This window comes from Ranitomeya variabilis, chromosome 4 (assembly GCF_051348905.1).
Source record: "Ranitomeya variabilis isolate aRanVar5 chromosome 4, aRanVar5.hap1, whole genome shotgun sequence".
NCBI lineage: Eukaryota > Metazoa > Chordata > Amphibia > Anura > Dendrobatidae > Ranitomeya > Ranitomeya variabilis.
This window is the reverse complement of record NC_135235.1, coordinates 750,448,369-750,578,266: the sequence shown is the minus strand read 5'-3', so window position 1 is coordinate 750,578,266 and position 129,898 is coordinate 750,448,369. Positions and strand designations below refer to the sequence as shown.

The following is a 129,898-nucleotide window of genomic DNA, read 5'->3' as shown; positions in this document are numbered from 1 at the left end:
TCCTACCACACTGATCTTAGCCCCTCAACCTCAGCTCCCTGCACTGCAGCCCCCCGATCTCCGCTCCCTGCAGCCCCCCGAACTTAGCTCCTACCACACTGATCTTAGCCCCCCGACCTCCGCTCCCTGCAGCCCCCGATCTCCGCAGCCCCCGATCTCCGCAGCACGAGCCGTGGCCCCAGCAGCAGAGGATGCAGCCTGCGCTCAGTTCCTACATGAGTGGTAGTGACATCAGCAGAGGAAGGATGCACAGTGCAGACCAATGGGAGACCCTCCTCCTCACACAGGAGCCTGGTGTGGGGGCTGCAGCCTGGAGGGAGGGGGCTCATCATCTGCCGCTGCCGGGGGTCAGCTGGTGTCAGGGCTGCAGAGCCAGAAACTAGCGGGAGCCGCAGCCCCCAACACCCTGCCCTGAGCACCAAGGACCCCCCCCCCCCGTGTATTATATATATTACACTGCACCCCCTATATATTACACTGCGCCCCCTATATATTACACTGCACCCCCTGTATATTATACTGTCCCCCCTGTATATTACACTGCACCCCCTGTATATTACACTGCACCCCCTGTATATTACACTGCGCCCCCTATATATTACACTGTGCCCCCTGTATATTACACTGCGCCCCCTGTATATTACACTGCACCCCCTGTATATTACACTGCACCCCCTGTATATTACACTGCACCCCCTGTATATTACACTGCGCCCCCTATATATTACACTGTGCCCCCTATATATTACACTGCACCCCCTATATATTATACTGTCCCCCTGTATATTACACTGCACCCCCTGTGTATTACACTGCACCCCCTGTATAGTAGTATATTATACTGCACCCCCTGTATATTACACTGCACCCCCTATATATTACACTGCACCCCCTGTATATTACACTGCACCCCCTATATATTACACTGCACCCCCTATATATTACACTGCACCCCCTATATATTACACTGCACCCCCTGTATATTACACTGCACCCCCTATATATTACACTGCACCCCCTGTATATTACACTGCACCCCCTGTGTATTACACTGCACCCCCTGTATAGTAGTATATTATACTGCATCCCTTGTATATTACACTTCACCCCTATATATTACACTGCACCCTATATATATATATATTTGTGCTAAATAGTTTACACACCCCGGGCAGAGTTTTTGCTTTCTTGGCTTTTTTTCAGAGAATATGAAAGATAACACCAAAACTTTTTCTCCACTCATGGTTAGTGGTTGGGTGAAGCCATTTATTGTTTTCTCTTTTTAAATCTTAATGACAACCCAAAACATCCAGATGACCCTGATCAAAAGTTCACATCCCCTGGTGATTTTGGCCTGATAACATGCACAGGAGGTGACACAGATGGGTGTGAATGGATACTAAAGGTAACATCCTCCCCTGTGACCTGTTAGCTTGTAATCAGTGTGTGCATAAAAGCTGAGTGAGTTTCTGGGATCCAGACAGACTCTTGCATCTTTCATCCAGCCACTGACGTTTCTGGATTGTGAGTCTTGGGGAAAGCAAAAGAATTGTCAACTAATCTACAGGAAAAAGTAGTTGAACTGTATAAAACAGGAAAGGGATACAAAAAGATATAAGTGGAATTGATAATGCCAGTCAGCAGCGTTCACACTGTGATTAACAAATGGAAAATCAGGGGCTCTGTAAAAACAAAACCACAGTCAGGTAGACCAACAAAAATGTCGTCCACAACTGCCAGGAAAATTATTCAGGATGGAAAGAAAAACCCACAAATAACATCAGCTGAAATACAGGACTCTCTGAACACTAGCGGTGTGGCTGTTTCAAGTTGCACAATAAAGAGGGAATGCATGGTTGAGTCGCCAGAAGAAAGCCATTACTGCGCAAATGCCACAACGTATCTCACCTAGAATACAAAAAACAGCACAGACACAAGCCTCAAAACTTCTGGAACAAGGTAATTTGGAGTGATGAGACCAAAATTTTACTTTTTGGCCACAACCATAAACATTACATTTAAAGAGAGGTCAACAAGGCCTATGATGAAAGGAACACCATTCCTACAGTAAAGCATGGAGGTGGATTGCTGATGTTTTGGGGATGTGTGAGCTACAAAGGCACAGGAATCTTGGTCAAAGTTGAAGGAAAGATGAATGCAGCACGTTATCAGCAAATACTGGAGGCAAATTTGCTATCATCAGCCCAGAAGCTGCGCATGGGACGTACTTGGACGTTCCAACATGACAACGATCCAAAACACAAGGCCAAGACGACCAGTCATTAGCTACAGTAGAACAAAGTGAAGGTTCTAGAGTGGCCATCTCAGTCTCCTGACTTCAGTATCATTGAGCCACTCTGGGAAGATCTCAAGCGCACAGTTCATGCTAGACAGCCCAGGAATTTACAGGAACTGGGAGCTTTTTGCCAAGAATAGTGGGCAGCTTTACCATCTGAGAAAAAAAAGAACCTCATCCACAACTACCACAAAAGACTTCAAGCTGTCATTGATGTTAGAGGGGGCAATACACGGTATTAAGAAATGGGGTATGTGAACTTTTGATCAGGGTCATTTGGATGTTTTGGGTTGTCATTATGATTAAAAAAGAGAAAACACAGTAGTCTGACAATAAATGGCTTCACCCAACCACTAACCATGAGTGGAGAAAAAGTTTTGGTGTTATCATTCATATTCTCTGAAAAAAGGCCAAGAGAGCAAAAATTCTGGCGGGGTGTGTAAACTTTTGAGCACAACTGTATTACACTGCACACATACCCCCTATATATTACACTGCTAACCCTGTGTATTACACTACACCCCTATATGTTACACTGCACACACCCTATATATTATACTGCACCCCGTGTATTACACTGCATCTCCTTATATATTACACTGCACTGCACTGTATATCGGACCCTCTCCCCTGTATATCGGACCCTCTCCCCTGTATATCGGGCCCTCTCCCCTGTATATCGGGCCCTCTCCCCTGTATATCGGACCCTCTCCCCTGTGTATCGGGCCCTCTCCCCTGTATATCGGGCCCTCTCCCCTGTATATCGGGCCCTCTCCCCTGTATATCGGACCCTCTCCCCTGTGTATCGGGCCCTCTCCCCTGTATATCGGGCCCTCTCCCCTGTATATCGGGCCCTCTCCCCTGTATATCGGACCCTCTCCGCTGTATATCGGGCCCTCTCCCCTGTATATCGGACCCTCTCCCCTGTATATCGGACCCTCTCCCCTGTATATCGGACCCTCTCCCCTGTGTATCGGACCCTCTCCCCTGTATATCGGGCCCTCTCCCCTGTGTATCGGACCCTCTCCCCTGTGTATCGGGCCCTCTCCCCTGTATATCGGGCCCTCTCCCCTGTATATCGGGCCCTCTCCCCTGTATATCGGACCCTCTCCCCTGTATATCGGACCCTCTCCCCTGTATATCGGGCCCTCTCCCCTGTATATCGGGCCCTCTCCCCTGTATATCGGGCCCTCTCCCCTGTATATCGGACCCTCTCCCCTGTGTATCGGACCCTCTCCCCTGTGTATCGGACCCTCTCCCCTGTATATCGGACCCTCTCCCCTGTATATCGGACGCTCTCCCCTGTATATCGGGCCCTCTCCCCTGTATATCGGACCCTCTCCCCTGTATATCGGACCCTCTCCCCTGTATATCGGGCCCTCTCCCCTGTATATCGGACCCTCTCCCCTGTGTATCGGACCCTCTCCCCTGTGTATCGGACCCTCTCCCCTGTGTATCGGACCCTCTCCCCTGTGTATCGGACCCTCTCCCCTGTGTATCGGACCCTCTCCCCTGTATATCGGGCCCTCTCCCCTGTATATCGGGCCCTCTCCCCTGTATATCGGACCCTCTCCCCTGTATATCGGGCCCTCTCCCCTGTATATCGGGCCCTCTCCCCTGTATATCGGACCCTCTCCCCTGTATATCGGGCCCTCTCCCCTGTATATCGGACCCTCTCCCCTGTATATCGGACCCTCTCCCCTGTATATCGGGCCCTCTCCCCTGTATATCGGACCCTCTCCCCTGTATATCGGACCCTCTCCCCTGTATATCGGACCCTCTCCCCTGTATATCGGACCCTCTCCCCTGTATATCGGACCCTCTCCCCTGTATATCGGGCCCTCTCCCCTGTGTATCGGACCCTCTCCCCTGTGTATCGGACCCTCTCCCCTGTGTATCGGACCCTCTCCCCTGTGTATCGGACCCTCTCCCCTGTGTATCGGGCCCTCTCCCCTGTATATCGGGCCCTCTCCCCTGTATATCGGACCCTCTCCCCTGTATATCGGGCCCTCTCCCCTGTGTATCGGACCCTCTCCCCTGTGTATCGGGCCCTCTCCCCTGTGTATCGGGCCCTCTCCCCTGTATATCGGGCCCTCTCCCCTGTATATCGGGCCCTCTCCCCTGTATATCGGGCCCTCTCCCCTGTATATCGGACCCTCTCCCCTGTATATCGGGCCCTCTCCCCTGTATATCGGACCCTCTCCCCTGTATATCGGACCCTCTCCCCTGTATATCGGGCCCTCTCCCCTGTATATCGGACCCTCTCCCCTGTATATCGGACCCTCTCCCCTGTATATCGGACCCTCTCCCCTGTATATCGGACCCTCCCTTGTATATTACGCTCGGCCCTGTATATCGGGCCCTCTCCCCTGTGTATCGGACCCTCTCCCCTGTATATCGGGCCCTCTCCCCTGTATATCGGGCCCTCTCCCCTGTATATCGGGCCCTCTCCCCTGTATATCGGACCCTCTCCCCTGTATATCGGGCCCTCTCCCCTGTATATCGGACCCTCTCCCCTGTGTATCGGACCCTCTCCCCTGTATATCGGACCCTCTCCCCTGTATATCGGGCCCTCTCCCCTGTATATCGGACCCTCTCCCCTGTATATCGGGCCCTCTCCCCTGTATATCGGGCCCTCTCCCCTGTATATCGGACCCTCTCCCCTGTATATCGGGCCCTCTCCCCTGTATATCGGACCCTCTCCCCTGTATATCGGACCCTCTCCCCTGTATATCGGGCCCTCTCCCCTGTATATCGGACCCTCTCCCCTGTATATCGGACCCTCTCCCCTGTATATCGGACCCTCTCCCCTGTATATCGGACCCTCCCTTGTATATTACGCTCGGCCCTGTATATTATGCCCTCCCTTGTATATTATGATCTCCCCTGTATATTACGCTCTCCCCCTGTATATGGGGCCCTTTTCCTTGTATATTACGCTCTCCCCCTTTATACTTGGTCCTTTCCCCTTTAGTTTTCCACCATTTTTACCTCACACATCACTGAGGAGATGTATAATACTGTCTGAAATTAGAAATGTATTTGTTGCCCATAGCGACCAATTACAGCACAGCTTTCATTTTTTTTTCTGCTTTGGAAAAATGGAATCTGTTCTGTGATTGGTCGCAATAGGGAAGAGCACGATGTAACCTCTATATCTTACATTACTCCTTCAGGGGGGCTGCAGTGTAATATATGGAGGGCTGCAGTGTAATATATGGGGGCTGCAGTGTAATATATGGGGGCTGAAGTGTAATACTGTATACAGGGGGCTACAGTGTAATATATGGGGGCTGCAGTGTAATATATGGGGGGCTGCAGTGTAATATATGGGGGGCTGCAGTGTAATATATGGAGGGCTGCAGTGTAATATATGGGGGCTGCAGTGTAATATATGGGGGCTGAAGTGTAATACTGTATACAGGGGGCTACAGTGTAATATATGGGGGCTGCAGTGTAATATATGGGGGGCTGCAGTGTAATATATGGGGGGCTGCAGTGTAATATATGGAGGGCTGCAGTGTAATATATGGGGGCTGCAGTGTAATATATGGGGGCTGAAGTGTAATACTGTATACAGGGGGCTACAGTGTAATATATGGGGGCTGCAGTGTAATATATGGGGGGCTGCAGTGTAATATATGGGGGGCTGCAGTGTAATATATGGAGGGCTGCAGTGTAATATATGGGGGCTGAAGTGTAATACTGTATACAGGGGGCTACAGTGTAATATATGGGGGCTGCAGTGTAATATATGGGGGCTGAAGTGTAATACTGTATACAGGGGGCTACAGTGTAATATATGGGGGGCTGCAGTGTAATATATGGGGGCTGAAGTGTAATACTGTATACAGGGGGCTGAAGTGTAATACTGTATACAGGGGGCTGCAGTGTAATATATGGGGGGCTGCAGTGTAATATATGGGGGCTGCAGTGTAATATATGGGGGGCTGCAGTGTAATATATGGGGGCTGAAGTGTAATACTGTATACAGGGGGCTACAGTGTAATATATGGGGGGCTGCAGTGTAATATATGGGGGGCTGCAGTGTAATATATGGGGGCTGAAGTGTAATATATGGGGGCTGAAGTGTAATACTGTATACAGGGGGCTACAGTGTAATATATGGGGGGCTGCAGTGTAATATATGGGGGCTGAAGTGTAATACTGTATACAGGGGGCTGCAGTGTAATATATGGGGGGCTGCAGTGTAATATATGGGGGCTGCAGTGTAATATATGGGGGCTGAAGTGTAATACTGTATACAGGGGGCTGCAGTGTAATATATGGGGGGCTGCAGTGTAATATATGGGGGCTGCAGTGTAATATATGGGGGGCTGCAGTGTAATATATGGGGGCTGAAGTGTAATACTGTATACAGGGGGCTACAGTGTAATATATGGGGGGCTGCAGTGTAATATATGGGGGGCTGCAGTGTAATATATGGGGGGGCTGCAGTGTAATATATGGGGGCTGAAGTGTAATACTGTATACAGGGGGCTGCAGTGTAATATATGGGGGCTGCAGTGTAATATATGGGGGCTGCAGTGTAATATATGGGGGGCTGCAGTGTAATATATGGGGGCTGAAGTGTAATACTGTATACAGGGGGATTAAGTGTAATATATGGGGGCTGCAGTGTAATATATGGGGGCTGCAGTGTAATATATGGGGGGCTGCAGTGTAATATATGGGGGCTGCAGTGTAATACTGTATACAGGGGGCTACAGTGTAATATATCGGGGGGCTGCAGTGTAATATATGGGGGCTGAAGTGTAATACTGTATACAGGGGGCTACAGTGTAATATATGGGGGGCTGCAGTGTAATATATGGGGGGCTGCAGTGTAATATATGGGGGCTGCGGTGTAATATATGGGGGGCTGCAGTGTAATATATGGGGGGCTGCAGTGTAATATATGGGGGACTGCAGTGTAATATATGGGGGCTGAAGTGTAATATATGGGGGCTGAAGTGTAATACTGTATACAGGGGGCTACAGTGTAATGTATGGGGGGCTGCAGTGTAATATATGGGGGCTGCAGTGTAATATATGGGGGACTGCAGTGTAATATACAGGGGGCTGCAGTGTAATATATGGGGGCTGCAGTGTAATATATGGGGGGCTGCAGTGTAAAAAGTGTAATATATGGGGGCTGCAGTGTAATATATGGGGGGCTGCAGTGTAATACCGTATACAGGGGGCTACAGTGTAATATATCGGGGGCTGCAGTGTAATATATGGGGGCTGCAGTGTAATATATGGGGGGCTGCAGTGTATTATATGGGGGTTGCAGTGTAATATATGGGGGACTGAAGTGTAATACTGTATACAGGGGGCTGCAGTGTAATATATGGGGGGCTGCAGTGTAATATATGGGGGCTGAAGTGTAATATATGGGGGCTGAAGTGTAATACTGTATACAGGGGGCTGCAGTGTAATATATGGGGGCTGCAGTGTAATATATGGGGGGCTGCAGTGTAATATATGGGGGCTGCAGTGTAATATATGGGGGACTGCAGTGTAATATATGGGGGCTGAAGTGTAATACTGTATTCAGGGGGCTACAGTGTAATATATGGGGGGCTGCAGTGTAATATATGGGGGCTGAAGTGTAATACTGTATACAGGGGGCTACAGTGTAATATATGGGGGGCTGCAGTGTAATATATGGGGGGCTGCAGTGTAATATATGGGGGCTGCAGTGTAATATATGGGGGCTGAAGTGTAATACTGTATACAGGGGGCTGCAGTGTAATATATGGGGGGCTGCAGTGTAATATATGGGGGCTGCAGTGTAATATATGGGGGGCTGCAGTGTAATATATGGGGGGCTGCAGTGTAATATATGGGGGCTGAAGTGTAATACTGTATACAGGGGGATACAGTGTAATATATGGGGGGCTGCAGTGTAATATATGGGGGCTGCAGTGTAATATATGGGGGGCTGCAGTGTAATATATGGGGGCTGCAGTGTAATATATGGGGGGCTGCAGTGTAATATATGGGGGCTGCAGTGTAATATATGGGGGGCTGCAGTGTAATACTGTATACAGGGGGCTACAGTGTAATATATGGGGGGCTGCAGTGTAATATATGGGGGGCTGCAGTGTTATATATGGGGGGCTGCAGTGTATTATATAGGGGCTGCAGTGTAATATATGGGGGGCTGAAGTGTAATACTGTATACAGGGGGCTGCAGTGTAATATATGGGGGGTGCAGTGTAATATATGGGGGCTGCAGTGTAATACTGTATACAGGGGGCTACAGTGTAATATATGGGGGGCTGCAGTGTAATATATGGGGGGCTGCAGTGTAATATATGGGGGCTGCAGTGTAATATATGGGGGCTGAAGTGTAATACTGTATACAGGGGGCTGCAGTGTAATATATGGGGGGCTGCAGTGTAATACTGTATACAGGGGGCTACAGTGTAATATATGGGGGGCTGCAGTGTAATACTGTATACAGGGGGCTACAGTGTAATATATGGGGGGCTGCAGTGTAATACTGTATACAGGAGGCTACAGTGTAATATATGGGGGGCTGCAGTGTAATATATGGTGGGCTGCAGTGTAATATATGGGGGCTGCAGTGTAATATATGGGGGGCTGCTGTGTAATATATGGGGGGCTGCAGTGTAATACTGTATACAGGGGGCTACAGTGTAATATATCGGGGGCTGCAGTGTAATATATGGGGGGCTGCAGTGTTATATATGGGGGGCTGCAGTGTATTATATGGGGGCTACAGTGTAATATATGGGGGGCTGAAGTGTAATACTGTATACAGGGGGCTGCAGTGTAATATATGGGGGTGCAGTGTAATATATGGGGGGCTGCAGTGTAATATATGGGGGGCTGCAGTGTAATATATGGGGGCTGAAGTGTAATACTGTATACAGGGGGCTACAGTGTAATATATGGGGGACTGCAGTGTAATATATGGGGGCTGAAGTGTAATACTGTATACAGGGGGCTACAGTGTAATATATGGGGGGCTGTAGTGTAATATATGGGGGCTGCAGTGTAATATATGGGGGGCTGAAGTGTAATACTGTATACAGGGGGCTGCAGTGTAATATATGGGGGGCTGCAGTGTAATATATGGGGGCTGCAGTGTAATATATGGGGGGCTGCAGTGTAATATATGGGGGGCTGCAGTGTAATATATGGGGGCTGAAGTGTAATACTGTATACAGGGGGCTACAGTGTAATGGGGGCTGCAGTGTAATCTATTGGGGGCTGCAGTGTAATATATGGGGGGCTGCAGTGTAATATATGGGGGCTGCAGTGTAATATATGGGGGGCTGCAGTGTAATATATGGGGGGCTGCAGTGTAATATATGGGGGCTGAAGTGTAATACTGTATACAGGGGGCTACAGTGTAATATATGGGGGGCTGCAGTGTAATATATGGGGGCTGCAGTGTAATATATGGGGGCTGCAGTGTAATATACAGGGGGCTGCAGTGTAATATACGGGGGCTGCAATGTAATATATGGAGGGCTGCAGTGTAATATACAGGGCTGCAGTGTAATATACATGGGGCTGTAGTGTAATATATGGGGGGCTGCAGTGTAATATACAGGGGACTGCAGTGTAATATACAGGGGGCTGTAGTGTAATATATGGGGGCTGCAGTGTAATATACAGGGGGCTGTAGTGTAATATATGGGGGCTGAAGTGTAATATACAGGGGGCTGCGGAGTAATATACAGAAGGCGCGGTGTAATATATAGGGTGCCTTATAATACACGGGGCTACGGAGTAATATACAGCTCTGGCAAAAGAGACCACTGCAAAATGTTCAGTTTTTCTCTTTATAGGTATATTTTGGAGTAAAATGTAAATTGTTCTTTTAGTCTATAAACTTCTGACAACATGTCTCCAAATTTCCAAGCAATACATTTAGTATTTTTTTTGGACAAAGAAAAATGGTCAAAATAAAAAAAAAAAACAGTGGTGCTTTCAGACCTCAAATAATGCAAAGAAAACAAGTTCATAATCATTTAGAAACAACAATACTAATGATGTAACTCAGGAAGAGTTCAGAAATCAATATTTGGTGGAATAACCATGATTTTTAATCCCAGCTTTCATGCATCTTGGCATGCTTTCCACCAGTCTTGCACACTGCTTTTGGGTGACCTTATGCCACTCCTGGTGCAAAAATGTCAGCAGTACTTCTTTGTTTGATGGCTTATCCATCTTCCTCTTGACTACATTCCAGGGGTTTTCAATGGGGTTCAGGTCTGGAGATTGGGCTGCGCATGACAGGGATTTGATGTGGTGGTCTCTTAATTTTTGCCAGAGTTGTATATAGGGAAGAGGTGTAATATACGAGGGGGTGCTGTGTAATATACCAGGGGAGAGATGTGATATACAGGGTGTGCGGATAATATATAGGGGGCTGCAGAATAATATACAGAGGGTTCAGTGTAATATACAGGGGCTGCAGAGTAATTTTCATGGGGTACGGTGTAACATACATGGGGTGCCGTATAATACACAGGGGGCTACAGTGTAATATATATGGGGAAGAGGTGTAATATACGGGGTGCTGTGTAATAAACAGGTGGGGAGGTGTGATATACAGGGGGTGTGGTGTAATATACAGGGGAAGAGGTGTAATGTACAGGGGGTGTGATGTTATATATAGGGGGTGGTCCTGCTACTGCGAGGGTCCGTTTCTGGTCTGCCCGTCTGTTTACTCACCCCAGGGACTCAACTCGGGACTATATAACATTCCCATGAAGTCTCCTCCAGAGTGGAGATCCATTGAGGAGTAGAACAGGACACCGGGACCTTGAACATCTTTTCCGTCTTCAGCTTCTCCCCGGGACGTGGGATGTCTTCTCTCTCTTCAGCTTCTCCCTGGGATGTTGAACATCTTCTCCATCTTCAGCTTCTCCCCTGGATGTTTGGCTTTGGTCTCCATCTTCAGCTTCTCACCGGAACGTTCGGCGTCTGCTCTCCATCTTCAGCTTCTCTCTGGGACGTTCAGAGTCTGCTCGACATCTTCAGCTTCTCCCTGGGATGTTCAGCGTCTCCTCTCTGTCTTCAGCTTCTTCCCTGGACATTTGTCATCTGCTCTCTGTCTTCAGCTTCTCCCCTGTACGTTTGCCATCTGCTCTCCATTCCTAGCTTCTCCCCTGGACGTTTGACATCTGCTTTCCGTCTTCAGCTTCTCCCCAGGACGTTCGGTGTCTGCTCTCCATCTTCAGCTTTTCCCCAGGACTTTCAGGGTCTGCTCTCCATCTTCAGTTTCTCCCCAGGATGTTTGGCGTCTGCTCTCCATCTTCAGCTTCTCCCCTGGAAGATCGGCATCTGATCTCCATCTTCAGCTTCTCCCCGTGATGTTCGGCATCTGCTCTCTGTCTTCAGCTTCTCCCTGGGTTGTTCGGTGTCTGCTCTCCGTCTTCAGATTCTCCCTGGGACATTCGGCGTCTGCTCTCTGATTTCAGCTTCTCCTCTGAACGTTCGGCATCTACTCTCCGTCTTCAGCTTCTCCCCTGGACATTTGACATCTGCTCTCCGTCTTCAGCTTCTCCCCTGGACGTCTGACGTCTGCTCTCCGTCTTCAGCTTCTTCGCTGGACGTTCGGTGTTTGCTCTCTGTCTTCAGCTTTTCCCCTGGACGTTCGGCATCTGCTATCCATCTTCAGCTTCTCCCCGGGACGTTTGGCGTCTGCTCTCCATCTTCAGCTTCTTCCATGGATGTTTGGCGTCTGCTCTCTGTCTTCAACTTCTCCCCTGGATGTTCGCTGTCTGCTCTCCGTTTTCAGCTTCTTCTCTGGACATTTGGCGACTGCTTTCTGTCTTCAGCTTCTTCCCTGGATGTTTGGCATCTGCTTTCCGTCTTCAGCTTCTCCCTGGGACGTTCGTCGTCTGCTCTCCATTTTAAGCTTCTCCCCGAGAAGTTTGGCATCTGCTCTCCATCTTTAGCTTGTCCCCTTAACATTTGGCATCTGCTCTCTGTCTTCAGATTCTCCCTGGGACGTTCGGAGTCTGCTCTCCGTCTTCAGCTTCTCCCCGTGATGTTCGGCATCTGCTCTCTGTCTTCAGCTTCTCCTCTGAACGTTCGGCGCCTGCTCTCCTTCTTCAGCTTCTCCCCTGGACGTTTGACGTCTGCTCTCCATCTTCAGCTTCTCCCCTGGACGTTCGGTGTTGTGAAGGAAGCCCCTGTTCCTCCCACGTCACCAATCCGTGACGTCACTACACAGGCACAGCTCTCCGGCGCCCCCTTTGTCTCTCAGGTCAGTAAGGGAACTGCACCTAGAGCAAATGGCCGCCGGGGAGACTGCCCTGTTACCCACACTGGGCATTCTAGGATTCGCAATCAGAGTAAAAGGATCAGCCCAAAATTAACATGATTTAATTGCCTTAAGGGCGCACTAGGTAATTACAAGAAATATACAATCACAATATATCAAGAATTACAGTCAGAGTACAATACAACAACAATGATACAAGGCTTAAGGTATAAAGCTGGAGGTCACTTTACCAGGTTAGAGGTCGCTTGTGGAAGCCGGGGGGCGCAGCGTTCCGCAGGTCCAAAACTTTAGTTGCCGGGCAGCCCCCAGAAAGCGTGTGCTTGCTCCCCTCTGGCTGGCATGCCCTGTTTCTTAGCTGGTCATCTTCTGTGTGTCCCACTCTCCACATGTTCCAGCTCTTAACCCTGCCGTGTCCCTCCCCCTGTAGCTGGGTGGGCTTCGCAATCTCCACCCCTCTGCCTCCCTGCAAGATTTATTCCAATATCTAATAAATGGGATAACTTCTCTCAGGATGATCGGATCAGTACCCGGGCAGTACCAGCGCCTGTGGTTTGTTCTGCCGGTCGGACAGGGATCAAACCTGGACCCATTCGGTCTCCGTGGGAGGCTGATCTCTATATCTCGGGTTTCAGACCCCCCACAGACACAGGAGTCGCACAATTTCTTTAGGACGAGGGGAATATTTTTATGAGCCAGTACCTCGGATTATGCGTCCATAATTCATGATTCCCTGTTGTAGACGGTTTGACTGGACAGCCATAAGAGATGTGTATCCAGTGGCCACTTGACATGCGTGGTTTAATTAAGCCCCCAGGCATTTCCAAGCCCCCTGCTGGTGTGGCTTCCTCCCTGAGCTTTGAAGTACCTTCTGCAATCTACACTGAGCTCAGCCGATTGCCATACTAATAGGCACTATGTTCATTAGAAAAGGTGGGGGCCAGGAGCACTCCTCTCTGCAGACCTGTGACCAGGAGACAAAATGGAGTCACGCCAATCTGTGTTAGTATGCCCGTCCAAGATGGCGGCTGTTCCCTCATCACAGGTGTCTGCTCTCCATCTTCAGCTTCTCACCGGGACGTTGGGCATTTGCTTTTTGTCTTCAGCTTCTCCCCGACACATTCAGTGTCTGCTCTCTGTCTTCCGCTTCTCCCCTGGACGTTCGGTGTCTGCTCTCAGTCTTCAGCTTCTCCCATGGATGTTTGACGTCTGCTCTCCATCTTCAGCTTCTCCCCATGACATTCGGCGTTTGCTTTCTGACTTCAGTTTCTCCCTGGGAAGTTCAGTGTCTGCTCTTCGTCTTCAGATTCTCCCCGAGACGTTGGACATCTGCTCTCCGTCTTCAGCTTCTCCCTGGGATGTTCGGTGTCTGCCCTCCGTCTTCAGATTCTCCCCGATACGTTCAGCGTGTGCTCTCCGTCTTCAGCTTCTCCTCTGAACGTTTGGCATCTGCTCTCTGTCTTCAGCTTCTCACTGGGATGTTACGCGTCTGCTCTCCGTCTGCAGCTTCTCACTGGGACGTTCAGCATCTGCTCTCCTTAGGATTTAGCAACAAAATAATGTGATAAATAGGGTTGAGCTAAACGGATCGGACAAATTCAAAAATCACCGACTTTCGGCAGAGTCGGGTTTCATGAAACCCGACCCGATCCTAGTGTGTGATCGGCCATGAGGTCGGCGATCTTCGCGCCAAAGTCACGTTTCATATGACACGTTCAGCGCCATTTTTCAGCCAATGAAGGAGGATGCAGCGTGATGACATAGGTCTCGGTCCCCACCATCTTAGAGAAGGGCATGACAGTGATTGGCTTGCTTTCTGCGGCGTCACAGGGGGTATAAAGGGGCGTGCATGCCGACCGCCATCTTACTTCTGCCGATCTTAGTATAGGGAGAGGTTGCTGCAACTTCATCAGAAGAAGGGATATAGTTAGGGGGAAGATTAAGTGGATCTACGTCAGTTCTGTTAGTTTGTCGTATATCAGCCAGCCACGTTCTGCCACTTACATTGTGTTGTGTTATACACTGGGCCTGAGTTTTGGTTCAGTCTCCCAAAAAAAAAGGGAGATTTAAATTCTCAACAAGTTTATATACACCTTCTACCTTGTTTTACAGTACCATATAACGGTTGTTATTTTGGTTAGATTTTCCAAAAAATGAGGAAGTCTGGTGGAAGAGCCCGTGGGCGGTGGTTGCCAGCTGGTACTGATGGTGGTGGTGGTGGTGGTGGAGCATCTGGTGGTAGTGGGAAAAGCACAATAGCACCTAAGGCTGGAGGTGTTGAGTGTTGCGAATTCTGTTCTTGGGCTCCCTCCGGTGGTTATAAGTGGTAGCGCTGCTGTCTGTCCTTCACAGCAGTTATCAGGTGTATCCACTCTGGACTGGGCTATTTAGTCTGGCTTCACCCTTTAGTCAGTGCCAGTTGTCCATTGTTTCTGGAGGATTCACATCCCTTCATGGTTTCTCCTGCTTCCTGGTCTTTTCACCAAGATAAGTTCTGCTTGTTTTGCAGCCCACATTTTGTGGGCCTCATTGTTCAGTGCATTTCATGTTTTTTCTTGTCCAGCTTAATCTGTGTAAGGATTTATGCAGTCAAGCTGGAATCTCTGGAGAGGCAGATATACCCTCCATGTCTTTAGTTAGATGTGGTGTTTTTTGTATTTTCTGTGGTGGATATTTCCTAGTATTTTAATACTGACCGCATAGTTCTCTGTCCTATCTTTCCTATTTAGCTAGATTGGCCTCCTTTGCTAAATCCTGTTTTCAGCCTGTGTATGTTTTTTCCTCTCCTCTCACAGTCAATATTTGTGGGGGGCTGCCTATCCTTTGGGAATTTTCTCTGAGGCGAGATAGTTTTCCCTTTTCTATCTATAGGGTTAATTAGTCCTCCGGCTGTGTCGAGGTGTCTAGGATCAGAAGGTACATCCCACAGCTACTTCTAGTTGCGGTGTTAAGTTCAGGGTCCGCGGTCAGTACAGATACCACCTTCTCCAGAGTACGTCCAATGCTACTCCTAGGCCACCAGATCATAACAGTCGAGGCAGCGTCATCGTCTGGCTGCACAAAATGTTGATGACCTAACCTTCATTAAAATGAACCAATCATGGATTTCTAATTATTTTGCCCCACCTTCCCCTGCTGACACGTAGCTTTCCTGTAAAAATGTCTTGCTTTTGGCCTCCTCTTACTGACTGCTCCAATTCCTCCATTTGCAGCTGCTGAATGTCCACCATAGGCCATTTTTATACCTCCCTAAATGGGCTGACTCCCCCTACAGGGCCGTGGTCACCACCTGGCGCAAGCACCCGTGCGAGTGCCGTTTGCCTGGACAGGTGTGTGTGCCCACTCTTGGGCGACGGCACTGGACAAAAATGAAGTGTCTCTGACGAGGGTGGTGCACAACCAACGTCAGGCACACCGTCGTAATATGAGGGGCCCTGGGCCAGTACCGCCGCCCGCGAGAGAGTGTTCCCCTCCCAGCGCGAACTGTGCTCTACCACTTGCAGTACTTACCTCTCCCTGCTCCACCACTGTGTAGTCTGTGCTGTTAAATCCTTCAATGGCACTGCCAATACAAATTTGTTGAAATGATAGATGATAGCTAAAATATACAGGGGCCCTGGCCTCCATTTAGACCAGTTAATACTTTGCGCCAACTACCACTGTCTGCTACTCAGCAGAGGAGCCCACCCCTGTACCTAGCTATGCCACCTGTTTATTTATGAACAATTTTTTGGCAGACATTTAGCCCACTTTATTACTTGGGCCTACTAACTGTGTCTGCCGCTCATTACAGTTGTCCTCCGCTGAAGAAAGCAATGCCGCCTGTTTAGTCCTGTTACCAATTTTGAACTGCATTTAGCCCACTTTATTATTTGGGCCTACTCACTGTGTTTCCTCCTCATCCTGCCCATTGCCCAGCCACTGCTAGATGACTCTTGACCCAGACCACTACATTCCCCTTGCACTCTACACAGCCAGAATCTGACCCTGCTGAAAGTCAGGTTCCCCTTCCCGCATGTTATACCACCTTACACAGGGACAAAGAGGAAGGCGCAGATGAAAGTGCAGGTTCCTTCATCAGGTGGGGGGGCATACTCGTTGGCACTGGCACAGGGCCCCTCATAGTACGCAAAAGTGTCTCTGCCGGTGGGAGACGCCACCCGCGGTCAAACACACCGCCGTACTATGAGGGGCCCTGTGCCAGTGACGTCGACAACGAGTGGGCCCCCCCTGCTTGCTCAGGATCACAGCACTTGAAAAGTTGAAATACTTACCTCTCCCTGCTCCACCGCCGTGACGTAGTCCGCGTTTCCTGGGCCCACGAAAAACTTGAGCCAACCCTACCCCCCCACAACTTTAGCCAAATGACCCCCAGTTTTCAATGGCTAACTATTATTATAAAGTAAATTAAGATTGACAAGCTTCAGTAATAAGAATTGATGTTTTTGGCATTAAAATGGGCACTATAGGTGTTTTCCTGTCCTCCACTCACTGCCGACTTTGATTCCCCATTGACTTGCATTGGGTTTCGTGTTTCAGTCGGATCCCCGACTTTTTGCAATGATCGGCCGATTTCACCTGACCCGACTTTTGACAAAGTCGGGTTTCGCGAAACCCGACTCGATCCAAAAAAAGTAAAAGTCGCTCAACTCTAGTGATATATTTCTGTCCAATTTGCAATATTAGTACAGAAAATGTGGAAAATGTGAAGAATAACACCTCATCTCCTCCTAATCCCCATCATCCACTCATTAAAGGACCAGAACCACAAAAAACAGGACAGAAAATAGTGCACACGTGTCTTGCAAAAATGTTACTATGCTATTATTACTATTATTATTATTTATTTTTTAAAATTAAAGATGTACCCCTATTTATCAGTACATTTCACTAAAAGAATATAGGTGTGCAGAAATCAGTGGTGTAATAATCTGCAGGATATATCACCATGTATCTGTCAGGAGGTGGAGGAGCGATGCTCTGCAGAGAGGACAGTGGTGTAATAATCTGCAGGATATTTCACATGATCTCTGTCTCTCTCTATATATAAATGTAATAGCATCAGTATCTTATCATGTATCTCTGTATACAGGGAGCGCCCCCTAGTGGTGACTGCAGACAAGATCTTATCATGTATCTCTGTATACAGGGAGCTCCCCCTAGTGGTGACTGCAGACAGGATCTTATCATGTATCTCTGTATACAGGGAGCTCCCCCTAGTGGTGACTGCAGACAGGATCTTATCATGTATCTCTGTATACAGGGAGCTCCCCCTAGTGGTGACTGCAGACAGGATCTTATCATGTATCTCTGTATACAGGGAGCTCCCCCTAGTGGTGACTGCAGACAGGATCTTATCATGTATCTCTGTATACAGGGAGCTCCCCCTAGTGGTGACTGCAGACAGGATCTTATCATGTATCTCTGTATACAGGGAGCTCCCCCTAGTGGTGGCTGCAGACAGAATCTTATCATGTATCCCTGTATACAGGGAGCTCCCACTAGTGGTGACTGCAGACAGGATCTTATCATGTATCTGTATACAGGGAGCTCCCCCTAGTGGTGGCTGCAGACAGGATCTTATCATGTATCTCTGTATACAGGGAGCTCCCCCTAGTGGTGGCTGCAGACAGGATCTTATCATGTATCTCTGTATACAGGGAGCTCCCCCTAGTGGTGACTGCAGACAGGATCTTATCATGTATCTCTGTATACAGGGAGCTCCCCCTAGTGGTGGCTGCAGACAGGATCTTATCATGTATGTCTGTATACAGGGAGCTCCCCCTAGTGGTGGCTGCAGACAGGATCTTATCATGTATCTCTGTATACAGGGAGCTCCCCCTAATGGTGGCTGCAGACAGGATCTTATCATGTATCTCTGTATACAGGGAGCTCCCCCTAGTGGTGGCTGCAGACAGTATCTTATCATGTATCTCTGTATACAGGGAGCTCCCCCTAGTGGTGACTGCAGACAAGATCTTATCATGTATCTCTGTATACAGGGAGCTCCCCCTAGTGGTGACTGCAGACAGGATCTTATCATGTATCTCTGTATACAGGGAGCTCCCCCTAGTGGTGACTGCAGACAGGATCTTATCATGTATCTCTGTGTACAGGGAGCTCCCCCTAGTGGTGACTGCAGACAGGATCTTATCATGTATCTCTGTATACAGGGAGCTCCCCCTAGTGGTGGCTGCAGACAGGATCTTATCATGTATCTCTGTATACACAGAGCTCCCCCTAGTGGTGACTGCAGACAGGATCTTATCATGTATCTCTGTATATAGGGAGCTCCCCCTAGTGGTGGCTGCAGACAGAATCTTATCATGTATCTCTGTATACAGGGAGCTCCCCCTAGTGGTGGCTGCAGACAGGATCTTATCATGTATCTCTGTATACAGGGAGCTCCCCCTAGTGGTGGCTGCAGACAGTACCTTATCATGTATCTCTGTATACAGGGAGCTCCCCCTAGTGGTGGCTGCAGACAGGATCTTATCATGTATCTCTGTATACAGGGAGCTCCTCCTAGTGGTGGCTGCAGACAGTACCTTATCATGTATCTCTGTATACAGGGAGCTCCCCCTAGTGGTGGCTGCAGACAGGATCTTATCATGTATCTCTATATACAGGGAGCTCCCCCTAGTGGTGACTGCAGACAGGATCTTATCATGTATCTCTGTATACAGGGAGCTCCCCCTAGTGGTGACTGCAGACAGGATCTTATCATGTATCTCTGTATACAGGGAGCTCCCCCTAGTGGTGGCTGCAGACAGGATCTTATCATGTATCTCTGTACACAGGGAGCTCCCCCTAGTGGTGGCTGCAGACAGGATCTTATCATGTATCTCTGTATACAGGGAGCTCCCCCTAGTGGTGGCTGCAGACGGATCTTATCATGTATCTCTGTATACAGGGAGCTCCCCCTAGTGGTGACTGCAGACAGGATCTTATGTATCTCTGTATACGGGGAGCTCCCCCTAGTGGTGACTACAGACAGGATCTTATCATGTATCTCTGTATACAGGGAGCTCCCCCTAGTGGTGACTGCAGACAGGATCTTATCATGTATCTCTGTATACAGGGAGCTCCCCCTAGTGGTGGCTGCAGACAGGATCTTATCATGTATCTCTGTATACAGGGAGCTCCCCCTAGTGGTGACTGCAGACAGGATCTTATGTATCTCTGTATACGGGGAGCTCCCCCTAGTGGTGACTGCAGACTGGATCTTATCATGTATCTCTGTATACAGGGAGCTCCCCCTAGTGGTGGCTGCAGACAGGATCTTATCATGTATCTCTGTATACAGGGAGCTCCCCCTAGTGGTGACTGCAGACAGGATCTTATGTATCTCTGTATACGGGGAGCTCCCCCTAGTGGTGACTGCAGACTGCATCCGCTGCCCCATTGTAGTGTCCGGGGAGGAGGGGGCGGAGTTCCGGACGTACATGCGCAGTCGGAAATGGCGGACACGATGCGCAAAAAAAGGTACATGTAACTTATTTTGTGCCGATGGTCCGCCAAAACACGACGCATCCGTCGCACAATGGATGCGACGTGTGGCCATACGTCGCAATGCGCCTCTAATGTAAGTCTATGGGGAAAAAAACGCATCCTGCAGACAACTTTGCAGGATGCGTTTTTTCTCCTAAATGACGCATTGCGACGTATTCCAAACGACGCTAGTGTGAAAGAAGCCTTAGTTAGTGAAAAATAATAAAATAAAAAATAAATATTTATTTCCATTTTTCCATTAGGGTTAGAGTTGGGCTAAAGTTAGTGTTAGGGCTGGGGTTAGGGTTAGAGCTAGGGATAGGATTAGGGTTACGGTTAGGGTTGGGATTAGGGTTAGGGGTGTGTTAGGGTTAGGTTTGTGGTTAGGGTTGGGGTTAGTGGTGTGTTGGGGTTAGGGTTGTAGTTAGGGTTATGGTTGGGATTAGGGTTAGGGGTGTGTTGGGGTTAGGGTTGTGGTTGTTATTGTTAGGGTTGGGTTTAGGGTTATGGGTGTGGTTAGGGTTGGGCTTAGGGGTGTGTTGGGTTACAGTTGTGTTTAAGGTTGGGATTGGGGTTAGGGTTGTGGTTAGGGTTATGGTTAGGGTTGGGATTAGGGTTAGGGGTGTGTTGGGGTTAGGGTTGTGGTTAGGGTTATTGTTAGGGTTGGGTTTAGGGTTAGGGGTGTGGTTAGGGTTGGGCTTAGGGGTGTGTTGGCTTAGAGTTGTGTTTAGGGTTTGGATTGGGGTTAGGGTTGTGGTTAGGGTTATGGTTAGGGTTGGGATTAGGGTTAGGGGTGTGTTAGGGTTAGGTTTGTGGTTAGGGTTGGGGTTAGTGGTGTGTTGGGGTTAGGGTTGTAGTTAGGGTTATGGTTGGGATTAGGGTTAGGGGTGTGTTGGGGTTAGGGTTGTGGTTAGGGTTATTGTTAGGGTTGGGTTTAGGGTTAGGGGTGTGGTTAGGGTTGGGCTTAGGGGTGTGTTGGGTTAGAGTTGTGTTTAGGGTTGGGATTGGGGTTAGGGTTGTGGTTAGGGTTATGGTTAGGGTTGGGATTAGGGTTAGGGGTGTGTTGGGGTTTGGATTGGAGTTAGAATTGGGGGGTTTCCACTGATTAGGTGCATCAGGGGGTCTCCAAACATGACATGGCGCCACCATTGATTCCAGACAAATTTGCGTTCATAAAGTGGCGTTCCCTCTCTTCTGAGCCCTGCCGTGCACCCAAACAGTGGATTTCCCCCACATACGGGGTATACGTGTACTCAGGGGAAATTGCACAACAAATTTTGTGGTCCATTTTCTCCTGATACCCTTGTGAAAATAAAAAAAAATTGGTTCCAAAGCAAATTTTTTGCGAAAAAAGTAAAATGTTCATTTTTTCCTTCCACGTTGCTTTAGTTCTCGTGAAACACCTGAAGGGTTAATAAACTTCTTGAATGTGGTTTTGAGCACCTTGAGGGGTGCAGTTTTTAGAATGGTGTCACACTTGGGTATTTCTATCATATAGAACCTTCAAAATGACTTCAAATGAGATGTGGTCCCTAAAAAAATGGTGTAAAAATGAGAAATTGTTGGTCAACTTTTAACCCTTATAACTCCCTAACAAAAAAAATTATGTTTCCAAAATTGTGCTGCTGTAAAGTAGACATGTGGGAAAAGTTACTTATTAGGTATTTTGTGTGACATAACTGTCTGATTTTAGGGCATAAAAATACAAAGTTCATGCGCTACTTGAGTCTGTAACTTTTCCATCAGTTTGTTTGGTGTCATCTTTCTCCGCATGAAATGTTCACTGGCAGCACAGTGTGAGAGGGCAGCTGTGCAAAATGGTCACAATTATCTTTCTTTCACCTACAAATTCATTTTGTTATTTTGTATTCGTTTAAATAAAGCTGAATGAAGGAAAAAAGACGGAGCAGGTCCTGGGACGTAACGTCGTGACGTCATTGGGCTGTCCGTAGCGATCGCCTGACTCCATTCTTCTCCATTGTCATCGGGGTCCTGACTGCTGGTGGTGTCCCGGCGGTGCCTGCTCCAGCCTCTGCCCGACTCTCCCGTGCTGCTGTCAGGCTCCGGCTCGGTGTCCGCCCGGAGTCACCATGTCTGAGGATACGGAGCGCTCCGATGGCCGCATCGTGAAGATGGAGGTGGACTACAGCGCCACGGTGGACCAGCGGCTGCCGGAGTGCGAGAAGCTGGCTGCGGTGAGAGGGGAGCAGCGGCTGAGTCACGCCGGCCCGGGGATGAGGAGGCCGGAGGCTGCGGCTCCAGGGAGGATGTAGGGTCCGAGGGAGAAGGAAGGGTCCCCAGAGACCGGGGGAGAAGGAAGGGACCGCAGAGACCGGGGGAGAGGGAAGGGTCCCCAGAGACCGGGGGAGAAGGAAGGGACCGCAGAGACCGGGGGAGAGGGAAGGGACGGCAGAGACCGGGGGAAAAGGAAGGGTCCGCAGAGACCGGGGGAGAGGGAAGGGTCCGCGGAGACCGGGGGAGAAGGAAGGGTCCGCAGAGACCGGGGGAGAAGGAAGGGTCCGCAGAGACCGGGGGAGAGGGAAGGGTCCGCAGAGACCGGGGGAGAGGGAAGGGTCCGCAGAGACCGGGGGAGAGGGAAGGGTCCGCAGAGACCAGGGGAGAGGGAAGGGTCCGCAGAGACCGGGGGAGAGGGAAGGGTCCGCAGAGACCGGGGGAGAGGGAAGGGTCCGCAGAGACCGGGGGAGAAGGAAGGGTCCGCAGAGACCGGGGGAGAGGGAAGGGTCCGCAGAGACCGGGGGAGAGGGAAGGGTCCGCAGAGAGCGGGGGAGAAGGAAGGGTCAGCCGAGACCAGGGGAGAGGGAAGAGTCCGCAGAGACCGGGGGAGGGGGAAGGGACCGCAGAGACCGGGGGAGAGGGAAGGGACCGCAGAGACCGGGGGAGAGGGAAGGGACCGCAGAGACCGGGGGAGAGGGAAGGGACCGCAGAGACCGGGGGAGAGGGAAGGGACCGCAGAGACCGGGGGAGAGGGAAGGGTCCGCAGAGACCGGGGGAGAGGGAAGGGTCCGCAGAGACCGGGGGAGAGGGAAGGGTCCGCAGAGACCGGGGGAGGGGGAAGGGACCGCAGAGACCGGGGGAGAGGGAAGGGACCGCAGAGACCGGGGGAGAGGGAAGGGTCCGCAGAGACCGGGGGAGAGGGAAGGGTCCGCAGAGACCGGGGGAGAGGGAAGGGTCCGCAGAGACCACTGAGGTTAGCAGGGGCCACAGAGAGAATAGGGGGGCAGAGGCCGTGGGAAGGAGGGGCCAGAAAATAGACACCAGTGGACAAGGGGCCTCAGACTAGTCACTAGGGGGTAGATGAGAAGTGGCCGCAAGCTGGGGGATGGGGTAGAGGAAGAGAAGGGTTAACAGAATGGGGGTGTCAATGAGGAGGGGGGCACAGACTGGAGGGGTAGATAAGGGGCCACAGACTTTGGGGTTAGAGGAGGAGAAAAGGCAATTTACCTGGGAGAAGGGGTCATGGAGATCGGGGTGGGCGGTTATGAGCTGCCGTCTTCACCAGTAAAGTGAGAAGATTAGTCACACTGGGATGGGTGCACAAGAGGACGGGGCCCCAGGATGGTGGCTGGGGGCACAAGAGGACGGGGCCCCAGGATGGTGGCTGGGGGCACAAGAGGACGGGGCCCCAGGATGGTGGCTGGGGGCACAAGAGGACGGGGCCCCAGGATGGTGGCTGGGGGCACAAGAGGACGGGGCCCCAGGATGGTGGCTGGGGGCACAAGAGGACGGGGCCCCAGGATGGTGGCTGGGGGCACAAGAGGACGGGGCCCCAGGATGGTGGCTGGGGGCACAAGAGGACGGGGCCCCAGGATGGTGGCTGGGGGCACAAGAGGACGGGGCCCCAGGATGGTGGCTGGGGGCACAAGAGGACGGGCCCCCAGGATGGTGGCTGGGGGCACAAGAGGACGGGGCCCCAGGATGGTGGCTGGGGGCACAAGAGGACGGGGCCCCAGGATGGTGGCTGGGGGCACAAGAGGACGGGGCCCCAGGATGGTGGCTGGGGGCACAAGAGGACGGGGCCCCAGGATGGTGGCTGGGGGCACAAGAGGACGGGGCCCCAGGATGGTGGCGGGGGGCACAAGAGGACGGGGCCCCAGGATGGTGGCGGGGGGCACAAGAGGACGGGGCCCCAGGATGGTGGCGGGGGGCACAAGAGGACGGGGCCCCAGGATGGTGGCGGGGGGCACAAGAGGACGGGGCCCCAGGATGGTGGCGGGGGGCACAAGAGGACGGGGCCCCAGGATGGTGGCGGGGGGCACAAGAGGACCTGGCCCCAGGATGGTGGCGGGGGGCACAAGAGGACGGGGCCCCAGGAGGGGGGGGGGGGTTCATGGGAGTTTCAGCATTTGGTTGATAAACCTGGAACGTTCCCCTTTGCTTACAGCAGAGATCTGTGGTCAGACGTGCCACCTCGGGGCGTCATCAGTTTTCCGGCAGCAGTGTCCAGAGTCCGCGCTGCTCCAGCTCTAACCGGCCCCCGCTGATCTGTGGAGGGGGGTGCTGGACCCTCACTCATCTGATTTTGGGGGAGAAGTTCTGGACGTCCTCTTTAATTGATTCTTTCTAGTAGATGTCCAGGGTCATGTCATCACATCTCCTCCGTTCTGCTCCTAGTGGTCATGTGACATTTTATTAAGTTCTCCTTTTAATAATAATCTTTTCTTTTGTTTCAGGAGGGAAAACTACAGGAAGTGATAGAGACCCTGCTGTCCCTGGAGAAGCAGACCCGTACGGTGTGTACGGGGAGGGGCCACTGCTGGACACCTGGCCTGGGGGGAGGGGCCACTGCTGGACACCTGGCCTGGGGGGAGGGGCCACTGCTGGACACCTGGCCTGGCGGGAGGGGCCACTGCTGGACACCTAGCCTGGCGGGAGGGGCCACTGCCGGACACCTGGCCCGGCGGGAGGGGCCACTGCCGGACACCTGGCCCGGCGGGAGGGGCCACTGCCGGACACCTGGCCCGGCGGGAGGGGCCACTGCCGGACACCTGGCCCGGCGGGAGGGGCCACTGCCGGACACCTGGCCCGGCGGGAGGGGCCACTGCCGGACACCTGGCCCGGCGGGAGGGGCCACTGCCGGACACCTGGCCCGGCGGGAGGGGCCACTGCCGGACACCTGGCCCCGGCGGGAGGGGCCACTGCCGGACACCTGGCCCCGGCGGGAGGGGCCACTGCCGGACACCTGGCCCCGGCGGGAGGGGCCACTGCCGGACACCTGGCCCCGGCGGGAGGGGCCACTGCCGGACACCTGGCCCCGGCGGGAGGGGCCACTGCCGGACACCTGGCCCCGGCGGGAGGGGCCACTGCCGGACACCTGGCCCCGGCGGGAGGGGCCACTGCCGGACACCTGGCCCCGGCGGGAGGGGCCACTGCCGGACACCTGGCCCCGGCGGGAGGGGCCACTGCCGGACACCTGGCCCCGGCGGGAGGGGCCACTGCCGGACACCTGGCCCCGGCGGGAGGGGCCACTGCCGGACACCTGGCCCCGGCGGGAGGGGCCACTGCCGGACACCTGGCCCCGGCGGGAGGGGCCACTGCCGGACACCTGGCCCCGGCGGGAGGGGCCACTGCCGGACACCTGGCCCCGGCGGGAGGGGCCACTGCCGGACACCTGGCCCCGGCGGGAGGGGCCACTGCCGGACACCTGGCCCCGGCGGGAGGGGCCACTGCCGGACACCTGGCCCCGGCGGGAGGGGCCACTGCCGGACACCTGGCCCCGGCGGGAGGGGCCACTGCCGGACACCTGGCCCCGGCGGGAGGGGCCACTGCCGGACACCTGGCCCCGGCGGGAGGGGCCACTGCCGGACACCTGGCCCCGGCGGGAGGGGCCACTGCCGGACACCTGGCCCCGGCGGGAGGGGCCACTGCCGGACACCTGGCCCCGGCGGGAGGGGCCACTGCCGGACACCTGGCCCCGGCGGGAGGGGCCACTGCCGGACACCTGGCCCCGGCGGGAGGGGCCACTGCCGGACACCTGGCCCCGGGGGGGGGGGGTCACTGCCGGACACCTGGCCCCGGGGGGGGGGTGCACTGCCGGACACCACCTCGTATCACGGTGCCTTCTTGTCTTGCAGGCGTCTGACATGGTGTCCACGTCTCGTATCCTGGTGGCCGTGGTGAAGATGTGCTACGAAGCCAAAGACTGGGACCTGCTGAACGAGAACATCATGCTGCTGTCAAAGAGGAGGAGCCAGCTGAAGCAGGTGCCGCCCCCTTACTGTGACCTCTGACCTCTTGGGGGGGGGGGGATTTTTTTTTGTTCAGATTGATGTGCTGGTACATAAGTGTTTCATGTTGGGGTCCTACATCCGGAACCCCCCTTTACTGTGGCCCCTACAGATATTGGGGTCCTCCACTCTGGGTATGGGGGTCCTGTTACCATATGATCCATCTCTGGGACGTTTCTCCCCAGGCCGTGGCCAAGATGGTGCAGCAGTGCTGTAAGTACGTGGAGGAGATGGCGGAGCTTCCCCTCAAGCTGCGGTTAATCGACACGCTGCGGACAGTCACCGAGGGGAAGGTGAGCCGATGAGACTTTCCCTGACAGCGTGCAGAGAGGTTGTGACCGCAGTGATGGCCGCGCTGACCACTCTTCCCATACAGATCTATGTGGAGATAGAACGGGCTCGTCTCACCAAGACCTTGGCCGCCATCAAGGAGCAGAGCGGAGACGTGACGGAGGCGGCATCCATCCTGCAGGAGCTCCAGGTGAGGACCCGCCGTATTCATGGTCATGGGACAGTCATGTGGTGCCAGAGCGGCCGGTCAGTGCAGTGACAGCACAATGTCTCCAGCCTCGGCAGCGACAGACTCACAGGCAGCCGCTAATCTGTCGTGTAAAGACCCCCGTGTGCAGGATCTGGTCACATAGTCCTGTAATGTCCTCTCTGGTTCTAGGTGGAGACCTATGGATCCATGGAGAAGAAGGAGAAGGTGGAGTTCATCCTGGAGCAGATGCGCCTGTGCCTGGCCGTGAAGGATTATATCCGCACCCAGATCATCAGCAAGAAGATCAACACCAAGTTCTTCCAGGACGAGAACAGCGAAGTAAGGACACCACGAAAGACAAGGGCGGAGACCCCAATAAACACTGATCTTGTACTATACCCCAGAGCTGCACTCACTATTCTGCAGTCACTGTGTACATACATTACTGATCCTGAGTTACATCCTGTATTATACCCCAGAGCTGCACTCACTATTCTGCTGGTGCAGTCACTGTGTACATACATTACATTACTGATCCTGAGTTACATCTTGTATTATACTCCAGAGCTGCACTCACTATTCTGCTGGTGCAGTCACTGTGTACATACATTACATTACTGATCCTGAGTTACCTCCTGTATTATACCCCAGAGCTGCACTCACTATTCTGCTGGTGCAGTCACTGTGTACAGACATTACATTACTGATCCTGAGTTACATCCTGTATTATACTCCAGAGCTGCTCTCACTATTCTGCTGGTGCAGTCACTGTGTACAGACATTACATTACTGATCCTGAGTTACATCCTGTATTATACTCCAGAGCTGCACTCACTATTCTGCTGGTGCCGTCACTGTGTAGATACATTGTTACTAATCCTCCAGAGCTGCACTCACTGTTCCTCTGCCTCCGTTATCCCCGGTTCTTCGCTCTCTTCTGCAGCAGCTGAAGCTGAAATACTACAACCTGATGATCCAGGTGGACCAACACGAGGGCTCCTACCTCTCTATCTGTAAGCACTACCGCGCCATTTACGACACGCCGTGCATCCAGGCGGAGAGCGAGAAGTGGCAGCAGGTGAGTTGTGCCCTCAGTCTCTGCAGTGCTCGTCCTCCCCGCAGTGCGCACCCACCGCAGCAGTCACATGACCGTGCCCACCTCTCCTGCAGGCTCTGAAGAGCGTCGTCCTCTACGTCATCCTCTCCCCCTACGACAACGAGCAGTCCGACCTGGTGCACAGGATAAGTGGCGACAAGAAGCTGGAGGAAATCCCCAAGTACAAGTAAGTGACCAGCAGTCCCATGCGAGACCCTGGCTGACAGTGGTAATGTAGCAGTCACTTCCAGTCCCATGGAACAGCACAGTGTCTCGGTTCTCACACTGGAGTAGCTGCAGTCCCATGTAACCCTCTCTCCGGCAGGGATCTGCTCAAGCTCTTCACCACCATGGAGCTGATGCGGTGGTCCGCGCTGGTGGAGGAGTATGGGAAGGAGCTGCGGGAAGGCTCCCTGGACAGCGTGGCCACGGACGTCTTCAGTTACTCGGAGCAGGGGGAGAAGCACTGGAAGGACCTGAAGAACCGCGTGGTGGAGCACGTAAGCGCCATCTGCTTCTGGGGTCCGGGAGGGTCGGGGGTCCTCCGCTGCCACCTCTCACCGCCACGTTTGCTTTCCAACAGAATATTCGGATTATGGCGAAGTATTACACGCGGATCACGATGAAGAGGATGGCGCAGATGCTGGACCTGTCTGTGGATGTAAGTGATCGCCTGCAGCGTGCGCACCCACCCGACTGGCTGGTCTGTTTAACCCCCGAGGTGCCTCCCCTCCACGTTCTTGCTCTCTCCTCTCCAGGAATCGGAGGAATTCCTCTCCACGTTGGTTGTGAATAAAACCATCTACGCCAAGGTGGACCGCCTGGCCGGCATCATCAACTTCCAGAGGCCCAAGGACCCCAACGACCTCCTGAACGACTGGTCCCAGAAGCTGAACTCGCTGATGGCGCTGGTAAACAAGACCACCCACCTGATTGCCAAGGAGGAGATGATCCACAACCTGCAGTGAGGGGCGGTGGCGTCACAATGTATCATATTCCGACGTCTTTCTAGGTTTCCTGTTTTGTTTTGAGTTGTTTAATATTAATAATAAAATCTCTGTAAACGATGACTGTGCCGATTCTGCAGCCCCCACGTCACATGACCTGCCCCCCAGATAACTGGGCAAGAGCGTTCGATGGGAGCTTTTACCCCACCACCAAGAAAGGGGGCAGTAACGGCAGATGCTGGCCGGAGCGCTGCTGAACCACAGGGGGCGCAGTGGAGGGGGTACTGTTCCTAGAAGCATTTTACATGGGTGAGAGCGCAGCGAGGGGGCCAGTACGGGCAACATGACGCGGGGGCCTTCACCACGGCCAGTACTGGAGCAGCAGTACGAGAGGACCATTGCATCGGCCATTATGGATGGGGAGCGGCGTCCATTATAGGAGGGGAGCATAGCGAGGGGTCAGCGCGGCATCCAGTATAGAAGGGGAGCACAGTGAGAAGGTCAGCGTGGAGTCAAATATCATAGGGTAGGGTAGTGCAGTAGTGAGAGGGTCTGCACAGCATCCAGAATAGAAGGGGGGAGCAGTGAGAGGGTCTGCACAGCGTCCAATATAGCAGGGGGAGTGCAGTGAGGGGATCAGTCGGTGGCATCCATTATAGGAGGGGAGCGTAGCGAGGGGTTCAGCACAGTGTCCAATATAGGAGGGGAGTGCAGCGATGGGGTCAGAGCAGCGTCCAATACAGGAGGGGTGCAAAGTAAGGGGGTCCGTGGCTTCTGGTACAGTAGGGGAGGGCAGCGAGGGGGTCAACAATGTCCAGTAAAGGAGGGGGTACAGTTAAGCATTTTACATTGGGGAGAGCACAGCGAGGGGGCCGTTATGGCAGCCAGTGTTGAAGCAGCAGTAGGAGAGGACCATTGCATGGCCCATTATGGTTAGGTAGCACAGCGTCAGAGCCGCATCCATTATAGGAGGAGAGCGTAGTGAGGGGTTCAGCACAGCGTCCAATATAGGAGGGGAGCGCAGCGATGGAGTCAAAGCGGTGTCTAGTATAGGTTAGAGCAGTGAGAAGTTCAGCGTGGAGTCCAGTATAATAGTTACGCAGTAGTAAGAGGGTCTGTGGCGTACAGCATAGGAGGTGGGCACAGTGAGGGTCTGGCGTACAGTATAGGTGAGCACAGTGAGAGGGTCTGTGGCGTACAGTATAGGAGCGCGAGAGGGTCTGTGGCATACAGTATAGGTGAGCACAGTGAGGGTCTGGCATACAGTATAGGAGGTGAGCGCAGTGAGGGTCTGTGGCGTACAGTATAGGAGGTGAGCGCAGTGAGGGTCTGTGGCGTACAGTATAGGAGGTGAGCGCAGTGAGGGTCTGTGGTGTACAGTATAGGAGGTGAGCGCAGTGAGAGGGTCTGTGGTGAACAGTATAGGAGCGCAGTGAGGGTCTGTGGCGTACAGTATAGGAGGTGAGCGCAGTGAGGGACTGGCGTACAGTATAGGAGGTGAGCGCAGTGAGAGGGTCTGGCGTACAGTATAGGAGCGTGAGAGGGTCTGTGGCATACAGTATAGGTGAGCGCAGTGAGGGTCTGTGGCGTACAGTATAGGAGGTGAGCGCAGTGAGGGTCTGGCGTACAGTATAGGAGGTGAGCGCAGTGAGGGACTGGCGTACAGTATAGGAGGTGAGCGCAGTGAGAGGGTCTGTGGTGTACAGTATAGGAGGTGAGCGCAGTGAGGGACTGGCGTACAGTATAGGAGGTGAGCGCAGTGAGGGTCTGTGGCGTACAGTATAGGAGGTGAGCGCAGTGAGGGACTGGCGTACAGTATAGGAGGTGAGCGCAGTGAGGGTCTGTGGCGTACAGTATAGGAGGTGAGCGCAGTGAGAGGGTCTGTGGCGTACAGTATAGGAGCGCGAGAGTGTCTGTGGCATACAGTATAGGTGAGCGCAGTGAGGGTCTGTGGCGTACAGTATAGGAGGTGAGCGCAGTGAGAGGGTCTGGTGAACAGTATAGGAACGCAGTGAGGGTCTGGCGTACAGTATAGGAGGAGCGCAGTGAGGGTCTGTGGCGTACAGTATAGGTGAGCGCAGTGAGGGTCTGGCATACAGTATAGGAGGTGAGCACAATGAGGGTCTGGCGTACAGTATAGGTGAGCGCAGTGAGAGGGTCTGGCGTACAGTATAGGAGATGAGCACAATGAGGGTCTGGCGTACAGTATAGGAGCACAGTGAGAGGGTCCGTGGCGTACAGTATAGGTGAGCGCAGTGAGGGTCTGTGGCGTACAGTGTAGCAGTGTGAGAGGGTCTGGCGTACAGTATAGGTGAGCGCAGTGAGGGTCTGTGGCGTACAGTATAGGTGAGCGCAGTGAGAGGGTCTGTGGCGTACAGTATAGGAGGTGAGCACAGTGAGAGGGTCTGTGGTGTACAGTATAGGTGAGCACAGTGAGAGGGTCTGGGGTAAAGTATAAGAGGTGAGAGCAGTGAGTGTGGCGTACAGTATAGGAGGTGAGCGCAGTGAGAGGGTCTGTGGCGTACAGTATAGGAGGTGAGCGCAGTGAGAGGGTCTGGCGTACAGTATAGGAGGAGAGCACAGTGAGGGTCTGGCGTACAGTATAGGTGAGCACAGTGAGAGGGTCTGGCGTACAGTATAGGTGGTGAGCGCAGTGAGAGGGTCTGTGGCGTACAGTATAGGAGGTGAGCGCAGTGAGGGTCTGGCGTACAGTATAGGAGCGCAGTGAGAGGGTCTGGCGTACAGTATAGGAGATGAGCACAATGAGGGTCTGGCGTACAGTATAGGAGGTGAGCACAGTGAGAGGGTCTGTGGCGTACAGTATAGCAGCGTGAGAGGGTCTGTGGTGTACAGTATAGGTGAGAGGGTCTGTAGCGTACAGTATAGGAGGTGAGCGCAGTGAGAGGGTCTGTGGCGTACAGTATAGGAGCGCGAGAGGGTCTGTGGCATACAGTATAGGAGGTGAGCACAGTGAGAGGGTCTGTGGCGTACAGCATAGGAGGTGAGCACAGTGAGAGGGTCTGTGGCGTACAGCATAGGAGGTGAGCACAGTGAGAGGGTCTGTGGCGTACAGTATAGGAGGTGAGCGCAGTGAGGGTCTGTGGCGTACAGTATAGGTGAGTTCAGTGAGAGGGTCTGGGGTACAGTATAAGAGGTGAGAGCAGTGAGAGGGTCTGTGGCGTACAGTATAGGAGGTGAGCACAGTGAGGGTCTGGCGTACAGTATAGGTGAGCACTGAGAGGGTCTGTGGCGTACAGCATAGGAGGAGAGTGCAGTGAGAGGGTCTGTGGCGTACAGCATAGGAGGAGAGTGCAGTGAGAGGGTCTGTGGCATACAGTATAGGTGAGCACAGTGAGGGTCTGTGGCGTACAGTATAGGAGCGCAGTGAGAGGGTCTGTGGCGAACAGTATAGCAGCGCGAGAGGGTCTGTGGCGTACAGTATAGGGGTGAGCGCAGTGAGGGTCTGTGGTGTACTGTATAGCAGCGCGAGAGGGTCTGGCGTACAGTATAGGAGGTGAGCGCAGTGAGAGGGTCTGTGGCGTACAGTATAGCAGCGCGAGAGGGTCTGTGGCGTACAGTATGGGTGAGCACAGTGAGAGAGTCTGGCGTACAGTATAGGAGCGCAGTGAGAGGGTCTGTGGCGTACAGTATAGGTGAGTTCAGTGAGAGGGTCTGTGGCGTACAGTATGGGTAAGCGCAGTGAGAGAGTCTGGCGTACAGTATAGGAGGTGAGCACAGTGAGGGTCTGTGGCGTACAGTATAGAAGGTGAGCACAGTGAGGGTCTGTGGCGTACAGTATAGGAGGAGAGCACAGTGAGAGGGTCTGGCGTACAGCATAGGTGAGCACAGTGAGAGGGTCTGTGGCGTACAGTATAGGAGGAGAGCGCAGTGAGGATCTGTGGCGTACAGTATAGGAGCGCAGTGAGAGGGTCTGGCGTACAGTATAGGAGATGAGCACAATGAGGGTCTGGCGTACAGTATAGGAGCACAGTGAGAGGGTCTGTGGTGTACAGTATAGGTGAGAGGGTCTGTAGCGTACAGTATAGGAGCGCGAGAGGGTCTGGCATACAGTATAGGAGGAGCGCAGTGAGGGTCTGGCGTACAGTATAGGTGAGCGCAGTGAGGGTCTGTGGCATACAGTTTAGGTGAGCGCAGTGAGGGTCTGTGGCGTACAGTATAGGTGAGCACAGTGAGGGTCTGTGGCGTACAGTATAGGAGGTGAGCGTAGTGAGAGGGTCTGTGGCGTACAGTATAGGAGGTGAGTGCAGTGAGAGGGTCTGTGGCGTACAGCATAGCAGGTGGGCACAGTGAGAGGGTCTGTGGCGTACAGCATAGGAGAGCACAGTGAGGGTCTGGCGTACAGTATAGGTGAGCACAGTGAGAGGGTCTGTGGCATACAGCATAGGAGGAGAGCGCAGTGAGGGTCTGTGGCGTACAGTATAGGTGGTGAGCGCAGTGAGAGGATCTGTGGCGTACAGTATAGGAGGTGAGCGCAGTGAGGGTCTGTGGCGTACAGTATAGGTGGTGAGCGCAGTGAGAGGATCTGTGGCGTACAGTATAGGAGGTGAGCGCAGTGAGGGTCTGTGGCGTACAGTATAGGAGTGCAGTGAGAGGGTCTGGCGTACAGTATAGGAGATGAGCACAATGAGGGTCTGGCGTACAGTATAGGAGGTGAGCACAGTGAGAGGGTCTGTGGTGTACAGTATAGGTGAGAGGGTCTGTAGCGTACAGTATAGGAGGTGAGCGCAGTGAGAGGGTCTGTGGCGTACAGTATAGGAGCGCGAGAGGGTCTGTGGCATACAGTATAGGAGGTGAGCGCAGTGAGAGGGTCTGTGGCGTACAGTATAGGAGCGCGAGAGGGTCCGTGGCGTACAGTATAGGTGAGCGCAGTGAGGGTCTGTGGCATACAGTATAGGTGAGCGCAGTGAGAGGGTCTGTGGCGTACAGTATAGGTGAGCACAGTGAGGATCTGTGGCGTACAGTATAGGTGAGCACAGTGAGGGTCTGTGGCGTACAGTATAGGTGAGCGCAGTGAGAGGGTCTGTGGCATACAGTATAGGAGGTGAGCACAGTGAGGGTCTGGCGTACAGTATAGGAGGTGAGCGCAGTGAGAGGGTCTGTGGCGTACAGCATAGGAGGTGAGCACACTGAGAGGGTCTATGGCGTACAGTATAGGAGGTGAGTGCAGTGAGGGTCTGTGGCGTACAGTATAGGTGAGTTCAGTGAGAGGGTCTGGGGTACAGTATAAGAGGTGAGTGCAGTGAGAGGGTCTGTGGCGTACAGCATAGGAGGTGGGCACAGTGATAGGGTCTGTGGCGTACAGCATAGGAGGTGAGCACAGTGAGGGTCTGGCGTACAGTATAGGTGAGCACAGTGAGAGGGTCTGTGGTGTACAGTATAGGAGGTGAGCGCAGTGAGAGGGTCTGTGGTGAACAGTATAGGAGCGCAGTGAGGGTCTGGCGTACAGTATAGGAGCGCAATGAGAAGGTCTGTGGCGTACAGTATAGGTGAGTTCAGCAGTGAGAGGGTCTGTGGCGTACAGTATAGGAGGTGAGCGCAGTGAGAGGGTCTGTGGCGTACAGTATAGGTGAGTTCAGTGAGAGGGTCTGTGGCATACAGTATAGGTGAGCGCAGTGAGAGGGTCTGTGGCGTACAGTATAGGAGGTGAGCGCAGTGAGGGTCTGTGGCGTACAGTATAGGAGGTGAGCGCAGTGAGGGTCTGTGGCGTACAGTATAGGTGAGTTCAGTGAGAGGGTCTGGCGTACAGTATAGGAGGTGAGCGCAGTGAGAGGGTCTGGCGTACAGCATAGGAGGTGAGCACAGTGAGAGGGTCTGGCGTACAGCATAGGAGGTGAGCACAGTGAGGGTCTGTGGCGTACAGTATAGGAGCGCAGTGAGAGGGTCTGTGGCGAACAGTATAGCAGCGCGAGAGGGTCTGTCGTACAGTATAGGAGGTGAGCGCAGTGAGAGGGTCTGTGGCGTACAGTATAGCAGCGCGAGAGGGTCTGTGGCGTACAGTATAGGAGGTGAGCGCAGTGAGAGGGTCTGTGGCGTACAGTATAGCAGCGCGAGAGGGTCTGTGGCGTACAGTATGGGTGAGCGCAGTGAGAGAGTCTGGCGTACAGTATAGGAGCGCAGTGAGAGGATCTGGCGTACAGTATAGGAGGTGAGCGCAGTGAGGGTCTGTGGCGTACAGTATAGGAGCACGAGAGGGTCTGTTGCGTACAGTATAGGAGGTGAGCGCAGTGAGAGGGTCTATGGCGTACAGTATAGGTGAGCACAGTGAGGGTCTGTGGCGTACAGTATAGGAGGAGCGCAGTGAGAGGGTCTGTTACGTACAGTATAGGAGGTGAGCGCAGTGAGAGGGTCTATGGCGTACAGTATAGGAGGTGAGCGCAGTGAGGGTCTGTGGCGTACAGTATAGGTGAGTTCAGTGAGAGGGTCTGTGGCGTACAGTATGGGTAAGCGCAGTGAGAGAGTGGCGTACAGTATAGGAGCGCAGTGAGAGGATCTGGCGCACAGTATAGGAGGTGAGCGCAGTGAGGGTCTGTGGCGTACAGTATAGGAGCACGAGAGGGTCTGTGGCGTACAGTATAGGAGGTGAGCGCAGTGAGAGGGTCTATGGCGTACTGTATAGGTGAGCACAGTGAGGGTCTGTGGCGTGCAGTATAGGTGAGCGCAGTGAGGGTCTGTGGCGTACAGTATAGCAGTGCGAGAGGGTCTGTGGCGTACAGTATAGGAGCGCAGTGAGAGGGTCTGTGGCGTACAGTATAGGAGGTGAGCGCAGTGAGAGGGTCTGTGGTGTACAGTATAGGAGCGCAGTGAGGGTCTGTGGCATACAGTATAGAAGCGCAGTGAGAGGGTCTGTGGCGTACTGTATAAGAGGTGAGCGCAGTGAGAGGGTCTGTGGTGTACAGTATAGGAGCGCAGTGAGGGTCTGTGGCGTACAGTATAGGTGAGTTCAGTGAGAGGGTCTGTGGCGTACAGTATAGGAGGTGAGCGCAGTGAGGGTCTGTGGTGTACAGTATAGGAGGTGAGCGCAGTGAGAGGGTCTGTGGTGAACAGTATAGGAGCGCAGTGAGGGTCTGTGGCGTACAGTATAGGAGGTGAGCGCAGTGAGAGGGTCTGTGGCGTACAGTATAGGAGGTGAGCGCAGTGAGAAGGTCTGTGGCGTACAGTATAGGAGGTGAGCGCAGTGAGAGGGTCTGTGGTGAACAGTATAGGAGCGCAGTGAGAGGGTCTGTGGCGTACAGTATAGGTGAGCGCAGTGAGAAGGTCTGTGGCGTACAGTATAGGAGGTGAGCGCAGTGAGAGGGTCTGTGGTGAACAGTATAGGAGCGCAGTGAGGGTCTGTGGCGTACAGTATAGGAGCACAATGAGAAGGTCTGTGGCGTACAGTATAGGTGAGTTCAGTGAGAGGGTCTGTGGCGTACAGTATAGGAGGTGAGCGCAGTGAGAGGGTCTGTGGCGTACAGTATAGGTGAGTGTAGTGAGAGGGTCTGTGGCGTACAGTATAGGTGAGTTCAGTGAGAGGGTCTGTGGCATACAGTATAGGTGAGCGCAGTGAGAGGGTCTGTGGCGTACAGTATAGGAGGTGAGCGCAGTGAGAGGGTCTGTGGCGTACAGTATAGGAGGAGAGCGCAGTGAGAGGGTCTGCGTGGCGCACAGTATAGGAGGAGAGCGCAGTGAGAGGGTCTGTGGCGTACAGTATAGGAGGTGAGCGCAGTGAGAGGGTCTGTGGCGTACAGTATAAGAGGTGAGCGCAGTGAGGGTCTGTGGTGTACAGTATAGGTGAGCGCAGTGAGAGGGTCTGTGGCGTACAGTATAGGAGGTGAGCGCAGTGAGGGTCTGTGGTGAACAGTATAGGAGCGCAGTGAGAGGGTCTGTGGCGTACAGTATAGGAGGTGAGCGCAGTGAGGGTCTGCATGGCGTACAGTATAGGAGCGCAGTGAGAGGGTCTGCGTGGCGCACAGTATAGGAGGAGAGCGCAGTGAGGGGTTCAGCACACCGTTCAATATAGGAGGGGAGCGCAGCGAGGGGATCAGAGTGTTGTACAGTATATGAAAGGAGCGCAGTGGAGGGGGTACCGTTACTAGAAGCATGTTACATGGTTTATCAGGGTGATAAAAGAGCGGATGAGCCTGGCCGCATGGCCGTCAGATGCTGCTACCCACATACCCTCTTCAGGACCGTACCCCTTCCAGTGAAAATCAACGATCTTGGCTATTTTAAAGGGAATCTGTCACCTGATCTTCTAGTGCCTGTAATGCCAATTCCTCTTCTGTAGGAAAAGTGATCGAATGGGATTTATTATCATATATTATGGTTGCACATATACAACTTAATTATACATATTTTTTCACACACTAATTACACATCACTTTTATTTTTTACGTATATTTATAATGCATTGTAATATTTATCACACACTTATTTATTATTAAATTAACAATAAAATAATTATTATATTCTAATTTTTGCACATACCGTCTTATTTGTTCACTATCATGTATTCACTTATTTGTCTTAATAATTTGTATATTAATTTCAATACATTGATTCTGATCAGTTTTTTGGATGCACTTTTTGTGATTGTATTTACCACTGGGTATTTATTATTCATTATATTATTTTTTTGGTATTGCAATTTTTCACATTTTTTGGCTTTTTTATGGAGTAGCTATTTGTGCCACATTTTTTTTTTATATGAATTTTACCAGCAAGATTCCTTTGTATACGTTTATGGTCTGTCTGTCATTCTTTGCCACCTGTTACACATACAGTAGGTTTGATATCATTTTTTATGCTATTTTTTTTTAATAAAGATTCTTTTATGTCAATTTCCTTGTAGCCAAAGATTTTGTTTTTTGGTATTCTTGTGTATAATCATGTATCTTTAATAAACGCTAATATATTTTTATTCGGTTTTATCTTTGAAAACTTCTTTTGGGTGATATATTATGTTTGGTATTCTTTGTTTCTTATGAACAATATATTTTTCGTATTTCTTTTCTATATAGGTGTTAAGCCCCCGATGTAACCTGAAAGAAAAAACAAGTTCGATTATGCTCACCCAGGGGCGGTCCGGTCCGATGGGCACCGCGGCTCCTGCGCAGTTGTACTGATTTGCCCTGTTGAGGGCAGTGCACAGTACTGCAGTGCGCAGGCGCTGGGAAAGGTCAGAGAGGCCCGGCGCCTGCGCACTGCAATACTTTGATCTCCCCTCAACAGGGCAAATCAGTAAGCCTGCGCAGGAGCCGCGACAGAAGCAAGGAAGAGGATTTCATCGTATGAAGATAGGAGGCACCGGACCTGGACCACGACGCCCATCGGACCGGACCGCCCCTGGGTGAGTATAATCTAACCTCTTTTTCTCATCTTTCAGGATACATCGGGGGCTTATCTACAGCATTACAGAATGCTCTAGATAAGCCCCTGATGCCGGTGGCCACAGATTATAGCGGCGAAATGAGGTGAGAGATTCCCTTTAAATTCCTAATTTCCATTCACAATGACTGGAGCTGGCGGTAGCGGTGATGGTAGAGAGGACAAAACTGATTTTTTTGCGTAGAGATCAATGAAACACATTATGGATCCTAAAAGTGGGTGACAAGGCAAGGCAGTATGCTACGGGATTGATGACGGTCACAATCTTATAAGGAACGATGACCCTGGGACTCAGTTTCCGAGAGGGAACTTTCAAATTAATCTTCCGTGAGGACAACCGCACCAAGTTACCAACACACAGGTCCGGACCCACCAAACGTCTCCGATCAGCCACGCTCTTATACTTGGACCCCATCTTCCTCAATTCATCAATAACCCACTGCCACACAGACGTAATAGATGAAAAACGTTCCTCTTCAGGCAATCCAGGATTATTTCTATTAAATGAGCTGATTTGAGGATGAAACCCATACACCCCAAAAAATGGGGACTTACCAGTAGACTCATGACAACGATTACCGTAAATTCAGCTAGAGGTAAGTAGGTGACCCAATCCTCCTAATTCTCAGACACAAAACATCTAGTGGACAGCATCTGCGATCCACTAGAATAAGGGACGGATGTCCGGCGCATGCGCGGAGTGGACAGCATCTGCAATCCACTAGAATAAGGGTCGGATGTCCGGCGCATGCGCGGAGTGGACAGCATCTGCGATCCACTAGAATAAGGGACGGATGTCCGGCGCATGCGCGGAGTGGACAGCATCTGCCATCCACTAGAATAAGGGACGGATGTCCGGCGCATGCGCAGAGTGGACAGCATCTGCGATCTACTAGAATAAGGGTCGGATGTCCGGCGCATGCGCGGAGTGGTGCGCACTTGCGCTCCAAAAATATAGGAAGTGGGTGTTGGAATTGTTCGGCACCTACTGGACGCATGCACAAGGTGGAGCGCGATTTGCTCTCCATCAGAGCAGGAAGGGGACCCCGGGGATTACTCGGAAGTGATATGATTTGGTTCCTTAAATGGATGGGCTATAAGGAAGAGTATACATAGCAGATACAGATTCCCTGGTGGACAATGACTCCATTTTACAGCCGTCGTGGAGCGGGGGCGCCACTGCGCAGGATTGAGGGTACCAACCTCCGCTGGTAGGTAGGGAGACAATAGTGCTATATTAGGGTGATTTTTACCTTCTTTTGATTCTCTCTGATAAATACTTGACCCTTGTCCTTGGGGTAAGAGTAACTTTGTAATATTTTTGTATGTGACTTTTTCTAGGATTTTAGTTCTAACCAGATTTAATGATCCATGATTACCATAACCAGATGAACTGCCCCCTCCAAAAAATGACTCCACTCTTACAAGGCCCACTTCATTGCCAAGAGTTCCCTGTCACCAATGTCATAATTTCTCTCCTCAGATAAGTTTTGTTTTAGAAAAGCATGCACAAGGACGCCATTTGCCAGGAGACGCATCCCTGCGACAATACAGCCCACACCCCCACTTCAGATGTGCCAACTTCTACAATAAATGGTTGAGTGACGTCAGGCTGTATGAGAACACTCCTTCAAGGTATCAAATGCCTACCTGGCCGGACTGGAGGACCACCTGGAAAAGTCTGTCCCTTTCCTGCTTATATCCGTCAGAGGTTTAGCCACTACCGAAAATGTTTTGATGAACTTACCGTAGTAGTTGGCGAAACCTAAAAACCTTTGTAACACCTTCAAATCCTCAGGACAATCCCAAGCCAGTCCCGCCCGGACTGTGGCTGGATTTATGCGAAAACAGGTGGACAATAACACATATCCTAGAAAAGGGATCTCCTCAACTGAGAACATACATTTATCTGGTTTGACAAATAAGTTATTTGTCTCTGAGTATCTGTAAGACCTGCCTGACATGTACCTGATGGGACGCAAGGTCAGGTGAATAAATTAATATCAAGATAGATCACCACAAATCTACTTACCAGGTGACTAAAGAGGTCATTTACAAAGTGCTGAAAGCCAGTGGGAGCATTAGTCTACCCAAATGGCATCACAAGGTTCTCAGTGTCCCTCAGGTGTATTGAAAGTTGTTTTCCACTCTTTAATGAAAATGAGATTACACACCCCCTGAGATCCAGTTTAGAAATCTATCTTGCTCCTACAATCTGATTAAAGAGATCCGGGATGAGATGGCGCAGATACGGATCTCAGACCGTGATCTGATTCAGTTTGCGGAAATCTAGGCAGGGGTGTAACCACTAGTGATGAGCGAATATACTCGTTACTTGAGATTTCCTGAGCACGCTCGGGTGACCTCCAAGTATTTTTTAGTGCTGAGATTTAGTTTTTATTGCCACAGCTGAATGATTTACATCTGTTAGCCAGCATAAGTACATGTGGGGATTCCCTAGCCACCAGGCAACCCCCACATGTACTTATGCTGGCTAACAGATGTAAATCATTCAGCTGCGGCAATAAAAACGAAATCTCCAAGCACTAAAAAATACTCGTCGGACGCCCGAGCGTGCTTGGGAAATCTCGAGTAACAAGTATATTCGCTCATCACTAGTAACCACCCATCTTCTTTACAAAGAAAAATCCCACGGCAATGGGAGATGAGGATGGTCTGATATGACCTTTAGCCAGGCTTTCCGTGATGTAGTCCTTCATGGCCTGCCTCTCTGGACCAGAGATATTATATAGTCTGCTCTTAGACAGCTTGGCCCCAGGAACAAGATTAACGGCGCAGTCACAAGAACGGTGGTGTCACGGATCCCATTCCGTGGCGTCACTAATTTGTCACGTACTCACTCTCAGCATGTGACTTGGGGTGGTGCCTGCAAGGGTTACTCTATCTCCCAACTCTCAGTCCAGCATTCGACCTCAGTTCTATGCTATAATGGAAGCATAAATCACACACTGACCCAAGCCACACACCCGCTCATACACGCTGCCACCACTCATCGAACACACGGGACATGAGTCCCAGAAATATTAATAATGATATTGTCTACCACTCAAAAGGCTCACACACCGTAGGCTATCTATTCGCTAGAACATTCAAGGTTCAACTTGTTAAAGTTTTATGCTTTAATACAAAAAGGTTCAGTGCTTACAATAAGAAAAAGGTATAAAAATATAATAAAAAGACATACAGGTAGCAAAACAGTATAAAATAAACAGGAGAAAACTTACAGAAACGTCTAACTTTGTAGTCTGCTTTCTGCTCCCTGAGGGGGGGTGAATAAGGAGTTGGTGGAACACATCAGCTTCCCAGGCTGCCCTCACATATGAACACGATTCTATGTATACAGGCCTAATTTATAGCTTTACTCTGGAGGTCAGATTTCTAGAACAGCATCTCAGGTTAATATCATAATTGCTTGTTTTTTGATTGGACAGCGGCCGCTCCCCCAGTGAATAAATTATTTGCTCTAAGATTCCCTGTGTAAAAGTTCTTACAGATAGATGGTGTCAGGCTGTAATTGACATCTCTCTTTAAAGAGCTAAGAGGTGTCAAATGTTTCCGTTTTTCTTGGTTCCCAGCACGACCTCCTGGCGAGAGTCGAGACAGTAGTCTGCCTTCTCAAGATATGTATGCTGTGATCTTTGTGAGGCCTGCAGTTTCAGGACATATGTTCAACTCCTGCTAGTTACACATATAACCCTAGACATATGTCACTACACACATATAGATATATACATATTTCACCACAGGTGGGTAGGAAGTTCTTGGCACCTCTGCTCCAAAAACGCATCCCCAAAGTCAAATAGGTATTTAGGCACAGATTGGGTATCCATCCCAGCCAACCGGGTACCCAGTGTCCTTGACAATACTCACTTCCTGAGTCTGCCAATCTATCACAGGATTGTGCAGAATGAGCCAAGGAAGTCCAAGAGCCACAGGTGAGGGCAGACCCTCTAACACAAAGCAGTCAATACCTTCTGAGTGTATGGCTCCGATCTGTAGATGTAACCTTCAGACAGATTGAGTAAAATACCCGTCTCAAGGTTGCAGAGTCGATGGACATTATGAATATATGTCTGGACAGTGTATGTGGTTTGAGGCCCTGGACTAATCTTGCGTCGATCAAGTTAAACCCTGCCCAACTGCCCAGAAAGGCAGGAATAATCACCTTATTTTTGCCCAGATCGATTTCAGCAGGAAGGAAAAATTGTGTCCTACCCACGGATGGGATAAGTACACCCAGGTTGCTAACCTCCCTGCAACCAGGGCTCCTTAGTTTTCCAGCGGCTGTTTACTTTAAGATATGAAAGAACACATGCCCACGAAATGACCCTTTTTCCTACAGTAAAAACATCCTCTCCATTTCCACCGAACAACAGTCTGCTTTCCAGGATGAGATTAAGCACCCAACTACATGGGTTCCTCAGATGACGCAGACCAGGTTTCCCATGGCCCCAGACCTCCCGCACATTGGGTTGTTTCCCAATGTATCTGGCAAAGACGGCAATCCACCCGGATAGCAAGGGACATGGCCACTTCAAGGGACATTGGAGTCTCGAACAGGGCTAAGGCATCCTTCACCCTTACTGACAGACCTTCACAGAACTGGCTACGGAACGCGGAATCATTCCACTTAGTGTCTGTGGACCACCGCCCAAACTCGGAACAATACTCCTACACCGGCCCGTCGCTCTGCTGATGCAGTGTGGACTCAGCCAGGGAGACGCGGTCGGGATAGTGGCATGTAAAACCCAGGGCGATAAAAAATTCCTCCATCATCTGGAGCGACTGGGAGCGAGACTGATGAGAGAATGCCCATGCTTGGGGGTCACCCTGAAGGAGAGATTATCCACACCCGTTATAAAAAAAACTTTCCTCACTTCCCCCAGAGAACCTGTCAGGCAAAGCGATTTTGGGCTCCACTAAGGGTCGCCCGGGAGTCATGGTCCCCAAACCTGATGTGTTACAAAACGACAGTGCGTAGACCTGCCACTTCCAGGCTGGGCTGCTGCAGTTGCACTGTCAGAGCGGTGATAGGATCCATACTGGATAAAAAAAACCGGTTTTGATCAGAGCTCATGTGACGACTCTGTTGTCGGGTGTCCCAGGACCAGGGGCTCCTAACTTGCCCCTAACACTAGGGGCGCCCTAGCTCGCCCTGATTACTTCTGATGGTGAAGATACTGGGGGCCACGTACCTCGCCTCTGGGAAGAGGGGAGAAGTGTACCATAATACATCAACCAGACTAACAAGGAAATACAAACAGGGATAACAGAAAATACCAATCATACAAATATACAGATGATTCTCGCCAAATTAGAATATCATCAAAAGGTTAATTTATTTCAGTTCTTCAATACAAAAAGTGAAATTCCTATATTCTATAGAGTCATTACACCCAGAGTGATCTATTTCACGTGTTTATTTCTGTTAATGTTGAAGATTAACCCCTTTCTGACATTGGACGTACTATCCCGTCGAGGTGGGGTGGGCCCGTATGACCACCGACGGGATAGTAAAAAATTTGGGGGGCTTAAATTCATTTTTGTGGGAAAAATAAGATTTTTTTATTTTCACGGCTCTGCGTTGTAAACTGTAGTGAAACACTTGGGGGTTCAAAGTTCTCACAACACATCTAGATAAGTTCCTTGGGAGGTCTACTTTCCAAAATGGTGTCACTTGTGGGGGGGTTTTAATGTTTAGGCACATCAGGGGCTCTGCAAACGCAACATGACGTCCCATCTTAATTCCAGTCAATTTTGCATTGAAAAGTAAAATGGCGCTCCTTCCCTTCCGAGCTCTGCCATGCACCCAAACAGTGGTTTACCCCCACATATGGGGTATCGTCGTACTCAGGACAAATTGCACAACAACGTTTGTGGTCTAATTTCTTCTCTTATCCCTGGGAAAATAAAAAATTGGGGGCGAAAAGATCATTTTTGTGAAAAAATATGATTTTTTATTTTTACGGCTCTGCACTATAAACTTCTGTGAAGCACTTGTTGGGTCAAAGTGCTCACCACACATCTAGATAAGTTCCTTAAGGGGTTTACTTTCCAAAATGGTGTCACTTGTGGGGGGTTTCAATGTTTAGGCACATCAGGGGCTCTCCAAACGCAACATGGTGTCCCATCTCAATTCCAGTCAATTTTGCATTGAAAAGTCAAATGGCGCTGCTTTCCTTCCGAGCTCTGCGGTGCGCCCAAACAGTGGTTTAAACTTCTTGAATGTGGTTTTGAGCACCTTGAGGGGTGCAGTTTTCAGAATGGTGTCACACTTGGGTATTTTCTATCATATAGACCCCTCAAAATGACTTCAAATGAGATGTGGTCCCTAAAAAAAAATGGTGTTGTAAAAATGAGAAATTGCTGGTCAACTTTTAACCCTTATACCTCCCTAACAAAAAAAATGTTGGTTCCAAAATCGTGCTGATGTAAAGTAGACATGTGGTAAATGTTACTTATTAAGTATTTTGCGTGACATATTTCTGTGATTTAAGGGCATAAAAATTCAAAGTTGGAAAGTTGCGAAATTTTCAAAATTTTCGCCAAATTTCCATTTTTTTCTCAAATAAACGCAAGTTATATCGAATAAATTTTACCACTAACATGAAGTACAATATGTCACGAGAAAACAATGTCAGAATCACCGGGATCTGTTGAAGCATTCCAGAGTTATAACCTCATAAAGGGACAGTGGTCAGAATTGTAAAAATTGGCCTGGTCATTAACGTGCAAACCACCCTTGGGGGTGAAGGGGTTAAGGCTTACAGCCAATGAAAACCAAAAAGTCGTTTTCTCAGTAAATTAGAATAATTAACAAAAAACACCCACAAAGGCTTTCTAGGCGTTTATAAAGGTCCCTTAGTCTGTTCCAGTAGGTTCCACAATCATGGGGAAGACTCTGACCTGAAAGATGACCAGAAGGCAGTCATTGACACAGTCCGCGAGGTGAAGCCACAAAAGGTCATTGCTAAAGAAGCCGGCTGTTCACAGAGTGCTGTATCCAAGAATATCAATGGAAAGTTGAGTGGAAGGAAAAACTGTGGTAGAAAAAGAAGCACAAGCAACCGGGATAACCGCAGCCTTAAAAAGATTGTTAAGAAAAGGCCATTCAATAATGTGGGGGAGATTCACAAGGAGTGGACTGCTGCTGGAGTCATTGCTTCAAGAGCCACCACACACAGACGTATCCAGGACATGGGCTACAAGTGTCGCATTCCTTGTGTCAGGCCACTCATGACCAATAGACAACGGCAGAACCGTCTTACCTGGGCCAAGGAGGAAAAGAACTGGACTGTTGTCAGTGGTCGAAGGTGTTGTTTTCAGATGAAAGTAAATTTTACATTTCATTTGGAAATCAAGGTCCCAGAGTCTGGAGGAAGAGTGGAGAGGCCACAATCCAAGCTGCTGGAGGTCTGGTGTGAAGTTTCCACAACCAGTGATGGTTTGGGGAGCCATGTCATCTGCTGGTGTAGGTCCACTGTGTTTTATCAAGACCAAAGTCAGCGCAGCCGTCTACCAGGACGTTTTAGAACACTTCATGCTTCCCTCTGACGACAAGCTTTTTGGAGATGGAAATGTCATTCTCCAGCAGGACTTGGCCACACTGCCAAAAGTACCAATACCTGGTGTACACACAACAGTATCACTGGGCTTGATTGGCAGCAAACTTGCCTGACCTTAACCCTATAGAGAATCTATGGAGTATTGTCAGGAGGAAGATGAGAGACACCAGATCCAACAATGCAGACGAGCTGAAGGCTGCTATCAAAGCAACCTGGGCTTCCATAACCCCTCAGCAGTGCCACAGGCTGATCGCCTCCATGCCACGCCGGATTGATGCAGTACTTGATGCATAAGGAGCCGCGACCAAGTATTGAGTGCATTTACTGAACATACATTTCAGTAGGCCAACATTTTGGATTTTACAATCATTTTTTAAGCTGGTGTGATAATATTCTAATTTACTGAGATAATGGGTTTTCATTGGCTGTAAGCCATAATCATCAACATTAACAGAAATAAACACGTGAACTAGATCACTCTGTGTGTAATGACTCTATATATGAGTTTCACTATTTGTACTTAAGAACTGAAATAAGTTCACTTTTTGATATTTGGTGAGAAGCACCTGTATAACAGAGGTATGCATCAGGGAGTGGAGGATGCGGTGAAACCAAAGTAGAAGAAAGTGAATTATCACACACTCAAAACCTGGCAACAGTCAAATATAAATCCACTAAACGCCTTCGCCAAGAACCAACAACCTCCAGCCATGCAGCATAAGCTAACTCTGACAATGGGGGCTGGCCAGGGTCCAGATTATATAGGGTAGCGGCTAACAGTGCACCGATGAGAGCCTTAATGCAGGAAAGCTTCCAGGAGCTCTCAACTGAGCAGATTAACCCCTGCACTGTTAGAAGAAACCTGCACTGTTTAATACGAAGGTGAAGTTCTTCTAATCCGTGCAGAAGTAGTAGAAATCAGACGCTGCGCTCTCTTAGCTCCTCTCTGTTGCAGTAAATCCATGACACTCACACGTCTTCTATTTCTCCATCTCTCTCACACTTCTGGTCTCTGACTCTCTCACACTTCCTGTCTCCCCGTCCCTCTCACACTTCCTGTCTCCCCATCCCTCTCACACTTCCTGTCTCCCCGTCCCTCTCACACTTCCGGTCTCTCCCCGTCCCTCTCACACTTCCGGTCTCCCCGTCCCTCTCACACTTCCGGTCTCTCCCCGTCCCTCTCACACTTCCGGTCTCCCCGTCCCTCTCACACTTCCGGTCTCTCCCCGTCCCTCTCACACTTCCGGTCTCCCCGTCCCTCTCACACTTCCGGTCTCCCCGTCTCTCTCACACTTCCGGTCTCCCCGTCCCTCTCACACTTCCGGTCTCTCCCCGTCCCTCTCACACTTCCGGTCTCTCCCCGTCCCTCTCACACTTCCGGTCTCCCCCCCGTCCCTCTCACACTTCCGGTCTCTCCCCGTCCCTCTCACACTTCCGGTCTCTCCCCGTCCCTCTCACACTTCCGGTCTCCCCCCCCCCCCCCGTCCCTCTCACACTTCCGGTCTCCCCCCCCCCCCGTCCCTCTCACACTTCCGGTCTCTCCCCGTCCCTCTCACACTTCCGGTCTCTCCCCGTCCCTCTCACACTTCCGGTCTCTCCCCGTCCCTCTCACACTTCCGGTCTCTCCCCGTCCCTCTCACACTTCCGGTCTCTCCCCGTCTCTCTCACACTTCCGGTCTCTCCCCGTCCCTCTCACACTTCCGGTCTCCCCCCCGTCCCTCTCACACTTCCGGTCTCTCCCCGTCCCTCTCACACTTCCGGTCTCTCCCCGTCCCTCTCACACTTCCGGTCTCCCCCCCCCCCCGTCCCTCTCACACTTCCGGTCTCCCCCCCCCCCCGTCTCTCTCACACTTCCGGTCTCTCCCCGTCCCTCTCACACTTCCGGTCTCTCCCCGTCCCTCTCACACTTCCGGTCTCTCCCCGTCCCTCTCACACTTCCGGTCTCTCCCCGTCCCTCTCACACTTCCGGTCTCCCCGTCCCTCTCACACTTCCGGTCTCTCCCCGTCCCTCTCACACTTCCGGTCTCTCCCCGTCCCTCTCACACTTCCGGTCTCCCCGTCCCTCTCACACTTCCGGTCTCTCCCCGTCCCTCTCACACTTCCGGTCTCTCCCCGTCCCTCTCACACTTCCGGTCTCTCCCCGTCCCTCTCACACTTCCAGTCTCTCCCCGTCCCTCTCACACTTCCGGTCTCTCCCCGTCCCTCTCACACTTCCGGTCTCTCCTCGTCTCTCTCTCACACTTCCAGTCTCTCTGCCGGTCTCTCTCTCACACTTCCGGTCTCTCCCCGTTTCTCCCCTTCTTTTTAGTCATTTCCGGTCCTCGGTCTTCTCTTTTCCGGTCCCCGTCCCTCGCACTTCCGGTCCCCGGCTCCCGCACTTCCTGTCCCCGTCTCTCGCACTTCCCGTCGTGCTCTGCGGCTCTTGACAAGTCGGATCCAAGATGGCGTAGAAAGTAATGACAGGTAGGAGCCGACCCCCCCGCCGTCCCTGGCCTCTCGCGCCCCGGGCATCTCCCGCCGCTCCTCCCGAGCTCCCGGCGTCACCCGGGGCCTGCACACAGCCGGCGGCTCCGCGGGAGTCAGCGGGGAGGCCTTCAGTGCCACTGTTTACATTCCCGGCCTGCGGGAGTAGGAGAGCGCCCGGCGCCGAGGACAGAGCGAGCCGCGAGTACAGGACAGTACACGAGAGCAGCAGCGGCCGCCAGGGCGGGGGGAAGTGCGGCCTGCTGTCCGGGGGCGACGTCATATACCGGGAGAGGGAAAGAGAGAGGAGACCCCGGGGAGAGGGAAAGAGAGAGGAGACCCCGGGGAGAGGGAAAGAGAGAGGAGACACCGGGGAGAGGGAAAGAGAGAGGAGACAGCAGGGAGAGGGAAAGAGAGAGGAGACAGCGGGGAGAGGGAAAGAGAGAGGAGACCGGGGAGAGGGAAAGAGAGAGGAGACAGCGGGGAGAGGGAAAGAGAGAGGAGACACCGGGGAGAGGGAAAGAGAGAGGAGACACCGGGGAGAGGGAAAGAGAGAGGAGACACCGGGGAGAGGGAAAGAGAGAGGAGACACCGGGGAGAGGGAGAGGAGACCCCGGGGAGAGGGAAAGAGAGAGGAGACCCCGGGGAGAGGGAAAGAGAGAGGAGACACCGGGGAGAGGGAAAGAGAGAGGAGACACCGGGGAGAGGGAAAGAGAGAGGAGACAGCGGGGAGAGGGAAAGAGAGAGGAGACAGCGGGGAGAGGGAAAGGAGACATCGGGGAGAGGGAAAGAGAGAGGAGACAGCGGGGAGAGGGAAAGAGAGAGGAGACAGCGGGGAGAGGGAAAGAGAGAGGAGACACCGGGGAGAGGGAAAGAGAGAGGAGACACCGGGGAGAGGGAAAGAGAGAGGAGACAGCGGGGAGAGGGAAAGAGAGAGGAGACACCGGGGAGAGGGAAAGAGAGAGGACACCGGGGAGAGGGAAAGAGAGAGGAGACACCGGGGAGAGGGAAAGTGAGAGGAGACAGCGGGGAGAGGGAAAGAGAGAGGAGACACCGGGGAGAGGGAAAGAGAGAGGAGACACCGGGGAGAGGGAAAGGAGACATCGGGGAGAGGGAAAGAGAGAGGAGACACCGGGGAGAGGGAAAGAGAGAGGAGACACCGGGGAGAGGGAAAGAGAGAGGACACCGGGGAGAGGGAAAGAGAGAGGAGACACCGGGGAGAGGGAAAGAGAGAGGAGACAGCGGGGAGAGGGAAAGAGAGAGGAGACAGCGGGGAGAGGGAAAGAGAGAGGAGACAGCGGGGAGAGGGAAAGAGAGAGGACACCGGGGAGAGGGAAAGAGAGAGGAGACACCAGGGAGAGGGAAAGAGAGAGGAGACAGCGGGGAGAGGGAAAGAGAGAGGAGACAGCGGGGAGAGGGAAAGAGAGAGGAGACAGCGGGGAGAGGGAAAGAGAGAGGAGACAGCGGGGAGAGGGAAAGAGAGAGGACACCGGGGAGAGGGAAAGAGAGAGGAGACACCGGGGAGAGGGAAAGAGAGAGGAGACAGCGGGGAGAGGGAAAGAGAGAGGAGACAGCGGGGAGAGGGAAAGAGAGAGGAGACACCGGGGAGAGGGAAAGGAGACATCGGGGAGAGGGAAAGAGAGAGGAGACACCGGGGAGAGGGAAAGAGAGAGGAGACACCGGGGAGAGGGAAAGAGAGAGGACACCGGGGAGAGGGAAAGAGAGAGGAGACACCGGGGAGAGGGAAAGAGAGAGGAGACACCAGGGAGAGTGAAAGAGAGAGGAGACAGCGGGGAGAGGGAAAGAGAGAGGAGACAGCGGGGAGAGGGAAAGAGAGAGGAGACAGCGGGGAGAGGGAAAGGAGACATCGGGGAGAGGGAAAGAGAGAGGAGACACCGGGGAGAGGGAAAGAGAGAGGAGACACCGGGGAGAGGGAAAGAGAGAGGACACCGGGGAGAGGGAAAGAGAGAGGAGACACCGGGGAGAGGGAAAGAGAGAGGAGACACCAGGGAGAGTGAAAGAGAGAGGAGACAGCGGGGAGAGGGAAAGAGAGAGGAGACAGCGGGGAGAGGGAAAGAGAGAGGAGACAGCGGGGAGAGGGAAAGAGAGAGGAGACACCGGGGAGAGGGAAAGAGAGAGGAAACAGCGGGGAGAGGGAAAGAGAGAGGAGACAGCGGGGAGAGGGAAAGGAGACATCGGGGAGAGGGAAAGAGGGAAAGGAGACATCGGGGAGAGGGAAAGAGAGAGGAGACACCGGGGAGAGGGAAAGAGAGAGGAGACACCGGGGAGAGGGAAAGAGAGAGGACACCGGGGAGAGGGAAAGAGAGAGGAGACACCGGGGAGAGGGAAAGAGAGAGGAGACACCAGGGAGAGTGAAAGAGAGAGGAGACACCGGGGAGAGGGAAAGAGAGAGGAGACAGCAGGGAGAGGGAAAGAGAGAGAGGAGACACCGGGGAGAGGGAAAGAGAGAGGAGACAGCGGGGAGAGGGAAAGAGAGAGGACACCGGGGAGAGGGAAAGAGAGAGGAGACACCGGGGAGAGGGAAAGAGAGAGAGGAGACACCGGGGAGAGGGAAAGAGAGAGGAGACAGCGGGGAGAGGGAAAGAGAGAGGACACCGGGGAGAGGGAAAGAGAGAGGAGACACCGGGGAGAGGGAAAGAGAGAGGAGACAGCGGGGAGAGGGAAAGAGAGAGGACACCGGGGAGAGGGAAAGAGAGAGGAGACAGCGGGGAGAGGGAAAGAGAGAGGACAGCGGGGAGAGGGAAAGAGAGAGGACACCGGGGAGAGGGAAAGAGAGAGGAGACAGCGGGGAGAGGGAAAGAGAGAGGACACCGGGGAGAGGGAAAGAGAGAGGACACCGGGGAGAGGGAAAGAGAGAGGAGACACCGGGGAGAGGGAAAGAGAGAGAGGAGACACCGGGGAGAGGGAAAGAGAGAGGAGACACCGGGGAGAGGGAAAGAGAGAGGAGACAGCGGGGAGAGGGAAAGAGAGAGGAGACAGCGGGGAGAGGGAAAGAGAGAGGAGACACCGGGGAGAGGGAAAGAGAGAGGAAACAGCGGGGAGAGGGAAAGAGAGAGGAGACAGCGGGGAGAGGGAAAGGAGACATCGGGGAGAGGGAAAGAGGGAAAGGAGACATCGGGGAGAGGGAAAGAGAGAGGAGACACCGGGGAGAGGGAAAGAGAGAGGAGACACCGGGGAGAGGGAAAGAGAGAGGACACCGGGGAGAGGGAAAGAGAGAGGAGACACCGGGGAGAGGGAAAGAGAGAGGAGACACCAGGGAGAGTGAAAGAGAGAGGAGACACCGGGGAGAGGGAAAGAGAGAGGAGACAGCAGGGAGAGGGAAAGAGAGAGAGGAGACACCGGGGAGAGGGAAAGAGAGAGGAGACAGCGGGGAGAGGGAAAGAGAGAGGACACCGGGGAGAGGGAAAGAGAGAGGAGACACCGGGGAGAGGGAAAGAGAGAGAGGAGACACCGGGGAGAGGGAAAGAGAGAGGAGACAGCGGGGAGAGGGAAAGAGAGAGGACACCGGGGAGAGGGAAAGAGAGAGGAGACACCGGGGAGAGGGAAAGAGAGAGGAGACAGCGGGGAGAGGGAAAGAGAGAGGACACCGGGGAGAGGGAAAGAGAGAGGAGACAGCGGGGAGAGGGAAAGAGAGAGGACACCGGGGAGAGGGAAAGAGAGAGGAGACAGCGGGGAGAGGGAAAGAGAGAGGACACCGGGGAGAGGGAAAGAGAGAGGACACCGGGGAGAGGGAAAGAGAGAGGAGACACCGGGGAGAGGGAAAGAGAGAGAGGAGACACCGGGGAGAGGGAAAGAGAGAGGAGACACCGGGGAGAGGGAAAGAGAGAGGAGACAGCGGGGAGAGGGAAAGAGAGAGGACACCGGGGAGAGGGAAAGAGAGAGGAGACACCGGGGAGAGGGAAAGAGAGAGAGGAGACACCGGGGAGAGGGAAAGAGAGAGGAGACACCGGGGAGAGAGGAGACAGCGGGGAGAGGGAAAGAGAGAGGAGACAGCGGGGAGAGGGAAAGAGAGAGGAGACACCGGGGAGAGGGAAAGAGAGAGGAGACACCGGGGAGAGGGAAAGAGAGAGGACACCGGGGAGAGGGAAAGAGAGAGGAGACACCGGGGAGAGGGAAAGAGAGAGGAGACACCAGGGAGAGTGAAAGAGAGAGGAGACAGCGGGGAGAGGGAAAGAGAGAGGAGACAGCGGGGAGAGGGAAAGAGAGAGGAGACACCGGGGAGAGGGAAAGAGAGAGGAAACAGCGGGGAGAGGGAAAGAGAGAGGAGACAGCGGGGAGAGGGAAAGGAGACATCGGGGAGAGGGAAAGGAGACATCGGGGAGAGGGAAAGAGAGAGGAGACACCGGGGAGAGGGAAAGAGAGAGGAGACACCGGGGAGAGGGAAAGAGAGAGGACACCGGGGAGAGGGAAAGAGAGAGGAGACACCGGGGAGAGGGAAAGAGAGAGGAGACACCAGGGAGAGTGAAAGAGAGAGGAGACACCGGGGAGAGGGAAAGAGAGAGGAGACAGCAGGGAGAGGGAAAGAGAGAGAGGAGACACCGGGGAGAGGGAAAGAGAGAGGAGACAGCGGGGAGAGGGAAAGAGAGAGGACACCGGGGAGAGGGAAAGAGAGAGGAGACACCGGGGAGAGGGAAAGAGAGAGAGGAGACACCGGGGAGAGGGAAAGAGAGAGGAGACAGCGGGGAGAGGGAAAGAGAGAGGACACCGGGGAGAGGGAAAGAGAGAGGAGACACCGGGGAGAGGGAAAGAGAGAGGAGACAGCGGGGAGAGGGAAAGAGAGAGGACACCGGGGAGAGGGAAAGAGAGAGGAGACAGCGGGGAGAGGGAAAGAGAGGACACCGGGGAGAGGGAAAGAGAGAGGAGACACCGGGGAGAGGGAAAGAGAGAGGAGACAGCGGGGAGAGGGAAAGAGAGAGGACACCGGGGAGAGGGAAAGAGAGAGGAGACACCGGGGAGAGGGAAAGAGAGAGAGGAGACACCGGGGAGAGGGAAAGAGAGAGGAGACACCGGGGAGAGAGGAGACAGCGGGGAGAGGGAAAGAGAGAGGAGACAGCGGGGAGAGGGAAAGAGAGAGGAGACAGCGGGGAGAGGGAAAGGAGACAGCGGGGAGAGGGAAAGAGAGAGGACACCGGGGAGAGGGAAAGAGAGAGGAGACACCGGGGAGAGGGAAAGAGAGAGGAGACACTGGGGAGAGGGAAAGAGAGAGGAGACAGCGGGGAGAGGGAAAGGAGACATCGGGGAGAGGGAAAGAGAGAGGAGACACCAGGGAGAGGGAAAGAGAGAGGAGACACCGGGGAGAGGGAAAGAGAGAGGAGACACCGGGGAGAGGGAAAGAGAGAGGAGACAGCGGGGAGAGGGAAAGAGAGAGGAGACAGCGGGGAGAGGGAAAGAGAGAGGAGACAGCGGGGAGAGGGAAAGGAGACAGCGGGGAGAGGGAAAGGAGACATCGGGGAGAGGGAAAGGAGACATCGGGGAGAGGGAAAGAGAGAGGAGACACCAGGGAGAGGGAAAGAGAGAGGAGACACCGGGGAGAGGGAAAGAGAGAGGAGACACCGGGGAGAGGGAAAGAGAGAGGAGACACCGGGGAGAGGGAAAGAGAGAGGAGACAGCGGGGAGAGGGAAAGAGAGAGGACACCGGGGAGAGGGAAAGAGAGAGGAGACAGCGGGGAGAGGGAAAGAGAGAGGAGACAGCGGGGAGAGGGAAAGAGAGGAGACAGCGGGGAGAGGGAAAGAGAGGAGACAGCGGGGAGAGGGAAAGAGAGAGGAGACAGCGGGGAGAGGGAAAGAGAGAGGAGACAGCGGGGAGAGGGAAAGAGAGAGTACACCGGGGAGAGGGAAAGAGAGAGGAGACACCGGGGAGAGGGAAAGAGAGAGGAGACACTGGGGAGAGGGAAAGAGAGAGGAGACAGCGGGGAGAGAGAAAGGAGACACCGGGGAGAGGGAAAGAGAGAGGAGACACCGGGGAGAGGGAAAGAGAGAGGAGACACCGGGGAGAGGGAAAGAGAGAGGAGACACCGGGGAGAGGGAAAGAGAGAGGAGACAGCGGGGAGAGGGAAAGAGAGAGGAGACAGCGGGGAGAGGGAAAGAGAGGAGACACCGGGGAGAGGGAAAGAGAGAGGAGACAGCGGGGAGAGGGAAAGAGAGGAGACACCGGGGAGAGGGAAAGAGAGAGGAGACACCGGGGAGAGGGAAAGAGAGAGGAGACAGCGGGGAGAGAGAGGAGACCCCGGGGAGAGGGAAAGAGAGAGGAGACAGTGGGGAGAGGGAAAGAGAGAGGAGACAGTGGGGAGAGGGAAAGAGAGAGGAGACAGCGGGGAGAGGGAAAGAGAGAGGAGACAGCGGGGAGAGGGAAAGAGAGAGGAGACACCGGGGAGAGGGAAAGAGAGAGGAGACACCGGGGAGAGGGAAAGAGAGAGGAGACAGCGGGGAGAGTGAAAGCGAGAGGAGACAGCGGGGAGAGGGAAAGAGAGAGGAGACAGCGGGGAGAGGGAAAGGAGACAGCGGGGAGAGGGAAAGGAGACATCGGGGAGAGGGAAAGAGAGAGGAGACAGTGGGGAGAGGGAAAGAGAGAGGAGACAGCGGGGAGAGGGAAAGAGAGAGGAGACACCGGGGAGAGGGAAAGAGAGAGGAGACAGCGGGGAGAGAGAGGAGACCCCGGGGAGAGGGAAAGAGAGAGGAGACACCGGGGGAGGGAAAGAGAGAGTAGACCCCGGGGAGAGAGAGGAGACCCCGGGGAGAGGGAAAGAGAGAGGAGACCCCGGGGAGAGGGAAAGAGAGAGGAGACAGCGGGGAGAGGGAAAGAGAGAGGAGACAGCGGGGAGAGAGAGGAGACCCCGGGGAGAGGGAAAGAGAGAGGAGACACCGGGGGAGGGAAAGAGAGAGGAGACAGCAGAGAGAGAGAGGAGACCCCGGGGAGAGGGAAAGAGAGAGGAGACACCGGGGGAGGGAAAGAGAGAGGAGACCCCGGGGAGAGGGAAAGAGAGAGGAGACCCCGGGGAGAGGGAAAGAGAGAGGAGACCCCGGGGAGAGGGAAAGAGAGAGGAGACCCCGGGGAGAGGGAAAGAGAGAGGAGACCCCGGGGAGAGGGAAAGAGAGAGGAGACCCCGGGGAGAGGGAATGAGAGAGTAGACCCAGAGGAGAGGGAAAGAGAGAGGAGACACCAGGGAGAGGGAAAGAGAGAGGAGACACCGGGGGGAGAGAGAGGAGACAGCGGGGAGAGGGAAAGAGAGGAGACAGCGGGGAGAGGGAAAAGGAGAGGAGACAGCGGGGAGAGGGAAAGAGAGGAGACACCGGGGAGAGGGAAAGAGAGGAGACACCGGGGGGAGAGAGAGGAGACAGCGGGGAGAGGGAAAGAGAGAGGAGACAGCGGGGAGAGGGAAAGAGAGAGGAGACAGCGGGGAGAGGGAAAGAGAGAGGAGACAGCGGGGAGAGGGAAAGAGAGAGGAGACAGCGGGGAGAGGGAAAGAGAGAGGAGACAGCGGGGAGAGGGAAAGAGAGAGGAGACAGCGGGGAGAGGGAAAGAGAGAGGAGACAGCGGGGAGAGGGAAAGAGAGAGGAGACAGCGGGGAGAGGGAAAGAGAGAGGAGACAGCGGGGAGAGGGAAAGAGAGAGGAGACAGCGGGGAGAGGGAAAGGAGACAGCGGGGAGAGGGAAAGGAGACATCGGGGAGAGGGAAAGGAGACATCGGGGAGAGGGAAAGAGAGAGGAGACACCAGGGAGAGGGAAAGAGAGAGGAGACACCGGGGAGAGGGAAAGAGAGAGGAGACACCGGGGAGAGGGAAAGAGAGAGGAGACACCGGGGAGAGGGAAAGAGAGAGGAGACAGCGGGGAGAGGGAAAGAGAGAGGACACCGGGGAGAGGGAAAGAGAGAGGAGACAGCGGGGAGAGGGAAAGAGAGAGGAGACAGCGGGGAGAGGGAAAGAGAGGAGACAGCGGGGAGAGGGAAAGAGAGGAGACAGCGGGGAGAGGGAAAGAGAGAGGAGACAGCGGGGAGAGGGAAAGAGAGAGGAGACAGCGGGGAGAGGGAAAGAGAGAGTACACCGGGGAGAGGGAAAGAGAGAGGAGACACCGGGGAGAGGGAAAGAGAGAGGAGACACTGGGGAGAGGGAAAGAGAGAGGAGACAGCGGGGAGAGAGAAAGGAGACACCGGGGAGAGGGAAAGAGAGAGGAGACACCGGGGAGAGGGAAAGAGAGAGGAGACACCGGGGAGAGGGAAAGAGAGAGGAGACAGCGGGGAGAGGGAAAGAGAGAGGAGACAGCGGGGAGAGGGAAAGAGAGAGGAGACAGCGGGGAGAGGGAAAGAGAGGAGACACCGGGGAGAGGGAAAGAGAGAGGAGACAGCGGGGAGAGGGAAAGAGAGGAGACACCGGGGAGAGGGAAAGAGAGAGGAGACACCGGGGAGAGGGAAAGAGAGAGGAGACAGCGGGGAGAGAGAGGAGACCCCGGGGAGAGGGAAAGAGAGAGGAGACAGTGGGGAGAGGGAAAGAGAGAGGAGACAGTGGGGAGAGGGAAAGAGAGAGGAGACAGCGGGGAGAGGGAAAGAGAGAGGAGACAGCGGGGAGAGGGAAAGAGAGAGGAGACACCGGGGAGAGGGAAAGAGAGAGGAGACACCGGGGAGAGGGAAAGAGAGAGGAGACAGCGGGGAGAGTGAAAGCGAGAGGAGACAGCGGGGAGAGGGAAAGAGAGAGGAGACAGCGGGGAGAGGGAAAGGAGACAGCGGGGAGAGGGAAAGGAGACATCGGGGAGAGGGAAAGAGAGAGGAGACAGTGGGGAGAGGGAAAGAGAGAGGAGACAGCGGGGAGAGGGAAAGAGAGAGGAGACACCGGGGAGAGGGAAAGAGAGAGGAGACAGCGGGGAGAGAGAGGAGACCCCGGGGAGAGGGAAAGAGAGAGGAGACACCGGGGGAGGGAAAGAGAGAGTAGACCCCGGGGAGAGAGAGGAGACCCCGGGGAGAGGGAAAGAGAGAGGAGACCCCGGGGAGAGGGAAAGAGAGAGGAGACAGCGGGGAGAGGGAAAGAGAGAGGAGACAGCGGGGAGAGAGAGGAGACCCCGGGGAGAGGGAAAGAGAGAGGAGACACCGGGGGAGGGAAAGAGAGAGGAGACAGCAGAGAGAGAGAGGAGACCCCGGGGAGAGGGAAAGAGAGAGGAGACACCGGGGGAGGGAAAGAGAGAGGAGACCCCGGGGAGAGGGAAAGAGAGGAGACCCCGGGGAGAGGGAAAGAGAGAGGAGACCCCGGGGAGAGGGAAAGAGAGAGGAGACCCCGGGGAGAGGGAAAGAGAGAGGAGACCCCGGGGAGAGGGAAAGAGAGAGGAGACCCCGGGGAGAGGGAAAGAGAGAGGAGACCCCGGGGAGAGGGAATGAGAGAGTAGACCCAGAGGAGAGGGAAAGAGAGAGGAGACACCAGGGAGAGGGAAAGAGAGAGGAGACACCGGGGGGAGAGAGAGGAGACAGCGGGGAGAGGGAAAGAGAGGAGACAGCGGGGAGAGGGAAAAGGAGAGGAGACAGCGGGGAGAGGGAAAGAGAGGAGACACCGGGGAGAGGGAAAGAGAGGAGACACCGGGGGGAGAGAGAGGAGACAGCGGGGAGAGGGAAAGAGAGAGGAGACAGCGGGGAGAGGGAAAGAGAGAGGAGACAGCGGGGAGAGGGAAAGAGAGAGGAGACAGCGGGGAGAGGGAAAGAGAGAGGAGACAGCGGGGAGAGGGAAAGAGAGAGGAGACAGCGGGGAGAGGGAAAGAGAGAGGAGACAGCGGGGAGAGGGAAAGAGAGAGGAGACAGCGGGGAGAGGGAAAGAGAGAGGAGACAGCGGGGAGAGGAAAAGAGAGGAGACAGCGGGGAGAGGAAAAGAGAGAGGAGACCCCGGGGAGGGAAAGAGAGAGGAGACACCGGGGAGAGGGAAAGAGAGGAGACATCGGGGAGAGAGAAAGAGAGGAGACATCGGGGAGAGGGAAAGAGAGAGGAGACCCCGGGGAGGGAAAGAGAGAGGAGACACCGGGGAGAGGGAAAGAGAGAGGAGACAGCGGGGAGAGGGAAAGAGAGAGGAGACACCGGGGAGAGGGAAAGAGAGAGGAGACCCCGGGGAGGGAAAGAGAGAGGAGACACCGGGGAGAGGGAAAGAGAGAGGAGACCCCGGGGAGAGGGAAAGAGAGAGGAGACCCCGGGGAGAGGGAAAGAGAGAGGAGACCCCGGGGAGAGGGAAAGAGAGAGGAGACCCCGGGGAGAGGGAAAGAGAGAGGAGACCCCGGGGAGAGGGAAAGAGAGAGGAGACCCCGGGGAGAGGGAAAGAGAGAGGAGACCCCGGGGAGAGGGAATGAGAGAGTAGACCCAGTGGAGAGGGAAAGAGAGAGGAGACACCAGGGAGAGGGAAAGAGAGAGGAGACACCGGGGGGAGAGAGAGGAGACAGCAGGGAGAGGGAAAGAGAGGAGACAGCGGGGAGAGGGAAAAGGAGAGGAGACAGCGGGGAGAGGGAAAGAGAGGAGACACCGGGGAGAGGGAAAGAGAGGAGACACCGGGGGGAGAGAGAGGAGACAGCGGGGAGAGGGAAAGAGAGAGGAGACAGCGGGGAGAGGGAAAGAGAGAGGAGACAGCGGGGAGAGGGAAAGAGAGAGGAGACAGCGGGGAGAAGGAAAGAGAGAGGAGACAGCGGGGAGAGGGAAAGAGAGAGGAGACAGCGGGGAGAGGGAAAGAGAGAGGAGACAGCGGGGAGAGGGAAAGAGAGAGGAGACAGCGGGGAGAGGGAAAGAGAGGAGACAGCGGGGAGAGGGAAAGAGAGAGGAGACAGCGGGGAGAGGAAAAGAGAGGAGACAGCGGGGAGAGGAAAAGAGAGAAGTGACACCGGGGAGAGGGAAAGAGAGAGGAGACATCGGGGAGAGAGAAAGAGAGGAGACACCGGGGAGAGGGAAAGAGAGAGGAGACACCGGTGGGAGAGAGAGGAGACACCGGGGAGAGGGAAAGAGAGCGGAGACACCGGGGAGAGGGAAAGAGAGAGGAGGCATCGGGGAGAGGGAAAGAGAGGAGACAGCGGAGGGAGAGAAAGAGCGAGGAGACAGCGGGGAGAGAGAGAGGAGACACCGGGGAGAGGGAAAGAGAGAGGAGACAGCGGGGAGAGAGAGAGGAGTCACCGGAGAGAGGGAGAGAGAGAGGAGACAGCGGGGAGAGAGAGAGGAGACACCGGGGAGAGGGAAAGAGAGAGGAGTCACCGGGGAGAGGGAAAGAGAGAGGAGACAGCGGGGGGAGAGAAAGAGCGAGGAGACAGCGGGGAGAGAGAGAGGAGACACCGGGGAGAGGGAAAGAGAGAGGAGACACCGGGGAGAGGGAAAGAGAGAGGAGACACCGGGGAGAGGGAAAGAGAGAGGAGGCATCGGGGAGAGGGAAAGAGAGAGGAGGCATCGGGGAGAGGGAAAGAGAGAGGAGACAGCGGGGGGAGGGAAAGAGAGAGGAGACAGCGGGGACAGAGAGAGGAGACATCAGGGAGAGAGAAAGAGAGGAGACACCGGGGAGAGGGAAAGTGAGAGGAGACATCGGGGAGAGAGAGAGGAGACAGCGGGGAGATGGAAAGAGAGAGGAGACATCAGGGTCAGGGAAAGAGAGAAGACATCGGGGAGAGGGAAAGAGAGCGGAGACACCGGGGAGAGAGAAAGATAGAGGAGACACCGGGGAGAGGGAAAGATAGAGGAGACACCGGGGAAAGGGAAAGAGAGGAGACACCGGAAAGAGGAGACACCGGGGAGAAGGAAAGAGAGAGGAGACATCGGTGAGAGGGAAAGAGAGAGGAGGCATCGGGGAGAGGGAAAGAGAGAGGAGGCATCGGGGAGAGGGAAAGAGAGAGGAGACAGCGGGGAGAGGGAAAGAGAGAGGAGACAGCGGGGACAGAGAGAGGAGACATCAGGGAGAGAGAAAGAGAGGAGACACCGGGGAGAGGGAAAGTGAGAGGAGACATCGGAGAGAGAGAGGAGACAGCGGGGAGAGGGAAAGAGAGAGGAGACATCAGGGTCAGGGAAAGAGAGAAGACATCGGGGAGAGGGAAAGAGAGCGGAGACACCGGGGAGAGAGAAAGATAGAGGAGACACCGGGGAGAGGGAAAGATAGAGGAGACACCGGGGAAAGGGAAAGAGAGGAGACACCGGGGAGAGGGAAAGAGAGAGGAGACATCGGTGAGAGGGAAAGAGAGAGGAGACAGCGGGGAGATGGAAAGAGAGAGGAGACACGGGGAGAGAGAGAGGAGACACCGGGAAAGAGAGAGGAGACACCGGGGAGAAGGAAAGAGAGGGGAGACACAGGGGAGAGAGAGAGGAGACACAGGGGAGAGAGAGAGGAGACACAGGGAAGAGAGAGAGGAGACACAGGGAAGAGAGAGAGGAGACACAGGGAAGAGAGAGAGGAGACACAGGGAAGAGAGAGAGGAGACACCGGGGAGAGGGAAAGAGAGAGGAGACAGCGGGGAGAGGGAAAGAGAGAGGAGAGAGGGAAAGAGAGGAGACATTGGGGAGAGGGAAAGAGAGAGGAGACACCGGGGGTAGGGAAAGAGAGAGGAGACACCGGGGAGAGAGAGGAGACACCGGGGAGAGGGGAAGAGAGAGGAGACACCGGGGAGAGGGAAAGAGAGGAGACACCGGGGAGAGGGAAAGATAGGAGACACCGGGGAGAGGGAAAGAGAGAGGAGACACCGGGGAGAGGGAAAGAGAGAGGAGACACCGGGGAGAGGGAAAGAGAGAGGAGACATCGGGGAGAGAAAGGAGACACCGGGGAGAGGGAAAGAGAGAGGAGACATCGGGGGGAGGAAAAGAGAGAGGAGACTCCGGGAAGAGGGAAAGAGAGAGGAGACAGCGGGGAGAGGGAAAGAGAGAGGAGACACCGGGGAGAGGGAAAGAGAGAGGAGACAGCGGGGAGAGGGAAAGAGAGAGGAGACATTGGGGAGAGGGAAAGAGAGAGGAGACACCGGGGAGAGAGAGGAGACACCGGGGAGAGGGGAAGAGAGAGGAGACACCGGGGAGAGGGAGAGAGAGGAGACACCGGGGAGAGGGGAAGAGTGAGAGGAGACACCGGGGAGAGGGAAAGAGAGAGGAGACACCGGGGAAAGAGAGCGGAGACACCAGGGAGAGGGAAAGAGAGCAGAGACATCGGGGAGAGGGAAAGAGAGGAGACACCGGGGAGAGAGAGGAGACACCGGGGAGAGAGAGAGAGAGGAGACACCGGGGAGAGGGAAAGAGAGGAGACATCGGAGAGAGGGAAAGAGAGAGGAGACACCGGGGAGAGGGAGAGAGAGAGGAGACACCGGGGAGAGAGAGTAGACACTGGGGAGAGAGAGAGAGAGGAGACACCGGGGAGAGGGAAAGAGAGGAGACATCGGAGAGAGGGAAAGAGAGAGGAGACACCGGGGAGAGGGAAAGAGAGAGGAGACACCGGGGAGAGGGAAAGAGAGAGGAGACAGCGGGGAGAGGGAAAGAGAGAGGAGACATTGGGGAGAGGGAAAGAGAGAGGAGACACCGGGGAGAGAGAGGAGACACCGGGGAGAGGGGAAGAGAGAGGAGACACCGGGGAGAGGGAGAGAGAGGAGACACCGGGGAGAGGGGAAGAGTGAGAGGAGACACCGGGGAGAGGGAAAGAGAGAGGAGACACCGGGGAAAGAGAGCGGAGACACCAGGGAGAGGGAAAGAGAGCAGAGACATCGGGGAGAGGGAAAGAGAGGAGACAGCGGGGAGAGAGAGAGAGAGGAGACACCGGGGAGAGGGAAAGAGAGGAGACATCGGAGAGAGGGAAAGAGAGAGGAGACACCGGGGAGAGGGAGAGAGAGAGGAGACACCGGGGAGAGAGAGTAGACACTGGGGAGAGTGAAAGAGAGGAGACATCGCGGAGGGGGAAAGAGAGAGGAGACATCGGGTTTAGGGAAAGAGAGAAGACATCGGGGAGGGAGAAAGAGAGCGGAGACACCGGGGAGAGAGAAAGAGAGCGGAGACACCGGGGAGAGGGAAAGAGAGAGGAGACACCGGGGAGAGGGAAAGAGAGAGGAGACATCGGGGGGAGAGAGGAGACACCGGGGAGAGGGAAAGAGAGAGGAGACATCGGGGGGAGGGAAAGAGAGAGGAGACTCCGGGAAGAGGGAAAGAGAGAGGAGACAGCGGGGAGAGGGAAAGGGAGAGGAGACACCGGGGAGAGGGAAAAGGAGAGGAGACACCGGGGAGAGGGAAAGAGAGAGGAGACAGCGGGGAGAGGGAAAGAGAGAGGAGACACCGGGGAGAGGGAAAAGGAGAGGAGACACCGGGGAGATTGAAAGAGAGAGGAGACACCGGGGAGAGGGAAAGAGAGAGGAGACATCGGGGAGAGGGAAAGAGAGAGGAGACAGCAGTGAGAGGGAAAGAGAGGAGACAGGGAAAGAGAGATGAGACACCGGGGAGAGGGAAAGACAGAGGAGACAGGGAAAGAGAGACGAGACACCGGGGAGAAGGAAAGAGAGAGGAGACACCGGGGAAAGAGAGAGGAGACATTGGAGAGAGGGAAAAAGAGGAGTCACCGGGAAGAGGGAAAGAGAGAGGAGACATCGGGGAGAGGGAAATAGAGAGGAGACACCGGGGAGAGGGAAAGAGACATTGGAGAGAGAGAAAGAGAGAGGAGACAACGGGGAGAGGGAGAGAGGAGACACCGGGGAGAGGGAAAGAGAGAGGAGACATTGGGGAGAAGTAAAGAGAGAGGAGACACCGGGGAGAAGGAAAGAGAGAGGAGACACCGGGGAGAGGGGAAGAGAGGAGAGACACCGGGGAGAGGGAAAGAGAGAGGAGACACCAGGGAGAGGGAAAGAGAGCAGAGACATCGGGGAGAGAGAGAGAGAGAGGAGACACCGGGGAGAGGGAAAGAGAGGAGACATCGGGGAGAGGGAAAGAGAGAGGAGACACCGGGGAGAGAGAGAGGAGACACCGGGGAGAGAGAGTAGACACCGGGGAGAGGGAAAGAGAGGAGACATCGGGGAGAGGGAAAGAGAGAGGAGACATCGGGTTGAGGGAAAGAGAGAGGAGACACCGGGGAGAGGGAAAGAGAGAGGAGACATTGGGGAGAAGGAAAGAGAGAGGAGACACCGGGGAGAAGGAAAGAGAGAGGAGACACCGGGGAGAGGGGAAGAGAGGAGAGACACCGGGGAGAGGGGAAGAGAGGAGAGACACCGGGGAGAGGGGAAGAGAGGAGAGACACCAGGGAGAGGGAAAGAGAGCAGAGACATCGGGGAGAGGGAAAGAGAGAGGAGACACCAGGGAGAGAGAAAGAGAGAGGAGACACCGGGGAGAGGGGAAGAGTGAGAGGAGACACCGGGGAGAGGGAAAGAGAGCGGAGACACGAGGGAGAGGGAAAGAGAGCAGAGACATCGGGGAGAGGGAAAGAGAGAGGAGACACCGGGGAGAGAGAAAGAGAGAGGAGACACCGGGGAGAGAGAGAGAGAGGAGACACCGGGGAGAGGGGAAGAGAGAGGAGACACCGGGGAGAGGGAAAGAGAGAGGAGACACCGGGGAAAGGGAAAGAGAGCAGAGACATCGGGGAGAGGGAAAGAGAGAGGAGACACCGGGGAGAGAGAAAGAGAGAGGAGACACCGGGGAGAGGGAAAGAGAGGAGACATCGGGGAGAGGGAAAGAGAGAGGAGACACCGGGGAGAGAGAAAGAGAGAGGAGACACCGGGGAGAGGGAAAGAGAGGAGACATCGGGGAGAGGGAAAGAGAGAGGAGACACCAGGGAGAGAGAGGAGACATCGGGGAGGGGGAAAGAGAGGAGACAGCGGGGAGGGGGAGAGAGGAGACACCGGGGAGAGGGAAAGAGAGGAGACATCGGGGAGAAAGAAAGAGAGGAGACATCGGGGAGAGGGAAAGACAGAGGAGACAGCGGGGAGAGGGAAAGAGAGAGGAGACATCGGGTTGAGGGAAAGAGAGAAGACATCGGGGATGGAGAAAGAGAGCGGAGACACCGGGGAGAGAGAAAGAGAGCGGAGACACCGTGGAGAGGGAAAAGGAGAGGAGACACCGGGGAGAGGGTAAGAGAGAGGAGACACCGGGGAGAGGGTAAGAGAGAGGAGACACCGGGGAGAGGGAAAGAGAGAGGAGACATCGGGGAGAGAGAGGAGACACCGGGGAGAGGGGGAGAGAGGAGACACAAGGGAGAGCGGGAGAGAGAGGAGACACCGGGGGGAGAGGAGACACAAAGGAGAGGGGAAGTAATAGGAGACACCGAGGAAAGGGAGAGAGGAGACACTTATAAGAGGGAAAGAGAGAGGACACCGGTGACAGGCGAAGAGAGAGGAGACACCGGGGAAAGGAGGAGAGATAGAAGACGAGGGGATAGGAGACACCTAGAAGAGGGGAAGAGAGAGGACACCGGATAGAAAAAGGAGACACCGGGGAGAGGGGTAGAGAGATAAAAGACGCAGGGGCAAGGGGGTCACAGAGAAGACGCCTGGGAGAAAAGAGGGGGGGGGGGGGACACCTAGAAGAGGGAAAGAGAGAGAACATCGGGGACGGGGAGAGAGCGGAGACACCTAGAAGAGGGGAAGACAGAGGGGACACCGAGTAATAGGGGAGAGTGAGGAGACACCTAGAAGAGTGAAAGAGAGAGGAGACACAAGGCAGAGGACACCAGAGGACACGAGGGGGAGCGAGGAGATGCCGGGGGAGAGGGAAAGATCGAGTACACACATGGGAGAGAGAGGAGACACTTAGAAGAGGGAAAGAGAGCGGACACCGGGGACAGGGGAAGAGAGGAAACACAGGGGAGAGGACACACTGGGGAGAGAGAGGAGACACCTAGAAGAGTTAAAGAGGACACTGGGGACAAGGGAATAGAGTGGAGACGCCAGGGAGAGGAAAGAGAGAGGAGACGCCTGGGTTAGAGAGCAAAGAGCCTCTGGTGAGTGAGAGAGGGGGATGTCCTCATGTGAACGGCCTCGCCCCCTTCCCTGCGGGGGACGTCCTTGTATGAGCAGCCTCGCCCCCTTCCCTGCGAGGGATGTCCTTTTGTGAGCAGCCTCGCCCCCTGCCCTGCGGGGGACGTCCTCATGTGAGCTACCTCCTGCCCTGCGGGGGATGTCCTTGTTAGTGGCCCTCCACGTGCCGTCCTCACCTGAGTGGTTTTTCCTGTCCTGGCATAGTTGTCTCTGAGTGTTCCTGCCCGGCGGGGGATGTCTCTGTTGCCCTGCGGGGGGATATATCTCTCTGTGTGGCCCTGCCTGGCAAGGGATGTCTCTCTCTGGCCCTGCCCAGCGAAGTGTGTGTCTCTCTGTTTGGCCGTGTCCGGCAAGGGTTGTCTTTCTGTGGCTCTGCGAGGGTTGTCTCTCCCTCTGTGTGGCCCTGCCCAGTGAGGGATGTCTCTCTGCGTGGCCCTGCCCGGCCTTGGATGTCTATGTGTTAGTGTCCCTGCCTGGCAGGGGATGTATCTGTCTCTGTTGCCTTGCGGGGGGGATATATGTGAGTGGCCCTGCTTAGCTGGGATGTCTCTCTCTGGCCCTGCCCGGCAAGGGATGTCTCTGTGTGGCCCTGCGAGGGTTGGCTCTCTCTGTGTGGCCCTGCCCGGCGGGGGATGTCTCTGTGTGAGTCGCCTTGCCCGGCTGGGGATGTCTCTGTGAGTCGCCTTGCCCGGCGGGGGATGTCTCTGTGTGAGTGGCCCTGCCCGGCGGGGGGATGTCTCTGTGTTAGTGGCCCTGCCCGGCGGGGGATGTTTCTGTGTGAGTGGCCCTGCCCGGCAGGGGATGTCTCGGTGTGAGTGACCCTGCCCGGCGGGAGATGTCTCTGTGTGAGTGACCTTGCCCGGCGGGGAAAGTCTCTGTGTGAGTGGCCTTGCCCGGCGGGGGATGTCTCTGTGTGAGTGGCCTTGCCCGGAGGGGAAAGTCTCTGTGTGAGTGGCCTTGCCCGGAGGGGAAAGTCTCTGTGTGAGTGGCCCTGCCCGGCGGGGAAAGTCTCTGTGAGTGGCCCTGCCCGGCGGGGAAAGTCTCTGTGTGAGTGGCCCTGCCCGGCGGGGGATGTCTCGGTGTGAGTGGCCCTGCCTGGCGAGGGATGTCTCTCTCTGGCCCTGCCCAGCGAAGTTTGTGTCTCTCTGTTTGGCCGTGTCCGGCAAGGGTTGTCTTTCTGTGGCTCTGCGAGGGTTGTCTCTCCCTCTGTGTGGCCCTGCCCAGTGAGGGATGTCTCTCTGCGTGGCCCTGCCCGGCCTTGGATGTCTGTGTTAGTGTCCCTGCCTGGCAGGGGATGTATCTGTCTCTGTTGCCTTGCGGGGGGGGAGGGGGGATATATGTGAGTGGCCCTGCTTAGCTGGGATGTCTCTCTCTGGCCCTGCCCGGCAAGGGATGTCTCTCTGTGTGGCCCTGCGAGGGTTTTCTCTCTCTCTGTGTGGCCCTGCCTGGCGGGGGATGTCTCTGTGTGAGTCGCCTTGCCCGGCTGGGGATGTCTCTGCGTGAGTCGCCTTGCCCGGCGGGGGATGTCTCTGTGTGAGTGGCCCTGCCCGGTGGGGGGATGTCTCTGTGTTAGTGGCCCTGCCCGGAGGGGGATGTTTCTGTGTGAGTGGCCCTGCCCGGCGGGGGATGTCTCTGTGTTAGTGGCCCTGCCCGGCGGGGGATGTTTCTGTGTGAGTGGCCCTGCCCGGCGGGGGATGTCTCTGTGTGAGTGACCCTGCCCGGCGGGAGATGTCTCTGTGTGAGTGGCCTTGCCCGGCGGGGAAAGTCTCTGTGTGAGTGGCCTTGCCCGGAGGGGAAAGTCTCTGTGTGAGTGGCCCTGCCCGGAGGGGTAAGTCTCTGTGTGAGTGGCCCTGCCCGGCGGGGGATGTCTCGGTGTGAGTGGCCCTGCCCGGAGGGAGATGTCTCTGTGTGAGTGGCCCTGCCCGGAGGGGTAAGTCTCTGTGTGAGTGGCCCTGCCCGGCGGGGGATGTCTCGGTGTGAGTGGCCCTGCCCGGAGGGAGATGTCTCTGTGTGAGTGGCCTTGCCCGGCGGGGAAAGTCTCTGTGTGAGTGGCCCTGCCCGGCGGGGGATGTCTCGGTGTGAGTGACCCTGCCTGGCGGGAGATGTCTCTGTGTGAGTGGCCTTGCCCGGCGGGGGATGTCTCTGTGTGAGTGGCCTTGCCTGGAGGGGAAAGTCTCTGTGTGAGTGGCCCTGCCCGGCGAGGAATGTCTCTCTCTGGCCCTGCCCAGCGAAGTTTGTGTCTCTCTGTTTGGCCGTGTCCGGCAAGGGTTGTCTTTCTGTGGCTCTGCGAGGGTTGTCTCTCCCTCTGTGTGGCCCTGCCCAGTGAGGGATGTCTCTCTGCGTGGCCCTGCCCGGCCTTGGATGTCTATGTGTTAGTGTCCCTGCCTGGCAGGGGATGTATCTGTCTCTGTTGCCTTGCGGGGGGGGAGGGGGGATATATGTGAGTGGCCCTGCTTAGCTGGGGTGTCTCTCTCTGGCCCTGCCCGGCAAGGGATGTCTCTCTGTGTGGCCCTGCGAGGGTTGTCTCTCTCTGTGTGGCCCTGCCTGGCGGGGGATGTCTCTGTGTGGGTCGCCTTGCCCGGCTGGGGATGTCTCTGCGTGAGTCGCCTTGCCCGGCGGGGGATGTCTCTGTGTGAGTGGCCCTGCCCAGTGGGGGGGATGTCTCTGTGTTAGTGGCCCTGCCCGGCGGGGGATGTTTCTGTGTGAGTGGCCCTGCCCAGTGGGGGGGATGTCTCTGTGTTAGTCGCCTTGCCCGGCGGGGGATGTTTCTGTGTGAGTGGCCCTGCCCGGCGGGGGATGTCTCTGTGTTAGTGGCCCTGCCCGGCGGGGGATGTTTCTGTGTGAGTGGCCCTGCCCGGCGGGGGATGTCTCTGTGTGAGTGACCCTGCCCGGCGGGAGATGTCTCTGCGTGAGTGGCCTTGCCCGGCGGGAAAAGTCTCTGTGTGAGTGGCCTTGCCCGGCGGGGGATGTCTCTGTGTGAGTGGCCCTGCCCGGCGGGGGATGTCTCTGTGTTAGTGGCCCTGCCCGGCGGGGAAAGTCTCTGTGTGAGTGGCCCTGCCCGGAGGGGTAAGTCTCTGTGTGAGTGGCCCTGCCCGGCGGGGAAAGTCTCTGTGTGAGTGGCCCTGCCCGGAGGGGTAAGTCTCTGTGTGAGTGGCCCTGCCCGGCGGGGAAAGTCTCTGTGTGAGTGGCCCTGCCCGGAGGGGTAAGTCTCTGTGTGAGTGGCCCTGCCCGGCGGGGAAAGTCTCTGTGTGAGTGGCCCTGCCCGGAGGGGTAAGTCTCTGTGTGAGTGGCCCTGCCCGGAGGGGTAAGTCTCTGTGTGAGTGGCCCTGCCCGGCGGGGAAAGTCTCTGTGTGAGTGGCCCTGCCCGGAGGGGTAAGTCTCTGTGTGAGTGGCCCTGCCCGGCGGGGAATGTCTCGGTGTGAGTGGCCTTGCCCGGAGGGGTAAGTCTCTGTGTGAGTGGCCCTGCCCGGAGGGGTAAGTCTCTGTGTGAGTGGCCCTGCCCGGCGGGGAATGTCTCGGTGTGAGTGGCCTTGCCCGGAGGGGAAAGTCTCTGTGTGAGTGGCCCTGCCCGGCGGGGAAAGTCTGTGTGAGTGGCCCTGCCCGGCGGGGAAAGTCTCTGTGTGAGTGGCCCTGCCCGGCAGGGGATGTCTCCGTGTGAGTGGCCCTGCCCGGCGGGGGTTGTCTCGGTGTGAGTGGCCTTGCCCGGCGGGGAAAGTCTCTGTGTGAGTGGACTTGCCCGGCGGGGGATGTCTCTGTGTGAGTGACCCTGCCCGGTGCCCTGATCACATTCCAGATCTTTGTGATCCCGTGTGTAATCCCAGTATCATCTACTGATTCCTTCAGGGTGTCTGCCTCACCTGTCACATCTCATCCTCCAGTCACCCCCAGAGCTGCACTCAATATTCTACTCTTACATCGTGTCTTATCCTCCAGAGCTGCACTCACTATTCTGCTGTTACATCGTGTCTTATCCTCCAGTCACCCCCAGAGCTGCGCTCACTATTCTGCTGTTACATCGTGTCTTATCCTCCAGTCACCTCCAGAGCTGCGCTCACTATTCCGCTGTTACATCGTGTCTTATCCTCCAGTCACCTCCAGAGCTGCGCTCACTATTCCGCTGTTACATCGTGTCTTATCCTCCAGTCACCCCCAGAGCTGCACTCAATATTCTGCTCTTACATTGTTTCTTATCCTCCAGTCACCTCCAGAGCTGCACTCCCTATTCTGCTGTTTCATCATGTCTTATCCTCCAGTCACCCCCAGAGCTGCACTCACTATTCTGCTGTTGCATCGTGTCTTATCCTCCAGTCACCTCCAGAGTTGCGCTCACTATTCTGCTTTTACATCGTGTCTTATCCTCCAGTCACCTCCAGAGCTGCGCTCACTATTCTGCTGTTATATTATTGTGTTTGGGTAATAGTGATCAGATGACACCACACCCCTTATACTCCTGCATCGGCCCCTCATCTGTCACTGCTGACCACCCTCTTGTACATAGTGAGGCTGTCGGCCCCGCCCCCGGTGATGACATCACTGGTGTAATGACGGCTACTTTCCTCCTGCAGGCGCTCTGTCCTGAGTCATGGCAGACAGACGATTGGCTCATCCGTGTGAACAAGCATGTGACTCCTTCCGGAGACTGGACTATGAGGCGGCCGTGCAACACTGCACAGAATGTCTGCTGACCATCGGCCACTACAAGAGCGGCGGCAGCGGTGCGGCCCACCCTGCCCAGGTCACCCACATCACCCGCATCAAGATCGAGAGCCTGCTGTACCGTATCGCCTCATTCCTGCAACTGGTGAGTGCCTAGGAGGGGCCACTGGGACGAGGAGGGCGCTGCTCAGGGAGGGGAGAAGGGTGCGCTGCTCAGTGAGGGGCGAGGGGGGCGCTGCTCAGGGAAGGGCCACGGGCGAGGGGGGGGCTGTTCAGGGAGGGGCCACTGGGGCGAGGGGGGGCGCTGCTCAGGGAGGGGCCACTGGGGCGAGGGAGGCTCTGCTCAGGGAGGGGTGCACTGCTCAGGGAGGGGCCACTGGGGCGATGGGAGCACTGCTCAGGGAGGGGCAATGGGTCGAGGTCATGCTGTGCGGGCAGGGGCCTCGGGGGATTTGGCATGCTGCATGGGGAAGGGCCACGGGGGGTTAAATGGGGAGGAGCCACGGGGGCAAGGGCGCTCTGCGTGGGGAGGAGGCAAGGGCGTGGGGAGGGGCCACGGGGGATAGGGCATGCTGCACGGGGAGGAACCACAGGGGATAGGGCACGCTGCATGGGGAGGGGCCACGGAGGATAGGGCATGCTGCATGGGGAGGAACCACGGGGGATAGGGCACGCTGCACGGGGAGGGGCCGCGGGGGATAGGGCACGCTGCACAGCAAGGGGCCCCGGGGGATAGGGCACGCTGCACAGGGAGGAACCACGGGGGATAGGGCACGCTGCACGGGGGGGGGGCTACGGGGCATAGGGCTCGCTGCACGGGGAGGGGCCACGGGGCATAGGGCACGCTGCACGGGGAGGAACCACGGGGGATAGGGCACGCTGCACGGCAAGGGGCCCCGGGGGATAGAGCACGCTGCACGGGGAGGAACCACGGGGGATAGGGCACGCTGCACGGGGAGGGGCCACGGGCCATAGGGCACGCTGCACGGGGAGGGGCCACGGGGCATAGGGCACGCTGCACGGGGAGGGGCCACGGGGGATAGGGCACGCTGCACGGGGAGGGGCCACGGGGGATAGGGCACGCTGCACGGGGAGGAACCACGGGGGATAGGGCACGCTGCACGGGGAGGGGCCACGGGGGATAGGGCACGCTGCACGGGGAGGAACCACGGGGGATAGGGCACTCTGCGCTTGGAGGAACCACTTGGAGGTGCTTGTTTAGTATCTGCACAGACTTATCTCTGGCACTTTCCCAATATTGATAGCGTCTTGTTTGTGGTTACTTTGTAGCTGATTAGTGAGTTCAGCTTTGGAGTGTTGATGTTGAAGTGCACGACTTCTGCTCCGTCAGTCATTATTTGTCTGTTTCTATTTTGTAGAAAAACTATGATCAGGCGGATGAAGACTGTAAGCTGGGTAAGTGTCTGCCTCCCTCCCCACCGCCTGCCTGTCTTCTTTCCTGCCTCCTAGCTTCTCCGCCCACCACCTGCCTCCCTCCCCACCACCTGCCTCCCTCCACACCACCTGCCTCCCTCCACACCGCCTGCCTCCCTCCCCACCTCCTGCCTGTCTTCTTTCCTGCCTCCTTGCCTCTCCGCCCGCCAATTGCCTCCCTCCCCGCTGCCTGCCTGTCTTCTTTCCTGCCTCCTTGCTTCTCCCTCCAAACCGCCTGCCTCCCTACACACCGCCTGCCTGTCTTCTTTCCTGCCTCCTTGCTTCTCCGTCCACCACCTGCCTCCCTCCACACCGCCTGCCTGTCTTCCTTCCTGCCTCCTTACTTCTCCGCCCACCACCTGCCTCCCTCCACACTGCCTGCCTGCCTCCCTCCCCACCTCCTGCCTGTCTTCCTTCCTGCCTCCTTGCTTCTCCACCCGCCACCTGCCTGCCTCCCTTCCTGCCTCCCCGCCACTCTCCAATATTGGGGATTCCATGTATCGTCCGGGGGTGACCCCCGGCCCTGCGCTGGTGTTTGTACGTTTCTGGTTTACTCTTGAGCTGGTGGTTGGGATGTGTTATAGAGCCTGCCTGCTGACGGTCTCCTCCTCTGTCCCTGCAGTCCTGGGGCCGGGCCGCTCACAGTTGGACGCCTCTGTTCATGCCGTACTGTGCTGTCTGCACCTGGAGGGGAAACTGCAGATCGTCACCAGTGTATTATCCAAGACCCTCATTGGAGAACCGCTGGTAGGATGAAATCGGGCATCAGCCATCACTGTGGGGGGGAGAGTGACCATCACTGTGGGGAGGGGGTATCACCCATCACTGACATGGGGGTGTCACCCATCACTGGCGGGGGAAATCACCCATCACTGGCATGGGGGTGTCACCCATCACTGGTGGGGGTATTGCCCTTCACTGGCGGGGGGAATCACCCATCACTGGCGGGGGGAATCGCCCATCACTGGCGGGGGGTGTCACCCATCACTGGGGGGGGGGGGGAATCACCCATCACTGACATGGGGGTGTCACCCATGACTGGAGGGGGTATCGCCCTTCACTGGCGGGGGGTATCGCCCTTCACTGGCGGGGGGTATCACCCATCACTGGCGGGGGGTATCACCCATCACTGGCAGGGGGTATCACCCATCACTGGCGGGGGGTATCACCCATCACTGGCAGGGGGTATCGCCCATCACTGGCGGGGGGTATCGCCCATCACTGGCGGGGGGTATCGCCCATCACTGGCGGGGGGTATCGCCCATCACTGGCGGGGGGTATCGCCCATCACTGGCGGGGGGTATCGCCCATCACTGGCGAGGGGTATCACCCATCACTGGCAGGGGGTATCGCCCATCACTGGGGGTATCTGCCTGCTTGTTGCCATTTCTATTCTGTACCTCACACACACCTGCACTGTAGCGATGGGCCCCCTGTGAGGATTTGTGCAGGCCCTCTGTGAGGTTTTGTGCAGCCCCTCTGGACCTCCTGTGATGATTTGTGCAGCTCCCTGGGCCCTCTGTGATGATTTGTGCAGCTCCCTGGGCCCTCTGTGATGATTTGTGCAGCTCCCTGGGCCCTCTGTGATGATTTGTGCAGCCCCCCAGGCCCCCTTTGAGGATTTGTACAGCCTCTCTGGGCCCTCTGTGATGATTTGTGCAGCCCCCCGGGCCCCCTGTGGTGATTTGTGCAGCTTCTGCGGGCCCTCTGTGAGGTTTTGTGCAGCCCCTGCGGGCCCTCTGTGAGGTTTTGTGCAGCCCCTCCGGACCTCCTGTGAGAATTTGTGCAGCCCCTCCAGGCCCCCTGTGGTGATATGTGCAGCCCCTGCGGGCCCCCTGTGAGGTTTTGTGCAGCCCCTCCGGACCTCCTGTGATGATTTGTGCAGTCCCCCTGTGAGGTTTTGTGCAGCCCCCTGAGATGTATCCGCTGAAGATCAGAACGTTTTCCGCACTGATACAGTGGGACTAAACCTCAGCTGTGAGCAGCATGAAGGCCATTCACTGTCAGCAAGCGGAGACCTCCAGGGAGTTAACAGCAATTATTAGACAATCACTGAGCTGCTCTCCCTGGGGGTCTGCAGACCCTGTGACCGTTAGTTCTGTCTTCCCCTATGTTATCTGGTACGTCAGGTGTCCGGACCCCATCACCTCCGGGAGGGAGGGTCTAGGGTTCTCATACTGACGGCTGCCGTCTCATGTGGTCTTTCTCCTCTACTAGAATGGGATGGTGACCAAGGACCTCTCACGGTTGAAAATGCTGCTTGCAGAGATCGAGGTAAGGAGACATGCTGGGGGTTGTCAGGGAGCAGAGCTCGGCCCTCAATATTTACTGCCCTCCGACGCCGCACTCGGCCCCCGTTATTTGCCATGTCCACTAACGCCGACCCCCTGACGCCGACCCCTGTTATCGGCCACGGACACCGACCCCCATTATGTGCCATGCCCCCCGGAGGCCGACTCCCGTTACGTGGCCGACGCCCGTTACGTTCCGCGCCCCCAGATGCCGGACCTCGGTATGTGCCGTGCCCCTGGACGTCGGCCCCCGTTATTTGCTGCACCCTCTGACTCTCCTCTTCTGATTACAGAATGTTGCCTCCTCCGTTCAGTCCGGTTTCCACGTTGAGGACTTGGATGACGGTAAGACATCCTGTACTGATACTGGGCCGCTCCACATGGGCTGGTGCTGTAAACTGGGAGCACTGGGGGGGTCTCTGGTCTGGAGAAAACGGGTGGCCAGTCCTGTGTGTGGCACAGTGCGAATCTGAGGGAGTACGGTACCCATCATTCAAGGTCAGAGGAGCCATGGAGCCATGTTGCGCTGTCGTGTGCATAACAGTGCGGCAAACACCGCTTCTGATCGGTGGTAAAATCATCACTGCTGGTCAGACCGCCGTGGTTCCCACGCTGTCAAATGACCGCTTCGATTGGAGGTATAAAGTGTACGTCCGGTCACTGGCGTCAGCTGATGGGGCTACTGCTCTCATCAGCCCACACCTGCTTCCGATAATAACATGGAGAGATGTGAGTATTCATCAGCCGGTTCCTGTGCTCTAAATAAATTTAAAAAAACGGCGTGGGTTCCCTTGTATATTTGATAACCAGCCAGGCAAAACTGACAGCTGGGGGCTGCAATTCTCAGCCGTCAGCAAGTCTGGGTTGTCAAGAATAGAAGGGTCCCCACTCCAATTTTTTTTAATTATTTAAATAATTAAAAAAAAAAAAAGAGGGTCCCCCCAATTTTGACAACCAGACAAGCTAAAGCAGACGGTAAGGGGCTGGTATTCTCAGGCTGGTAAGGAGCTATGGATATTGACCCCCACAGCCTAAAAATAGCAGCCCGCAGCCGCCCAGAAAAGCCACATCTATTAAATGTGCCAATTCTGGTGCTTTGCCTGTCTCTTCCCACTTGCCCTGTAGCGGTGGCAAGTGGGGTTCATATTTGTGGGGTTGATGTCACCTTTGTATTGTCAGGTGAGATCAAGCCCACGGCTTAGTAATAGAGAGACGTCTATAAGACACCTATCCATTACTAATCCTATAGTTATATGGCAAATAAAGACACGGCCAGAATAAAGTCTTTTATTAGAAATAAAACAAAACACACTTTTACTTTTTATTTAAAAATAACAAACACAGTTATACTCACCTAACGCCTATTCCACCGAAGCCCTCGTCTCCTATAATAAAACAATAATAAAAAAAACCAATATTCCTCACCTGTCCTTCGTTCTGTACCACATGTAATCCATGTGGGATTAATAGTTTTCAACCTGGATGGTGCCAAGATGCGACCGTCCGGGATGAGAACCACTGGGGAATGAGCTGCTGCGGGCGCAGTGTCAGAAAGCAGGGGTGATGTCATTGAGGTTACAGCCAGTCACTGAATCTGCGTTCCTAGCCGGGCCGCTGAACTTCGGTGACCTTGGTGAGATCACTATTAGCATAGTGAGAAAAAGTCTCATGGTGCAGAGGCGAGTTCACTGCAGTTCACCTGCAGTGAATTTGAAGTGTGGTGAACTCACCTCTGCACCGTTAGACTTTTTCTCACTGTGATAGCAGTTATCTCACTGGAGGGAGGTCACTGCAGTTCATTGGCCCGGCTGGGAATGCAGCCTCAGTGACTGGCAGTAACCTCAATCACGTCACTGCTGCTCACTGATGCAGCTGTGCAGTCACGGGTGGTTCTCAGCCTGGATGTTTGCATCTTGGCACCGTCCAGGTTGAAAACTATTAATCCCCTGACAGGGATTACGGCATAGGAAAGAACGACGGGACAAGTGAAGGATAGTGTTGTTTATTACAGGAGACGAGGGATTCGGTGTAATTAGGCATTAGGTGAGTATAAACTGTTCATTTTTAAATAAAAAAGGAAAAGTGTTTTGTTTTATTTCTAATAAAAGACTTTATTCTGGCCGTATCTTTATTTACCATACAACTATAGGATTAGTAATGGATATGTTTCTTATAGACACTTCTTCATTACTAATCTGTGGGCTTCATGTCACCAGACAATACAAAGGTGACATGAACTCCACTTGCCACCTCTACAGGGCAAGTGGGAAGAGGCGGGCAAAGCGCCAGAATTGGCGCATCTAATAGATGGGCCTTTTCTTGGCAGCTGCTGTTTTTAGGCTGGGTGGGGTCAATATCTATGGCCCCTTGCCAGCCTGAGAATACCAGCCCTCCAGCTGTCTGCTTTAGCTTGGCTGGTTGTCAAAAATGGGGGGGACCCCACAACTATTTTTTTAATTATTCATTTATAATAATTAAAAAATAGGGTGTGGGGACCCCTCTATTCTTAATAACCAGCCTTGCTAAAGCTTACAGCTTAAGGTTGCAGCCCCCAGCTGTCAGTTTTGCCTGGCTGGTTATCAAAAATACAGTAAAACCCATGCCCTTTTTCTTTTTAAATTATGTATCCAATGCGCCGGCTGATGAATACACCTATCACCTGCTCCTGCTCTCACTGCTATTAGCATCAGCAGGCGTCTGCTGATGGGAGCAGTAGTCCCTCCAGCTGACACCAGTGACGGGAGGTGAATGTTATACCTTCAATCACAGCTGCAGCCTCAAATGATAGCGTGTGAACAGCGGCTGTCTAACTGGCGGTGATGACTCTACCGCTGATCAGAATCCGTGTTTGCCGCGCTGTCATGCACATAACAGTGTGGCAAATACTGGATGTTCGGGCCCCCCATTCAAGTGAATGGGGTTCTAGTTCGGGTACTGTTCTGGTAGCTGTACGTCCAGATCCGAACATCCAGGGGTCCACCCGTCTCTACTCATGTTACCCCCTATGTGATTGTACTGATTATGTGCCGTCTATTACTGCCCAGGTACACAGGATGGATGGCAGTTCCGGCCTCCGCCCCGAGGTGTCACCAGCAGCGAAGAGTACACGCTGTGTAAGAGGTGAGTGACCCCCCCGAACCATAATTTCTGTCCAGTGTCAGTACAGGTGTCCCCCAGGATCAGTAATATATGTACACAGTGACTGCACCAGCAGAATAGTGAGTGCAGCTCTGGGGTATAATACAGGATGTAACTCAGGATCAGTAATGTAATGTATGTACAGAGTGACTGCACCAGCAGAATAGTGAGTTCAGCTCTGGAGTATAATACAGGAGGTAACTCAGGATCAGTAATGTAATGTATGTACACAGTGACTGCACCAGCAGAATAGTGAGCGCAGCTCTGGGGTGTAGTGCAGGAAGAAGGGCAGGTATGCACACTCTGGTGTAGCCGCATGCTCTGAGTGTCCATCCTTCCTCCGCAGATTTTTGGAGCAGGGTATCTGCCGGTATGGGGCTCAGTGCACATCGGCGCACTCGCAGGAGGAGCTGGAGGAGTGGCAGAAGCGTTACGCCTCGCGCCTCATCCGCCTGAAGCAGCAGAAGGAGAACACGCAATGTTCGGGTAGCTACATGGAGTCCCTGATTGAGAAGTGGATGAATTCCCTGTCACCGGAGCGAGTGGTGAGCGAGGAGCCGGGTTCTGGTCCTTACGGGGTGATGTGCAGAGTTACATAGAGCATTGTCTAGGGCAGCACAGAGTATTTCAGGAGCAGCTTGTTCCTCTGTGTTACCGACTGTGCTGCTTCTTCCCCAGCTCAGTGAGTGCGTGGACGGCGTACACGTGGAGTTCAGCCCGGATCTGTCTGTGACCGTTACCACCAAGAAGTCTCAGCAGACGTGGACGTTTCTCCTGACTTGTAAGGTAGGAAAATTGTGAGGACATCCGCTGTGCCGGCCCCTCGCGAGTTCGACCGCTGCGCCGGCCCCTCTCGGGGTCGTCCGTCCCCTGCATTGGCCCCTCTCGGGGTCGTCCGTCCCCTGCATCGGCCCCTCTCGGGGTCGTCCTTCCGCTGTGCCGGTCCATGGCGGGGTCGTCCTTCTGCTGCGCCGGCTCCTGGCGGGGTCGTCCGTCTGCTGCATCGGCCCCTCTCGGGGTCGTCCGTCCGCTGCAGCGGCCCCTCTCGGGGTCGTCCGTCCGCTGCAGCGGCCCCTCTCGGGGTCGTCCGTCCGCTGCAGCGGCCCCTCTCGGGGTCGTCCGTCCGCTGCACCGGCCCCTCTCAGGGTCGTCCACCCGCTGCATCGGCCCCTCTCGGGGTCGTCCGTCCGCTAAGCCGGCACGTGGTGGGGTCGTCCTTCTGCTGCTTCGGCTCCTGGCGGGGTCGTCCATTCACTGCGCCGGTCTCTCTGAGCCGCCATCTTTCTCCCCGCAGCCGGCGAGGACGCTGCAGCGCGTGGCTCTGCTGTACGACGCTCACAGACCTCACTTTAGCATCGTGGCGATAACGGCCGGGGACGGAAACACACAGGCGTCGCAGGAGGTGCCCGACAGCTGCCAGGAGTGGGTCGGGGAGAAGATGTCGCAGAACGGCCTGGACCACTGCCTGTATACAGTGGTCATCACCTTCACCACCGAGATATTCGGCACCTTCCGCCAGACCGTGGTGTTTGACTTCGGAGTGGAGCCGGTGCTGATGCAGAGGATCATGGTGGACGCTGCTTCAACTGAAGGTGATTGGGGTCCGAATGATTGGGGTCCGAAGAGCCGATCTGAGTCAGGGGTCTGTGCTCCAGTCACCTCCAGAGCTGCACTCATACTTCTGAATCTGCCCTCAGATTTTGAATACTTGATGCACGCCCGGCAGCAGCTGCTAACCACGGCGAAACGCTGGGACTCCATGTCTAAGACCATCGTGGAGTTTGAGCCCAACGAGACTACTGAGCTGGAGAGGAGCCTCCTTGGCCGATACCAAATCCCCCTCTCGGCCGACCAGCTGTTTACACAGTCCGTCCTGGACAAGTCGCTGACCAGGACCAACTACCAGTCCCGGCTGCACGACCTGCTGTATATCGAGGAGATCGCCCAGTACAAAGAAGTCAGCAAGTAAGTGCGGCCCGGCAGGGGGTAAAGGGGTCTGACGCTCGGCAGGTGTCCAGCGGTTCATCCACCACAGGGCGCCATTGCTGCTAGATAACTAGCGGGTGATGTTACCCGCGATCATATGCGGGGTTATATTGGCACATCGTCACTTTAATGTCGTTGCGAGGACATCCAATATCTCGCTGCAGCTCTCTGTTGTCAGCCATTAATCCCTCCTTTACCTGCAGGTTTAACATCAAGGTGCCGCTGCAGCTGGTGGCGAGCTTCATGCTGACAGGCGTCTCTGGAGGAGCCAAATACGCCCAGAACGGGCAGCTGTTTGGACGCTTTAAGCTCACCGAGACGCTCTCTGAGGACACCCTCGCTGGCCGACTGGTGATGACCAAAGTCAACGCTGTGTTCCTGCTGCCGGTGTCCAAGGAGAAGTCGGCGCAGAGCCAGGGGGGCAAGGAGAAGGTATTCGAGGCGGTGATTGAGGAGAAGACCAAGGACTACATCTTCCTGAGGATATGCAAGGACTGCTGCGAGGAGCTGCGGCTGCGGGCCGACCGGGAAATGCAGGTGAGGAGCCGAGGAAAGGGGCATGTCCTCCAGTCTCCCCGCTCACCCGTGTCGGGGCTTCTTATCTCCTTTGTCTACCTGCTGCCTGTGTCTGGCCTCTGACTTCCTCTGTCTCCCCTCTCGCCCGTGTCGGGGCCTCTGACCTCCTCTGTCTCCTTGCTCGCCCATGTTGGGGCCTCTGACCTCCTCTGTCTCCTTGCTCGCCCATGTTGGGGCCTCTGACCTCCTCTGTCTCCTTGCTCGCCCATGTTGGGGCCTCTGACCTCCTCTGTCTCCTTGCTCGCCCATGTTGGGGCCTCTGACCTCCTCTGTCTCCTTGCTCGCCCATGTTGGGGCCTCTGACCTCTTTCTCCCCGCTCGTTCATGTCGTGGACTCTGACCTCCTCTGTCTCCCAGCTCACACGTGTTGGGGCCTCTGCCCTCCTCTGTCTTCCCGCTCGCCCGTGTCAGGACCTCTGACCTACTTTGCCTCCTTTCTCCAAGGTCGAGCTCCAGTTCCAACTGAACCGGCTGCCGCTGTGTGAAATGCACTACGCCTTGGACCGGATAAGGGATAACGGAATTCTCTTTCCAGATCTAAGTGCGACACCCCCGATACCCTGGAGCCCCAACAGGTACATCCCCTCCTCGGCTCTCTGCTCCGCCACACCCCTTCTCGCCCCTCCGTTCCCTTCCCCCGGCTCCTCCCGGCACCCCTTCCTGGTTCGTCCTGGCTCCCCTTCCTGGTTCGTCCCGGCTCCCCTTCCTGGTTCGTCCCGGCTCCCCTTCCTGGCTCGTCCCGGCTCCCCTTCCTGTCTCGTCCCGGCTCCCCTTCCTGTCTCGTCCCGGCTCCCCTTCCTGTCTCGTCCCGGCTCCCCTTCCTGTCTCGTTCCGGCTCCCCTTCCTGTCTCGTTCTGGCTCCCCTTCCTGTCTCGTTCTGGCTCCCCTTCCTGTCTCGTTCCGGCTCCCCTTCCTGTCTCGTTCCGGCTCCCCTTCCTGTCTCGTTCCGGCTCCCCTTCCTGTCTCGTTCCGGCTCCCCTTCCTGTCTCGTCCCGGCTCCCCTTCCTGTCTGGTCCCGGCTCCCCTTCCTGTCTGGTCCCGGCTCCCCTTCCTGTCTGGTCCCGGCTCCCCTTTCTGTCTGGTCCCGGCTCCCCTTCCTGTCTGGTCCCGGCTCCCCTTCCTGTCTGGTCCCGGCTCCCCTTCCTGTCTGGTCCCGGCTCCCCTTCCTGTCTGGTCCCGGCTCCCCTTCCTGTCTGGTCCCGGCGCCCCTTCCTGGCTCGTCCCGGCGCCCCTCTGGGCGGTCACAAGGGGCCATATAGGGTCAGGAGGTGGCACAAGGTACTGTACAGGGTTAGGAGGGGGCACAAGGTACCGTACAAGGGGCCGGAATCTGTCAGGTCTCCTCAGACGTGGAGGGGTTACCCTGCTGTCCTGCCCCTACCTTTTCCCCTTCACATTGCCTTCGTGCCGCCTCTTCCCCCTTTCTCCTGCACCCCTCTTACTTTCACACCCCCAGAGCTCCTCAGCTGTGCCCCTCGCCCTCTCTCCTCGCGGGGATGTGTCCTTTCTCCTCGCGGGGATGTGACCTCTCTCCTCGCGGGGATGTGACCTCTCTCCTGGCGGGGATGTGACCTCTCTCCTGGCGGGGATGTGACCTCTCTCCTGGCGGGGATGTGACCTCTCTCCTGGCGGGGATGTGACCTCTCTCCTGGCGGGGATGTGACCTCTCTCCTGGCGGGGATGTGACCTCTCTCCTGGCGGGGATGTGACCTCTCTCCTGGCGGGGATGTGACCTCTCTCCTGGCGGGGATGTGACCTCTCTCCTGGCGGGGATGTGACCTCTCTCCTGGCGGGGATGTGACCTCTCTCCTGGCGGGGATGTGACCTCTCTCCTGGCGGGGATGTGACCTCTCTCCTGGCGGGGATGTGACCTCTCTCCTGGCGGGGATGTGGCCTCTCTCCTGGCGGGGATGTGACCTCTCTCCTGGCGGGGATGTGGCCTCTCTCCTGGCGGGGATGTGGCCTCTCTCCTCGCGGGGATGTGGCCTCTCTCCTCGCGGGGATGTGGCCTCTCTCCTCGCGGGGATGTGGCCTCTCTCCTCGCGGGGATGTGACCTCTCTCCTCGCGGGGATGTGACCTCTCTCCTCGCGGGGATGTGGCCTCTCTCCTCGCGGGGATGTGGCCTCTCTCCTGGCGGGGATGTGACCTCTCTCCTGGCGGGGATGTGGCCTCTCTCCTGGCGGGGATGTGGCCTCTCTCCTCGCGGGGATGTGGCCTCTCTCCTCGCGGGGATGTGGCCTCTCTCCTCGCGGGGATGTGGCCTCTCTCCTCGCGGGGATGTGACCTCTCTCCTCGCGGGGATGTGACCTCTCTCCTCGCGGGGATGTGATCTCTCTCCTCGCGGGGATGTGACCTCTCTCCTTCTCTACAGACAGTGGGATGAGCTGTTAGACCCCCGGCTGAACGCCAAACAGAAAGAAGCCATCCTGGCCATCACCACCCCACTGTCAGTACAACTGCCCCCCATCCTAATCATCGGCCCCTACGGCACCGGCAAGACCTTCACCCTGGCCCAGGCTGTGAAGCACATCCTCAAACAGCAGGACACCAGGTAAGATGCAGCAGCACCCCCTTTGAAAGCCGAGCTCTGTTGGTGACTGTCCCTTGTGACGCCCCTCTTGGCGCTCGCCCCCTTAGTGACGCCTGTTTTCTCTTTCAGGGTCCTGATTTGCACCCACTCTAACAGCGCTGCCGACCTTTACATCAAGGATTACTTGCACCCATATGTGGAGACAGGGAACCCCCAGGCCCGGCCGCTCAGGTATCGCAGACGTCCTTGCCCCCCACGTCTTACAGGGAGTATGGCACAGGACCCTTATTGTGCTGTGATATTCAGCTCTCTGGGTGCCACCTGCAGGGTAAAGAATGGGGGCTTTCATTCTATTAGTTGCCCCCTGGGTCCTGTTTTCATCTACTAAATTGTAATACTCCTGCACATACAAGGAGTTTGTGGATGTGACCAGGTCATTAAAGGTGAGACCACCATTCTTTACAGTGCAGGCTGCACCCCGACACAAGGTTTGTGTTACAAAGTGATGAGTCTTCATTGACTGAACGGTGGAAAAAGAGGAATCGGGGGCTTATCCACCATTACATCCACATAATCCAACCAGCGGAGGATTCGGGGGCTTATCCACCGTTCCATCCTCGTAATCCAACCAGCGGATGCCCCCGCAATGTACAGACACAAACAATAGGGAGTGGTGGTTGGTACTGAACGCGTACAGCAAGCATGGGGACCCCTGCGGTCAGAAGATGTGGGGGGCCTTGTGGATGGAGGACGTGCGGGGTCCCTGCGGTCGGAGGACGTGGAGGGCCCTGCGGTTGGCAGACGTGGGGGCCCTGTGGTCAGATGATGAGGGGCCCTGCGGTCGGAGGACGTGGAGGGCCCTGTGGTCGGATGATGAGGGGCCCTGCTTTTGGAGGGTGTGGGGGTCCCGTGGTCGATGCACTCCTGTCAGTGACAGACGTTCATGCTTCTTCTGCCGTTTTTCAGGGTGTACTTCAGGAACCGCTGGGTGAAGACGGTGCACCCTGTCGTGCACCAGTACTGCCTGATCTCCAGCACACACTCCACCTTCCAGATGCCTCAGAGGGAGGACGTGCTGCGGCACCGGGTGGTGGTGGTGACTCTCAGCACCTCGCAGTATCTCTGCCAGCTGGACCTGGAGCCCGGTGAGTAGAAGCGGCTGAGATCCTGAGTGATCGAAACGGCGACAGACTGGCATTCCCTATTTCTGTATCTCTGTCAGGTCTTAGGCCATGTTCACACATTGCGGTTTTTACTGCGGATCCGCAGCAGTTATCCATGCGGTGTACAGTACCATGTAAACCTATGGGAAATAAAAACCGCTGTGCACATGCTGTGGAGACAAACGCGCGGAAACGCAGCGGTTTATTTTCCGCAGCGTGGCAATTCTTTGTGCGGATTCCGCAGCGTTTTACACCTGCTCCATAATAGAAAACCGCAGGTGGAATCTGCACAAAAACCGCTGTAAATCTGCAGGAAAAACGCAGTGTTTTTGTCCTGCGGGTTTATCAAAATCCGTGCGGAAAAATCTGCACACCATTCCGCAGCGTGTGCACATAGCCTGATACTCTGGCTACATTCAGAGCTGCATCGGGCTTTGTACTCCAGCCACATGCACAGCTGCACCAAGCTTTGTACTCCAGCCACATGCACAGCTGCACCAAGCTTTGTACTCCAGCCACATGCAGAGCTGCACCGAGCCTTGTACTCCGGCCACATGCAGAGCTACACCGAGCCTTGTACACCAGCCACATGCAGAGCTGCACCGAGCCTTGTACACCGGCCACATGCAGAGCTGCACCGAGCCTTGTACACCGGCCACATGCAGAGCTGCACCGAGCCTTGTACACCGGCCACATGCAGAGCTGCACCGAGCCTTGTACTCCAGCCACATGCAGAGCTGCACCGAGCCTTGTACACCAGCCACATGCAGAGCTGCACCGAGCCTTGTACACCGGCCACATGCAGAGCTGCACCGAGCCTTGTACTCCGCCACATGCAGAGCTGCACCAAGCCTTGTACACCGGCCACATGCAGAGCTGCACCGAGCCTTGTACTCCGCCACATGCAGAGCTGCACCGAGCCTTGTACACCGGCCACATGCAGAGCTGCACCGAGCCTTGTACACCGGCCACACCCAGAGCTGCGCCGAGCCTTGTACTTCGGTCACACCCAGAGCTGCGCCGAGCCTTGTACTTCGGTCACACCCAGAGCTGCACCGAGCCCTGTACTTCGGTCACACCCAGAGCTGCGCCGAGCCTTGTACTTCGGTCACACCCAGAGCTGCGCCGAGCCTTGTACTTCGGTCACACCCAGAGCTGCACTGAGCCTTGTACTTCGGTCACACCCAGAGCTGCACCGAGCCCTGTACTTCGGTCACACCCAGAGCTGCACCGAGCCCTGTACTTCGGTCACACCCAGAGCTGCACTGCCTGTTCCCTCGGTCACCCCTGGTGGTGCCTCAGACTGTTAGGAGGGGAGAACACTACATGTTGCACATGCAGCGACGGATCATGCAGTGGGGGGAAGGGGCGGCTGCAGCAGCGCAGCACTGATGGCGGACCTGTGATTTCTGCCTTTCAGGCTTCTTTACCCACATCCTGTTGGATGAAGCGGCGCAGGCCATGGAGTGTGAGACCATCATGCCTCTGGCCCTGGCTAGTAAGAGCACGCGGATCGTCCTGGCTGGGGATCACATGCAGGTGATGGTGCTCAGGGTCGCCCCCGTGCTGCAGGTGGCGGTACAGCGCGGTGGACCGGTGTCACCTCTGCGTTTCTGTTGCAGCTCAGTCCGTTCGTGTACAGCGAGTTCGCCCGAGAGCGGAACCTGCACGTGTCGCTGCTGGACCGCCTGTACGAGCACTACCCACCCGACTTCCCCTGCAGGATCCTGCTGTGCGAGAACTACCGCTCCCACGAGGCCATCATCAAGTAAGTGACCCCAGAATGGCGCCGAGCCCCCCGGGGCCAGAATCTGTACAAGTCATACAATGCAACCACATTATTGTAGTTTTGTTTCTCATTGGATTTGTACTGATTACGGGCGACGTTAAAGGGGGAAACAGTCTCTTCCTGCGACACAGCCCGTCCTCGCGGTGACGCATGTGCTAATGTACAAGGTGTCACCGCATCTGTGAATTATCGGCTCTGAGCATTTCACGGTGATGAACCTCACAGCTGAGACCGCGCATCAGCATTTACCTTACACATCAAAGCTCTGCTCATTATCTGCGAGCGTCCCCCCCGGTCATCACTACAGCACACCGGAGAATCTAGGTCACACATCACTGACAAGATGGGACCACCACCCCCATCAGCTGCACCATGGCATTGTGAGCAACCATATATGTACACACATCTGTAACTCCACAGCTGCACTCACTATTCTGCTGGTGCAGTCACTGTGTACATACATTACATTACTGATCCTGTGTTACATCCTGTATTATACCCCAGAGCTGCACTCACTATTCTGCTGGTGCAGTCACTGTGTACATACATTACATTACTGATCCTGAGTTACCTCCTGTATTATACTCCAGAGCTGCACTCACTATTCTGCTGGTGCAGTCACTGTGTACATACATTACATTACTGATCCTATGTTACATCCTGTATTATACCCCAGAGCTGCACTCACTATTCTGCTGGTGCAGTCACTGTGTACATACATTACATTACTGATCCTGAGTTACATCCTGTATTATACTCCAGAGCTGCACTCACTATTCTGCTGGTGCAGTCACTGTGTACATACATTACATTACTGATCCTGAGTTACATCCTGTATTATACCCCAGAGCTGCACTCACTATTCTCCTGGTGCAGTCACTGTGTACATACATTACATTACTGATCCTGAGTTACATCCTGTATTATACTCCAGAGCTGCACTCACTATTCTGCTGGTGCAGTCACTGTGTACATACATTACATTACTGATCCTATGTTACATCCTGTATTATACCCCAGAGCTGCACTCACTATTCTGCTGGTGCAGTCACTGTGTACATACATTACATTACTGATCCTGAGTTACATCCTGTATTATACTCCAGAGCTGCACTCACTATTCTGCTGGTGCAGTCACTGTGTACATACATTACATTACTGATCCTGAGTTACATCCTGTATTATACACCAGAGCTGCACTCACTATTCTGCTGGTGCAGTCACTGTGTACATACATTACATTACTGATCCTGAGTTACATTCTGTATTATACCCCAGAGCTGCACTCACTATTCTGCTGGTGCAGTCACTGTGTACATACATTGCATTACTGATCCTGAGTTACATCCTGTATTACACTCCAGAGCTGCACTCACTATTCTACTGGTGCAGTCACTGTGTACATACATTACATTACTGATCCTGTACTGATCCTTGTTACATCCTGTATTATTCTGCAGAGCTGCGCTCACTGCTCCCTGTGTTGGCGCTTGTCACCTCTTCTCTGCTGTGTCTGGTAGTTTGCCTGTTACCTGCAGTGATGTTTTGTGTACTCAGGACTCGTGCACTGTGATGTTGTATTCTCTCTATATGTTTACTCTCTGCCCTTGGTGCCATACATGATCAGTGTGGCGTTAACCTCTGAGCTACTTACAGGTCCGCCCTCTTTGTGCCCAGTGTCAGGAAATTGTAAAGTTCTGATTACTTCACTTACACATACAGGGCTCTCAGCTGCAGTTTCCTCTGCCTGCCAACACAAGGCTGGAATTCTGAGCCACTCTTTCTCCCTGTGTGTAATCCTAAACCCCTCATTTCCCCCCTCCCTCAAGAATTTATATGGCTCCATTCTGTGGCAGACAAATCTCCCTACACTACTCATTCCCCCCTCCCACCTGGTACTGGTCAAAACTGGTACTGAAAGCATGAGCTCCTATTGTTCTTTTAAGGCTATATATCTTGGCACCGATCAGGGCTATAAATATAAGGATTATATATTCCGGATGTCCATCTAGGGATCTATAACTCCCTGTGTGGTGAAATCTGTATGTGTGTGTGTGTATATGTATATATATATATATATATGTATATATATATATATATATATATATATATATATATATATATATATATATATATATATATATATATATATACAGTACAGACCAAAAGTTTGGACACACCTTCTCATTTAAAGATTTTTTTTTGTATTTTCATGACTATGAAAATTGTACATTCACACTGAAGGCATCAAAACTATGAATTAGCACATGTGGAATTATATACTTAACAAAAAAGTGTGAAACAACTGAAATTATGTCTTATATTCTAGGTTCTTCAAAGTAGCCAGCTTTTGCTTTGATGACTGCTTTGCACACTCTTGGCATTCTCTTGATGAGCTTCAAGAGCTAGTCACCAGAAATGGTTTTCACTTCACAGGTGTGCCCTGTCAGGTTTAATAAGTGGGATTTCTTGCCTTATAAATGGGGTTGGGACCATCAGTTGTGTTGAGCAGAAGTCTGGTGGATACACAGCTGATAGTCCTACTGAATAGACTGTTAGCTGCTTTTTTCTTGCCATAATACAAATTCTAAGTAAAGAAAAACGAGTGGCCATCATTACTTTAAGAAATGAAGGTCAGTCATTCTGAAAAATTGGGAAAACTTTGAAAGTGTCCCCAAGTGCAGTGGCAAAAACCATCAAGTGCTACAAAGAAACTGGCTCACATGAGGACTGCCCCAGGAAAGGAAGACCAAGAGTCACCTCTGCTTCTGAGGATAAGTTTATCTGAGTCACCAGCCTCAGAAATCGCAGGTTAACAGCAGCTCAGATTAGAGACCAGGTCAATGCCACACAGGGTTCTAGCAGCAGACACATCTCTACAACAACTGTTAAGAGGAGACTTTGTGCAGCAGGCCGTCATGGTAAAATAGCTGCTAGGAAACCACTGCTAAGGACAGGCAACAAGCAGAAGAGCCTTGTTTGGGCTAAAGAACACAAGGAATGGACATTAGGCCAGTGGAAATCTGTGCTTTGGTCTGATGAGTCCAAATTTGAGATCTTTGGTTCCAACCACTGTGTCTTTGTGCGACGCTGAAAAGGTGAACGGATGGACTCTACATGCCTGGTTCCCACCGTGAAGCATGGAGGAGGAGGTGTGATGGTGTGGGGGTGCTTTGCTGGTGACACTGTTGGGGATTTATTCAAAATTGAAGGCATACTGAACCAGCATGGCTACCACAGCATATTGCAGCAGCATGCTATTCCATCCGGTTTGCGTTTAGTTGGACCATCATTTATTTTTCAACAGGACAATGACCCTAAACACACCTCCAGGCTGTGTAAGGGCTATTTGACCAAGAAGGAGAGTGATGGGGTGCTACGCCAGATGACCTGGCCTCCACAGTCACCAGACCTCAACCCAATCGAGATGGTTTGGGGTGAGCTGGACCGCAGAGTGAAGGCAAAAGGACCAACAAGTGCTAAGCACCTCTGGGAACTCCTTCAAGATTGTTGGAAGATCATTCCCGGTGACTACCTCTTGAAGCTCATCAAGAAAATGCCAAGAGTGTGCAAAGCAGTCATCGAAGCAAAGGGTGGCTACTTTGAAGAACCTAGAATATAAGACAGATTTTCAGTTGTTTCACACTTTTTTGTTAATTATATAATTCCACATGTGTTAATTCATAGTTTTGATGCCTTGAGTGTGAATGTACAATTTTCACAGTCATGAAAATACAATCTTTAAATGAGGTGTGTCCAAACTTTTGGTCTGTACTGTGTGTGTGTGTGTATATATATATATATATATATATATATATATATATATATATATATATATATATATATATATATATATATATATATATATATATATATATATTACTACCACCAAACTTTCCTTCCTCGCCATCACCGAAACCTGGCTCACCCCTTCTGACACAGCGTCCCCTGCTGCACTCTCTTACGGTGGCTTCCACCTTTCTCACACACCCCGCCCCAGCAGCAAACATGGCGGAGGAGTTGGTTTTCTCCTGTTAGATAACTGCTCCTTCACCCCAATCCCACTGCCACCCTCTGTTACCCTCCCTTCTTTTGAGGTGCACTCTATGCGCATCTACTCCCCATCCAACCTCCAACTGGCTGCCATTTACCGCCCCCCAGGGCCAGCCACCACCTTCTTTGACCACTTCACCACCTGGCTACTTCATTTCCTTTCCGCGGACATCCCCACTATCATCATGGGCGACTTCAACATCCCCACTATCATCATGGGCGACTTCAACATCCCCATTGACACTTCCCTCTCAGCTGCCACTAAACTTCTATCTCTCACTTCCTCCTTCGGCCTCACTCAATGGTCTTCTGCAGCCACTCACACAGATGGGATGGTCACACACTGGACCTCATCTTCACCCGCCTCTGCTCCCTATCTAACCTCTAACTCACCTCTTCCTCTCTCTGACCACAACCTTCTCACATTCTCTTCCCTCTCCACTCCATGTCTACAATCCCCACCCCACAAACTTTCACACCCTCGCAGAAATCTTAAACATCTTGACCTAGATTCATTCTCTGAATCCCTCCTCCCTCTCACAGACATAAGTTCCATACACAATGCGGATGACGCTGCCGCTCTATATAACACCACAATAGCTGTAGCTTTGGAATCTGCTGCCCCACTTACACATACCAAAGCTCGCAAAATCAACAGACAGCCCTGGCACACCAGCCTGACCAAAGAACTGAGGCGAGCTTCCAGGGCTGCCGAGCGCAGATGGAAAAGATCCCACTCCAACAAGCACTTCATCACATTCAAACAGTCCCTCACTACTTTCAAGACCACACTCGCCACAGCTAAACAAACCTACTTCTCATCTCTCATATCCTCCCTGTCTCACAACCCTAAACAGTTGTTCAACACCTTCAATTCTCTCCTCCGTCCCCCAGCACCTCCTCCCTCCCCACTTATCTCAGCTGAAGACTTTGCCTCATTTTTCAAGCAGAAGATTGAGAACATCAGAGACAGTTTTGGTCAACAAGCCCCAGAGCCCTTCCTCCCGACTACCCTACCCTCCGCCTTCAAAACCAACTTCTCCACCATTACAGAAGATCAACTCGCCACTCTACTCTCAAGATCGCATCTCACCACCTGTGCACTTGACCCGCTCCCATCCCACCTCATCCCAAACCTCACCACAATCTTCATCCCAACCCTAACCCATCTCTTCAACCTATCACTAACAACTGGTGTTTTCCCCTCAAGCTTTAAACATGCCTCCATCACACCTATCCTCAAAAAGCCCTCTCTTGACCCATCCTCTGTATCTCACTATCGCCCTATATCACTTCTCCCTTATGCCTCCAAACTACTGGAACAACACGTCTACCTTGAACGGTCCTCCCATCTCTCTTCCTGCTCCCTCTTTGACCGCTTACAATCTGGCTTCCGGTCACACCACTCCACTGAAACTGCCCTAACTAAGGTCACCAAATACCTCTTAACCGCCAAGAGCAAGCGACACTGTGCAGGGTATATACAGGGTATACAGTGACTCTATCCTCCTCCTCCTCGACCTGTCCTCTGCCTTTGACACAGTGGACCATTCCCTATTATTACAGACCCTCTCATCCCTTGGCATCACAGACTTGGCCCTATCCTGGATCTCATCATACCTAACAGACCGGACATTCAGCGTCTCCCACTCACACACCACCTCCTCACATCGCCCCTATCTGTCGGAGTCCCACAAGGTTCAGTCCCTGCTCTTCTCCATTTACACCTTTGGCCTGGGACAGCTCATAGAATCTCATGGCTTTCAGTATCACCTCTATGCTGATGACACACAGATCTACATCTCTGGACCAGATATCACCACCCTACTAACTAGAATCCCTCAATGTCTGTCCACTATTTCATCCTTCTTCTCCGCTAGATTTCTGAAACTTAACATGGACAAAACAGAATTCATCATCTTTCCCCCATCTCACGCGACCCCCCCCCCCCCCCAACGAACCTATCCATTACAGTAAACGGCTGCCCACTCTCCCCAGTCCCACAAGCTCGCTGCCTCGGGGTAATCCTTGACGCTGATCTCTCCTTCAAACCACATATCCAAGCCCTTTCCACTTCCTGCCGACTTCAACTCAAAAATATATCACGAATCCGTACATTCCTCAACCAAGAATCCGCAAAAACCCTAGTCCATGCCCTCATCATCTCCCGCCTCGACTACTGTAACCTCCTGCTATGTGGCCTCCCCTCTAACACTCTCGCACCCCTCCAATCTATTCTAAACTCTGCTACCCGACTAATCCACCTGTCCCCCCGCTATTCTCCGGCCTCTCCCCTCTGTCAGTCCCTTCACTGGCTCCCCATTGCCAAGAGACTCCAGTACAAAAGCCTAACCATGACATACAAGGCCATCCACAACCTGTCTCCTCCATACATCTGTGACCTCGTCTCCCGGTACTTACCTACATGCAACCTCCGATCCTCACAAGATCTCCTTCTCTACTCCCCTCTTATCTCCTCTTCCCACAATCGTATACAAGATTTCTCTCGCGTATCACCCCTACTCTGGAACCCTCTACCACAACACATCAGACTCTCGCCTACCATCGAAACCTTCAAAAAGAACCTGAAGACCCACCTCTTCCGACAAGCCTACAACCTGCAGTAACCACCGATCGACCAAACCGCTGCATGACCAGCTCTATCCTCACCTACTGTATCCTCACCCATCCCTTGTAGATTGTGAGCCTTCGCGGGCGGGGTCCTCTGTCCTCCTGTACCAGTTATGACTTGTATTGTTTAAGATTATTGTACTTGTTTTTATTATGTACACCCCTCCTCACATGTAAAGCGCCATGGAATAAATGGTGCTATAACAATAAATTATATATATATATATATATATATATATATATATATATATATATATATATATGTGTGCCGTGAACTATGTATAGGTTTATTGTCTGACTAGTAATAATGTAACATCTGTCCTGAAGGCTGCAGGTCTCACCCAGTTGTTAATATGTATTTTCCTGAGACAGCAGACTTCTGTCTCCAAATCTCACCAGGGGGTCTAGCTAGGACCAAGAAGAAAGGGTTAGGGTACCGTCTCACAGTGGCACTTTTGTCGCTACAACGGCGCGATCCGTGACGTTCCAGCGATATCCATACGATATCGCTGTGTCTGACACGCAGCAGCGATCAGGGATCCTGCTGAGAATCGTACGTCGTAGCAGATCGTTTGGAACTTTATTTCGTCGCTGGATCTCCCGCTGTCATCGCTGGATCTTTGTGTGTGACAGCGATCCAGCGATGCGTTCGCTTGTAACCAGGGTAAACATCGGGTTACTAAGCGCAGGGCCGCGCTTAGTAACCCGATGTTTACCGTGGTTACCAGCGTAAAAGTTTAAAAAAACAAACAGTACATACTCACATTCCGGTGTCTGTCCCCCGGCGTTCTTCTTCTCTGCACTGTGAGCTCCGGCCGGCCGGAAAGCGAGCACAGCGGTGACGTCACCGCTGTGCTTTCCGGCTGGCGCAGACAGTGCAGAGAAGCAGAACGCCGGGGGACAGACACCGGAATGTGAGTATGTACTGTTTGGTTTTTTTTAACTTTTACGCTGGTAACCACGGTAAACATCGGGTTACTAAGCGCGGCCCTGCGCTTAGTAACCCGATGTTTACCCTGGTTACCCGGGGACTTCGGCATCGTTGGTCGCTGGAGAGCGGTCTGTGTGACAGCTCCCCAGCGACCACACAACGACTTACCAACGATCACGGCCAGGTCGTATCGCTGGTCGTGATCGTTGGTAAATCGTTATGTGAGACGGTACCCTAACACTTGACACCTCCTAGCTCTTGGAAGAGACATGTCAATTACAGCCTGATAGTATCTCTGTGAGAACGTTTACACAAAGGATCTCAAGAGCAAATAATATATTCATTGGTAGTGCGGCCGTGGTCCAATCAAAAACCAAGCAATTATGATATTAATCTGAGGGGCTGGTCTAGAAACCTGACCTCCAGACAAAGTTATAAATTAGACCTGTATACCTAGAATCGTGTTCACATGTGAGGGCAGGCTGAGAAGCTGATGTGTTCCATCAACTCCATGTTCACCCCCTCTCAGGGAACAGAAAGCAGACTACCCAGTTAGATGATTTCTGTAAGTTTTCTCCTGTTTTTGTTATACTGTTTTGCATAAGTTGTATGCCTTTTTATTATCATATTTTTATACCTTTTCCTTACTGTAAGCACTGAATCTTTTTGTATTAAAGTATAAACTTTAACAAGTTGAACCATGAATGTTCTAATAGAAATAATTCTATCCCACCGCTCTTCCACTAGTTGTCACGGATCCCCACTCCGTGGTGTCACTAATTCGTCACGTATCCGCTCTCATCACGTGACTTGGGGTTGTGCCTGCAAGGGTTAATCTATCTCCCCACTTTCAGTGCAGCATTCAACCTCTGTCCTATGCTTTAATGGGAGCATTAATCACACACCGACCCAGGCCACACACACGCTCATGCACGCTGCCACCACTCATTGAACACACGGGCGATGAGTCCCGGAAATATTAATACTAATAATATCTACCACTCATAAGGCTCACACACCTTAGGCTATGGATTCCTTTAGAACATTCAAGGTTCAACTTGTTAAAGTTTATACTTTAATACAAAAAGGTTCAGTGCTTACAATAAGAAAATGTATAAAAATATGATAATAAAAAGACATACAACTTATGCAAAACAGTATAACATAAACCGGAGAAAGCTTACAGAAATCATCTAACTTGGTAGTCTGCTTTCTGCTCCCTGATGTGGGTTAATATGGAGTTGGTGGAACACATCAGCTTTTCAGCCTGCCCTCACATGTGAACACAATTCTAGGTAGACAGGTCTAATTTATAACTTTGTCTGGAGGTAAGATTTCTAGACCAGCCCCTCATGTTAATATCCTAATTGCTTGTTTTTTATTGGACTACGGCCGCACTACCAATGAATATCATTTTCTCTTGAGATCCTTTGTGTAACAGTTCTCACAGAGATACTATAAGGCTGTAATTGACATCTCTCTTCCAAGATCTTAGGAGGTGTCAAATGTTCCCTTTCTTTCTCGCTTCATTGGGGGACACAGGTAACCATGGGTGTAGGCTGAAATGATGCAAATAAAGAAGTAGTAGCTCCTCCCCGGCAGTATACACCCTCCGACAGGCACCAGGCAACTCAGTTTTTGCTTAGTGTCTGTAGGAGGCGGACCTAGATCTAACCCCAGATCCGCATTTCTTTTACAAGGGTTTGTCGTGTGTTACTAATCATTTCCTCTTTCTTATTCAGATACTTTCTTCAGGGTAACAGGGTGCAGTTTTGCTCACCCTGTTTTCCCCACTTTGAGCGACCGAGAGAGCAATGTGGTTTCACCTACATCGCACCCTCTCGGACCCGCTGGGCAGGACCTCGTCCCCTGTCACCCTTACGGTTGTATCAGGGTAACTATTTTGGTGGCCAGTCCTTGCCCTGTCTCCCCCCTCATCCCTCTCCTCAGAGAGGGCTGAGAGGAAGACGGTGGTTGACGCCGTCTTCTGCTCCGTGGTACGGCGCGGGAAGGAGTATCTTCACTTCCAGGACCCTTTCTACTACCCAAGGGCTCCTGAAGCAATCCTCGACTACCAGGTAGCAGATCTTCAGATTCGTTTGTCTGTTTCCCCCCCGGAACCCCCTCACGCTCTCTGCTGGAGCACTTAGCTTATTTCCCCCGCAGCGTTCCTCCCTGCAATAATCGTTGCGGCTCTAGCGTTCTTTTATTAGGGATAGCAGGGGATCCTAGGCACCTCTGTTTATTTGAATCTTCGCTCCGGTTTTTTACCGGTTTTCGGCTGTTCAGTCCTGGCACTGCTTTTGTCGGGCGCGTGCGCCGTTCTTCTTTCCTCAGCGGCCTTTTCGCGCCCGACTTGCCACGCCCACAGCGCCTCTGCCCTGCCCTGTGTTCACTGGCACAACTTCCCCAGGTTCCAGCGCCGACGGAGGGTGCTCTTTTCTCCTGGGAGGCTCTCTCTCTTTTATGCCCGCGCTGAGAGACGCCGACTTCTTCCATCGCGTCGTGTGGGACACGAGGATCCCTGGGGGACACAGACTCCTGCCGCTGTCGCTGTTTTGTCGGTAGGCTTGGCGTTGCTGCCCTCTCGGGCTCTACTCCTCCCTGCAGTACTTCTCCGCACCTGCGGTACAAGGGAATACCTCTGCCTATGTCCGACTCCACACCAGGCTATTCCACTACGGTCACCCACTATGTCTGCGCTCACTGTAAGAAAAAGTGGGCCTCAGGTCAGCCATCTCCTTTCTGCCCGTCCTGCGTCCCTCCCATCATGTCCGGCCCTCAGGAAGCTCCTATGTCTCGGGATGAGTGCACCCCCCCCCCTCCCCCGGAGTGGGCTGTTGCAATGTCTCAATCAGTGTCTGACCTGACTAAGGCTGGTTTCACATTTGCGTTTAAAAACGCAGCGTTTTTTAAAAAAACGCATGTGGTGAAAAAACGCGTGCAAACGCTGCGTTTTTTAGATGCATGCGTTTTTGCATGCAGAAAAAAAAACTCAGTGTTTTGCCGCGTTTACATGCGTTTTTTCCTGCGTTTGCGTTTTTTAAACGCATGCTGAGAAGTGTGTGACAGCTGCCAATCATCAACATCAACTAGAAAACCCACTATAAACAGAAATAGCTAGGGTTAGGGTTAGGATCCCTAGTAACCCTAGGGATCCTAACCCTAGGGATCCTAACCCTAACCCTAGGGATCCTAACCCTAGGGATCCTAACCCTAACCCTAGGGATCCTAACCCTAAGGGTTAGGGTTAGGATCCCTAGGGTTACTAGGGATCCTAACCTTAGGGTTAGGATCCCTAGTAACGCTAGGGTTTTCTTGTTTTTTCTTGTGTTTTCTTGTGTTTTTCTATAGAAACGCATGTGCTTAAAAACGCATGCGTTTACATAGACAGCAATACATTTTTTTGCCGCGAAAAAACGCATGCGTTTTTTTGCGGCAAAAAAAGCCGCTAGAAATTACTACAGGTTGCATTTCTGCAACAAAACGCAAGCATAAAAAACGCATGCGTTGCCAAAAACGCGTCAAAATGCATGCAAAAAACGCATGCGTTTTTAATGTTAAGTATAGAAAAAAAACGCATGCGTTTTTAATGTTAAGTATAGAAAAAAAACGCATGCGTTTTTTAGCGCTAAAACGCAGCGGCAAAAAACGCAAGTGTGAAACCAGCCTAAGGTGTCTGTCCCTGGTCCAGGCACTTGAACGTATCCTGCTTCTCTCTAATGCCACTAGTGCCACGAACGCCTCTCACAGCGATTCGCTCGCACCTGTCCAAGACCCTCACAGAGGCAGACTTGAGAAAAGAGACAGAAAAAGGACCCTATCTAGATCCGCTTCCAGTTCCCCGGACCACACCTGGATACCCCTTACTGCCCGTTCCCCCTCCTCGCAGGCGGACTCCGGGTCTGACGTAACCTCTCAGTCGGAATCTGACTCGGATGCAGAGCAGACTTCCGGAACACAGGATATGGTTGATATCCTTATTTCAGCTATTATTCAGACGCTTGATCTTAAGGAGAACGAGGCAAGCTCTCAGGACGTCTCTGTTGCGTTTAAACGGATTAAACATCCCTCTTGGGTTTTTCCTAATCACAAGGCGTTTGACAACACTACCTCTACACACTGGGAAAACCCTGGTAAGCGTTTCCCTGGAAGGAAACGACTAGACATTTTATACCCCTTTCACTCCGACCTTGTCAACAAATGGTCCGAGTCTCCTAAGGTTGACCCGCCTGTGTCCAGACTATCTTCTCAGACGGTTTTGTCTATCCCGGACGCGGCTTCTCTTAAAGACCCCACGGACAGGCAAATCGAGGCTTTAGCCAAATCGGCGTTTGAGGCTTCTGGGGCCTCCTTCTGTCCTAGTTTCGCCTCTTCATGAGTAGCGAAAGCTGTATCAGCCTGGGCTAAAACCCTACGCAGAGGCATTTTGGCCTCGGCCCCTGCTGAAGAACTGTCTGATTTAGCGGATCAGATTTCTCTTGCGGGAAAATATCTCATGAATGCCTCCCTTGATGCGGCGGCCTGCTCGGCTAGGGCTAACAGTAACATTGTGGCCATTCGCCGGGTCCTTTGACTCAAAGCGTGGAACGCGGATCCTGCTTCTAAAAAATCCCTCACTGGTCTGCCCTTCCAGGGCTCTAGACTCTTCGGCACGCAGCTGGATCAAATGATCTCGGACGCTACGGGTGGTAAGAGTACCTCCTTACCCCAGTCCAAGCCTAAACGTTCCTTCAACAGAAGGGGCCCACAGTCCTTTCGGTCCTTTACCTCCTCAGGAAACCCCAATTAGGACCTCTCTTCCTCGCAAGGAAACCAGAGGAAGCCTTCTTTCGGGCCTCCCCTGCGCTGGAGAGCTAAGAGTCACCCCTCAAAACCATCCGGATCTCGGGGCCACAGATTTGCTAATAAATGACGGGTCGCCCCCACCTGGAAATCCTTCCAGGGTGGGAGGCCGACTTCTTCTGTTCTCAGAAGTTTGGCTATCGGTAGTCGACGACGCCTGGGTCAGGGAGATCGTCATGTCAGGCTACAAGATAGAATTTTCTTCACCCCCAGGAAGTCGTTTCCAGCTCTCTCGTCCTCCCAAACAGTCCTCCCATCTCCCAGGGCTTCTCCAGGCTGTCGATTCACTCCTCGCCTCAGGAGTCGTAGTTCCGGTTCCTTATCACAAGCAGTTTTCAGGTTTTTACTCGAACCTGTTCGTAGTCCCAAAGAAGGACGGCTCTCTCCGTCCAATTTTGGATCTCAAGCGGTTAAACCGCCATCTCCGGATTCGACACTTCAGGATGGAATCACTACGCTCGGTGGTCGCGTCCATGGAACCAGGAGCGTTTCTGTGTTCTGTGGACATTCGGGATGCGTACCTACACGTTCCGATTTGCATACAGCATCAGAGGTTTCTCCGGTTCGTGATCTAAGAACATCATTACCAGTTCACGGCTCTCCCCTTCGGGCTGGCGTCTGCTCCCAGGGTCTTTACGAAGGTCATGGCAGCGGTCATGGCCATTCTACGTTCAAAGGGGATTCTGGTAATCCCATACCTCGACGACCTCTTGATCAAGGGTTCGTCCCGTCGAGATTGCAGCCAGAGCCTCCAGCCTACTCTGGACACTCTCATTCGCCTCGGTTGGATAATCAACTACCAGAAGTCATCCTTGATTCCAACCCAACGTTTGGAATTCCTGGGCATGGAATTCGCCACCTCTCAGGCTCAGGTCTTCCTCCCCAGGGAGAAGTTCCTTTCTCTTCGTCGGGGAGTCAGAGCGCTAAAGGGCCTGAACCCTCTGTCCCTCCGCCTCGCCATGAGGGTTCTGGGGAAAATGGTCGCTTCTACGGAAGCGGTCCCCTATGCTCAGTTCCACTCTCGTCCCCTCCAGCTTGCCCTTCTAACTGCCTGGGACAGGAATCCGCTTTCCCTGGACTGTCTGTTTCGCCTCTCTTTCAAGGTGAAACAGTCCCTCTCTTGGTGTACGCTGTCCACCTCCATTCTGCGCGGGGGGTCATTTCTCCCTCCCCGCTGGCAGGTTATCACCACCGATGCCAGTCTCCAGGGTTGGGGAGCGGTCTTTCTCCACCTCACGGCCCAGGGCCGCTGGACTGTTCAAGAGGCACGTCTTCCTATCAACCTCTTGGAAATCAGAGCCATCTTCCTGGCCCTCGTCCGCTGGTAGTCCCTCCTCTCGGGAAAGCCGGTCCGCGTTCAGTCGGACAACGCCACAGCCGTGGCCTACATAAACCATCAGGGAGGGACTCGCAGCAGACAAGTCATGACGGAAGTGGCAAAGATTCTGCATTGGGCGGAGAGCCACGTTCCCTCTCTCTCAGCCGTCCACATCCCAGGGGTGGACAATTGGGAAGCCGACTTTCTAAGTCGCCAAGGCATCGCGGCGGGCGAGTGGTCTCTCCTTCCCTCAATCTTCAACCAGATTTGTCAGCGGTGGGGCGTCCCAGACGTCGACTTAATGGCCTCCCGGGCAAACCACAAGGTTCCCCAGTACGTTTCCAGATCTCGGGATCCGATGGCTGTCGGATGCGATGATCTCGTGGGCCCAGTTCCAGGTGCCCTATCTGTTCCCACCCCTCCCCTTGATCCCGAGGATCGTCAAAAAGATCAAGTTGGAAGGGGTCCCCGTGCTCTTGGTAGCTCTAGATTGGCCTCGCAGGGCCTGGTACGCGGAACTGGTGAACATGCTATCGGACGTTCCATGGAGGCTACCGGATCTTCTTTCGCAGGGGCCCCTCTTCCACCCGAATTCTCGGTCTCTGAATTTAATGGCATGGCCGTTGAGGCCGCAGTCCTGAAGGACGCGGGTTTTTCTCACAGCGTCATCCAGACTATGATAAGGGTGAGAAAACCGGCTTCCTCGCGTTTCTACCACAGATGTTGGAAGGCCTTTTTCCGATGGTGTGAGGTCAACGGTCTGTTTCCTATGACCTTTTCCCTTCCATCCCTTCTCAGTTTTCTTCAAGCGGGTCTCGATTCGGGACTTTCCCTTAGCACCTTGAAGGGTCAGATTCTGCTCTGTCCATCCTTTTTCAAAGAGACATAGCCTCCCTTCCTCAGGTGAGGACCTTTATTCAGGTGGTCTTCCATGTAGCTCCCCCTTATCATCCTCCTGTTGAGCCTTGGGATCTCAACCTCGTGTTAGACGCTCTCCAGGGTGCGCCTTTTGAACCTATTCAGGACATTTCCTTCTCGCTTCTATCTTGGAAAGTGGCCTTCTTGGTCGCCATCACCTCGATTAGGAGAGTCTCTGAACTGGCAGCGTTGTCCTGTCGCTTTTCCTTTCTAGTCCTGCACCAGGACAGGGTGGTTCTTCGACCGGTTCCTTCCTTCTTACCGAAGGTAGTCTCAGCTTTTCACATCAATGAGGACATTGTCCTCCCTTCCTTGTGCCCTTCCCCGGTTCATCCCTTGGAGAAATCCATTCACAAGTTGGATGTGGTCAGGGCTATCCGGATCTATCTTGCCAGAACTGCTTCCTTTCATCAGGCCGATTCTCTGTTCATCATCTCGGACGGTCGTCGAAAGGGGCTCCCCGCCTCTAAGTCCACAATTGCTCGTTGGATCCGTTCGGCGGTTCTGGAGGCATACCGTGTTCAAGACAAACGGCCCCCTTCGGGGGGTAAAGACTCACTCTACCCGGGCTGTGGGAGCCTCCTGGGCAGTTCGTCACCAAGCTTCGGCCTCGCAGGTTTGCAAGGCCGCAACGTGGTCATCCATTCACACCTTTGTAAAATTCTACAAGGTGCATACTCCTGGGTAGGAAGATACTGCAGGCGGCGGTTTCTCACCGGCCGACCTAACCCCTCTTTTTCTGCAGAATATCCCGCCCTAGGGACTGCTTTTGGACGTCCCATGGTTACCCGAGTCTCCCAATGAGGCGAGAAAGAAAGAGGGATTTTTGGTTCTTACCGTAAAATCTCTTTCTTGGACCCTTCATTGGGGGGACACAGCACCCTCCCTTGAAGTTGTACCGTGTTGGCCTACGTGCCGTTGTTGTGGGTTGGTACATAGGTTGAGTTTTATATTACCTGTTCCTACTACTGCTTTTGCACCAACTGAGTTGCCTGGTGCCTGTCGGAGGGTGTATACTGCCGGGGAGGAGCTGCTACTTCTTTATTTGCATAGTGTCAGCCTCCTAGCATACACCCATGGTTACCTGTGTCCCCCAATGAAGGCACCAAGAAAGAGATTTTATGGTAAGAACCAAAAATTCCTCTTTCTTCTTGGTCCTAGCTAGACCTCCTGGTGAGATTTGGAGATAGTAGTCGGCTGTCTCAGGAAAATACATATTAACACCTGGGTGAGACCTGCAGCCTTCAGGACAGATGTTACATTATCACTAGTCACACAATAAACCTATACATAGTCACTGCTCATATATATATATATCTATATATATAATTGTCTAAGGGTTTTCCCGTCTGTCTGTGTCTGTCTGTATGTCCTGTCACACAGGGTTAATAGCAGCGTTAACGGAGTGCGTTACCCGCGGCATAACGCGGTCCGCTAATGCTGCCATTAACCCTGTGTGAGCGCTGACTGGAGGGTAGTATGGAGCGGGCACTGACTGCGGGGAGGAAGGAGCGGCCATTTTGCCGCGGGACTGTGCGCGTCGCTGATTGGTCGCGGCAGAACAGACACGACCAATCAGCGACTTGGGATTTCCGTTATAGACAGACAGAGAGGCGGAAGTGACCCTTAGACAATTATATAGTGTATGTATATATATATATATATATATGTGTGTGTGTGTGTGTATGTGTATATGTGTAATGTGTGTGTATATATATATATATATATATATATATATATATATATATAATGTACATATTTCACCACATCCTGAAATCGCTAGAAGCTAAACCCAACGAGTGCAAGGGGCGGGTTTCTCCGTAAGCGGGTCACGTAACTGCGCCGTGTTTACACTTAAAAGAATCTCCCTGATGTGGTGCACCGCCTGATCATTTTGTTTCCATATACAAGGTTTGTACAGTGAGCTAGGCATAAAATGGTTGCCATAACTAGTCTAAGGGGAGGATTTAGCCTCTAAGTGAGGTCACCACAGGGGGAGTACCTTAGTTTTAGGCTAGGAAATAAGTGAGTGAAGCAGCAGTCTTCACGTGTCTTTTGTCCGGGGTCTAGCTGGGAGACGGGTGTGATGCATCTGGATATATGCTCGCTCATCCCTCACAGCACACGGTCAGCCATGAAATGATATGACATAACGAAATGTAAGTGTGTTTCAACGTTAATCCCATTTTATTTGTAATTGTATTGTACGTACGATAAGTGTCTTTATAATATCTTGTTATACCGCTGTAAATACTGCCTACCTTTTTTTGGGGGGTAAAATATATAAAATTACTAGCTTTGTCTCTCCTTGCTCTATAACGTACAGTCACGTCCTCTGAAGTGAATTACGCTACTAATCTGAGTTGGCTCCGGACCCGTTAATAATTAAGAAATCGGAGCTGGTGGCAGCAGAATTTGTCCTGTGCATTTGGGAATCTTTGTAGTGACCGGCGGCGTTGATAATTATTGTTTCCGCCTGAGTGGGAGTAGTTATATCGCCCTCGCTGCAGGGTGCCCATTAGCCAGTACAAAGTAAGGCAGCCTTTCTGTTGACTAATTATCCTAGATGCAGTACCCTGACTGACCTTGAAGGTAAGGGGGGTGCCAGAGAGCTGCAAGTTCCAAACCGGAACTGCGAAGTGGGATATAGATAAATCCCCTTCAGAAAGAACCAGGGGCAACCAAACAACCCCAGGTCATGACAAATTGGTGTGAGTGGTGGGGATGATAAAGGAACCGTGACACCCAGTATATAGGTGATGAGTAGAGCGCAGAGAGTTTCCTGGTTCCTCTCATTGCCAGGAAGAGTTGCAGGAGGGAAGAGTGAGATAAGAGGCGACAAAGTTGTTGTGAGGAATCTGCTTCCTGCCCTGTAGTATGATGGAGGTGATGGGAGGGTGATCTCCGCGGTTTCCCTCGCACCACTGACTTGTTTGTCTCTGTTGCTTGCAGTTACACATCCGAGCTGTTCTACGAGGGGAAGCTGATGGCGAGCGGCAAACAGCCGGCCCACAAGGACTTCTACCCCCTGACCTTCTTTACTGCACGAGGGGAGGACGTCCAGGAGAAGAACAGCACCGCCTTCTACAACAACGCCGAGGTACGCGGGACGGCAGCATGACTGACGGCCAGTCACATGTATTTCAGAGCTGGCATTGCCCTGTGTGTGTGCACTGCGCTCATGTGTCCCCTGGCACCACTGTACACCTCGTCTATTAGTGCATCCCAGCCATGATGCTCTGCTGGTCGATCCTCCTCTGCTTTCCCCTGCCTCGCTTGCCGGTCCCCCTTTGCTTCCTCTCGCTCGCCGGTCCCCCTTTGCTTCCTCCCGCTCGCCGGTCCCCCTTTGCTCCCTCCAGCTCGCACGCCACATTGGCCGGTTCTCCTCACCTTTCCCCCGCTCTCCGCATTGGCCGGTTGTCCTCGGCTTTCCCCCGCACTCCGCATTGGCCGGTTCTCTTCTCGACTTTCCCCCGCAGTCCGCATTGGCCAATTCTTCTTAGCTTTCCCTCGCAGTCTGCATTGGCCGATTCTTCTCGGCTTTCCTCCGCATTGGCCGTTTCTCTTCTCGGCTTTCCCTCGCACTCCACATTGGCCGGTTCTCTTCTCGGCTTTCCCCCGCACTCTGCATTGGCCAGTTCTCTCCTCGGCTTTACCTCGCTCTGTGCATTGGCCGGTTCTCCTCAGATTTCCCCCGCACTCCACATTGGCCAGTTCTCCCCGGCTTTCCCCCACAGTCCGCATTGGTCGGTTCTCTTCTCGGCTTTTCCCCGCACTCCGCATTGGCCGGTTCTCTCCTCGGCTTTCCCCCGCACTCTGCATTGGCCGGTTCTCTCCTCGGCTTTCCCCCACACTCCGCATTGTCCGGTTCTCTTCTCGGCTTTCCCTCGCACTCCACATTTGCCGGTTCTCTTCTCGGCTTTCCCCCGCAGTCCGCATTGGCCGATTTTTCTCAGCTTTCCCCCGCACTCCGCATTGGCTGGTTCTCTCCTCGGCTTTCCCCCGCACTCCGCATTGGCCGGTTCTCTCCTCAGCTTTCCCCCGCACTCCGCCTTGGCCGGTTCTCTTCTCGGCTTTCCCCCGCAGTCCGCATTGGCCAATTCTTCTTGGCTTTCCCTCGCGTTGGCCGGTTCTCTCCTCGGCTTTCCCCCACACTCCGCATTGTCCGGTTCTCTTCTCGGCTTTCTCTCGCACTCCACACTTGCCGGTTCTCTTCTCGGCTTTCCCCCGCAGTCCGCATTGGCCGATTTTTCTCAGCTTTCCCCCGCACTCCGCATTGGCTGGTTCTCTCCTCGGCTTTCCCCCACACTCCGCATTGGCCGGTTCTCTCCTCGGCTTTCCCCCGCAGTCCGCATTGGCCAATTCTTCTTGGCTTTCCCTCGCAGTCCGCATTGGCCGATTCTTCTCGGCTTTCCTCCGCATTGGCTGGTTCTCTTCTCGGCTTTCCCTCGCACTCCACATTGGCCGGTTCTCTCCTCGGCTTTCCCCCGCACTCCACATTGGCCGGTTCTCTTCTCGGCTTTCCCTCACACTCCACATTTGCCGGTTCTCTTCTCGGCTTTCCCCCGCAGTCTGCATTGGCCGGTTCTCTTCTCGGCTTTCCCCCGCACTCTGCATTGGCCAATTCTTTGCGGCTTTCCCCAGCCCTCCGCATTGGCCGTTTTTTCTCGGCTTGCCTCCCCTTTGGCCGGTTCTCCTTGACTTTCCCCCGCAGTCCGCATTGGCCGATTCTTCTCGGCTTTCCTCCGCATTGGCCGGTTCTCTTCTCGGCTTTCCCTCGCACTCCACATTGGCCGGTTCTCTCCTCGGCTTTCCCCCGCAGTCCGCATTGGCCAATTCTTCTTGGCTTTCCCTCGCAGTCCGCATTGGCCGATTCTTCTCGGCTTTCCTCCGCATTGGCCGGTTCTCTTCTCGGCTTTCCCTCGCACTCCACATTGGCCGGTTCTCTCCTCGGCTTTCCCCCGCACTCCACATTGGCCGGTTCTCTTCTCGGCTTTCCCTCGCACTCCACATTTGCCGGTTCTCTTCTCGGCTTTCCCCCGCAGTCTGCATTGGCCGGTTCTCTTCTCGGCTTTCCCCCACACTCTGCATTGGCCAATTCTTTGCGGCTTTCCCCAGCCCTCCGCATTGGCCGTTTTTTCTCGGCTTGCCTCCCCTTTGGCCGGTTCTCCTTGACTTTCCCCCGCAGTCCGCATTGGCCGGTTTTCCTTGGCTTTCCTCTGACAGTTCTCCTTGTCCTTTCCCTGTATGCCACGCTCGCCGTTTCTCCTCGACTTCCTCCTGCATGCCCCGATCACCAGTCTTTCCACCTTCCCATTTTCAGCCCACTTTCTCTCTTTCCAGGTGTTTGAGGTGGTGGAGCGAGTAGAGGAGCTGAGGAGGAAGTGGCCAGTGGCCTGGGGTAAGCTGGATGACGGCAGCATTGGGGTGGTGACGCCTTATGCCGATCAGGTGTTCCGGATTCGGGCCGAGCTGCGGAAGAAGCGACTGTCGGAGGTCAGCGTGGAGCGGGTGCTGAACGTCCAGGGTGAGTCCCATAGTTCGGGGGCGGGTGAAGTCCCTGGCCGTCCCACAGAGTGACGGGGGGTTGCTCGCCCCCTGACACCCTGCCATCTCGCCCTCCAGGGAAGCAGTTCCGGGTCCTGTTCCTCAGCACTGTCCGCACCCGCCACACCTGCAAACACAAGCAGACACCCATCAAGCGCAAGGAGCAGCTGTTGGAGGACTCCACCGAGGACCTGGACTACGGCTTCCTGTCCAACTACAAGCTGCTGAACACTGCCATCACACGGGCCCAGTCCCTGGTGGCTGTGGTGGGAGACCCCATCGCCCTGTGCTCCATCGGCAGGTGCAGGTAGGTCGTCCCTTCCCCGGAGGCATGGTCAATGTCCCCCGGAGGTGACTTCCCTAGACTCTACTCTGAGGCCTTTCAGGTCCGTCTTGGTATTACTGAATGGAGGCATCCGTGTGTCTATCTATTACTCGCAGCAGAGGGTTTGTTACATTGGCTTCCAGTGTAGACAGTCTCCTATCAGCAGAATGGGAGACGTGTTTGGCTCCCAGTGTAGTATACACTGGCACACTGTTACAAGCCCCCAGCTGTGAGCACCGCCCCTTCTGTAGTGGCTCTCAGCCTCTGGATGTAAGATGCGGGCACTGACAGCAAGCAGAGGTGGTAACGGCTGCCGGGCATCAAGATATGAGGTGGTCTCGTGGCCTGTGATTGGGCAGAGGAGTCCTGCACCCCTATGCTGCGATCAGTCGGGGGGTCTCGGCTGGTGTCGGACCCTCTGTAACACCTCCTGTCTCTCCGCAGGAAGTTCTGGGAGCAGTTCATCACCATTTGCCACGAGAATCGCAGTCTTCACGGCATCACCTTCGAGCAGATCAAGTCCCAACTGGAGGCCTTAGAGCTGAAGAAAACCTACGTCCTGAACCCGCTGGCACCAGAGTTCATCCCGCGGGCGCTGCGGCAGCAGGCGACAGGAAGCAGCGCCGCCAAACAGCAGCAGTCACCGCCAAAGGTACCGCACACGTGTCTCCTGGCCGCACGGCTCAGTCACTGATGGCAAGCAGAGCTCCTGACTTCCTGCTGTGCAGAGCATGCAGCTGTGAGCCGGGGACGCGGCTCTGCTTATGCATTTACGGTTTCTATTCACTGACAGCAAACATGCAATGTGATTTGGGCCCTAAATTTGCACCAACTTACCAGCACCCCCTTGTGTTCACAGGGCAAAGGTCATCACAATCAGAGCGAGCACTTTCAAGGGGATGGAATGGGTAAGTGTGATGGATGAGCTGCAGTGTAAAGCATGAAGGAGGCACTGAGCCTCTGACAGGCGGAGTTAAGACCACCCGTGCCTCCAGTCTGACTCTTCTGTCGTCCTTTGTTTCCCCCCAGTTCAACCCAATCCATCGGTGCTGATCGGCAATCCCATCCGGGCGTACACCCCTCCCATGGGGCCGCACAGCAGCCTGGGCAAATCCCCCAGCCCAGTGCAGAGGATCGACCCCCACACCGGCACCAGCATCCTCTACGTGCCCGCTGTCTACGGGGGCAACATGGTCATGTCTGTGCCTTTACCCGTGAGTATGCCCCTGGGGGAGGGGTGGTGCGGAGGATGAGCCCCGCCCTCATTGCTCCCTGCCTGCTCATCCCTACTTGCCCCCCCCCACTCTCGCCCTGCCCACATTTGCCCAGCCCACGCTCGCCCTACTTCCCCGCTGATCCCTTCATGCACACTGCATTCCTGCATTGATGCGATGTGAGTGGCTGCTGCGTGCACCGCCCTAAGCAGCTCAAAGCGCAGCTCCACCGTACAGATGTCAACCACAGCGCGCACACACCTGGAGCTGCAGCGAGCACTGCACACACACCCAGAGCCGCAGCGAGCACTGCACGCGCATCAGGAGCCGCAGCGAGCACTGCACATCCTGCCTCTCGTCCCCTGCTCTCAGCCATGGCCTCCTCCCGTCCCCCACACTCCGTCGTGGCCGCCTCCTGTCCCCCGCGCTCCGTCGTGGCCGCCTCCTGTCCACCGCGCTCCGTCGTGGCCGCCTCCTGTCCCCCGCGCTCCGTCGTGGCCGCCTCCTGTCCCCCGCGCTCCGTCACAGCCGCCTCCTGTCCCCCGCGCTCCGTCGTGGCCGCCTCCTGTCCCCCGTGCTCCGTCACGGCCGCCTCCTGTTCCCTACGCTCCGTCGCAGCCACCTCCTGTCCCCCGCGCTCCGTCACGGCCACCTCCTGTCCCCCACGCTCTGTCACGGCCGCCTCCTGTCCCCCGCGCTCCGTCACGGCCGCCTCCTGTCCCCTACGCTCCGTCACGGCCGCCTCCTGTCCCCTACGCTCCGTCACGGCCGCCTCCTGTCCCCTACGCTCCGTCGCAGCCACCTCCTGTCCCCCGCGCTCCGTCACGGCCGCCTCCTGTCCTCCGCGCTCCGTCGCGGCCGCCTCCTGTCCGTCGCGCTCCGTCGAGGCCGCCTCCTGTCAGTCGCGGCCGCCTCCTGTCCCCTACGCTCCGTCGCAGCCACCTCCTGTCCCCCGCGCTCCGTCACGGCCGCCTCCTGTCCTCCGCGCTCCGTCACGGCCGCCTCCTGTCCGTCGCGCTCCGTCGCGGCCGCCTCCTGTCCGTCGCGGCCGCCTCCTGTCCCCCGTGCTCCGTTGCGGCCACCTCATGTCTGCCATGCGTGCAATGACCGCTTCTCCCCTCTCTATAGGTTCCGTGGCCGCCAAACTACCAGAGTCGCTTTTCAGTGGACCCGCGGCTCATGACGCACCCTGCGATGGCCTACAACATGAACCTCCTGCAGGGCCACGGCCGCGGATCTCCCATCCCTTTCGGCCTGGGTCACCACTCACCGGTCAATGTCAGCCAGCAGATCCCGCACACAGATAAAGATCAGCACGAGCTCAGCCGCAACGGTGAGAACCGCCATCATCTGATCGCGGGGACTGCACATCACAGCTGAGGGCTTGTTACAGTGGGTCAGTGCAGACACAAAACGTATCAGTGACTTCTTATTCAGCTGCTGCAGAACGTCTTTATGAATAGCATGAAGCTCCCATACGTGGTGTCAGTCATGGTTACCCCCCTTCCTCCCAATATACAGTATACGTCATGGTGAACCTCCCCTTGATATATGGACACGGTCTCAGAGGTTCCCCTTACATGCAGTGTCAGTCAGGGTGACCCCCCCCCATATACAGTGGCTGCTTCTCCCTATATAAGAAGTATATACCACCACTAGATCAGTGTGTGTACGTACATGATGCTGCGGAGCCAATCCTGTTAACCCTTTGTCTTTTTCCTCTCCTCCAGGTAAAGGTGAGAACAATCCAGCAGCTGATATGACTAAGCAGCGGACCCCCGAGAAGAAGCCCCCAGACTGCAAACCGGTAATGTGGGCTCTTCCATCCTGTGCCCCCTGTACTGTCCTCTGTTGTGACCAGGTTTACACTTAGGAGCGGCATTGCTCTCCCGGGGTCCCGTGGGGGCAATGGCTGACGGGGATTGCACTCAGTGCACATGCTCAGGAGCGGCCCTCCTCTCCACTGCCCTCCTGGGGGTCCGTGGGATCAATGGCTGATGGGGATGGGGCTTACACTCAGTGCACATGCTCAGGAGCGGCCCTTCTCTCTGCTGCCCTCCCAAGGTCCCGTGGGGGCAATGGCTGACGGGGATTGTACTCGGTGCACATGCTCAGGAGCGGCCCTTCTCTCCGCTGCCCTCCTGGGGGTCCGTGGGGTCAATGGCGGATGGGGCAGGGCTTACACTCTGTGCACATGCTCAGGAGCGGCCCTCCTCTCCGCTGCCCTCCTGGGGGTCCGTGGGATCGATGGCTGATAGGGCGGGGCTTACACTCAGTGCACATGCTCAGGAGCGGCCCTCCTCTCCACTGCCCTCCTGGGGGTCCGTGGGATCAATGGCTGATGGGGATGGGGCTTACACTCAGTGCACATGCTCAGGAGCGGCCCTTCTCTCTGCTGCCCTCCCAAGGTCCCGTGGGGGCAATGGCTGACGGGGATTGTACTCGGTGCACATGCTCAGGAGCGGCCCTTCTCTCCGCTGCCCTCCTGGGGGTCCGTGGGGTCAATGGCGGATGGGGCAGGGCTTACACTCTGTGCACATGCTCAGGAGCGGCCCTCCTCTCCGCTGCCCTCCTGGGGGTCCGTGGGATCAATGGCTGATAGGGCGGGGCTTACACTCAGTGCACATGCTCAGGAGCGGCCCTCCTCTCCGCGGCCCTCCCGGGGGTCCATGGGATCAATGGCTGATGGGGCTTACACTCAGTGCACATGCTCAGGAGCGGCCCTTCTCTCCGCTGCCCTCCTGGGGGTCCGTGGGGTCAATGGCGGATGGGGCAGGACTTACACTCAGTGCACATGCTCAGGAGCGGCCCTCCTCTCTGCTGCCCTCCCGGGGGTCCGTGGGATCAATGCCTGATGGGGATGGGGCTTACACTCAGTGCACATGCTCAGGAGCGGCCCTTCTCTCCGCTGCCCTCCTGGGGGTCCGTGGGGTCAATGGCGGATGGGGCAGGACTTACACTCAGTGCACATGCTCAGGAGTGGCCCTCCTCTCTGCTGCCCTCCCGGGGGTCCGTGGGATCAATGCCTGATGGGGATGGGGCTTACACTCAAGGGCCGCTCCTGAGCATGTGCACTCTCTCCGCTGCCCTCCTGAGGGTCCGTGGGGTCAATGGCAGATGGGGCAGGACTTACACTCAGTGCACATGCTGAGGAGCGGCCCCCCACTTGGGTCAATGGCTGACGGGTCTTTGTTTTCCAGGTTGACTTGGACCCGAATGCCCATACGAGAAGTCCGGAGTCCCGCGCCAACCTCGCCTTCCCCAACCCTAAATTTCATCGCAAGGATAATCCCACCCAGAGGCCGATAAACATGCACCTGACGCCCCCACATCCGCAGTACCCCATGCCCGGCCGCCACTTTCCCCACGTGCCCCCTCTACAGCGGCCACAGTTCACCCTTCAGCAGCAGCAGAACCACCTGTCCGACCTGCAGAGCCAGATCCCCCCTCCGCAGGGGGCGGTGGTCCCGCAGCATAACCACCTGATGCAGCCGCAGCCTCCACCACAGGCCTCCCAGCTGTCCCCTGCCTTCCAGCCCAACCAGTCCTTCTTCAACACCCCCATTCCTCATCGGCCCCCATCGCCCGGTGTGGACGGCATGATCCCAGAGCAGCCCCCGGCCGCCATGTTGCAGGACGTCACCAACCCGCTGCGCTCCGTGGCCCATAATAACCAGCTGATGTCGTCGCACCTGAACACCTACATGGAGGATGGACCCCCAGCCATGAGCGCGGGGGAGGCTCTGGGTGAGTGCCGGGGACTGGGGGATGGGTCCTGACTACCATGCGGCGCCTCTGACGCCTCGTCCTTGTCTGCAGATCGCCTGCACGGTAACGTGGCGCTGGAGACGCTGAGGCAGCAGCAGACGCGGATACAGCAGTGGAACGAGCACAACGCGTTTCTGAGCCAGGCCAACCTGCCGTACCCGCACCACCCCCACCTACAGGCAATGGGTCTGGCCCAGCAGCAGCTGATCAGGCCGGGCTGGAAGATGCCAAGCAGCGGAGAGGAGGAGCCGGAGATCACGTACTCCAGGTACCGGCCGCTCCGTGCAGCGCATGCTTGGGGGTTGTGCTCCTGCATCATTTCTTCTGTTCTCCTCCCTCCAGGTTTCAGGAGTTTCTGCGGGAACTTTCTCAGCATGAGCAGAGCGGCGATAATCGGGGCGATATGGCGGAGATGCCCCCTCCGCAGTCCAGACTGTTACAGTACAGACAGGTCCAGCCCCGGAGCCCCCCGGCCCTCGCCTCCCCCTCCTCCAACCACAGCGGACACTTCCCCAACTTCAGCGAGAGCAGCCGAGACATGGACATGAGCGCCAGCCCGGCGGCGTACCCGCAGCACATGGCCGCCGGCGTGTACAACAGCCCCTACACCGTGCCCCCCGAGCACATGACGCCCCCGCCGCCCATGAAGTACCTGCAGCACGACGGCTCTTGGGCCTATGCCAGCCTGCAGCAGAACCCGCTGATGGGGCAGGGCTTTCACTACGGCATGCCCCCTCTACCGCACAGACCGCCACAGAACCCCTTCATCCATGTACAGAACCACCAGCCCCCCGCCGGGCAGGAGACATTTCACCCGGCCACTGCCCGCGCAGTGTCCGCCTCTTCACTCCACAACCTAGAAGAGGTAAGGGCCAACCAATCGGCGGATAATGAGCATGTCTTGGGGGGCCATCCCCCCCCCCCCCCCCCCCCCCGCTGGTGTATCCTGTGTCCCCCTGGTTTGTGTCCTGTGCCCCCCCCCCCAGTTGGTGTATCCTGTCCCCCACGGGTGTGTTTGGGCTGTATCCTGTCCCCCCGCTGGGTCCTGTGGTGTATCCTGTCCCCTTTGCTGGTGTATTCTGTTCCACCGCTGGGCCCGGTGGTGAATCCTGTTCCCCCGCTGAGCCCGGTGGTGAATCCTGTTCCCCCGCTGAGCCCGGTGGTGTATCCTGTTCCCCCGCTGGGCCCGGTGATATGTCCTGTTCCCCTCTGGGTCCTGTTATGTATCCTGTTTCCCAGCTGGGTCCTGTTGTGTATCCTGTTCCCCTCTGGATCCTGTTGTGTATCCTGTTCCCCCGCTGGGCCCGGTGGTGTATCCTGTTCCCCTCTGGGTCCTGTTGTGTATCCTGTTCCCCAGCTGGGTCCTGTTGTGTATCCTGTTCCCCCGCTGGGTCCTATTGTGTATCCTGTTCCCCCGCTGGGTCCTATTGTGTATCCTGTTCCTCCGCTGGGCCCGGTGGTGTATCCTGTTCCCCTCTGGATCCTGTTGTGTATCCTGTTCCCCCGCTGGGTCCTATTGTGTATCCTGTTCCCCCACTGGGCCCGGTGGTGTATCCTGTTCTCCTCTGGGTCCTGTTGTGTATCCTGTTCCCCCGCTGGGCCCGGTGGTGTATCCTGTTCCCCTCTGGGTCCTGTTGTGTATCCTGTTCCCCTCTGGGTCCTGTGGTGTAGCCTGTTCTCCTCTGGGTCCTGTTGTGTATCCTGTTCCCCCGCTGGGCCCGGTGGTGTATCCTGTTCTCCTCTGGGTCCTGTGGTGTATCCTGTTCCCCCGCTGGGTCCTATTGTGTATCCTGTTCCCCCACTGGGCCCGGTGGTGTATCCTGTTCTCCTCTGGGTCCTGTTGTGTATCCTGTTCCCCCGCTGGGCCCGGTGGTGTATCCTGTTCCCCTCTGGGTCCTATTGTGTATCCTGTTCCCCCGCTGGGCCCGGTGGTGTATCCTGTTCCCCTCTGGGTCCTGTGGTGTATCCTGTTCTCCTCTGGGTCCTGTTGTGTATCCTGTTCCCCCGCTGGGCCCGGTGGTGTATCCTGTTCCCCTCTGGGTCCTATTGTGTATCCTGTTCCCCCGCTGGGCCCGGTGGTGTATCCTGTTCCCCTCTGGATCCTGTTGTGTATCCTGTTCCCCCGCTGGGTCCTATTGTGTATCCTGTTCCCCCGCTGGGCCCGGTGGTGTATCCTGTTCCCCTCTGGATCCTGTTGTGTATCCTGTTCCCCCGCTGGGTCCTATTGTGTATCCTGTTCCCCCACTGGGCCCGGTGGTGTATCCTGTTCTCCTCTGGGTCCTGTTGTGTATCCTGTTCCCCCGCTGGGCCCGGTGGTGTATCCTGTTCCCCTCTGGGTCCTGTTGTGTATCCTGTTCCCCTCTGGGTCCTGTGGTGTATCCTGTTCTCCTCTGGGTCCTGTTGTGTATCCTGTTCCCCCGCTGGGCCCGGTGGTGTATCCTGTTCCCCTCTGGGTCCTGTGGTGTATCCTGTTCTCCTCTGGGTCCTGTTGTGTATCCTGTTCCCCCGCTGGGCCCGGTGGTGTATCCTGTTCCCCTCTGGGTCCTGTTGTGTATCCTGTTCCCCCGCTGGGCCCGGTGGTGTATCCTGTTCCCCTCTGGGTCCTGTTGTGTATCCTGTTCCCCTCTGGGTCCTGTGGTGTATCCTGTTCTCCTCTGGGTCCTGTTGTGTATCCTGTTCCCCCTCTGGGTCCTATTGTGTATCCTGTTCCCCCGCTGGGCCCGGTGGTGTATCCTGTTCCCCTCTGGATCCTGTTGTGTATCCTGTTCCCCCACTGGGTCCTATTGTGTATCCTGTTCCCCCGCTGGGCCCGGTGGTGTATCCTGTTCCCCTCTGGATCCTGTTGTGTATCCTGTTCCCCCGCTGGGTCCTATTGTGTATCCTGTTCCCCCACTGGGCCCGGTGGTGTATCCTGTTCTCCTCTGGGTCCTGTTGTGTATCCTGTTCCCCCGCTGGGCCCGGTGGTGTATCCTGTTCCCCTCTGGGTCCTGTGGTGTATCCTGTTCTCCTCTGGGTCCTGTTGTGTATCCTGTTCCCCCGCTGGGCCCGGTGGTGTATCCTGTTCCCCTCTGGGTCCTGTGGTGTATCCTGTTCTCCTCTGGGTCCTGTTGTGTATCCTGTTCCCCCGCTGGGCCCGGTGGTGTATCCTGTTCCCCTCTGGGTCCTGTTGTGTATCCTGTTCCCCCGCTGGGCCCGGTGGTGTATCCTGTTCCCCTCTGGGTCCTGTTGTGTATCCTGTTCCCCCGCTGGGCCCGGTGGTGTATCCTGTTCCCCTCTGGGTCCTGTTGTGTATCCTGTTCCCCCGCTGGGCCCGGTGGTGTATCCTGTTCCCCCACTGGGCCCGGTGGTGTATCCTGTTCTCCTCTGGGTCCTGTTGTGTATCCTGTTCCCCCGCTGGGCCCGGTGGTGTATCCTGTTCCCCTCTGGGTCCTGTTGTGTATCCTGTTCCCCTCTGGGTCCTGTTGTGTATCCTGTTCCCCTCTAGGTCCTGTGGTGTATCCTGTTCTCCTCTGGGTCCTGTTGTGTATCCTGTTCCCCCGCTGGGCCCGGTGGTGTATCCTGTTCCCCTCTGGGTCCTATTGTGTATCCTGTTCCCCCGCTGGGCCCGGTGGTGTATCCTGTTCCCCTCTGGATCCTGTTGTGTATCCTGTTCTCCCGCTGGGTCCTATTGTGTATCCTGTTCCCCCGCTGGGCCCGGTGGTGTATCCTGTTCCCCTCTGGATCCTGTTGTGTATCCTGTTCCCCCGCTGGGTCCTATTGTGTATCCTGTTTCCCCCACTGGGCCCGGTGGTGTATCCTGTTCCCCTCTGGGTCCTGTTGTGTATCCTGTTCCCCCGCTTCGCTCGGTGGTGTATCCTGTTCCCCCGCTTCGCCCGGTGGTGTATCCTGCCGAGGTGGGGGATGGGTGAGGCCCGCGCTCCGATAATCTCCTGCCTTTGAAAGTCGAGATCAAAGTGCGACTTAGTGTCATCCAGACGTTAATAAAACCAGAGATTTGGGTCTTCTCACCGGAGGCGGCACCCGAGCCACTGGCTGCCACACGTCAGCTGAAGGGTTAATCCCTGCCGAGATGGGTACCGTGCATCTAAGCCCCTGATGTGCTGCTGAGCCTGTGGGAACATCCGCTCACATGGCAGTCCTACAGTCGGCACGCAAACATTTGTATTTTTGCTCAATTTCTGTTTTTGTTTTTATTTTATTTTCCTTTTTTTCCTTTACCTTTTTTATTTCATTATTTTGATTTTATTTTCCATTTTTTTATTTTGTTGTATCATTTTCGATTTTTATTTCTACTTTTTCCCATTTTTTAAATCTTTTTGCTACTTTTCTTTTTAGTATACCATTTTTAATTTTTTTCTACTTTTTTCCATTTTATTTTCCTTTATGATTTCATTATTTTCCATTTTTTATTCAACTTTTTTCTATTTTCTTTTTAATTTTTTTTAACTACTTTTGTTCTTTTTGTATAATTTTCTCTTTCTACTTTGTCTTTTCATTTTATCTTCCATTATTTTGTTTTACTACTTTTTTCCTTTCTATTTCCTTTTTTATTTTTATTTTCCTTTACCTTTTTTTAATTTATTTTTTCAATTTTTTTCTTTAATTTTTTTTCCTTTTTGTTATATCATTTTCTATTTCTACTTTTCATTTTTTCCATTTTTTGTTTAACTACTTTTCCTTTCTATTTCCACTTTTTTATTGTTAACTTTTTTCTTTTTTTCCTTTAACATTATTTTATTTTTCTTTTCCTTTTTGTTATATCATTTTCTATTTCTACTTTGTCTTTTCATTTTATTTTCCATTTTTTTGTTTTACTACTTTTTTCCTTTATATTTCCATTTTATTTAAACTTTTTATATTCCTTTACCTTTTTTTATTTTTTTCATTTTTTTTTTCTTTAATTTTTTTCCATTTGTTATTTCATTTTTTATTTCTACTTTATTCTTTTCTTTATTCTTTTTATTTCAATGTTTTTGTTTTACTACTTTTTCCTTTCTATTTCCATTTTCTTTGTAGTTTCCTTTCTGTTTTTTTTACCTTTTTCTATTTTATTTTTTTATTTTATCGTCCATTTTTTATTCTACCTTTTTTCGGTTTCCTATTTTATTTTCAATTTATTATTGTTCTGTTATTTTTATTTCTACTCATTTTCCTTTCCATTTTTACTACTTTTTCCTTTCTATTTCCATTTTGTCTTTATGCTTTTTTCTATTTTATTTTATTCCTTTTTTTTTTCAATTTTTAAACTAATTTTATCCTTTTTTTTATTGTATCATTTTTTATTTCTACTTTATCTTTATTCTTTTCATTTTCTTTTCTACTTTTTTCATTTTATTTTTGGTTTCCTTTTTTGTTTTTCATTTTTTCATTTTTAAATTCTTTTTAGCTACTTTATTTTTCCTTTTTATTTTATCGGCCTCTTTCGAACTGCAGTTTTGTTGGGATGGGAATAATTTTTCCTTTTTTTTTTTGTCAGTATGAACCTCGAGGACCCGGCCGGCCACTCTACCAAAGAAGAATCTCGGCCGGCTCGGGGCACACAGGTCCGGAGGAATTAGCCTCTTGTCCAGAAGCCCTCGGTCAGTGTAAAGAAATCCAAGACCCCAGCAAACCCCCGTCATATAACTACTCATCTCCCGAGCTCTGGGTGAACGCTGCATCGTCAGTCCCGTACCAGAACATTCCCTGTAATGGCGCCAACCCATCAGCAGCGCCCAGAGACATGTTAGGTATGAAGGATGGATTTTTTTTTTTCTTCTTCCAAGAACAGCGCCACCCATTCCTACAGGTCAGGTCTGGTATTGCAGCGTCGCTCCATTAAAATTGATTGTAATTTAGCTGCAATACCAGACGTGACCTGCGGACTTTGGGTGGCGCTGTTTGTGGAGGACTATTGATCGTTCTTTCCGCGATTTACGCCCATCATTAACCCTTGATTATCCAGTTGCTCCACAGAAAATGGCGAAGCCTCCGGACGAGCATCTGAAGGCGGAGAACATGCAGATGTCCAACTCCTTCAATTACAACGTCCTGCAACACCTGGGCCAGTTCCCTCCTCTCATGTCCAACAAGCAGATTGTAGAACCCAACGGAAGCGGAGGCGTCCCACCCAACGCGGGGGGCGCCCACAAGCCCACCATGTCCTACGCTAGCGCCCTGCGGGCCCCTCCCAAGCCCAAGCCCCCGCCCGAGCAGGCAAAAAAGAATAGCGACCCCTTGTCTTTATTTCAGGAACTTAGCTTAGGGAGCTCATCAGGTAACAATGGCTTCTATTCCTATTTTAAGTAGACCCCCGACCTTCGCTTTTTTCATTTTATCATTTTATTTTTTGCCTTTTTTGTGTTTTTGTTTTTATCCTTTTTTTTTTTTTTTTTTTTCCGATTTTTGTAGAAAGAGCCTGTTTTAGATTTCGAGTAAACTAAACTATAGCCTCACTAATTTTAAGCTTTTTTTTTTTTCTTCTTATTTTTATATTAACTTTTTTTTTTTTCTTGTATGGGTGTGCATAAAAAAAAAAAAAAAAAAAAATGCGTCCTTGTTTGTGTGTCCTCAGCGATTATGCACATACGTCACTTACGGCTCGTAGCCAACTTCGATCTCCAAAACTTTTCAGATTGTTCAATTTTTATTTTTTTTTATCCAATTTTGAAAAATGTAAAAAAAAATAAAAAAAAAATTTAAAATATTTCGCGGACACACGAACAGCGACGCAAACATAAAAAAAATATATAAATTAAAATATAAAAGTCTGTGAATGTATATTTACAATACATAAGTATACATCTGCCGGTAACAGTTTGTAGCAACTGTTAAAATAAAAAAAAATAAAAAAAATGGAAAAAATTTCTCCCCCGAAAAAATAAAAAAAAGGATTTTTTTTTTCCGCCTTTTACCGTAGGGCCGGTTTACGACCGTTTTTATGTATATCTTTTTTTTTTTTATGTGTCATAAATGTCGCATTACAGTTAGCTGCTTCGACAATTATATCTTTAAGAAAAAAAAGACAAAGTAAAAAAAAAAATATTAAAAACTCAGAGGAAAAAAAAATATTAAAATTTTGTCAAAGTTGTATTTAAAAAGAAAAAAAAAATAATGTAAGTAGTCTTTACATTTATTCGATGGACGTTGGCATCCAATACTGGTTTTCTGTACCAGAAAAGTCCAGTTATTGTGAAAACCTTACTGCATTTTTTTTTTTATTATTGCTATAAAAATCTTTTTTTTTTTTTTAATTACTATAAAAATCATTTTTTCCCATTCTTATTGCTATAAAAGTCATTATTTTATTTTACTTTTTTCGGTTTGGTTTTAGGTTTTAATTTTTTTTTCTCGGGGTGGGGGGGGGGAGGTCCTTAATAAATAATTAAAATTACAAGGATTACAATGTATATAATAAATGAAATTTTTTTTTAGGGAGAAAAAAAGGAAAAAAAAATCACTCCAAATAAAAAGGTGACGGCCTCACGTACCGTACCGATATATTAAATATTGGCTCTTTTTATTATTTTTTTTCCAGGCCGCGGAGCTCCGCTTTATTCTAAGCTGCCCCCTTAAGTGCTGACAATAGGAGCTGCCACCTGTGCTTTTATTGCTATTTCTACCTTTTATTATTTTAGGATGGTTCCAACCTTTCTGACATTTTTCTAAAATTGTTTCAATCGGAGGAAGCAAAAAAAGCCTAAAAAAAATATTTTTTTCTTTTTTTTTTTTTGTAAAGCAGTAGCATGTACTTTGTACTTTTTTTTTTTTTTGTACAATTTGTGATTTTTTTTTTTCTATACTCTTCGCTTGGGTTTGTTACTCTTCGGACACCTCTACGAGGCGATCCGCCGACACTGCTTTCTGTACAGAATAATGTGTCAACATTTTAAACTTGCAAAAAAAAAAAAAAAAAATAGTAATAAAATTAAAAAAGGAAAAAAAAAGCAAAATTATATTTAAAAAAAATATGAAAATAAATAAAAGCATAAAGTTTATCAGACAGGAGCGGGATCCGATGTGCAGCCCTCACCCTCCGGCCGGCTGCAGCATCACACTTGTAGCTCGTTGGTTGCAATGATTTCATAGATTTTTTTTTTTTTTTGTAACCGCATTATGAAAGGCAAAAATCCGCTGATTTTTCTGAGCGTCGGTGCTCAGTAGATTTAATAACTCTTTCACCAGGAGACGTGGATTTCTTTTCTCTGCATGCATAAATGTTTGTAATCCGGCTTTAATCTTTCCCCACCTTCACTGATACTGGGAAGAAAAAAAACTACTATAAAAGAAATGAAAAAAAGATCCAAACTTTTCTTGTTCCGCTTCCAGTTTTTTTCCTTTCTTTTTTTTCTTTTCCCCCCGTACATATTTTGGTACATTATTTGATGTTTACATTAAAATGTGACATTACTCAAGAAACCGCAAGTGCCCTGATGTTTTATTGGTACAGCCGCATGGTCAGAACTACCTCCTCCTGGGGTGGTCGGAGCCCCCACACGTCTCACCCACATGGTCAGGCCGGCCTCACACTAGCGAGTTTTACGGACGTATGAGCGCATAAACTACATCCGTAAAACTCGCAAAATAAACGGCACAATTATTCTCAATGGGGCTGCTCCTATCAGCCGTATATTACGGATCCGTAATATACGGCTTTCTACGGCCGTACAAAATCGCAGCATGCTGCGTTTGTCACCGTATTGCGCAAAAAAATCGCCAATGAAAGTCTATGGGGGCGAGAAAAATACGGATTCCACACGGACCAGCAGTGTGACTTGCGAGAAATACGCAGCGGTGTTAGAGAAAAGCCGGTAATTCAATTGCCGGCTTTTCATTTCTCCTGCACAAACCCGACAGGATATGAGACATGATTACATACAGTAAACCATCTCATATCCCCTTTTTTTTTGCATATTCCACACTACTAATGTTAGTAGTGTGTATGTGCAAAATTTCTGCGCTGTAGCTGCTGAAATAAAGGGTTAAATGGCGGAAAAAATTGGCGTGGGCTCCCGCGCAATTTTCTCCGCCAGAATGGTAAAGCCAGTGACTGAGGGCAGATATTAATAGCCAGGAGAGGGTCCTTGGTTATTGGCCCCCCCGTGGCTACAAACATCTGCCCCCAGCCACCCCAGAAAAGGCACATCTGGAAGATGCGCCTATTCTGGCACTTGGCCACTCTCTTCCCACTCCCTGTAGCGGTGGGATATGGGGTAATGAAGGGTTAATGCCACCTTGCTATTGTAAGGTGACATTAAGCCAGATTAATAATGGAGAGGCGTCAATTATGACACCTATCTATTATTAATCCAATTGTAGGAAAGGGTTAAAAAACACACACACACATGATTAAAAAGTAGTTTAATGAAATAAACACAGCGGTTGTGGTAATAATTTATTGCTCTCGCAATCCATCAGGAACACCCTCGCTTGGAAAAATAATAAACGCACAAGATACATACCTTCTGGTGAACCGTCTCGTCCCACGAAGTAATCCATCTGAAGGGGTTAACTAATATTACAGACAGGAGCCCTGCTAATGCAGCTGTGCTCCGTGCCTGTAATCCCCGGCGAATGAATGAAATGTAGGTCATTGACCTACATTTCCTTCAGTCGCGGTGAGGCGCCCTCTGGTGGATGTCCTCATATGACCTGGAGCGTGGGAAAAAGTTCCCAGGCTGCAGTTCATGAGAACATCCACCAGAGGGCGCCTCACCGCGACTGAAGGAAATGTAGGTCAATGACCTACATTTCATTCATTCGCCGGGGATTACAGGCACGGAGCACAGCTGCATTAGCAGGGCTCCTGCCTGTAATATTAGTTAACCCCTTCAGATGGATTACTTCGTGGGACGAGACGGTTCACCAGAAGGTATGTATCTTGTGCGTTTATTATTTTTCCAAGCGAGGGTGTTCCTGATGGATTGAGAGAACAATAAATTATCACAACAACCGCTGTGTTTATTTCATTAAAATACTTTTAAATCATGTGTGTGTGTTTTTTTTAACCCTTTCCAACAATTGGATTAATAATGGATAGGTGTCATAATTGACGCCTCTCCATTATTAATCTGGCTTAATGTCACCTTACAATAGCAAGGTGGCATTAACCCTTCATTACCCCATATCCCACCGCTACAGGGAGTGGGAAGAGAGTGGACAAGTGCCAGAATAGGCGCATCTTCCAGATGTGCCTTTTCTGGGGTGGCTGGGGGCAGATGTTTTTAGCCACGGGGGGGCCAATAACCATGGACCCTCTCCTGGATATTAATATCTGCCCTCAGTCACTGGCTTTACCATTCTGGCGGAGAAAATTGCGCGGGAGCCCACGCCAATTTTTTCCGCCATTTAACCCTTTATTTCAGCAGCTACAGCGCTGAAATTTTGCACATACACACTACTAACATTAGTAGTGTGGAATATGCAAAAAAAAGGGGATATGAGATGGTTTACTGTAAGTAATCATGTCTCATATCCTGTCGGGTTTGTGCAGGAGAAATGAAAAGCCGGCAATTGAATTACGGGCTTTTCACATATATCACGCTGTAGTAAATATAAATACAGAATATATATATATGTGTCTCAATGACACATATATATATATATATATATATATATATATATATATATACTGTATATATGTTTTAATGAACATTTGAGCACATAAATCCATTAGATGTCGGTTTTGCAAGCCTGCGCGAAAATCTCGCAGTACGGATGCCATACGGATTACATACGGAGGATGCCATGCGCAAAATACGCTGACACACCCTGACTACGGATCAATATTTTGGGAACATTTCTCCGTATTACGGCCGTAGTACGGACGTATAATACGTGGCGTATTGTCTTACGCCCAGTGTGAGGCCGGCCTCAGAACTACCTCCTCCTGGGGTGGTCGGAGCCCCCACACGTCTCACCCACATGGTCAGAATTACCTCCTCCTGGGGTGGTCGGAGCCCCCACACATGTCTCACCCGCATGGTCAGAACTACCTCCTCCTGGGGTGGTCGGAGCCCCCACACGTCTCACCCACATGGTCAGAATTACCCCCTCCTGGGGTGGTCGGAGCCCCCACACGTCTCACCCACATGGTCAGAATTACCCCCTCCTGGGGTGGTCGGAGCCCCCACACGTCTCACCCGCATGGTCAGAACTACCTCCTCCTGGGGTGGTCGGAGCCCCCACACATGTCTCACCCGCATGGTCAGAACTACCTCCTCCTGGGGTGGTCGGAGCCTCCACACGTCTCACCCACATGGTCAGAATTACCTCCTCCTGGGGTGGTCGGAGCCCCCACACGTCTCACCCACATGGTCAGAATTACCTCCTCCTGGGGTGGTCGGAGCCCCCACACGTCACACCCACATGGTCAGAATTACCCTCTCCTGGGGTGGTCGGAGCCCCACACGTCTCACCCGCATGGTCAGAATTACCCCCTCCTGGGGTGGTCTGAGCCCCCACACGTCTCACCCACATGGTCAGAATTACCCCCTCCTGGGGTGGTCGGAGCCCCCACAAGTCTGACCCACATGGTCAGAACTACCTCCTCCTGGGGTGGTCGGAGCCCCCACACATGTCTCACCCGCATGGTCAGAACTACCTCCTCCTGGGGTGGTCGGAGCCCCCACACATGTCTCACCCGCATGGTCAGAACTACCTCCTCCTGGGGTGGTCGGAGCCTCCACACGTCTCACCCACATGGTCAGAATTACCTCCTCCTGGGGTGGTCGGAGCCCCCACACGTCTCACCCACATGGTCAGAATTACCCCCTCCTGGGGTGGTCGGAGCCCCCACACGTCTCACCCACATGGTCAGAATTACCCCCTCCTGGGGTGGTCGGAGCCTCCACACGTCTCACCCACATGGTCAGAACTACCTCCTCCTGGGGTGGTCGGAGCCCCCACACGTCTCACCCACATGGTCAGAATTACCCCCTCCTGGGGTGGTCGGAGCCCCCACACATGTCTCACCCGCATGGTCAGAACTACCTCCTCCTGGGGTGGTCGGAGCCCCCACACATGTCTCACCCGCATGGTCAGAACTACCTCCTCCTGGGGTGGTCGGAGCCTCCACACGTCTCACCCGCATGGTCAGAATTACCTCCTCCTGGGGTGGTCGGAGCCCCCACACATGTCTCACCCGCATGGTCAGAACTACCTCCTCCTGGGGTGGTCGGAGCCTCCACACGTCTCACCCGCATGGTCAGAATTACCTCCTCCTGGGGTGGTCGGAGCCCCCACACGTCTCACCCACATGGTCAGAATGACCTCCTCCTGGGGTGGTCGGAGCCCCCAACACGTCTCACCCACATGGTCACAATTACCCCCTCCTGGGGTGGTCGGAGCCCCACACGTCTCACCCACATGGTCAGAATTACCCCCTCCTGGGGTGGTCTGAGCCCCCACACGTCTCACCCACATGGTCAGAATTACCGCCTCCTGGGGTGGTCGGAGCCCCCACACGTCTCACCCACATGGTCAGAACTACCTCCTCCTGGGGTGGTCGGAGCCCCCACACATGTCTCACCCGCATGGTCAGAACTACCTCCTCCTGGGGTGGTCGGAGCCCCCACACGTCTCACCCGCATGGTCAGAACTACCTCCTCCTGGGGTGGTCGGAGCCCCCACACGTCTCACCCGCATGGTCAGAATTACCCCCTCCTGGGGTGGTCTGAGCTCCCACACGTCTCACCCACATGGTCAGAATTACCCCCTCCTGGGGTGGTCTGAGCCCCCACACGTCTCACCCGCATGGTCAGAACTACCTCCTCCTGGGGTGGTCGGAGCCTCCACACGTCTCACCCACATGGTCAGAATTACCTCCTCCTGGGGTGGTCGGAGCCCCCACACGTCTCACCCACATGGTCAGAATTACCCCCTCCTGGGGTGGTCTGAGCTCCCACACGTCTCACCCGCATGGTCAGAATTACCCCCTCCTGGGGTGGTCTGAGCCCCCACACGTCTCACCCGCATGGTCAGAATTACCCCCTCCTGGGGTGGTCGGAGCCCCCACACGTCTCACCCGCATGGTCAGAACTACCTCCTCCTGGGGTGGTCGGAGCCCCCACACGTCTCACCCGCATGGTCAGAACTACCTCCTCCTGGGGTGGTCGGAGCCCCCACACGTCTCACCCGCATGGTCAGAATTACCTCCTCCTGGGGTGGTCGGAGCCCCCACACGTCTCACCCGCATGGTCAGAATTACCCCCTCCTGGGGTGGTCGGAGCCCCCACACGTCTCACCCGCATGGTCAGAACTACCTCCTGGGGTGGTCGGAGCCCCCACACGTCTCACCCACATGGTCAGAATTACCCCCTCCTGGGGTGGTCGGAGCCCCCACACGTCTCACCCACATGGTCAGAACTACCTCCTCCTGGGGTGGTCGGAGCCCCCACACATGTCTCACCCGCATGGTCAGAACTACCTCCTCCTGGGGTGGTTGGAGCCCCCACACATCTCACCCACATGGTCAGAACTACCTCCTGGGGTGGTCGGAGCCCCCACACGTCTCACCCACATGGTCAGAACTACCTCCTCCTGGGGTGGTCGGAGCCCCCACACGTCTCACCCACATGGTCAGAATTACCCCCTCCTGGGGTGGTCTGAGCCCCCACACGTCTCACCCACATGGTCAGAATTACCCCCTCCTGGGGTGGCCGGAGCCCCCACACGTCTCACCCGCATGGTCAGAACTACCTCCTCCTGGGGTGGTCGGAGCCCCCACACGTGTGTCTCAGCAGCCGCATGGTCAGAACTACCTCCTCCTGGGGTGGTCGGAGCCCCCACACGTCTCACCCACATGGTCAGAATTACCCCCTCCTGGGGTGGTCTGAGCCCCCACACGTGTGTCTCAGCAGCCTCATGGTCAAAATTGCCCCCTCCTGGGGTGGTCGGAGCCCCACACGTCTCACCCACATGGTCAGAACTACCTCCTCCTGGGGTGGTCGGAGCCCCCACACATGTCTCACCCGCATGGTCAGAACTACCTCCTCCTGGGGTGGTCGGAGCCCCCACACATGTCTCACCCGCATGGTCAGAACTACCTCCTCCTGGGGTGGTCGGAGCCCCACACGTCTCACCCAAATGGTCAGAATTACCCCCTCCTGGGGTGGTCGGAGCCCCCACACGTCTCACTCGGTCAGAATTACCCCCTCCTGGGGTGGTCGGAGCCCCCACACGTGTCTCTCAGCAGCCGCATAGTCAGAATTACCCCCTCCTGGGGTGGTCGGAGCCCCCACATGTGTGTCTCAGCAGCCTCATGGTCAGAATTACCTCCTCCTGGGGTGGTCTAAGCCCCCACACGTGTGTCTCAGCAGCCTCATGGTCAGAATTGCCCCCTCCTGGGGTGGTCGGAGCCCCCACACGTGTCTCTCAGCAGCCGCATAGTCAGAATTACCCCCTCCTGGGGTGGTCGGAGCCCCCACACGTGTCTCTCAGCAGCCGCATAGTCAGAATTACCTCCTCCTGGGGTGGTCGGAGCCCCCACACGTGTCTCAGCAGCCGCATGGTCAGAATTACCCCCTCCTGGGGTGGTCGGAGCCCCCACACGTCTCACCCACATGGTCAGAATTACCCCCTCCTGGGGTGGACGGAGCCCCCACACGTGTGTCTCAGCAGCCTCATGGTCAGAATTGCCCCCTCCTGGGGTGGTCAGAGCCCCCACATGTGTCTCAGCAGCCGCATGGTCAGAACTACCTCCTCCTGGGGTGGTCGGAGCCCCCACACGTCTCACCTGCATGGTCAGAATTACCCCCTCCTGGGATGGTCGGAGCCCCCACACGTGTATCTCACCTGCATGGTCAGAATTACCCCCTCCTGGGGTGGTCGGAGCCCCCACACGTGCGTCTCAGCAGCCGCATGGTCAGAATTACCCCCTCCTGGGGTGGTCGGAGCCCCCACATGTGCGTCTCACCAGCCGCATGGTCAGAATTACCCCCTCCTGGGATGGTAGAGCCTCAACACGTCTCACCCGCATGGTCAGAACTACCCCCTCCTGGGGTGGACGGAGCCCCCACACGTGTGTCTCAGCAGCCGCATGGTCAAAATTGCCCCCTCCTGGGGTGGTCTGAGCCCCCACATGCGTGTCTCAGCAGCCTCATGGTCAGAATTGCCCCCTCCTGGGGTGGTCTGAGCCCCCACATGCGTGTCTCAGCAGCCTCATGGTCAGAATTGCCCCCTCCTGGGGTGGTCTGAGCCCCCACACGTGTGTCTCAGCAGCCTCATGGTCAGAATTGCCCCCTCCTGGGGTGGTCTAAGCCCCACACATGTCTCAGCAGCCTCATGGTCAGAATTGCCCCCTCCTGGGGTGGTCGGAGCCCCCACACGTGTGTCTCTGCAGCCGCATGGTCAGAATTGCCCCCTCCTGAGGTGGTCTGAGCCCCCACACGTGTGTCTCAGCAGCCATTCTTGCGAGTATTCTGTGCAGAGTTTTGAGGAATCAGACTTTCTTTTTTACCTGGGACATTACGTGTAGCAGTTACATCCCTCCTCCTTTTTTGTTTTTCTGTCCTATCTTTGGTTTGGCAATGATTGCTACATTGGGAGAGCCCTGGTATAACCATCAGACCAAGGATGCCCTTATTGCCTTCTGTACGATTAGACAGATTGACTCCATGGGCAAAACCAGGTCCCAAATGATTGCTGGACTGTTGCAAGCTGTCGCAGAGCCAGTCCATCACCTGAGCCCTGATGAAAGGTAGGCCGCCCAGGTGCAGGTGGCGCAGCTGCAGAGGTTCACCTGTGCCAGCCATACCCGCAACCAGAATAGTGAGGACCCCCTCCTGCAGATGGCCTTGCAGCAACTCGACATAGATGATTGAGGGTCATCTACCTCATTCAGCAGTACCGAGAGTCTGAGCGTCAAGACGAGCAACAGGACCAGCTGCCTTCAGCCCGAATCCAGAAGGAGACATCCATGCCATAGTACAGTGAGTCCAGCCATGCCAACAGCTTTAAACCCCGTCTTGAGCATTTGCGGGGTTTTGATAGAGCCTGCCGACAGTAGCAGCTGCCTAATGACTAGTGGACCCCATGGTTAACTGTTATGTTTGGCTGGTGGTTAGGAGCACAAGAAATGACCAGATGAGCAAACTAGCAATACGGGACGAGCTCTGGGAAGTGGGAGCTCTGCTGACCGCAACCCCTAATCCTATCACAACTAGCAATAGCCGTGGAGCGTTCCTGACTCTGCCTAGACGCCTCTTCACAGCCTAAGAGCTAACTACCCCTAAAGATAGAAAATACAGCCTACCTTGCCTCAGAGAAATTCCCCAAAGAAATAGGCAGCCCCCACATATATTGACTGTGAGTTAAGATGGAAGTCACAAACACAGGAATGAAATAGGTTTCAACATAGGAGGCCAGACTAACTAAACAGACAGAGGATAGAAAAGGTATCTTTGCGGTCAGCATAAAAAACTAACAAAAAACCACGCAGAGTGTGCAAAAGAAACCACCGCACCGACTCACGGCGCGGTGGTGCCACTCTGCATCCCAGAGCTTCCAGCTAACAAGATTAAATCATAATAGCAAGCTGGACAAAAACATGATGGTAACAAATAAGCTAGCAGGGACTTAGCTTTGCTGAAATAGACAGGTCTTCTGAAAGATCCGAGAGAACTGAACCAGTGCTAGGACATTGACAGCTGGCATCAAGTAAAGATCTGAGTGGAGTTAAATAGAGCAGCCAGCCAAGGCCTGAACGAGATCAGCTGGAGAAGGAATCTCAGAACCAGCAGCTCCACTCACAGCCACCAGAGGGAGTCCATGAACAGAACTCACCGAAGTACCATTCATAACCACAGGAGGGAGCTCGAGAACCGAATTCACAACAGTTAACCCCAGGACTCAGAAGAAAAGCTCTCAAGGTGTTTGCTTGTCTCGCTCAAGACTAAGATGGAGACTACAAGCCCACCAAACGACCCTAATAAAAAAGTCCCAGCTGACACCAGAGGTGTCCCCGAAAAAGTTCTGATCCTTCCAGCATGGACCTTATAACGGCTACAGTGATATGGACGGGCTCAGAACCAACTTCAGGTAATGGATCCAGGGACTATCGGTCACCTTCAAGGAATTAGAGGGCCTGATGGTGAAGGACCAGTTCCTTCATCTGTGCCCTGTGGAAGTGCGACTGTGCTGGACTGAGCCAGAGGAGGCCACTAAGATTGCACAGATTGCAGACACCTATGAGGCCAACCATACGCCTGAGGTGCGGAAGTCAGTCGTCGCTTGCTGGAAAGGTGGTAAGCCGACAACCACCCCCAGTGCCCCTGCCAGCTGGCCCTAGTGGTCCTGCCCCGTCAACCAGCACCCGGCCTGCATCTGATTCCTGCTGGTCCTATACCTGTGACCAGACTGATCACATCAGCCTCCCCTTCCAAGAGAGGCAGAAGATGAACCCCACACCTGAGGACTCGGGCCTAGTGCAGCTATTTTTGTGGGTGGGGGCGGTTGGGAGAGCTCGTGAGAATTTGCAACTAGTTACTGTGAGCGACACTACTACTATTGGGCTCAACGACACCAGCGCAAAACGAACCCTCATCCACCCTGAGTTTGTGCTACCAGAAGACCTCACCCTTGAGAAGACTGTCACCGGGTTTGGGGGTGTTCACGATCTCTTACTGATGGCCCTGGTTTTCCTTAATGGAGGGTGAGGCGGAGGATAAGGGAAGTGGGCATGTCCGAGAACCTCCCCACTAATGTGTTATTGGGGACCGATCTGGGATGGTTGGTTCCTTGACAACCCTCCCAGGTCTGATCTGTCATGTGATGCCACTGTCCATAAGGTGATGGATGATTATATGTTCTGTGGTACAGGAGGACTCGGCCATGTCACACTGCTGGGTGATGTCACTGAGGACCCCCTAAATGGAGCCAGCAAAAGTGCTAAGGGCGATGGGAGCAAACACAGGGATCATGAAGCAGGTGGTCCCAAGCAGCTGACCAGTGTCACAACGGACTGTGACATGAGCGGTGGTAGCTACCTCATAATTAGCATGGCTCCAGAGGTAAAAGGGGAGGATGGGGAGAAGCACAGGGATCACAAGGAAGGTGGTCCCATGCAGCCTGACCAGTGACACGACAGATGGTGACATGGTCAGTTATGGCTACCTCTAGTCAAACCTCTCTGGTGGTGCAGATTGGCCCCTCGGAGAAGCCCATCTCCAAATCCCAGAAGGAGAGGGTATTGTGAGATCCAGGTAGGGTGGGCTGTAAGGTAGACGTGAGGTGATCTGTGAATCAGCCCCCCACAGTACCTCAAAAAGGGGGAGGTGTCATAGAAAATATTAAGAAATTTAAAAAAAAACTGACCGTCACATCCAAACATAGACTAAGTGTGAACAGGTGCTGAACCTAGAGTCACCAACTCGTATACAGTCAAATAAATAAGGCAGCACACTGCAGCGCTAAGACATGCAAACATTAAACATGAAAATTGAACTACATTGCTGCACTAGAAATATGAAAAAATGAGAGCGTTTATCACATAAATTGGCCAATTCATGTGTACCTGGTAGCCACATTAAGGCATCTCTCGTATACCAGGACCTAAACTTTCCTTTCCTCGCTGAGAATAAACGTCTTCATCTGAATGGGAACCTGTGAATCCTCTTCTTAGACTAAATTTCTCTCTCTGTGGAGGGGTAATGGTCCTGCTGCGATTAAAACACCTGTGGCTGAGAAGCGGAGGAGTGCTCAGTCAGAAGGCTAATGAATACAAATTTTAAAAAACTGACCGTCAATTCCAAACATAGAATAAGTGTGAACAGGTGCTGAACCTAGAGTCAAATAAATAAGGCAGCACACTGCGGCGCTAAAACATGCAAACATGAAAATTGAACTGCATTACTGCACTAGAAATATGAAAAAATGAGAGCGTTTAGCGCATAACTTGGCCAATTCATGTGTACCTGGTAGCCACATTAAGGCATCTCTCGTATACCAGGTCCTTATTTATTTGACTGTATACGAGTTGGTGACTGTAGGTTCAGCACCTGTTCACACTTAGTCTATGTTTGGATGTGACGGTCAGTTTTTGGAAATTTGTATTCATTAGCCTTCTGATGAAGACGTTTATTTTCAGCGAGGAAAGGAAAGTTTAGGACCTGGTATACGAGAGATGCCTTAATGTGGCTACCAGGTACACATGAATTGGCCAATTTATTCGCTAAACGCTCTCATTTTTTCATATTTCTAGTGCAGTAATGCAGTTCAATTTTCATGTCTGCATGTTTTAGCGCTGCAGTGTGCTGCCTTATTTATTTGATAGAAAATATTAGGAACTTGTGATGGTGGCATTCACCACCCTCCCTCTTACCCTCTCACGCAAATTTCAAGTACTGAAACAAGAGCTGATATCCTGAGTCTCTTAGAGATAGACTGGTACAGTGGACATAAGTAGAAAATTGGGTATAGTTGGATAGTGACAATCTTAATTAACATACCGGCAGCCACTTTTTGAAGTAGAATACTCCTGCAGTTCCAACAAGGATGTCTATTGTGCATAGATAAAGGTATATACAACCCTTTGCAAAAATTATGGAATCACCGGCCTTGGAGGATGTTCATTCAGTTGTTTAATTTTGTAGAAAAAAAGCAGATCACAGA

The 129,898-nt window shown here is 53.8% G+C and overlaps 2 protein-coding genes across 2 annotated transcripts; both read left to right on the top strand.

The window, feature by feature from the left end:
- The first annotated feature begins 21,963 nt into the window (after window positions 1-21,963).
- On the top strand, window positions 21,964-28,949 carry PSMD12 (proteasome 26S subunit, non-ATPase 12). Its single transcript, XM_077254696.1, has 11 exons — window positions 21,964-22,255; window positions 24,752-24,811; window positions 26,153-26,281; window positions 26,491-26,598; window positions 26,682-26,786; window positions 26,976-27,125; window positions 27,730-27,864; window positions 27,957-28,069; window positions 28,208-28,382; window positions 28,466-28,543; window positions 28,641-28,949. Exons 1-11 carry the CDS (start codon window positions 22,151-22,153, stop codon window positions 28,848-28,850), a joined length of 1,368 nt encoding a protein of 455 aa, XP_077110811.1. The 5' UTR covers window positions 21,964-22,150; the 3' UTR covers window positions 28,851-28,949.
- Window positions 28,950-48,096: 19,147 nt separating this feature from the next.
- Window positions 48,097-118,236, top strand: HELZ (helicase with zinc finger). The gene is made up of 31 exons (XM_077254695.1): window positions 48,097-48,265; window positions 69,763-69,998; window positions 71,233-71,269; window positions 71,910-72,034; window positions 73,505-73,561; window positions 73,872-73,923; window positions 76,623-76,698; window positions 77,063-77,261; window positions 77,395-77,502; window positions 78,011-78,308; window positions 78,414-78,681; window positions 78,906-79,239; window positions 79,723-79,853; window positions 81,651-81,830; window positions 81,939-82,040; window positions 82,776-82,954; window positions 84,393-84,511; window positions 84,595-84,740; window positions 102,410-102,557; window positions 104,801-104,984; window positions 105,083-105,311; window positions 105,774-105,981; window positions 106,189-106,237; window positions 106,359-106,543; window positions 107,672-107,876; window positions 108,274-108,350; window positions 109,744-110,290; window positions 110,363-110,579; window positions 110,654-111,176; window positions 115,788-116,040; window positions 116,256-118,236. The coding sequence occupies exons 2-31, from the start codon at window positions 69,780-69,782 to the stop codon at window positions 116,597-116,599; spliced, it is 5,799 nt and encodes a 1,932-aa protein (XP_077110810.1). The 5' UTR covers window positions 48,097-48,265; window positions 69,763-69,779; the 3' UTR covers window positions 116,600-118,236.
- The last annotated feature ends 11,662 nt before the right edge of the window (window positions 118,237-129,898 follow it).

Coding starts and splice junctions, on each gene's coding strand:
- PSMD12 (XM_077254696.1), top strand. CDS start 22,151: ATGTCTGAGGATACGGAGCGCTCCGATGGCCGCATCGTGAAGATGGAG. Junction 22,256..24,751: donor AGTGCGAGAAGCTGGCTGCG/GTGAGAGGGGAG, acceptor CTTTTGTTTCAG/GAGGGAAAACTACAGGAAGT. Junction 28,070..28,207: donor GAGGAAATCCCCAAGTACAA/GTAAGTGACCAG, acceptor TCTCTCCGGCAG/GGATCTGCTCAAGCTCTTCA.
- HELZ (XM_077254695.1), top strand. CDS start 69,780: ATGGCAGACAGACGATTGGCTCATCCGTGTGAACAAGCATGTGACTCC. Junction 72,035..73,504: donor CCCTCATTGGAGAACCGCTG/GTAGGATGAAAT, acceptor CTCCTCTACTAG/AATGGGATGGTGACCAAGGA. Junction 82,041..82,775: donor CCCCAGGCCCGGCCGCTCAG/GTATCGCAGACG, acceptor GCCGTTTTTCAG/GGTGTACTTCAGGAACCGCT.